Source organism: Furipterus horrens, unplaced genomic scaffold, assembly GCF_987537825.1.
Source record: "Furipterus horrens unplaced genomic scaffold, mFurHor1.1.pri manual_scaffold_3, whole genome shotgun sequence".
NCBI lineage: Eukaryota > Metazoa > Chordata > Mammalia > Chiroptera > Furipteridae > Furipterus > Furipterus horrens.
In genome coordinates, this window is record NW_028327173.1 from 48,680,107 (window position 1) to 48,824,285 (window position 144,179).

The following is a 144,179-nucleotide window of genomic DNA, read 5'->3' on the forward strand; positions in this document are numbered from 1 at the left end:
TTTAATCTACCATATGCTAAGTGTGTGACCTTGAACAATCACTGGAGTTTGCTATTCTCTTTCCTTGTCCTATGTTCTAGAACAGGGATACTAATTTTGGTGTATCTTGCTAAAGATTTCACTGAGTTGATTACTCTCTCCCTCCTGAAATACTTTTCTCACTTCACTCCAAGAACACCACGAGCCCACATCTTCTTTCTTTGACCACTTACGCTCAGCCTCCTCTTCTGGCTTCCTCTAGCCTCTGTCACATAAACATTGGAGGCCTCATGGCCCAGGCCTTAGTTTCTCCTTTGGTGATCTTGTCCATTCTTGTGGTTTTAAGCACTATCTATGTGTCATGAAACAGAGTATCCTGGCCTCTACCGTGAACTCCAGACTCATACATTCAACCCTCTATCTGGCATGTCCATTCGCACATCCTCAAGGCCTATAGACACAATATGAGATGACCTTTCAAGCCTTCTCCTCTCACAGATATCCCCATCTCAGTAAGCAGTATTGCTATTTTTCCAGTTGCTCACTAATCTAGATGTCATCCATGACCTCTTTTGCTCTCACTCCTCATGTCTACACTATTAGGATATCCAATCCAGTCTACCTTCAAACTATGTCTAGAAATTAAATTACTTCTTACCACCTCAATTTGACCACTGTAGTTCAAACCACCATCATCTCTTGCCTCGGTTATTGCAAAAGTCTCCTAAGGTCCATCTTCAATAGAGTAACTGGATGTAACTAGATGATTCTGCTAAAACAACACATCCCAAAGCTGCTAATGGCTTTCCTCACCACGAATAATAGTAGTCCAAGTCACTACCATAACCTATGAAGCCCTACCTGGTTTATCTCTCTTTATCCCACTGGCCATGTAGTAAGCATCTCAAGGATTTTTCTTGCTCTTTCCTGAGACTGCTGCAGTGCTCAAGAGCACATTACTTTTAAACCTTCCATGGTCATGTAACTAGTGTGTGTGTGGGGAGTGATCCCCAAAGTCTCCACAGCTAAGGGTTCTGGGAAGGAGATAGTATAGCTTTTAAGGTACTTTGAATATCTATGGAAGGCTGGTAGCTAGATAATAGTTGTGTTAATACCCAGGTAAAAGACTGGTAAAAGGGCTGATGATACAGATTAAGATACTCTGCATATCAATGACAAAGTGATAGCCAAGCCTCTCCTGAGAGGAAGCTGTGCAGACACCTGAGTACGAGGACAAAAAGGTGGATGATACAGCCTATGATACTTTTCATTAACAGTGAGGGATGGTTCTCCAGGTCAGCATTTAAAACTGGGGGGAGCCATGAAGAAGGAGGATTGACATTTGAAAGAATGTAGGGGCCATGCTGTTTGAAAGGATGAAGAAGCACTCCTCTGTCTGGCATGAGAAGAAGCACGATGGAAGGAGCATGTCAGAGGAACATGATGGGTCGCAGGTTGTAGCAGCTACATGACAAGTAGCTATGCAGTTTGTAGTCAGGATTTGGCTATACGGCCTGGGCTGGTAAGAAAGTAAGCATGCAGCTACTTTGATCATGCTTCCTCCTGTGGCCTCCAAAGCCACCAAGGACTCTGGCTTGCAGACCCGGACATCTGCACTCTTGAATCTGGGGACATATAGAGAGGACACTCTCTTAGGACATGCGCCTTTCCTGGATGTCACCATGATCCAGTGTAACATGGCACATGCTTTTCTTGACTATTATACGGAGGATGAAGACAATGTACCCCAAGTCCTAAAGGAGAGGGCTGACAGATAAGAAATGGGGAACTATAGGGCTTGGTTTTGGCACATAGCCTTTTGGGGAGCAAGGGAAGTGTTGGGTCTTGGGGGAAAACAGGGCTCTTAGCAGGGGTGCTCACAGCCCCACCCAGGTTGGAATATTGTAAATAAAGACGTGTTTTTCTCAACACTAGTTGTTGGGTCACACACCAAGGTGCCATATGAATGAGACCCGCTTTGCTCAGTAACAGTCACTCTATCTAAAATTGTAAACCTCACCCCCATACTTCCTATTCTCCTTCTCTGCCATGTACTTTATGCATACATCATGTTCATTGCCATCCACTATAAGATAAGATCCAGGAGGGCAGGGATTTTGTCTGGTTTTGTTCCCATAAATCTTTAATGCTGAGAATAGTGCCTGGTACATAGTAGGTGCTCAATAAATGTCTGTTTTTAAAAATGAATGAATAATAGATACTGACCCAATATACTAATTCAAGTCCGCTTCCAATGAGAAGTAAAACAATATTACATGAAGGCATCAAAGAACTTTGAGACCTCGGTGCTTTTTCTGTGATTCTTCCATAACATTCTACTATTTTATCACCATCACTATTGTTTCTCTTTAAACTGCCACTGTATAATTGATGTGAAAGCAATGATACACTGTGAAAATATGCATTTTCTTTTCGATTGTGCACTTTTATTTCCTTGGATCATTTCAACATGACAGTTATTTTTAGCTACCATTTTTCTTTTGACCAAAACCCTTACTTCAAGTAGATTCAAATGGATTGTAACTCTTCAAATAGATTCAAGAGTTAATAACACTTCAGTGGACAAACAGCATCTTTCATTTCTTCAGGAAGAAATGTTTCTAGCTACCACATTAATTGTACAGTTCTTTGGCTAATAAGAGCAAAAAATCTGTGTGGTGTATTAAAGAAAATGACCAAACAAACAAGTGTACTCACTTTATAGAACATTAGTTGAATCGTCGTCAGCAGCCGTCCGTCTCGAGAGACGATGGTGTAGCTTCTTAAGAGTCTATCTGCACCGCCGAGAATGGTTGTGCAGTCCGACTCGGGAGTGACACGGTATCTGTCTCCTCCCGTGTTGAATCGACATCTTGCTATGATGCTGGAGTGTCCTCTCCAGTGAAGCTGAAGCTACAGAGCCTGGGCAGGGTGATATGGAGGGTCTGCTGTTGCCCATGCAGCAGACCGCCCCTCTCTTCGCAGCTGAAGGGTCCAAGGGAAAGATGGAGTCAATACAGCTTGGCTTCAGGTGCGCCGCAGGAGTTGCCGGTGTTGACTACAACGTCAAACCGCCTTAGGGACTCCGGCTCCGGATTTTCTGTCGGGGTTTACTCCCTTAGCCTTTCCCCTGAAGAGGTATGCCGCAAGGCAGCGGAGGTTTTTTGGAGTCAGAGTTTTCCTTCTCTGATGTGCCCTGACTGGAAGATCGAACCAGCGACACTTAGCTCGCAGGCCGACGCTCAATCCACTGAGCCAAACCAGCCAGGGGTAATTAGTTGAATAGCTTACTAATAAAACACAGTAGCTAAATCTAAAAGACCAGGCATTCTCATAGTTGACAGAAACATTGGTATAAAGATATGTCGTTAAAATCTACCTAAAATAGTCAAATATAGATAATTCACACTATTTATTTATATATATATATATATATATATACATATATATATATATATTTATTTATTTATTACTGTTTTAAATGCTATCTACTTTTGTCCCAATCTAGCCTGTTAATTTTCTAAATGAAGCTGGGATTGGCTTGTGATATGTGCAGAGGTAGCAGAGCTGGGGCAGGTCTCAGTTGCCGGACTCCCAGTCCAGGACTCTTTCACAACCTACTGTATACCAAATTAGCTGCCTAGAAATGGACCAGTAGTTCTCACCAGCTTGAACATTAAAATCACCTTGAGAACTAAACACAACAGCAAAAGACTTCTGAAGCCCGATCACTACCTCCAGCTTACTGATATTTTTTAAAGGTTTATCAGGGGTATTTTATGTACTGCCAGGGTTGAAAACCATTAACTTAATTGTTCCTCCATGTGAAAAGAAATTTTTTGCCTTTATACATTATTATTTATACCCCTAATTCTTCTGTCACCTCTTTTTTTCAGGGACAATGGATGCCAACCCATGGAAGCCCCTTCACCTCACTGCCTCCCTATCTACAAACTTGCTTTCACCCATCTTCTGTCCTTGCCTTCATAAAACAAAAGAGGGATACCTTTCCCCTCTCAGGCTGATCTTTTCACCTGGCACTGTACTCTCCCCCTCATCTTGCACCTCTTGGGAACTGGCTGTAGTTTTCTATTTACATATCACACCCATCTTGTTCTCGTTTACCAGTGTCTTGCTCATAGTAAATGTGGTAGAGACTTCTAATTTTCTATTCAGCATCCATTCTCATATTCTTACTTACTAAAAGAGCCTCTATATTATTGAAGCATCAGTGGACCCCATGGAAGGACACATCTTCCAGGCTTCCCTGACACTAGGTGTGGCCATGTGACTGAGTTCTGTCCAATGAGGTATACTTAGAAGCTGTTAGAGGGATTTCCAGGAAGTTTTTTAAAAGAGGAGACAGGCGAATGGAGAACATTTCCCCCTCCCCCTTCCTCCTTCCTGATGACTGGAAATGAACACGATAGCTCGACCAGACAAAGGCCTTCCCCAGGACTTGACTCTGGTCGTAACAATTGGGCTAGAAGTGCACACCTGACCTAAGCTGGACCAATCAAAGATTTCCCCCAGGTACTCTGGAGAAACAGACTCTTTTTAGTGACAGAACTTAAAATACAAAGTTCAGAAGCTATTGTTAGTCATGTTTTTCTCCATGTGACCAGAATAAAAGGAGGATGTTCTGCATACAGAGCAAGAAGAACAGAGAGATGAACAGAAAGAGGCAACGAGAAGGGAAGGAATGAGAAACCTAAAGGCATCTAAGCACCTGGTTTTAATTACTAGTAAGGTTTAATCACAATCATGACTTACAGTTAATGAGAAATCTTTATAATAGTCTTCTTTTTGCTTAAGCTACTTTATGTTGTATTTCTGTTATTTGTAATTGGGAGTCCTACTTAATACAACCCCCAGACTTAAAAAGAAAAAGAAGAAAGGCTTTGTATTTTGCTCCCAGAATGTATATGATTTTCTTTGAATAATGATTAGTGGTGATGATGTCTGTTTGTTTTTATCTTGTACATTGGTTTACCTGAAATTGAAGTTACTACTATGCAAAGATATATGTGATGTTCTTTTCAGTAAATCGTTACTGGAGTTAAACTTCAAGCCATCCTGACAGCTATTCCCTACATCAACCTCTTTGTAATTACAGATAGAAGAATTGGCAATAAAGGCAATTCAGCTTTAAGAAAACATCATATATTTTAAAAAGCCGGTGAGCATTGGATTGCACTATTAACTCACTTGGCATCCTAACTGGAAGTCTAAAGTGGAAACAAAGTTTTGATACTTTTAATTTAAAAAATGTTTAATTGGAACTATCGTAACAACATAATAAAATATACAAAATAAGAAAGAAAAAATGTTTATAATTTTTAACTTTCCATCTCAATAATTATGCCTAGATAAAGATTTTGCACATTATCTGAGAAGAGGACAATCCCTTTAAGTTACGTGACTGACTTTCAAAATTGAGTAAAGTATGGCTAACCAAAATGTTCAAGCAACCAGATACAAATCCTTTTCTATGACTACGCAAACAAAAATTTTTGCACAGTACCAACTTTTATGTGGTATGGTATGTAAAAGATAAATCCCCGTATCTGTGCTTTGGCAGAAACCAGGTAACCTTGTCATGAACTGGGGAAGAAATGACTCAAGTGCCACCTCCCACATTTCCTGCTGTGAACAGACTTAAGGGCTCCTAGGTGTTATAACCATTAACACACAAACTTCACAGAAACTAAATCTCAGTGCACAAATTGAAAAAAAAGTATATTATACATGAGTTCTACAGATTTATACCTGGTTCTTTCCATACATTATTTCACTTCCCAACAACTTGTGGTATATTATTAGCACTTTAATACTGAGAAACTGAGACAGATAGATGAGGCATTTTGCCAGGGTCACCTCACTCATACCCTCTGTCTATCTCAGCACGGTGCCCTACTGTGAACTCCTCAAGGTATGGAAGCTACTGTTTGTTTATTTTAATTAACCTTTGCCATGCAAGACTAAAACCTTAGTAGTAATAATGTGTATATGCCAAGAATATAGCAGTTTACCAAGAGTATATTAAAGTCAGCAGATGTGTGTAATAGAGGAATTACTAAAGGCATACCTGTGAAATATTTTCAGATTCATCAATAATAGGTTATTTAAAATGGCTTGACCACCAAAGGCAAGACATGACCTTGGACTGAATTCTATGCCAATGGCAAGTATAAGGGGAGATTTATTGCCAAAATTATTATTGGGACAGTCAACAAAATTTTAATATGGGCTGTAGATTATTTTTAAAATGCTGTGTCACTGTTAAATCTCCTGCATTCGATACCTGTGCTGTGAACACTCAAAAACATATCTTTATTTATATGAAAACACACTGGAGTATTATAGCTAAAAGGCCACTATATATGCAAGCAACGTCTCTCAGATAACAGTTAAAAAACTGTATCGAGAGAAAGAGATAAAGAGAGAGCATGAAAGAGAAAACAGAAGTGACAAAATGTTTAAAGAAAAGTCTTATAAAAGGTATACAAAAAATTTTTGCATGTATTGTATTCACAATTTTTGTATGTTTGAAATGACTTCAAAATATAAGGTAAATAAAAAAGAGCACTAGATTTAGACCCAGGAGTCCTGGTTTTCCCATTAGCCATTTGAGTGACATTTGTCATTTCATATAACCTCTCCAGACCATGTAAAATACAGAAGTTATTTGTTTTAACTGTGGATTGGCATTCCATTAGATGAATGAACCTCAACTCATCCATTCTGTTACGTTGGGTAGTTTCAACTTTTTCTCATTATAAGCAGTGCTACATTAAGTAACTGTGCGTATCCTTCCCTGTGCTCATGTGCAAACTTATCCTAGAGTTCATCTACATGTACAAATGGGGATAAACTCAGGAATATAAGATTAAGATTTAAAAAAAAAAAACACAGTGCAAAAGGATACATTAATATAATTCCATTTATGTAAATTTTCAGACACTAAAATACATGATAAAAGTACAAAAACTTACACTGGATTCATAAACACCAACTTCACCAGAATTACCACCAGGGGGAGGGAGGAGTATGATAAGGTAGGTTTTAGTTATATCTTTGATACAATGTTTTATTTCTGAGAGAGAGAGAGAGAGAGAGAGAGAGAGAGAGAGAGAGAGACAGAAGGAGAGAATCAGAGTAATAAAAGAGCTCATTTAAAGAATCTCTCAATCCCTTATAGCCCTATTGGTTCATATTCAAGTTAGATTTGTAATCTTAAACTTTATTAACCTGTAGCTTGTTTATGAGTATGACTGTGTAGCCTTAATTTAATAGAAATTCAATAAGTATATATTAAGAAAATACAAAAGCAGAGCCCTGAGCTACCTACCAGGCAATCAGAGATAAATAAAACATGGTTTGGAATGCTTTCAAGGAAAAAGGACTCTGATGTTGTATTAAAGAAAAAGCTTGGTTAATAATTTCCTTGAGATAATGGAACTTAAGCGACAATTAAAGGAGGTAAGGAACATGGGAGTAAGGGTGGGCTTTAGTTAGAAAAATGCTTTTAGCTATTTATTCCTGATGTGAAAACAGGAGCTTTTTATTCTTGGCATTGCTGGCTCAGTGAACCGCCTAAGGAAGTTACACCCCAGAAGGAAACATGTTATTACACATTAGAATTGACTGGTTCTCCATTAATAGCTACAATGGAATTGCATGTTTTGAAACTGCAGAAAAACAGAAGCAAAGAGAAACTACTTTAGATCCAGGACCGGTATCACTTAAAGTAAAACAAAGTGGAAATTTGATCATGACCCAGTGAATTTCTGCAACTCAAAAACCAAACTGGATAGTTCAAGCAAAAAGTGCATCTACAGTTGTGAACATGCGTGACAGCAAACCAGCTCTTCACCTCAGAGGGTCCCTTCCTGTAACCATGAACAGAACAGGAGCCTATCCATCAGGTCCCTTTTGGACCAAAGAGTAGAAAACCTGACTCAAATGAACTTAAATGAAAATAGGAATTTATTGGCCCAGGTAACTAAGAAATTTAAGCATAGATTTAAGTTCAACCTTAAATGGCATCAACTCAATTCCTTCCCATCTCCTGACTTGTCCTTCTGCAATGCTGGTGTCACTCTTACTGCTAGCAGTCCCAGGGTAAAAAAAAGATGATCTCAGCTGAGTAGTTCCTACATAAACTCCAGTATTGAGAGTATTTGGCATAACCTGTGTTATCTGCTTATCTCTAAACTAATTAATCACCGTTGTCAAGTTAAATCAGAGGTTCACGAGAGAAGTCAGGGGTAGGGGTACTCTCAGCATACCTGGGGTGTTCTCAGTGAACACTTATCACACTTTAATGTGCAACAAATAAGCACAGGAACTTTTAAAATGTAGATTTTGAGTCATTGGGTCTGGAGTAAGCTCAGAGCATCTGCATTTACAAAAATCCTGGCCATTTGTAACTCCCAAGGGGCATGCCAAATTGCTCTTTAAGGATTGCAAGTGTGGTTAGCTTCAGGTTGGACCACCTACATAAATTAAACAGCCTAGTGCAAAACGAAAATGTGGAGCCCCTTGTTCAAAAAGTAAGAATTTCAAGGTGACAGCAGAGCACACAAAGCACAGGACTCTTCTAAGCTTGAGGCCTGTGCAGATTCACAAGTCACACACCCACAAAGCCAGCCCTGAGTACTGGATTCTGTTCTGATGAGTTTGTGGTCAAGGCAGAACTGCTGTGAATAGTAGGAGAGAGGCTGAGGCAAGCCCTGTGGTCCTTCTCCGCTCTTCCCCCAGACAGATTCAGCATCATTTGAACAAATGTTGAACAGTTATCTAGAAGCCATCTCCCTGAAGAAGTACCTGCTTGTGGAGCCTCTGTGTCACAAATGAGCTCTCATCAGAACAGCCTGAAATGCTTTCCTCTCTTCTTAATGGCCACTGATTTTATTCCCACATCAGGCTAGATATTCTTGCTGCATGTCTCCAAAGCATCTTATATTTTTCACAATCATAGCACATAGCGTGCATTATTTCTGCTAACAAGTTTAGTTGTATGTCCTACCTTCTGGACCATAAGTTCAAGGTGGGTAGGGACAATGCCTGTCTTGTTTATCTTTGTGGCCCCTTTTATCTAGAATGGTGCCTGGGACAATGTTTTATAAATATCTGTTCACTGAGTCAACAATTATAGTAATAATTAACACTTTTGGCATTGTCAGATATTTAAATTTTAGCCATCCTGTTGGGTGAGTGGTGGTATCCTACTTAGTTTTAATTTGCATTTCCCTGATGACTAGTGAGATAGAACATCTGTTTGTGTGTTTTTTGGCCTTCTGAATACCTTCTGTTTTAGGTCGCTATGGTTGCTGTACCAAAGCACTACAGACTGGGTGGCTGAAACAACAGAAACTTATTTCCCGCAATGTTGGAGGCTAGAAGTTCAATATCAAGGTGCCAGCAGGGTTGGTTTCCTCTGAGGCCTCTCTCTTTGACTTGCAGATGACTGTGTTCTCACATGGGCTTTCCCCTGTGGTGAGTATGTCCTAATCTCCTTTTCTTATAAGGACACCACTCACATTAGATTAGGGCCCTCCCAAGGACCTCATTTTAACTTAATTCCTTCTTTAAAGATCCCATCTCTAAACATAGTCATGTTCTGTGGTCATGGGGGATAAGCTTCTGCATGTGAATTTGGGAGTAGAGCACACAACACATATGTCATCTCAGATATTTAACTTTGTGTGTGTGGAAACATTGAAGTTCTCTCCTCTCTTAGCAAATTTTGTAATACTCAACCCATACCAGGCACTTAACAAATTATCGTTGATGGAATGGATGGCTGAATCTTTCATGGGACCTGACAAAGGGCAAATGAGTATCTTCTCAATCTGACCCATCCTGCATTTTAGCTCATTTCCTAGCACTCCATCCCCTGAATCCTTACATTTCACAAAAATTGCTCAAACCTTCCCAAGATCAACCACCCTCTAACTCCTTACTTCAAACCATACAATTCCATCTCCCGCTTTCCATACTCTTTTGGGCCTACAAATTTTCTATTAATTCTTCCAGACCCACCTCGAGTGTCACATCCTGTGTGACTCTGTGTTAATTCCTCAGAATTAGTTAGTCTTCTGATTATTCCCAGGACAGTGAGTAACTTCTAAATTTTATTCTTGCACATATGCTGGTTTTGTAAAAATATCTTTGTATCTTTTCTTCATCAAAATGCGAATAGATTGAGGACATGAAACACCTACACATCTTGGTACTGTCAGCAATTGGCACTGTAAATTGAATAAGTGGTGGAATGGCTAAACAGATGTTCAAATATGGGCTTTAGGAAGATTAAATTGGCATGAATGAATGAATAAATCAATGAATGGTTGGATGGCTAAACGTATGTTCAAATATGGGCTTTAGGAAGACTAAATTGGCAAAAGAGTAATTAGGAGTATAATACAAAGGCAATGAAGATCTGAAGTAGGACATTAGTAGTGATGATAGAAGAATATCAAGGTGGCAAAGTTAAAAACATTTGACAACCAAGCAAAAGTTAAGGGGAGAGCAAAAACAAAATTAACTCTGTCTATTTTATTCAGTTATGTACCCCTCTGAAAATCTAAAGAAAGCTAAGGACATTCATTCCTGGGGAAAAAAAGCACATATTCTCATTCACAAAACCTTTTTGCATACTGAATCAGAAGATTCCTTTTTTAAACATTCTTCACTCAAGTTCACACACTACTCTTTTAAAGTTGTAAGATTAACCAACCTATGAACAACTTTAAAAATAGCTTAGAAGACTGAAGGGAAGTTGAACTTTGAGAATACAGAAGACCTTATGGTGTGCATGGTTTTCACTACTCAAGAGACCCTCGAGGAGCATGACATGTGTAACTTCTAAAGGTGCTAAAGTATATTTGAATCCTGAGGCACTGTGATATTATTAGAGCAGGTCACTGAGTTGTTAGCTCAGCTGAGTGTGTAGCAAATGAAACCTCACTTCTTTATACAATGGCCCTAACAATGTGAAGAAAAACAGCTTGTAGAATAAGTTTATGCATATTATGAACCCAAACAAGCATTTGCTTATGTGAGAGTTAATAGATACATTCATTCATCCTGAATAGCAGATTTGCTGTGTTGAGCTTGAAATACTAATGGGCCACAGAGGCAGAGATGCTCATTAGATGGTTAAAATCGTTATTGGAAAAGAAACTGAAATTGAGATGAAGATTTGAGAGTCATTCCTACTGAAAGGTGAATGTCACGTATGTAAGTATGAGATTACCAAGTGCAATAGGCAGGATTCTAAAACAGCCCCATGATTCCTGCTCCCTTGTACTGATATCTTTGTGTAACCCTCTCCTCCTAAGTGTGGGTGGGACCTGTGACCTGTGACCTGTTTCTAACAAGCAGAATATGATAGAGGTGGTAGAATATCATTCCTACAATTATACTACTTTATATGACAAAGGTGAAGGTATTTAGCAGATGTGATCAAGGTCCCAAATCAGTTAACTCTGAGTTAATTAAAAGGAGGCATCTTGGTGGACCTAATCTAATCATATGAGCCATTTAAAAAAAGACTGAGGTTCTGCTTGAGTTCAAAGAGAGTCTCCTGCTGGTCCTGAAGGAACAAGCCACCATGAATTCTACAGCTGCATGGAAATGAATTCTCCCAACAACACTGTGAGCTTGGAAGAAGACTTTAAGCTTCAAATGAGATCACGGCCCTGATTGACAGCTTCGCTTCAGCCCTGTGAGACCCTGAGCAGAGATCAAGCTGCATTGTGCCTAGACCCCTGACCTACCAAAACTGTGAGGTAATAAATATATGTTGTCTTAAATGGCTACATATGTCAGAATTTGTGATGTAGCAGTAGAATACTAATATACTAAGGGAAAAGAATATGAAGAGAACCAAAGAGGGTCAAAAGTTCTGACATAAGTATGAAATCTGTCCAGAAAGGACCCAATCATGTCCTATGAAAAAGACATTTATTGAAGAAGATACAAGATACAAAAAAAAAAAAAAAATTATACATAGAACAATGATGCCTCAGTACCCTTCAAAGTAGGCACCTTGGGACGTCACCCAGTTGTCCCAATCATCATCAGCTGCCCCGTCATATTTTCCTGAATCTCATTGACGGTCTGAAATTTCTTCCCTTTCAAAGGTGATTTTAGTTTTGGGAAAAGCCAGAAGTCACAGGGTGCCAAATTGGGCTGTAGCAGGGATGAGTCATATGGATGAATTGTTATTTCACCATAAAATTCTGCATGAGATGTGATGCATGAGCAGGCACCTTGTCTTGATGAAGCTGCCAGTCACCAGTTGCCCATAGCTGCAGCTTTATGAATCATTTGAACAGTTTCCATGGAGGAATATTCAAGCTTAACATGAAATTTGATGCAGATTCGTTGCTCTACTCAGTCATTTTTAATGTGATGGCCACAAAATACACATGCTCACTCAATGGCATCTACCAGTACAGTGAAGTTGTCATTGTTCATGCACATGCATTCCAGTCCACTCTCCTTGGCTGCCAGGTTACCTCAATGTCACACAAACTATTCTCATTATATTAAAAATGATTAGTCTTTTCCCGGACAGACCTCATATATACCTGCATTTGAATGACTGACTGGGAAAGAACATAGAGTCAGTAATGGGTATTAAAAAAGGGTGGAGGTCAGGTGGTGTCTAGTTGGGGCTGTTGTAACAAATGTATCAGAGACTTAAACAACAAGGGTGTATAAGTTAAGGGTGACTTAAACAATATCATTTATTCTCACAGTTATGGAGACTGGAAGTGTGAGACCAGGGTGCCAATATAGTCAGGTTCTGGTGAGAGCCTCTTGGTTTCCTCACAATGAGAAGGAATGGCTTGCATCCATTCATCTCCTTTGAAGAGCACCAATCCCATAACAGGGGCTCCACCCCATGACCTCATCCAAACCTAATTACTTCCCAAAGACTCCCACTTCCAATAATATAACATATGAATTTGGGGGTGACACAAACAGACTTTCCTTAGCAGATAGAGACTTCTAGATAATAATATAGAAGCTGATACAGAAAACTGTTTTTAACACTAAGCACATAAAAATTATGAATATTAAAAAAGTTGTTTAAAATGCAAAGCCAAGAACAAACAACCCCATTTGCCAGAAATGAAGAGAAGCCCAAACTAAAAGCATGAAGTATGAGCTAAAACAGAACAGTTCACAGAGGTAAAGGAAATAATTATTGACCTTTGGCACTAGAGTTTTAGTATTGTACTTCTGAAAAGAATAGCAAACAGCTTCACGACTTGAATAATCCTGTCCTGTTCTTAAAAATGGGGAAAAATAACTCCACCAAACCAACACAATAAGACAATTAAAAAAAAAAAGAAAGAAGTATAAGAATTAGAAGTGAAGAGACAAATGCTTTCATTATTTTTAGGTGATACAATCATTTAAAAAACAAAATAAACGATGATAACCAGTAAAGGTTGTTATTATAAAAGGCTGTTATAATAATTTATCAGAACAGGATCACTATGTAAAAATTATGACTGTCTCTTGATTCCAGCAATATTTAATTAGAAAACATAGTCAAAAGATTTCATTTATAATAGCAATGAACAATAAAGTTAGAATTAACATAATAAATAATGCCAGACCTTAAACAGAAAATTTTAAGTAAAAATTATTTATAAAGTAACTATATCATACACACAATTCAAAAAATTTTAAGTACAGAAAGAAGAATATTTTATAAAATTCCCTACCACCCCTTCCTAGCTACACTATTATTCCCTTTTCTAGGGACAGCCACTCTTAGTTTCTAATGCATTCTTTCAGAGATATCCTAGGCATACACATGCAAATATGTATCGTTCTTATATTTTTAACAAAATGGTAGCATTGAAGAATATTGCTCGGCAACCCCCTTTCCTTCACATATAATATATCTTGGAAATAATTTTATATCAGTACATACAAAATTGCCTCATTCTTTAAAAGTGTACCACTGTATCATTTACATAACCAATCTCATATAAATGGAAATTGGTACATGCTACTGTGAAAATCCCTCCACATAGATCAGTTTCCACATTTCCATGTGCAGAGAATCTTGAGTTCAAATTGCTAGAAGAGGAATTGTTAAGTCAAGGAGTATGTGCATTTCAAATTTGGATAGAAAAGCCAAATAGACATTCGCAGAGATTGCACTAATTCACATTCCTACCAGCAATGTAGGCTATTGCCTATTTTCTCCCAATATACTTTCCATTTCAATGTTTTGTTTTGTTTTTATTTGATCTTCATCAACATGAAGGGCAAAAAATGGTCTCATGCAAATGAAAATCACAAAGATACCACTTCACATACACTAGGATGGTTATAATAAAAAAGATAGATAATAAGTTTTGGTGAGGAACCCTCATACATACCTATCATGCACTGCTGATAGTAGCAATTTTAAATGATGCAGCCACCTTGGAAAACAGTTAGGCAGTTTCTCAAAAACTTAAACATGGTGTTATTATTTGACCCAGCAATTTTACTTTCACTCTTAGGAATATACCCAAGAGAAATTAAAACATATGTCCTCACAAAAAAATGTATATGAATGCTCACAGCATCACTCCACCAAAATATATTATAGAAACAGTTAAAATGTCCACAAGATGATGAATGAATAAACAAACTGTAGTATCAATACAATGAAATAACATTATTTAACCATAAAAAGGAGTAAAGTACTGATGCATGCTACAACATAGATGAGTCTTGGAAGAGGCCAGTTACAAACAACTGCATATTATACTATTGCATTTATATTAAATGTCCAGAATGGGCGAATCTATAGATACAGAAAACAGATTAGTGGTTGCCTAAGGTCAGGAGTAATGAAAAGGTTAGAGCTGATATCTAAAGTTTATAATGTTTCTTTTGGGGTTGATGAACACAGTCTCAAATTGATTGGGGTGATGGTTGCACAATCCTGTGACTATACTAAAACCACTGAATTATACACTTAAAATTGGTGAATATATGGTCGGCGGCGGCGGCAGCCGTCCGTCTCGAGAGACGATGGTGTAGCTTCTTGAGAGTCTATCTGCACCACCGAGAATGGCTGTGCAGTCCGACTCGGGAGTGACACGGTATCTGTCTCCTCCCGTGTTGAATCGACATCTTGCGATGTCGCTGGAGTGTCCTCTCCAGTGAAGCTGAAGCTACAGAGCCTGGGCAGGGTGATATGGAGGGTCTGCTGTTGCCCATGCAGCAGACCCCCCCCTCTCTTCACAGCTGAAGGATCCAAGGGAAAGACGGAGTCAATACAGCTTGGCTTCAGGTGCGCCGCAGGAGTTGCCGGTGTTGACTACAACGTCAAACCGCCTTAGGGACTCCGGCTCCGGATTTTCTGTCGGGGTTTACTCCCTTAGCCTTTCCCCTGAAGAGGTTTGCCGCAAGGCAGCGGAGGTTTTTTGGAGTCAGAGTTTTCCTTCTCTGATGTGCCCTGACTGGAAGATCGAACCAGCGACACTTAGCTCGCAGGCCGACGCTCAATCCACTGAGCCAAACCAGCCAGGGTTTGAATATATGGTATATGAACTATATCTTAATATATCTCAAACTTTACAAAACCATCATATCCCAAACTGTTACAAAAAATGGTGTAGTTTGCATTGCTATTAAGAGTGAAATTGAGCATCTCATCATATACTTATTAGCCTTTCCTTCTATAAATTGTCTATTTATATCTGTTACTATTCATTTTTTCCTTTACCAACTTATAGAAGTTCTTTGTACATTTTAGTTACATTGAGATCCTTTAAAGATTGGCAAAAATTAGAAAGTTGGTGTGGTAGGTAGAAAAATGACCCCCCAAAAGTATCTACATTCTAATCCCCAGAGCCAGCGAATATGTTAGGTTACATATTCACAAAAAGAAGTTGCAGATGAAATTAAAGTTGTTAATCAGTTAACTTTGAGAGAGGAAGATTATCCAGGCAGGTATAATGTATTAATTACAAGAGTCTTTGAATGTTAGGGAGGCAGAAGAGGGAGCATCAGAGTGATATGATATGAAAACACTTGACTGGCCATTGCTAACTTTGAAGAAGGAAAGGAGCCATGAGCCAAGGAACATGAGTAGACTCTAGAAACTTGGAAAGGTAAAAAAATGGATTCTCTATTAGAATTTCAAGAAAACAATGTAGCCCTGCCAACACATTCATTTTAGCTCAGTTAGACCCATTTCAGACTTTTGACCTTCAGAACTGTAAATGTGTTGTTTTGAGCCACCAAATGTGTAGTAATTTGTTGCAAAAGCAATAGAAGACAATGTGATTGGATGATATAAAATTTTGAAACGGGTGAGGAAAAACAGATCTCTTCACGTGTCACTCATGTGAGTGCCAAATGGTGCAGCCAATTTTGGAGAGCAATTGAGTATGTGCATCACTTCTGATTCAACATTTCTATTTCTGGGTACACACCTCAGAGAAACATCCACATACATGTGGATGTGCATTCATCAAGGAATTGTTTGCAGTAGCAGCAGCTGGAGGTGAACTAGAAGCCTACCAATATAAGTATGGATGTAGAAATATGGGTTATGCTCTTGACTAATGCTTATACAGCAGGCTGAAACAATGAATGAAAGCTACTTGTACCTACATGGATCAATCATAAAAACAAGATGTTGAGAGAGCAATAAAGGTAAAAACAATATTGAATTTATAAAATATTCCCAATCTTTAAAAATTTTATAACATAATGTTAAATATTTATTACAGATTCCTATTTATGTAAATAAACACATAGAATGTGGATTGCAAAAACATATATTATGTAAATGAGAGTGTTACTGGGAAGGGAAAGAGAATAGGACTGAACATAAAGCATAAGTAATGAAAAAGGAAATATGATAAAAACAAAAAGTTTAAAGGAAGTATGAACTAGACTTACCAGAGAGAGAGAGGACTCAAATAAATAAAAATCAGAAATGAAAGAGATGTTACACCTGATAACACAGAAATACAAAGGATCATAAAAAACTACTATGAACAATTATATGGCAACATATTGGACAACCTAAAAGAAATGGAGAATTCCTAGAACTATACAACCAACCAAGACTAAATCATGATAAAGTAGAAAATATGAATGGACTGATAACTAGTAAGGAGATCTGATCAGTTAAAAAAACAAAAACAAAAAAAATCAACAAACAAAAGTCCAGGACCAGGCAACTTCACTCAGCTTCACTGGTGAATTCTATCAAACACTCAAAAAAGAAAGAATACCAATCCTCAAATTCTTCCAAAAACAGAAGGGGAGGGAACTCTTCCAAACTCATTTTATGAGGTCAGCATTACCATAATACCAAAACCAGACAAGGATGCCAGAAGAAAATTACAAGCCAATATCCCTGATGAACACAGATGCAAAAATCCCTAGCAAAAAATTAGCAAACTAAATTCAACAAACATTGAAAGCATCAAATATCATACACCATGATCAGTAGGATTTATTCTAGAGATGCAAGGATAATTTCAACATCTACAAATCAATCAATTAAATATATTACATTAACGAAACTAAGAATAAGAATCATATGATCTCACTAAATGCAGAAAAAGCATTTCACAAAAAATTCATTCATGAGAAAAATGCTCAACAAAATAAGTATAGCAGGAACATACATTGACATAATAAAGGCCATAGCTAAAATCATACTCAGTGGTAAAAAATCTAAAAGCTTTTTTTCTAAGATCAGGAACAAGATAATAATATCAACTCTCACCAGCTTATTGAACATAGTACTGGAAGTCCTAACAAGACCAGCTAAGCAAGAAAAAAATAGATGACATCTAAACTGGAAAGGAAGATATATCTACTTGCAGATGACATAATATTGTATATAGAAAACCTTAAAGACTCTACCAAAAAGTGTTAGAACTAATAAATTCAGTAAAGTTGCAGGATACAAAAAGCAATGTGCAGTAGTCTCCCCTTATTCATGGAGGATACATTCCAAGATCCACAGTAGATGCCTGAAGCCATGGATAGTACTAAACATTATATATAACATTTTTTCCTTTACATACATACATACCTATTATAAAGTTTAATTTATAAGTTAGACATAGCAAGAGATTAACAACAACAATAATAAAATAGAACAATTATAACAATATACTATAATAAAAGTTATGTGAGTGTAAAATAAAGGTTACTTGAACACAAGCACTGTGATACTGTTGCAGTCGATGTGTTAACAGAGATGGCTACTAAGTAACTAATGGGCTGGTAGCATATACACCATGGATATTCTGAACACTGGGATGATCCACATCCCAAGCAGGACAGAGCCACATGGCGTGGTATTCTATCATGCTACACAGAATGGCAAGAAATTTAGCACTTATGAATTGTTTATTTCTAAAATTTCATATTTATTATTTTATTGTTTTCAGACTGCAGTTGATACTGGGTAACTAAAAACCAAGGAAAGTGAAACCATAAATAAGGGGGCACTAGTGTACAAAAATCAGTTTGTTTCCTACACATTAATAGTTAATAATCAGGAAGGGAAAGTAAGGAAAAATAACCCCATTTACAATTTCATCAAATACAATAAAATACCTAGGAATAAATTTAACTAAGCAGGTGAAAGACCTGTACACTAAAAACTATAAGACGCTAATGAAAGAAATTGAAAAACATACAAATAAATGGAAAGATATTTTATGCTCATGGATTGGAAGAATCAATATTGTAAAAATGCCCAGAAAGTTATCTACAGATTTAATGTAATCCTTATCAAAATTCCAATGGAATTTTTTCTTAAAAACACAAAATAATCCTAACATTTCTGAGGAGCCACAAAAGACTCCAAATTGCCAAAACAACCTTGAGAAAGAACAAAGCCAGAGACATTAAGCTTCCTGATTTCAAACCACATTACAAAGCTATAGTAATCAAACAGTATAATATCAACATAAAAAAGATACACAGATCACTGGAACAAAATAGAGATCCCAGAAATAAATCCATGCATATATGTTATGTTATATAGAAACATCTTTCTGAATAACTAAAGACTAGCTGGGGAGAAGTCTTATAACCAGGACTGACATAAGAAACCACACGACTACACTGAGACAGATAGGAAGTACAGAGGTGTAAAAGGGCTTGCTGAGCTTGTATGGGCAGCAGCTGAAGTTCTGGAGGAATATCTTAGTGGCTGGGGGTTCCCCATGAGAAGTGTAAAGTCTAAACCCCAAGCTGGCCTCACCAGTCCAGAGCACAGAACTAGGAAAGGAACCTACATAACATCCAGTGGTGAAAAGCAGTGGGGTTTCTCTCTGCCAGGGAGGCATGGTTAGAGATGCAGAGAGCCTATGAAAAAGCCAACACACAAAATTCCATTTGTAGCCACTTACCCTGTGGCAGAGGGAGGGCAGAGCAGATTAGATCCATGTGAGGAGAGTCTGTGGCTGGTGGCTTTGGGGATAGAGCTGAAGGTCAGCCACCAGGATCCCTGTGCTGAGTCATTCTTATACTGCAGAAGCCATCTTTCTCAGGCAGAGCACTCCTCTCCGAATGGCATCAGCCTGAGAGGGAGCAATAGCCCCACCTGCAGGAATCCATCTGAACCCACCCTTTTGAGCTTAAGCTCTGCTGAGGAGTACAGCTGAAGGCACTTTCACTGATTAAGCCTAACAGATAGCCTGCAGGCAGAGGTGGCTCTCTGGGTGCTTTAAGACTTTTGTTGACCTTTCCCTGGGACCAGTGCTGGTAAAAGCCAGCCCTAGAGTGCAGCTTGGTTATTTTACATGCATCCAGGCCCTGCAAAGGGAGCCATAACCTTTGGTTCACTGATAGTTCCAAACAGGTTGCCCAGGGCCAGACAAATGCAGTGTCTGACATGTCAGAAATAAAGAATGTAATTTTTGAAATAAATAATACACTGGAAGGAATAAGCATTAGGTTAGGTTACAGAAGATCAAATCAGCGATTTGAAAGACAAGGCAGAAAAAGACATACAACAGAGCAAAAAAAGAAAAAAGAATTTTAAAAAATGAGGATAGCTTAAGGGACCTTTAAGAAAACATGAAGCATAACAACATCTGCATCATAGGTATAGCAGAAGGAGAAGCAAGAAAGCAAGCAATTGAGAACTTATTTGGGGAAATAATGACCAAAAATTTTCCTAACCTGTTAAAGAAAAAATACACACAAGTCTATGAAGCACAGAGAGTCCCCAACAAGATGGACCCAAAGAGGCCCACACCAAGAAACATCTTAATTAAAATGGCAAAGCTTAAAGACTAGAAGAGAATCTTGAAGGCCAAGAGAGAAAAGCAGTTAATTACCTACAAGGGAGCTCCCAAAAGGCTGTCATATGATTTTTCAACAGAAACATTTCAGGCTAGAAGGGATTGGCATGAAATATTCAAAGTGATGAAAAGCAAGGACCTACTACCAAGGCTACTTTCCCCAGCAAGGTGATCATTTAAAATTGAAGGAGAAATAAAAAGCTTCCTCAAAAAGAAAAAGGTAAAAGTGCTTGTTGCCATTAAGCCAGTATTGCAACAAATGTTAAAGGGCTTGCTTTAAGAAGAAGAAGGCAATAACACAGTTAAAGAAACAAAATGGCAATAAATAGTTATCTACCAATAATCACTTTAAATGTAAATGGCTTAAATGCTCCAGTCAAAAGACATAAGGTAGCTGGATGGATTAGAAAGCATGACCCACATATATGCTGTCTACAAGAGACCCACCTCAGTACAAAAGATCTACACAGACTGAAAGTGAAGCGATGGAAAAAAATATTTCAAGCAAATGGACCTGAAAAAAAAGCCGGGGTAGCAATACTTATATCAGACAAATCAGATTTCACAGCAAAGGCCATAAAAGAGACAAAGAAGGACATTTCATAATACTTAAGGGAAAAATCCATCAAGATGATATAACCCTTATAAACATGTGCACCCAACATAGGAGCACCCAAATATGTAAGGAAATTTTTGAAAGACTTCAGGAAGGATATAGACAGCAACACACTCATAGTAGGGTACTTTAACACCCCATTGTCAACAATGAACAGATCTTTGAAGCAAAGAAACACCAAGAATATTGAGTAATTGAACAACACTCTAGATCAAATGGACTTAATTGATATATATAAAATTTTTCACCCCAAAAAAGCAAAATATACATTCCTTTCAAGTGCACATGGAACATTCTCAAAGATAGACCACACGGTAAGGCACAAAACAAGCCTCAATAAGTTCAAGAAAATTGATATTATATCAAGCATCTTCTCAAATCACAATGGCTTGAAACTGGAAATCAACCTCAAGGAAAAAACTCAAAAAGATTCAAATTCATGGAGGATGAATAACATGCTGTTAAATAATGAACAGGTCAACTATGACATCAAAGAAGAAATCTAAAAGTTTCTGGAAACAAATGATAAGAAACAAACAACCCAAAACCTATGGGATACACCAAAAGCAGTCCTGAGAGGAAAGTTCTTAGCAATACAGGCCTACCTAAAAAGGATAGAAGAATCTCAAATAAGAAATCTAACCTTACAGCTACAAGAACTAGAGGAACAACAACAAACAAAGCCCAGAGTGAGTAGAAGGAAGGAAATTATCAAGATCGGAGCAGAATTAAATGACATAGAGACTAAACAAACAATTCAAAAGATCAATAAAACCAGGAGCTAGTTCTCTGAAAAGATAAACAAAACTGACAAACCTTTAACCAGGCTCATCAAGAAAAAAAGAGAGAGGGCCCAAATAAATAAAATCATAAATGAAAGAGGATAAATAACAACCGATACCACAGAAATACAAAGGATTGTAAGAAATTACTATGAACAACTGTATCACAAGAAATTTGACAACCTGGATAAAATGGACAAATTTCTGGAAACATATAATCTTCCAAAACTGAATCAAGAAGGAGCAGAAAGCCTGAACAGACCAATAACAACTAGTGAAATAAAAGCAATAATCAAAAAATTCCCGGCACACAAAAGCTGGATGGCTTCACAGGTGAATTTTACAAAACATTTAGGAAAGAATTAACTCCTATGCTTCTCAAACTATTCCAAAAAACCCAAGAAGAGGAAAGACTCCCAAACTCATTCTATGAAGCCAGTATTACCCTAATTCCAAAACCAGGTCAAGACACAACAAAGAAAGAAAACTACAGGCCAATATCACTGATGAACATAGTTGCTAAAATCCTCAACAAAATATTGGCAAACTGGATCCAGCAACACATTAGAAAAATCATACACCACGATCAAGTGGGATTCATCCCAGGGATGCAGGGATGGTTTAATATTCGCAAATCAGGAAATGTAATACATCACATAAACAAAATGACAGACAAAAACCACATGATCATATCAATGGATGCTGAAAAAGCATTTGATAAAGTACAACACCCAGTTATGATGAAAACACTCAGCAAAATGGAAATAGAGGGAGCATAAAAAAAATGAATGAAAGATATACACAGACTAAAAGTAAAGGGATCAAAAAACATATTTCATGCAAACGGATAGGTAAAAAAACTGTGGTAGCAATACTTATATCTAACAAAAACTAATTGGGTGCATTTAACAGCAGAGAGAGCAATAAATTTGAAGACAGCATAAGAAGCTATCCAAACTGAAGCAAAGAAAGACAAAATAGCAGAAAAACATATCAGTGACCTCAGTGACCTGTGGGACACTATAAAGAACTCTAAAATTGTGTAATTGGAATCTAGAAGTGGGAGCCGAAATAATGTCTAAATTTTTTAGACAAACAAAAGGTGAGAAAATGGTCAGTAGCATACCTGCACTGTAAGTAATGTTAAAGGAATTTCTTAAGGCAGAAGTTAAATAAGACCCAGTGGAAACTGACCTATACAAAGCATGAAGGGAAATAGCAATAATAAATACCGAAAAATGTAGATAACTTTTATTTTATATTTTTCAATTTCTTTAAAATATAAATACTTAAAAGTAGTAACAAGGCTTAAAATATGTATGAAAGTAAAATGCACAAAGGAATAGGACAAAAGATATGAAGATAGCCATATAATGTAAAGTTCTTACATTAAACACTATTTGAAGGTAGACTGAAATAAATTAATAATACATATTTGTAAAAACTATCAGACATATGAAAAGATGTTCCTGGTCAAGAATACAGTTTAAAGCAATGAGACACCATTTCTCACCTGTTAAACTGATAAAAATTACAGAATATGGATAGCATTCACTGCTGGTGATAAAGTGGTATGCTAGTAGGAATGTAAATTACTAGTTTGGATAATAATCTGGCATAATCTATTAAAGTGAAAAAGCTCATACCTTTTAATTTAGCAAGCCACATGTGAGATTCTATTATATACAAATAAAAGCACCATCTATTTATACATGAATGTTCTTATTTTGGTATGTTATATTTTTGTTTGGGAGGAAATTGGGAAAAACTTGAACTATCAGTAAGAGAATGGTCAACTAAATCTTAATACATACATAGCATTATATGGAATACTTATATCTGTTGAAAAAAATGAGTTAAATCTATTACGTATGTTATAGAATAAAGTTTATGCCATGCAGTAAAGAAAATCAAATGACAGAAAGTTAGATAGATAGTATGGCTCAATTTTTGTTTAAATGCAGAAAAAGCTCTCATGCTTTTATATATCTATAAAGGCATGAAGAAAAGTATGAAAATATTTTCATAAAACCATTACTTTTGGGAAAAATGTTGAAGGGGAGAGGACAAATGACTAAAATTTAGTATTACTCTGCATTGTTTGATTTGTAGAGAAGTATACTTATTTGAGATTCTTCCTGTCTCAGTGTTAGCACAGGTCCCATAGGCTAAAATCAAAAACTCTAATAAATCACCTATCAGACACTAGTGCCTCAGCCTGTGACTTTTGGTGTCTCACATTTTTCTCCTTTCCAAGATGGAGCATTCATTGTTCCCATTCCACTACTTCCCTTGTGGGTGAAGGAATGGAGTACAGATAATGTAGATTTGCAGATTGTAAGCAGTAGACCAGAGTAATCACAACCCACCAGTAGCTACTGCTCCCTACCGAGAGCTTGACTCTGAGCTGGATGCAGTGACAGGTTAGGATTTTGGGTTGTCTCACTCGGAAAATCAGAGTATTTCCTAGGTATATAAAGCTTGGAGCAAAGGGATATTGGAGCCTAAAATACTGAAATATAGGAAAGGATGTTCATGCTCATCAAGCATTCATGTTCCAGAGTACTCTTCACTTACACTTTCACTGAAGAGTTCTAAAACAAAATAAAAAATTCGGAACATATGTGTGGTTTTGTGTAAGAATGTTTGTGACAGGTTTGTCTTTTATGTGAATGACTGTCTTCTTCATTATAAGCTATGAAACACTTTCTCTTGGGCCACCTAATGTCCTGCCTCTGATGGCCAGGTTACAAGCCATTATATTATGGAATCTGTGAATCCTATTACTCATATATCTCTCAGATTAAGCTGTTGAAAATAACAGCCAGACTATAAATCATTTATATTGTGTGTGACTCTGGTTGCTAGCATTTTAGATTTGCTTCATGCTCTTATTTTACATTTTAACCTTTATTTTCATTCAATAAGGCCTCTGGCAACCTAAAAAACCTCTTGGGAATGCATTGCTCTTATCCAAGATGTGGCCTTTCCTGTGTGGTTTGTTCATCTATAAACAACACCCATGCTTGCTGAATGTCAGTTGTAGAAAAGTTGCAACTCTGAATTTTAAGAATCTTTGAGGGTTACTGATGATCTAAAAATCTTGTACTACACTATATCATATGAGCCTTTCAACACATAACACTACAAGTATATTTAGTCATTATATTTGTGTCCTATAAGTGTAACACTTTATCTAAAATTAATAAGTAAGTAAAAACATTTAGAAATAAAACTTTATTCAGCAAAGATGAACAATCAATCTTGGGTTCTGATCACCTTATTATAAGAAAAAGATTTAAATGTTTGTAAAACCTTCCTACCAAGCTTAACTGGGGCCAGCATTTGCCTGATGCCCCAAATCGCTATGTTGGCAACCATCACTTAATATTTATTCTGACAGATGACATTCAGTTGTTCACAGCAACCAGTGTGAGTTAAGTATTTTCAGGACTTTTGATATGAATCATGAACCAAAATAGACATTTAAAGGAATAGAAAAGTACCAGAAATGGAAACTGAACTAGTATTTCCTAGAAAAGTTTTTGTCACTGTCAGTGTGGTTTTCACTTAATTGAGTTTTTGATTTGCAAGTACATTCATCTAGCTATAGCTGTGCAGAAGGCCATCTCATACCCACAGACCTAAAAATAATCATCTCAACAATCATAGGTTGATACATTGATTGGTATGTTAGGCTCTTGCTTCATTAGGCATTCTCCCCTGTCTAGGGCTTATTCTTAGAAAACATAGAAGCAAGATTTTTTTTTCTCTTCCCTAACTAGAAGGCAACCACTGACAAAAGTCATGCACCTACTAGGAAAACTCCCAGATATTAAAAGAAGGAGGAGAAAAAAAAGAAAGGGAGAAAGAAAATAGAAAGGCCTCTACAGGTGGATAGATTCCATATGGAAAGGTAACTGACTTGCTAAGAAAAACATATAATTTCCAAACTACATTTTTAAAACGCTGTTAAGAGTTTTGAAGATTCAACACCACCTGTAACCTTGGTTGACCAAACAGTGAGACCTTTCCAGAACAAGTCACTTCAACTTAGTAAATGTTTGTTGAGCACCTGTCCTTTGCCACTTACTGTGCCAGATGCTGAAGATAAGGGAGCAAACAAGGCAGATGTGGTCCTTTCAGTCATAAAACTTATTATGCTGAGAGGAGGAGAGGGGGATGAGAGAACCGTTATTGTAACTATTAGCACCAGAATTTCCTTGATTTCAAACCTTAAATCAAATGATACACTGTCGACTTAGAAGATGATAATTTTTCTAAAAATGTTTATGTAAGATTGGTCATCTTCTGATTTATTTGCATCTAGGGAAAAGAAAAGAATAAAGAAGACTGTCACTGTTGCCTACATTTTATTGTACTCCATAATTAGTTTTGATTGCCTTACATCAGATTCAAGTCCAGTACCTCTCATCTGTTGCCCTAAAGAAAATGGCTAAGATGCATTTGGAACACCATTTGCATCTGGATTAACAATTTCGTAAGATGCTGCACTAAAAGTTAATAGACAAGTCTATAAACATTTTAGATTATGCATTCCCTCAGAAAAAGAGGATTTGAGAATACATCCTAATAGATGTTCAGTTGTGTTTTCATTTACATATGAATTTTATATATAAAAATAAATATATATTGCAATATATATATTGTAAAGTGTACACAAAACATTAAATTTTAAAATAAAGAGAAAAATACTTTTTGGAATAATTATTAACAAAATAAAAGCCTTTCTTCTCACTAAAAATTATTGAAAAATAAGGTAATCCATAAATTATACAAGCTAATTACTTGGATACTATAATTTTATTACTCCTGATATTGATCAATTGTCCTTTCAAACTAATCAGAAGTTTCTGCATTTTCATACTTGTAAACAAATGGGTTAAAAATTCACTGAACTACTCAACTGAAAAATTGAAACAGCATAGCAAATTGTTTCCAAGGTTTTTAAAGCATTTTTTGTAGATGAAAAATTTATATAATTTTTAGCAAACCACTCCCCCCCACACATACACACTAATGGCAACATTTTGAATGTTTTGAAATATTCTTTTCATTACAAGTTCTTGTTCAGTGTTAAAATGTTAACTTTACCTTGAAGGGACAAAGAAGCCTTAGTTTTGCTTTGTTTTGTTTTTTAAGAAAAACATATTAGGTAATATACTACTAAGAGACAGATATCATTACAGAAAAGAGCAGCAAATTTAGAATATGTGCTGTTTTGTAGAAGAGATTAAAAAAACTATAACTCCCTTTTGACTAAGATCACTCTTTTAATTTTGTTGAAAATAATTTTCACAATCATTTACCATCTTACTACACAGTAATGTTAAAATTCTACAATTTAAAAGATTTTTTTTATCCAATTGTCCACATAAGTTAAAATTTAACATCTTAACTTGCCTACTACCCAAATATCATGGTAACGTAGTTGGCTCTGCACATGCTCAGCAAACCTGGATTTGTTTTAATGGCCTGGAAGAATATCCCAGAGATACTAATGGGACCCTCTTTCAAGAAATGCTACCTCATTAATACTCCTATAATACTGAGGATGATATTGAATGAAACAAAAAAGTGATTGAGAGTGTTGGAATCTGAATGTAGGTAAAGGATATTTTAACCAATTTTTTTTTGAAGTTTTGTAAGTTAGCCTTTAATAAATTGTACAAAGCATTTAATAAAAAAATTGTTTTTCAAAGGCACAGGTATTTTCCTGTTACCTCTACGCACGAGACTCACATGAAAACACTTAAGATAGAAAAAGAAGAAAGAGTCAAATGAAAGGAAAAAAGAAAACTGGTTCACAGCATGCGATTTACTTCTGGACTTTCTTTCTCCCTTTTGAACGGGTCTGCATGGCCCCCGCCTGTGCATCTGAGCACGCCATGTCTTCCACGCTCACTTCTGGGCTTTGCTCAGTTTCTCTCTTCCGCTTCTTTGTTACAGGTTTTGTTTTCAGACCTCCATTCTCCGAAATGCCCAGTTCCAGTTTGCCATCGTCCTTACTTCCTATAGATTTCAGTCCTTGCAAAAGAATGTCTTGTAAATTTTGATAAAGAGGTTTCTCGGCATAGTCCAGTAATTTCACTGTTTCCATGTATTTAGCAATTTCATCTGGCTTGTTTTTCTCGGGAAAACATTTGTCCATCAAACCTGCAATATTTTCTCTGTATCTAATTTTGGAATCTCTGACATAGTTAGGATCTTTCAAATTATCCTCCCACGGGAGATGACCACTAAGCCACTGGATCATACAATAGCCAAGTATTTCCAAGTCGCCACGTCTGGATGGGGCCACGCCATTGTGCGCATCAATGCTGGTGAACTCAAGGGTGCCGTCGTGACATCGTTTAGGGTCTTCCTTGTATTCCTTATGAGCCCCCTCTGGGCAGTACCGGTAAGCAAGGCCATAATCTACCAGGTACCCCTGGTCAGGGTTCTGGCAGCTCAGGAGCAGGTTGGAGGCCTTGATGTCCCCGTGGACGTACTCGTGCTCGTGGATGTACTGCAAGGTGCCCAGAATTCTTAAGCTCAGCTCCAGGACCGTTTTCCGAGAAAACCTTTTGGCATTTGCTTCGTATATTTTCTGAAGGTCAGTCCCAAAGCGGTCCATTACCATAAACCTGTAACTTTTTCCATTTTTAGCATGTAGACCAGACCCCCAATACTTAGGAACACCCAGGTATTTCAGTTTATGGGTACGGATCCATTTCTGAATTTGCTCTGGTTTGGCAGCTCGCTGGTAGACCTTCAGTTCAGTAAAAAGAGGTCCATTGTCACTGGGTTCCACTTTTACAACATAGGATGCATCGCTGCCCACCGATTTTGAAGAATTCTTATCAGCAAGATAGATACAACCAAAGCCACCTTGGCCTATGGGTGTCCCCAGCTTCCACTCCTTCTTTGACAAGTCAGTGATCACCTCCCCAGCTGCAAAGTGCTCGGCAAGACGTCTCTTCGCAGGACCCTGCCTTCCGGCCTGAGCTGCTTTCACAGGAGGCATTTTCACCTGAGCCGCAGAACCGCCGCCTTCCTCCTAACCAATTTTTTTCTTATACATAGTTTCCTTTTTCTTTAATGAGGGCATAAGAGTGATAGGTAATAAACATACATGTCTAAATAAATCTAAAAGAAATACTTCAATAAATAAAAATTTAATTAAAATATTCTAAGTGATAAGAAAGCATTATGTTTATGTGACAGTTCTTTTCATTTATTGCTGGTAGATGGATATCTTATAGCTAGCTGATGGATTCCTGTATTCAGTGAAATATTGTCATAAAGGCTCCGCTGTCACTCCCATTTTTCATATTCTGCAGTTTTCCTTCTCCCCTCCGAAACCAACTTATAACATATAGAACATAGAGCCATTTAGGGTCGGTGTCATGCCGCCTATTAAATGTTCACGTCTGTCTTATTTTTTAGATAGCAGACACAAATGAAAGTCCTGATATTTTCTTCCCACCCCAGCCCTGCGCTCTACCCACCTTGGAGACCACAGCCCTAAGGTGTGGTAAGAGCTGTGCGCTCCAGACTGCACGGAGGAAGAACATCTCCGAAAAAGTTCTCTAATTAGTGTCAACAAAGTGCCACTTCTCTGTGGCTGTGAAAACCCAGAATATGATTTTTGTCGTACTCATCACAACTTTAGTGCACAATTCACCACGCCAACTCAGTCCTGTCTTAAGAGATAGGCTTTACTCTCCGCATTTTATATAAGGGGAAACGGAGGTGTGAAGAGAGAATTACAATTACCTTGCTCAAGGCGACCAGGCACAGCCCACAGTAGCGGAACGGGTCCCTGGCCCGCTTTGACTGCGACGTGGAAACCGCAGGCGTTGGCGGGCTCAGCGTCCGGCAGCACAAGGCTACAGCCCCTCTCCCTTCGACCGGTCTGCGCGCACTTGCGCGCGTGAGCGCCCACCCCCGGGGTCTCCCAGGCGGCGCGGCGGCCCGCGGCAGGAGGGCGCCGACACTGGGTCGCCCCCAGCGCCCTCGGGGAGCGCAACACGTGTGTCCCAGAGTACCCGGGCCACCGGGGCCGCCCTGGCCCCCGACCCGGGCCCGCGGCAGTCGAGGCGCGGTGAGTGACTAGGAGGTCGGGTAGGGTGGAGGGGAGGCAACCCCGGGATACGAGCCGAGCTGGGTGTCTAAATGCCCAGGCTTCAGTGCTTCGCTTCTCCCGGGGAACCTGAGTGGTGGCCTCTCCTCATCAAGATCCTCACTCTCTGGGCGTTGATGTTCACTTGGGGTGCTGGGTTGGTTGAGATTTGGCTACATGGAGGGGAGGGGGCGCTCAGGCTGAGCTCCAGACACAGAACCAGGGGTGCGTGAGGAAGGGAAGGCAAGGCATCTGGAAAAGGGCAGAGGACGCACCCTCAGGGTCCAGCCTTGGTCCAGGCCCATGGGCGTGACTGGGAGCTTGAAAATGAACCTTCTATGAGATTCGGAGGATCCTCTCCCTCCCCCTCCCTCCTCCCCCTCATCCCCCTCCCCTTTCCTCCATTACCTTTGTCACCTTGCAGATTTTTCCACCTGTACAGTAGAATTGCCGATAGTTCCTTTATATGGTAGAAAACCAAATATTAACAACTCAGTTATGTGCTCTGAATTGTGATAAATTGCTTAGTAAATGTTTATGAAAACTTATTAAGTTAGAATCTTAATTTGCATCTCTTTTGCAGTGATGTGCCGAGGAAAAGGGAAACATTGAGTAAAATGTCAGGCAGAGATGCTGGAACATGGAGTTGTTAGTGAAGAGGTTTTAGTTGAATTCTTAGTTTATATAAGAAAATTTGAGGAACATTGCAGGATGGTCATCACTAGTCTGAGTGCCCACCCCATCCCCATAGTGCTTCCAATGATCTGAAGATAATTGTGAAATTCCTAGAAAACTCTCAAAACAAAGTAATTGTAATATACTTTAATATCTTTAATGTCTCATAGCACTTTATGAAAACATTCTGAGGTTGATGTTACAAGGTGAAACAAAACGTGCTAGGATTGCATAATACCCAAGGTCCAAGGTTAACCCTCCTCTCCGCCAACCTCATGCCACTGTCCACAATTACTGTAGAGACTTCAAGACTGAGGATGTACTATGAGAAACCTTTCCGATAAACTAAGGAAGGCATGGTAGTGAAACAGATTTCATTTTCTCAAGTGTTGATTGCCATGTTTCAAACAAGGAAAAGAGGCTTTGAAATGTGAAGTCACGTGTGATGGTGAGATGGTGACACAGGGAGAAGTGGAGGACATAGAATGGCACCCAGGTTCTCTGACCCCAGACACCATGCTCTTTGCAGTTCATCATCCTTCCCAATAGAAGATGGCTTATTTTGTTTATAGCTCTAGAAGGATGCAGAGGGTGAAAATAGAGAAGGTTGGATTGTTAAAACTTAATTGAACAAGTGTGGTGAATATTGTAGGCTTGTGGAGCTAATCAAAGAAAGAAAAGATGAAATGTAGCAAACAATATCAGTTGTTTTGAAAATATCTTGTTTCATCAAGACTCCATGTCTTCTTTCTTTCAATTTCTATTTCATTGTTCCATTGTGGGAGGTTTGTTCAGTTTATAAGACAGTTCACAGTACAAATGACTCAGGTATTAGGGCTGGATAAGATTCCCTACTGCATTTTAAACATAACTTATTTACACACAACATTTTGGAAACCTGTTTATTTTGTCTCATTTGATATTGCTGAAATGGAAATAAAGACAAGTAGAATTGATAGAAAGAATATTTCAGGGAAAGAAGAAGGAAGACAAATATGAGATCTTTGTTAAGAAAAATGATGAAGAGGTCATAAAGAGGAAAAGGAGAAGACTTTGTGACTGAAACTTTTTTTAAAAAGTACCAAAACTTCAGAAGTCTCCTGAATTGGGCAAGAGAGGAAAATTTCTGTACATGGTAAAATTAGGACTACGTACTAATGCTTACCAGTGAGAAAATTCAAGAGGGCCTCAGCAGCTGCGTAAGAAAGGAAAACAGGTATGTATCCAATTTGGCTTGTGTAAGGGTGATGGGACTATTGGGTAGAAAGATAATAAAGCAGAGAGAATTGATGTGGTGTTACTTTTTCTTCCCCTTCAAGCCATCTAAAATGTTACAAAGGGGCTGATTTGATTGGGGACTGACAGGCCAACATTTGTCTATGTTATAGCTTGTTAAGTTTTTCACCAACTGATAGACTCAGCAGGAAAAAGGAGACATGCTTCAGTCAGGAGACTGTTCTTTTTCATGACATAGATCATGAGAAGCCATGGAGCAGAGAAAGTTGGCTCGAATAGCTAAGTTGCAAGTTAACTACTTGGTGAATTTGATTTTCCCTTTTCTGTCCTCATAATGGAATGGATCATTAGAGGTGGTTACACCTTGTATAGCACAGGATTTTGTTGTTTCATCCTCTTTTGAGTGGGGTGGATGTTAGAAATAATAATTCAAGCTTCTGAAGATTATAAGCATTAGGCTTTATAAATGCTTTATTAGATGTGTATCATAAATATTGTGTGTAATGTGTGCAGTGTCTGGAATAGCATTACTATTAAGGATAGTATTAACATTAGCATTGTTTTTAGTATTATACTGTTACTATTGCTACTGCCTAGAAACAGTTTCACATGCTAGAAGTAATGTTGGATTAGAAATCTGGAGACGTACATTCTAATCTGGATTCTGCTATTAATGCGAACTTTGTCAAGCTCCTTCTTTTCTCTAGACCTCTATTTATCTCTGTAAAATGGGGAAGGTGGCAGAATGTTGTCCAAAGTGTTGTCTTCATTCTGATCTTGTACTAGTAAGACACATCTATAAATAGCTTTCCCAGAAGGGAAGGACTTAGTACGCTGCCTCATTGAGTCAACTGAGTAACTTAACAGCTTGCATTTGTAAGACATCCAGCCTGATGCACGTTCAGAACATTCACTTGGTTGTTCTGCAGTGGCCCAGGCTCAGTTGTTAGCTGTTGGGAGGGGAAGAGGGCAGCAGGTACATGGTATTTACTAGCAAACCTTTGAGGTTCCTTCTTCCTCTGACTTATTAAATTATCTGATGGCTAGTGTTAAGAATGGAGAGTGCCTGACATATGATTTTTTACTTATTCTAACAAAACATACAATTCCAGTACATTGAAAACAATAAGTGATTTTGAAAAGAAATGTAAAAACAGGATGCAGAAGGGAAAATGGGAGCTAGCCTAAGTGTAGCACTACTCTGTGCTAGGTATTCTTACAGGGCATGACACTATCATATTACTCTTCCCAAAACTTTGTCTAGGTACTCATTGCATGAATGAGGAAATGGTACTCTCCAGTTAATAACACAAAGTGGAACTGAGATTCACTAGCCTTTTTGTTTTCTACAGTACCATGCTGCCCCTTGAACTTCATATGGTGCAACAGAAGAAAAGTAATGTGGAAGTAGAAAGTGTTTCTGCCTACATGAAATTACCACCTGTGGTAAGGGTTTTTCCTAGCCTAGTAAAACACGATTCTGAAGTAGTTGCATATTGTGTGCTTCTTTCTGGAGCAGTGGGGGAAGAGATTCACTGAGAAGTAACTGTTGCCTCTGCCCCCTGCCAGTGGCTCTATTTCTGGCTAGTCTCCACCCCCCTCACTGAGATGTTGTTTTCACTGTCTGGAAAGTGTCACAACTCAAGTGATGAGTCAGTGACATAGCACATACTTTGTTTTCTGATTCAAGATAGAGTTGTAGTTTTAGTATCACTCCTTCAAGCAGGCTGTATGAAGGATGTTTACAGTTGACAGGAGGTTTCATTTTATTGGAAGATACCTCATTTACTTGAAGGTCTTTAGGGTTTTGAGTTTCTTATAAATGGAGAAGCTATTTTACCTGGTATACAGAGAATATTAGCAAGTTTGTGTTTGGATCATGGTACTATATAAACTCAAATTTATCCTCTATTTTGCCTATTTCATATGGAGACATTTTAAAAATTCTTATACAGTTGAATATTTTATAATTTGCAAAATGTTACAGCTTCATAAATTGCAATGTACATTGAAAGATACCCTGTAGACATCCTTTGCAGTTAGGAAGCAGACCAATTTAATCCCTATGTATCTGTCCATTCAATTATCTTCTAGTTCAATTCATAATTTCCTTTATGGAGACTATTCTAAATTTTAATGAAGCAACTAAGGTAACTACAATAAGCAGACACTTATTAATGACATCAGACACAATATAGCAGAATAAAATTTAATGTAGTTTTAATCACATTAAACTAGAAGTAAATGAGATGAACACAGAAAAACCATTTAAGTTGCATTCAGTTCAGCACATGCCTACTATGTGCCACAAATTGTGGCCTCTGCCCATGAGGAGCTTTCAAGCAAATGGGAGAGACAGTTAGATACTTAAATATATTCATTTTACTTACGGCAGGTGCTAAGATAGGAGGATGCAAGTTGCTATGAAGATACTAGTACTTAGTATCTAGTATCTAGATACTAGATACTTAAGTGTGAGCTGAAGACATAAGTAAGGCTTCCTAAAAGCTGACAGTTTCTTTCTATCTCTGCCTTTGAGTTGGCCAAAAAGTTTGTTTAGCTCATTTAGTTTTTTCCATAAAATAAAAGACACATTTTTCATTTTCACCAATAACTTCATTGATTTGGATATTTTGAGTATGTTGGCTATCTCCCACGTGGTATAACATTGACTGTTCTCAGTTAAAGTCTCAAGTTGACCACTGTCAACTTCAACTGGTCCTCCCAACCATGGAGCATCATCCAGCAAGAAATCAACAGCATAAAACTTTGTAAACCACTTCTGACATGTTCAATCAGTCACAGTACCTTCTCTATACACTGCACATATCTTTTGGGGGGGTTTCAGTTGCGTTTTTACCTTTCTTGAAATAATAAAGCACAATATGCTGAAAATGTTGCATATTTTCTTCCATCTTCAGTATTAAAATGGCTACACAAAAATTCACCAATTTTAATGTTTTTTATAAATGTATGCTGATATGTAGCTGTCACAATACAATCTAACAAAATTGTTTTGAATGAAGTTAAAGACAACTAAGTGCTATTAGAGCCATCTTATGGGAAAAAAGAAAATAACAAATGAACTTTTTGGCCAACCCAGTACTATAATTTGGGTCCACATCACCATCATGTCCTACCTAGGTCTCTTATTTCCACTCCAGCCCCCATATAAGGGGCCAAAACCAGCCTTTTGTTTGTTTGCTTTTTTATTTTGTGTATGTATGTTTAATGGAATTTATATCTTATAGCACTCCCAATTAAAATCCAGTTAAATATGGATATAAAACTTCTAATTAAACACCAGTGGTTTCCCATAGTTTGGAAGGCTCCCTTCCATGGCACACAAGCCATGGTAGGTCTGGCTCCTGCCTTCTCCAATTTCATTTCATGCTAAACTCCCCATAGTCACTTTCCCAAGCCACCCTGACTTTATTTCTAGGCCTCATCCACAACAATCTTGTTCCTCTGCCTCTGGATTTGCACTTACCATTGTCTCTGTCAGGAGAATTCTTCCTGAGTCTTCACTTGACCTGCACCAATCTCAGTTCAAACTTCATTTCCTAGAAACACCTTCACTGACTACCTTCTCTCCTCCCCCGGTTTTCTCCCCCTTTCGCCTCATGTTCTTTCTTCTATAATAATCTCAACTCGTTATTTATTTCTTTGTCATCTCTGTCTCTGCTCCAGAATGTTGATCTCAAGCCCCTGGCACATAGAAACTAATATATATATAAAATAAAGCAACATGAGTACTTCAATGTTTGTGTATATATGTACACACACATGTATATATGTGTGTGTGTGTGTATATACATACACACACATACACACACACACTTCACCCAATGACATTTTTTTAAACATTCACTTTAAAGAAAAAAGAAGGGAAAGAGAGAAATATCAACATGAAATTATATGTGCCCAAGCTGAGGATTGAACAAGCAACCTTTCAGTTATGATAGGATGCTCCAACCAATTGAGCCACACCAGCCAGAACAAAACTGTTTAATACATATTTGTTGAACAAATGATTGAATAAAAGGTGTTCGAGCTGAGTTGGGATGGATGAGAAAGACTCAGCCAGTCTAAGAACAATGGAAAGGTAAGAATAGCATGAACAAAGACACAGAAGCATGAACTGGCATGAGTGTTACTACACAGTTGAATGTCAACAGAGAGGAGTGGTAGGTGTGGCTGGTGATAAAAGACGGGAATTGGCTTACAAGGCCATTGTAAGCCATGACCTTGCACTTTACGGTTTAGAGAGAGGAACACTGTCAGATTTCTATTTAGGTCAGTGTTTCTCACAAATTTTTAACAAAGACACAGAAGAAATACATTTTATATTATCTGTAAATTGAGAACCATCCTCAGGCTTTAAAAACCACCGTATTCCTTGGCTCATGACCCCATTTCAGCATCTTCAAAGCAAGCAGAGGCAGGTCCAGTCCTTCACGCATCACAGCTCTCTGCCTTCCTTATCCACTTTTACTGACTCTTGTGATTAGATTGGGCACATTTGGATAATCCAGGATAATTTCCCCATGTCAAGGACCTTAATTTTAATCACATCTCCAAAATCTCTCTGTCATGCCACATAATATATTCACGGATTCTGGAGATTAGGGCATAGACATCTTACATGGGCTATTATTCTGCCTACCACAGAGATGTTCAGGGAGTTTTCTATAGCTCATACTCCTTCTACCCTCCCTTTCTCCCTCCCTCCTTCACTCCCTCTGTCACTCCCTCACTCTCATCCTGCTTTTTCTGAATAACCATTTTTTGAGTATTCTTTCCCAATGCTAAGTGCTGGCAACAGCAGTGAGCAAGAGAGTCAATGTTTCTTCTCTCACGGGGGCTTAAGTTCTGGCCCAAAGATAGATGGCAAACAATTCACCAAGTAAATAGACAAGGTAGTTACAGATTGTACCATGAAGGCAGTAAGTAAGGCAATGAGTAGAAGGTCGTTAGCTGAGCAAGACCACTCTGGCTAGGTGGTCAGGGAGGGGCTCTCTGAGGAAGTGACACATGATATGAGATCTGAAAAATGTAAGTCAGCCAACCACTGAGAACTGGGGAAGAGAACTGTAGCAGAGGAAATGGAAAGTGCAGAACCCCCCTCCCCGCCCCACCCCAGGCAGCAAAGGGCATGCCTTGTTTAACAGTCTGAAGGCCAGTGTGAATGAAGCAGCGTAAGCAGGGCCAAAACGCAAAGCAAATGACCGTCGTAAGATGGGAGAGGTGAGGCCATATATTGGCTGAAAGATCGTATGTGGTAAGGACTTTGCATTTCATTCTAACAGCAATGCGGACCCATTTCAGGGTTTTAAATAGTGGTGATGTGAGGAGATAACATAACCTGATTTATGTTTTTAAAAGGTAGTCATCTATGTGAAAATAACTTAGAAAGCAGCAAAGATGGATTGGAGAGACACTTTAAGGGGCTACTTTAGTCGTCTACAGGGGAGATGATAGTGGTTGGGACTAGGGAAAGGATGGTAGAAAAGGAGAGAAGTGGGATGATCTGTGACATATTTTGGAGGTAAAATTGACTGGACTTAGTAATGGTTTGGTTGTAAGGGATGAGAAAGAGGGTGGAATCAAGGATGACTTCTAGGTTTTTGAGCAATTTAAGGGATAACAATGTTATTCATTGAGATAGAACAGGCTGGGGGAGGAACCATTTTGGAGAATGGAGACCTAAAATTCTAACTGGACATGTCAGTATTGAGTAGTCTGCTAGATGTCCAAGAAGCGATGCCAAGGAGACAGACATGTGAGACTGGAGGTCAAGGAGAAGTCTGAGTTGGAGATATACAACTGAGAGTCTTGAGCATACAGATGATATCTAGAACCAGGCAATCGGATGAGATCTCTTGGGAGAGAGTAGAAATAGAGAAAAATAGTGCATTGAGTGAGCTGAGATCCTCCAAGAATTAAATATTAGGAGGGGAAGGAATGGCAACCAGCAAAGACAGTTGAAAAGAGGCTAAATTATTTGAGGCTACCCTGAGCGATGACTAGGCTAGAGGTAGAGGAGTCAAAGGAGCAAGTGGGCACTTCCTTGGAAGCCCACTAGGGCAAGACTGTTGTGTCTAGTACTTAACATTGTACCTGGCACGTGAAAATAGTCATAAATAATTGAGTGAATAAGTTAATTTTTTTTTGAGGCTCTCCAATATATTTTGGCACATTTCTAGGTATGGTAATTTCTAAGAAGTGAAGATTTGGATTGGCTTGTTCCCAGTGGCCTGACATCAGAGAACTTTCCATCTTACTATATGAATTTTTGGCTTACCATCAATAGAATTTAGAGAATTTGCTAATGACTAGTAGATCCATTTCATAGATTTAAATTTGGAAACAATCAGAAATCACCAGCTTGCATTTTCCAAACTATTCAAGATGAAAATAGTTGGTAAAATAATAAATAAACAAGACAACACACAAGTAAAATTGAACTTCTATACAAAATCCAAGCAACCCTCTTTGGAACCCTTGGAATTCCTTTCCCATTGCCAAAGAGAACAATTTTTGGCTAAGTTCTGGGGAGCAGGTCATGGTGGTTATGAGCCACTCTTTAATCTCCTGTTATTTCCAGAAGCAGGTGGCTAGATAAAAAATTCTTATTAGTATTGGAATTTCACACTACTGTGCTCGACTAAAATGATGCAGCCTATTTGGAAGGAAAAACTTGTGTAGGACTGAGGCTTACAAAGTTAAATAACTTGCCAATAGTCTCACGGTATTTAAACCCAGTTCTAAAGAACTCCAAAGCCATGTCTTCTCCCATGTTTCATGGGCCACAAGAAGCTTAAATGACATAGAGGTTAGAGGAGGCTAAGATTTTCAGTTTACTAGTTTTAAAAGTACACTTCATTATTTAAAACTAACAAACAAAATATTAACAATATGAAGAAAATTAAGAGGCATTTTAAGCCCTTCTGAATGATGGTGATTCTGGTATTTTCTGAATGTGTTTAACATGATGAATCTGTCTTCTTTTACAAGGGAAAGTATAGAGGCGTATTCCGGAGGTGACAGTTCATGGCACATACAGTTAGAGCATGCTATTCGACACTTATTTTTGTCATCATGTTGCTGTTGGTTAAAGCAAAAATAGGTAAGATATTTCTGTAATCTAATCTGTGGAAGGATTTGTGGTTTAAATTCTCAGTTACACATGCAATACGCATTTGTGATAAATATTCTGGTAGTTGTTCTTTTGTAGTCAATCTGTCATTTAAGTGGATAGGTCTGGTCTATGTGTGTAACTAATATGTATTTTATTTAGTTATACTAAGGATTAAAATAAGAGTTCAATAATATCATTTTCTCTTAAGAAAATGGCTAGGTAGCCAAGCTCAGCATCATGAATGAATGTTTTATGTTATAATGTATTTTAACAGAGAGTATTAATGGGTGAATTCAGCTATTTTTTTTTTTAATGACTGGCATTTTCTTTGCTTTATTGGGAACTTATTTTTGACTTTCTGGACATCAGGATCAAAGAAGAGCAAAGAAGCAGAAAAAAATCATAAGTAAGATAAGAGAAAGAGACTTAGTTTTAGTTTTGAAAATAGAAGTGAGAACTTTTAATCTAAATGAATTTTCAGCACTTCCTTTTTTGATTTAAATGCCTTTAAAAAAAATCAATTTCTATTGATGGGAATTGACCCAGGCAATCCTACAATTACCCAAAAAAGACTTTTAGTGAAGGGTTTATATAAAATTTAAAAGTTCAGGGTGAATCTATAATTCTGAGGTTCTTTCATTGGCAGTTACTAAGTATCAGCAAAAACTGATAACTCTGAGTAGTTATCATATTTATTTATATAAAAACTTCAGTGGTAAGAGTGACCTCTCTTTTAAATAAGAGTTTAATGTGGTAACTGGCTTGTAGTAAATAATATGGAGAACTCTTTTTAAAAGAAGAATACATTCATATAATTTTATATTGAGTAATGGTTCATCCAGCTCAGGGTATTAATCTTGAAGGAATATTAAAATATGGCATGGTAATATTTAACTTTCATCCTTGTTGTCAACTAACCACACCAGAGCCCCTGAATATTTTCTGTGATAAAATAATGTCATAGATTACACCTACTTTATAACACTAATATAGCAAAACAGGGAATTATTCCCAAATCTGCCCCTAAAGTTTGTAATACCTTTTAAAATTGTCTTTTTTTTTCTTTTTGGTATAAGTATTAAAGTTAGCATTATAAATTATAAATAGGGATGGAAACACATGTGATTTATTCTGGGAAGTACTTTTCAGTAGTCTAGTGAATGATTTACATATAGAGAGACTGGCTTTTCTTGGAATGTTCTTCCAACCCTATTTTCTCACCATTTTCCTATTTATAGTTCTGGTTCCAGTATTAGTGTTTTGAGAAGAATGCATGTTTTAATTCAGTTAAACTTTAATTGTTTGCCTTCTTTCCAATGTGCATCACCAATACAGCCAGGGAAGCAGAGGTTATTTATATTGCCAGGATTTGATGGGGTTAATTTTACTCTGCTTTTGGGACTCACACAAACCCTCCATTTTGGAGTGGGTTTCTTAAATGCCAATTGAGTACTGCATTTGTGTCTTCTGCAGATGTGTGCAAGAGAGGCGATGTGACTGTGAAGCCCTCCCATGTGATTTCGCTTGGATCAGCTGTCAATATTTCATGCTCTTTGAAGCCAAGACAAGGCTGCTCTCGAAGTTCCAGTTTTAACAAGCTAATCCTCTACAAATCCAACCAAGAGATCATGTTGCAGCCTGGCCACTCCCTCATTTTTCAGGACTCTCATCTTCCTCTGGGTACAACAGTGTTCCTCTGCAAACTGGCCTGTAGCAATAGTAAGGAGCACCTAATATGTGGGGCGCAGATTTCAGTCGGAGGTGAGCATTCCAATTTGAATTCCTAAAAACTGGTGATCTTTTGGTATTTGTTGTGTGTTAAGCAGAAATCCTAATATAGGACAGTGTTCTCTCTTCTCCCACCACATGGGTATATTTTATCTTGAAAGCAACATGAGCAACTCAATGTGAGAAGTCCTGAAGGCAATGAAATTGGGATCTCATTTGGTCTCTATTCTCTCTCTCTCTCTCTCTCTCTCTCTCTCTCTCTCTCTCTCTCTCTCTCTCTCTCTCTCTCTCTCTCTCTCTCTCCCTCCCCTCCCCCAGTCCTCCTACCCATTTTTTGATCATTAACATAACTTACCTATTGTCCTTGGACTCCAGTGTCAGGAAAATGCATCTCTGCAGCTGAGTCTTCGTGCCTCTATGACTTAAGAGAATTTGTTCAAAGCTACAACCTCCTAAAAAGAAGAAAGAGATGTCTCTTTTGTCCTATGCAGCCCAGGATGACTACCCAAGGCTGAGCATTTCTCCCCTCTCTAACTTAATGCACACAAAAAAGAGTTCTTCCACCCAGTCACTCCTTACTTACCAGAGGTTAAAAGAGAACTATTGTTACACTTACTGTTTCTTCCTAGGTTTTCTAGAAAACCTCCTGGAGCAAAACTGACATGCTAATACTCCCCAGGGGGGAGAGAGTTGTGTAGTTCCAGGGAAGCAAGGGTGAGCCAAGAAAGTAGCAAAGTACAGGTGGTTAAGTTACTGAGCTGGTCACAGAGTCAACAGGAAGCACAGCCAGTTCCTTGGTCACCAGGGACATCCCCAGAAAGAATATATGGAAAGGCAATGACAGGGGAAAGAGAAGAATCTGTTTGTGACTGGTCAAAGGTCACCCGCAGGGCATGAGCTCCCCCATACTGCTGGCTTACACTGCTGGCTCCTCCAGGTTCCTGCTGGGAGTTAGCACTAAGGTGTCAGAGCCAGCATCTACAGCATGAGCCACAATGCACAGGGTGAGCTAACAGAACACCTGCCTGCGGCTGCAGCCTTTAAAGGCCCAGCTGGCAAACCAGTGAGCATGCATGGGCACTGAGAGATCCCATCTGTGCCTCTGTGCTTCCAGGGAAGCTCCGGAGTAGCAGATGAGAAGCCTGAGGACGGTAGGAGGAATTGTGACAGCAGGCTGACCAAGATGCAAGGGGAGGGTCCCTGTCATGAAGACAGTGATATAGAGCTCAATGGGGATCTTTCCAGAAAAGATGGATACCTCTTCTCTGTGACCTATAAGGATATGGTTGGTGCCAGGCAATGTTCTGGGAGGGTCAACAGAAGCATTGAGCAGAACACCAAGGAACGGCCAAGCAAGTCACTGGGGGTACAGAGTCATAAACGAGGTCCAGTACTCTTTCAGCTCAGTCTCCACTCATGGGCCACGTACTCTCAGCTCTGACAGCCTGTGGTGTTGTAAGAGGAGCACGGGCTTTGAATTCCAACCCTGACACCAGCAATGTGTCCTTAGTTTCAATTCTCGGAGCCTCAATTTCTCCATCTGCATTTTGAAGATACTAACACTTACCTCATAAGATGGTTGCAGTGATTAGATGAGACCTTGTATGCAAAGTGCTTAATCTAGTATCAGGTACATCAGAGGAACATAGGTCATGAGTACTAAGATTGCATTTCTGTCCAGTTTTACTCTTTTCTTCACATGTTCAGTGTGCTGTGTAGCTGAACATGCTTCCCTTAAGAGAAAGTATAAGCATTGGTTATAGACAAAAAACAATACAGTATTCCCTCACTTATTGTGGGTGTTACATTCTAGACCACTCCGCGAAGTAGGAACCTTACATTTATTCTACACTCTTAAACCTACGTAACTTTAACAACATACGTATGCAGTACCACAAAGTGCCGCGATACAGTGAAAAATCCATGATAAATAATTAAATATAATATTTTAAAAAATCTTGCGATACAGTAAGTCCATGATAAGTGAACTGTGATATAGAGAGGGACTACTGTATTATATTTAATTATTTATAACAGATTTTTCGCTATATCACGGGATTTTGCAGTATTGTATATGTATGTTGTTAAAGTTGCGTAGGTTTAAGAGTGTAGAATATGTTTAAGAGCATAAGTAGTGTTTATAAGTGTGGAAAAGGTTAATAAGGGACTGGGAACAGTTTATAAGTGTGTGGGAAGGGTTTATAAAGCCTTAAAATATATATAAATACTAAAATAAATGTAAGGTTCCTACTGCGTGGATTTTCACCTATCACGGGGGTGGGGTGGGATCTAGAACGTAATACCCGCAATAACTGAGGGAATACTGTGTTTAAAAAAATCCCATAATACAGTGAGGCCGCGATAAGTGAACCATGATATAGAGTGGGACTACAGTATTTTCTAAAAAACACCAGTGGCCCTCACCTCCCTTGAGCTCAGGACACGTGAATATTTTACCCAGGTAATTTACCACCTTATCAGACCAGTGTCACATATTTGTATTAAACAGTCCCATCCCTGTGATGTCAGTCCTAGGTGTCCACAGTGCTGCCGGTGTTTTGTTTTTAGTAGGCTAACAGTAGCCTTGGAAGTCAGTATCCTTGCAGATGTCTTTATCCATTCTATATCATTTCAGATAAATTATTAGAGTGCTACAACTCCTTTTCATTTTTTACTTTTCCATCCAGAGTCTGCGGATGCATTTGTGACACTTTGTAGCCTCAGAAGATCTAGGGAGGTGGTGAGGAGTATCCGTCATGGTGCAGTGCAGTTGGGTGGTGCCGTTGCCTGAACGTTGCTTGTGCAACATGCTCTAGTCGTAACCGCACCATGAAATGGCTGCTCTCTGAGCAAGTTTAGCACCTTTGAGGTGAGGTGATTTGCTGGAAGCAACACCTTTTTCTGAATATGGCTAGTCATTCCAAGAAAAGACACAACGAATGTTGGTTTCACCAGTAAGCTTAATCCTATCTAGTGAGAGAATAAGCAGCCCATTTTCCTTTCTGTGATAAGTGGCAGTTGTTAGTGCCATGAATATCTTGAGAGGACCTGTGTGTAGTGGGCTGGTTCTCTAGAATGGGGAATGGCTTAACCTCTTCTTCCCTGTCCCTTTGTGGGCTTGTGCTACTCTTCTATCCAGAGCTCATCCTGGTTGTGTAATAACTAAGCAGTCAGTGCTTTATCTTGACCTCATAGGATTGATCCATAAACTAGACATTCAAAGCAATAAATGAAAGACAATGGATTTTTTTGCTTGTTGTTTTCAATATATGTTTGTCTATTGACTATTTCTGAAAGCTAATTTTTTAAAGACTTTTCATTGCCCATGGTAAGTAGAACTTTTAAAAACAGTGACAATCATAATACTCATAACAATTTATTATGAGCTATTTTAATTTTTAAAGGCTTTGATTTTTGTCCTTTCCTTGGAATCAGCTATTATAACTTTGTATTGAGGAGAATTAGGTCTGGTTTCCTCTGGGACAGACAGTCTCTGCAAAACCAAGTCTTGGGATGAAGTAGACTCCTTGATTTCCTGGTCCAGGGAACTCACACCGAGAAAGGTGATTTCTGGGGCAAAGCTGTGGTTTTTAAAGATCAGATTCTCTGCAAACATTTAGGAGTAAAGATGAGGATGAGGACTTTTCATTATGTAAGAGTGCCAGGTATTTTATATTTCATTTGGTCATCAAAAGACCCTATGAAGGGTTAGGGTAAACATGGTGGTTTAAACACATTTATTCTCATTCTTCCTGAAATAAAGCCAAGATTCATTAAAGAAAGTTTTCTAGAGGCACAAGCCCTAAGGGACAAAAACAATGGAAGGGGAGATACATCAACCACATTTCGGAAGCTACAAAACAGGGGGACCAGTAATACTGGCTTAACCTACACCTGGCAAAGGGAAAAATTAAGATGCAACCTGATTTTATGCAGAAGCTCCTGTCTCAGGATGACACCATAGACTTCTGAAGTGAGGGTAAAAGTGAAGCCAAAACTGAGAAAGTTGATTGAAAATCGATTAAAATCTAAAACAGATTCTAGATACCCTTTCCAACTCTGTGTAGCCGGAAAGTCACTGCTGGCTTAAGACTGGAGGCTTGGTATCAGAGGATAACTGAAGAAATTTCAGCCAGTTGGGTTGAAATTGGTAGTATCACACTGAAAAACAGAGGAATTGAAGGAACATTTACATTTAGCTCCCTTCAGACCTGTATGCTCCTCCAGGCAGGTTTGAAAATTCTTTTCTGGAAAATCTGGCTAGGCCAAGAAGAAATATATAAAATTGACATGAGAGGAGCTTCAGAAAACCTAGCCAACTGATATACACATAGTGTTCCGACCTCTAATGTAATGCCCCACTCCTATATATGAGTAAGAATATAAGGATCTGAAGAAACTGTCTAACATGAAAGATAAAAACCAAAACAGACACCTGAAACAAAGCATATAAACAAAGTAAGAAATAGAGTGTATTCAAGGAGAAGAAATGTTAAAAAAAAAGATTTTCCTTGATACCCTTAGAGAATTAAGAAAAAATATTGCATACAAAACAAAAATAGGATGCTATAAAAAGGCAATATTCATTGAGCAGAAAATATTCTCCCCCCACAAAAAAATAAGCAAAAATTAAACACTCAATAGAAGGGTAGAAATATAAACTGAGGAAGTTTTTCTCTATATGAGAGCAAAAAAACCAAGAGTTTTAAAATATAGGAGATAAAATATAAAATTTGGGGACAGTTCAATCTATGAAAACTATGAACTTTTAAGAGGAGCAAACAGAAAGAAGGGAATCTCAGAGAAATAAATCAAGAATGTTTCTCAAGCTAAAGGACAAAAGTTCACAGAATGTATGAACTCTTTGAGAATCTATAAGAATAAAAGAAAATAGATCCTCATTAAACACATCTTTGTGAAAATTCAGAGTCATGGAGACAAAGAAGATTCTACAGTCTTCTGAAGAGAAAAAAAAAAAAAAGACCATAACAATGGCTCAAGAATCAGAATGGAGTTGGGCTTCTCAACAGCAATCTATAATGTAAAAGACAACAGAACATGACCTTCAGAATCCTGAATCAAAATGCTTTTCAACCTAGAGTTTTATACTCAGCCACGGTTATTAGTCAAGTATGAGGATAGAAGAAAAGACATTTTAAGCTATGCTCAAAATATATCTATACCTGCACTGCTTCCCAAGTAACTACTGGAGGATATACTCTACTAATAAATGTAATTAAATCAAGAAAGAAGAAAGCATTGAATCTAAAAAACAGGAGCTCCGACACAGGAAAAGGGAGAAAGAATTTGCAGGGCACAGAAGATAAGCAATCCCAAAATGACAGCTGTGTACCAGGCCTAGAAGCAAACCAGTCATATGTATTGGAAAGTTCAGGGTTCTCCAAGAAAGAGGTCTTCAAGTAGATGAAAATGATAGATTTCTCAATGCATCTGAATATGTTGAATAGTGATTCAGATAATTGACTTGAGGGTTTGGAACTATATTAATAATAAAATCTAAACAAATGGAAAAACAAGATAATTAACTCCGAGATGAACAAAAAGTTGTACATGAGATGAGAAGTTAACACAGAATTTAATGTTAAGTGCCTCAGTCAGAAGTAGTATGTATAGATGTATAAAGTGAATATATAAATATACATATACATGTATAATATATGTATCTATAAGAAAGAATCTATTCTAGGAAAAGTTTATTATTCCATTAAACAAAACTATATGTTTTGTATTTTATACCCATTTTATAGATAAAGAAACTGAAGCTCTGAAAAGGTAACTTGGCCAAAGTCAAACAATGGGCATATACTGTGCCTGGCCTGTGACGTGTGCTGAGGACAATGTCTAGGGCCTCAGTGGTATACTTGTTTAATTTCACCCAAAGGGTATATTTATCTACATGTGGGTCTCAGTATGAGGGTAGAATATAATAACTGTTATATCTAAGAAACGCCTAGCTTTGGGTTCTGTTTTTGACTATGAAATGTATTCATTTAAAAACAGACACTTTGCAATAGAAGGGACCATGTCTGCCTTGTATACCTTTGTATTTCCACAGCTAGCGCTGTGCCTAACCCATGGAAACTACTCAGTGTCTATGTTTATAAATAATTAATTTATAAATGTTCATAAAGTACTCCAAGTGATGCTGCACATATTAGATTTAGGTGGTATAACCCAAAAGGACATGAGTAGGGTCAAAGGATAGAAATGTCCTGGCAGAAAATTTAGGTCAATGGAGAAAAAAGAGCCCCTAATCTTATTTTATTTTCCTCACCTGGGGCCATGCTTATTGATTTTAGAGAGAGGGGAAGGCAGGGAAAGAGAGAGAAAAAGAAACATCTATGTGAGATAGAGAAAGATTGATCCGCATGTGCCCTGACTGGGAATTGAACCCACAAACTATTGGTTCACCGGACAGTGCTCCAGCCAAGTGAGCCACACCAGCCAGGAGGAGTCCCTGATTTTTAAAGGTTTCTAATATTGGAGTGGGCTTTATCCTGAAAAGGTAAATTCATCATCACCAGGGTAATGGAGCTAGCACTGGGTAATCCCCTCCCAGGGAGAAGAGTAGAATATGGTGGTGGAAGGCTTGGATGCAAGCAAGCCATACCTGGGCTTGAGCCCTGCTTCTGTCATTTTGTAGTTTTGTAATATTTGGCAAGGTACTTAACCTCTAAGTCTTAGTTTCCTCTTCAGTAAAGTGAGGGTAATAATAGTATGTACATAATGTAGGTGCTGTGATGTCTAATTGAGAAAAACCACACATAAAACATTTAGCTTAGGATTTGGAATATAGTAAGTATAATATTAGATCCATAGTCACTATTATTGCTATTTTTAGTAGAAGAAATTCATGCCTCAGAGGCAAATTTGAACTTGATGGGATCTAAAATATAAGCTTGTCTGAGGATGGGATATATAGAGAAAGTATTGTTATCTTGTTAACAAATAATAATGTGATTGAAATATCGCTTGTATGGCATGTAAAATGTGTGATTTTGCTCTTTATTTTTCAAGTTGTTCCAGAACAGCCTCAAAACTTATCTTGTACACAGAAGGGAGAAGGTGGAACCGTGGTCTGCACCTGGGACGGAGGACGAGACACCCACATATGTACTGTGTACACTTTACAGTGAGTGAGAGACTGGTTTTGTAACTGTTTTGTGGGTCTTTTGTAAGATGATTTTTAGAAATACTTAATAGTTGTAGTTTTACCAGCAGTAAAAAGCAATAGACAATTCTAGGTAATTAGATGCTTTAAAAAAAGTTCTAATATTTATCAATTAAAAATGGTTCATTCATTTGAAGCGTGAGAACTTGGGTCTGAGGTCTCACTCAGAGTTCTCTTCAGGGCATCCAAGGTCCATGTCACAGATGTTCTTCCTTGCTCTAATAGGGTTAATCTGGCTCTGTTTTATGCTTTCCCTTTTCTGCAGATGCACACTCTTGTGGTCATGATATATAAAATAGACTCTTCCTTGTGGGAACTTTCCATTAGCCTGGGAAGAGTTTCTTTTCAAACCACCTTTGCCTGACATGAGAATCTACAAAGAGAGAGAGTCTGGGAGACTGCTCCAAATTATTTCATAATCCCATCCAAAGATCCAGCTGGGTTGCACTATACCTAAGTGAGCAGCAGATAGGGGAAAGGAAATGGGGCCCAGGGTTCCAGTCTGTACTAGGAACTGGCACTTCTGTGTAGTAAATATTGTACCAAAGTAGCCATGGACCCTTTGAATCTGACCTGAGGAACCAAGATGTCAGGCAGGGTTTGAGGAATTCGGGCAGTGTAGGTATGATTATTCACCTATATGGTCATCAGAAAAGTCTCAGTCCTACCCAAAAAAGGGATGGGGGAAGTATGGTCCTATTTATGACCATAGAAATATTTCCATAGTGGACCCTCTAATAATAAGGCTGACCTTCAAAATATGTCTACACTTTTACGCATTTGAAAATTTTGTTCTTTTGTACTAAAATGAGAAAGTGCATAAGGGATCTCGTTAAACACAATTGCCTTTTATTTACAGGTTAAATGGACCAAAAAATTTAACTTGGCAGAAGCGCTGTAGTGGTTGTTATTGTGACCATTTGGACCTTGAAATCAACCTAACCCCTAACTCATCTGAATTCAGTTACACAGCCAACGTTATTGCTCGCAATAGTCTTGGAAGTGCTTCTTCGTTTCCATCCACATTCACAGTCTGGGACATAGGTACATTTTATTTCACTTTTTGTAGGTGTCATATATTAGCACATGAACATTATTTTTTAAATCACTCAAATGTTCTATATGTGATTGTTTCAAAAGAGGCAGCAGTTGATGGAAAGTGACCAACAGGCACTGGCAGAGGATAAACATTACTTTGATTAAAGTAAAAAGGTGCATGATCCTAGAGCTACATAGAGATGGTTGTATAAAATGGGATATTCAACCTTATTTTCTGTATTGGACAAATATGAGCCCCCAGCTTCAAATCCCATGAAAGCACTAGCTGCCAGTAATACCATCTGACTGAGAGAGGGTCCTGTGAGGTTCTTCAAGAAGCTCAGTGTAGGACCTTCATGGCAGAGGTGTCTTTTTACCCCCACAGCTACTCACAATTCTGAGTTAGGCTACATGAAGGCCTGCTGGGCTAGAGCAGCTGGTGCAAACTATAAATAAAACGTATCAAAGCTTATCTGCACCTTGCTCTGAGAATACTTACCTCCCTCCTCTCAGTTTGGTTGCCAGAATGAGCTAGTCCCACTACATTTCTGAACAAATTAATTGGCCCAGTTGAGTCAAAGACCAATCTCAGGCCTTCCCAAGTTCTGCCCATCCCAGATAGGACTGGGTTTCTGCCCTGCCTGAAGTTCCAGCCTCACACTATATGTTTCTCTTCTCTCTTTTCAAAGCACCTCTTTGCATGCCGTAAGTCTGAACATAGGCATTTACTATGCATTTTCCTATCACACTTCTTCCCATCCTACCTTCCATGTCTTTACATAGACATCTCTAAGCCAATGTCTTCCCTCTCATTATTTTCTTCTGTTCTCAGAGAAACCCTGGTTCTTCTCACTGATGCAGTAAAGAATTACAGAGTGGCGAGCTTATTAGGATGCAAACAAGTTTATTAGTGAATGGGAGAGCAAAAGCAAGGGTGACCAAAGGCCAGGGTGTCAAACTCGCCCTAGGGTGGCCAGAGGCCCTGCGGCCAGAAGGCCAAGAGCACCAAGAGCGCCATGAGGAGCGAGTCCTTTGTTCTGAGGACTTACATAGTTGGCAGGATGGGGCGGGGGGGGGGGAGTTACATATTGATTAATGGATAAAGGTGGAGCCAGCTTTCTCAGGAGGATGTGACTACCCAGATCTAGGTATGTGTGGGGGTCTGTTAGCCCGAATCCTTATCTTGCTCCAGACTCCATTTGTTCATCTTAAAAACTTATAAGTGAAGGGAGGCAGTAAATTAAAGTTGGAACAGTTACCCAAAGTTATTCATGGGCTCTTTCTGTAAGCATTAAGGACTCTCTGTAAAACAGAAAGTGACCAGAGGTAGGAAATTAACCAAAGTTGTTTTATGGGCTTTTTCTTTGGGTACCATGGACCATCTCCCGCCTTTCTGGCATTGGGATGAAAGCACAGTTTCAAAGGCTTTCCTTCCCAGATAATGGAAAGGATACGTAGCATTTCAAGGACTTTCCTCCCCTGTGCTAACATAGTGTTTCTTGTGATGCTGGAGCACCTGGCAATATAATCAGGCCAAGCCCAGGACTGCTGAGTTAGCAGGTGAGACATATCTCTCTCTGCTTCTAGCCTCCTCTATTAAGTTCTTTTTAGATTGCTGTGGTGAGGGTCCTGCCTTTATTTCCCTTTTGCTACTCATTCAACTGTTCCCCTATCCGTATGTCTCCTTCCTGTGACTTTTCTATCAACATTTCTGCTCCTTCTGAGGTGATCACCACTACCTACCTTTGCCTTCTCAGCCATTGGAACTCCCAGGTTTGGCACGTTGTTTTTTTTTGTTTGTTTTTTTTTGTTTTGTTTTAATCATTGGATTAAATGGAATCAACACTATTACTAAGGTTGGTGGTGGTTTCTTTGATAAAAATAAGGGTAGATTAAGAGGAATTATTTTATTAATTTAGAAGCAAACCAAACTTTTCTTTTTTTCTAAAAGCCAGGGTCTTCTCTTTGTTTATTTCACCAAATTTGGGTGTCATGATCTTAGAGATGAATTTTGTTCAACTTTTTATAGATCATGTCAATGCATAAGGCAATTTCTGATTGTGGAGCCTGAATTACACTTTTTTTGTTTGTCCTGGTTACCAGTGAAGCCTCTTCCTCCGAGGAACATCACAATCAAATTTGCAAATGCTTCTGTGAGCAGATGCACTCTTCAGTGGATAGATGAGGGGATGGTGCTGCTTAATCAACTCAGATATCGGCCCAGTAACAGCAGGTTCTGGAATATGGTAATTAATGGGCTTTGGACTGAAGGGAACCATTAAACAGAGAGGGTTTCTTAGAATTGCTGCACAGATCTGTCTTTTCATACCAGCAAAATATGTAATTTAAAATATTTGTCCACAAGTATATACTTGAGATACACCAGAAAGTCAGACGCACCTCTATTTATGAAATATCTTGAATTCTGATCACTGATTTTGAAATTTTTTAAGTTGCAAGCTTGTGTAAACCAGTATTAATTTTCTATATTTTATTTCTAGTAAAGGGCTTATTTCCCCTTGTTTTTCTAGTTACAATTTTTAACATATTAGAAAAAGAAATATTAGGGAATATCCATATAAGCTTATATGGAATTTAATATTCCAAAGATAAAGCCCCAGACTTTATTAGGCATTATTTTTTTTACAATAAAAAGTATAAGATTATATTTTTTATAATGCAAAGGACTAGATTCACATATAGCTGATACTCAAAAGAGGTATAATAATTAAATTTTTCTTATGTAATTAGTTTTATATAATTAAAGTTTTCTGTTTGAACCCAGTTCTATGTCTATATAAGTGTTGACATATGCATCACATTCTAATTGTAACCAAATAAAAAATAATCTCTACTGTAGAAACTTCTCCAAGGTCTTTTTCAAAATTGGTAGCTTTCAATCTTTATTCCTTTTTCAACTAGTTTTAGGATTCCCCTTGGAACCCATATAGATAGGTTTTTAATCTCAGGAGAGTTTTGTTTTTGTTTTTTAAGACACTATTATTTCAGATTAACATTATGTGTATGCAATAACCCAGCCATTGATATTTCCTCTCATTGAATGACAGATCTGAAAAAAATAAAAAGGGTTATCTGGTTTAGTGTTTTTACCTTTATGTTAAAATTCTTTAAATTAATATAGTATTAGTATTCATCTTTAAAAATCCTGTCTGATTGAAGGTTAATACTACAAATGCCAAAGGAAGACATGATTTGTTGGATCTGGAACCATTTACAGAATACGAATTTCAGGTTTCCTCTAAGCTACATCTTTATAAAGGTAGTTGGAGTGACTGGAGTGAATCATTGAGAGCGCAAACGCCAGAAGAAGGTATGTGTCAAAGAGAAAAAAACGCAGGATTGGTGGGGAGGGGGAAGAAAGGAGAGAAAGAAGAAGATGCAGTGATTTTATGATTCTCCTAGAATGGAATCTCTAAAGTACTGATATTGAATCAAAAAGTATGATTGCATTAATTAACAAGTTAATTTTCACATTAACTTAAGTTCTGAAACTGTCCAGAGAGATATGTCTATATTACTAGGAAATACTTAACTTTAGATAAATCCTACTCCTGTTTGCCACATGTTTTTCATGTTGGTTACAAACTCATGCCTCAGTAATGTTTGGTTGTAACTCTTATTCTCTTGCACTTACTATCTCAGTAACTTTCTCATGCCACAAAGCTAAAGCAGTAATTAATTTCATTCTTTCATAGTTAAACCTTGATACATTTTACCTTTTGTATTCTATGAAAATTAGTTTGGCTTTATAAGCCACTAAAAGCTTGAAAGAAGGAAGACTGTGGAGACATAACATTTTAAAGGAAAATTTAGCATCCAGTAATCTTTCTCCTCCAAATATTGCAGCATTGCATTTCTTCAAGGCTTTAACTCACTGCTCAGATGAGTGCCAATGGACTGCTCATAGCTATGGAAAGGATATCACATATATTTTTCAGTCTGTGGACTTTTCTTTTTAATAGTTATGGGAAGATAATTTTATTGAAATACAGTAGTCCTTCTCTATATCGCCGTTCACTTATCGCAGCCTCACTGTATCGCGGGATTTTAAAAAATATTATATTTATTTATCGCGGATTTTTCACTGTATTGCGAGATTTTGTGGTACTGTATACATATGTTAAAGTTACATAAGTTTAAAGGTGTAGAATATGTTTAAGAACTTAAGTAGTGTTTATAAAAGTGTGGAAAAGGTTAATAAGGGAATGAGAAAGGTTAATAAGGGACTGGGAACAGTTTATAAGTGTGTGGGAAGGGTTTATAAAGCCTTAAAATATATATAAATACTAAAATAAATGCAAGGTTCCTACTTTGTGGATTTTCACCTATCACGGGGTGGGGGTCTAGAATGTAATACCCGCGATAAGTGAGGAAATATTGTATAACCAAATATTTTATTAAAGCAAAAATGCTTATTGGAACATTATTATACCAGTATTAAAAAATCCTTGGAGACACAAGAAATAACCACCTGAATATTAGTTTTCAAAAGCTCTCAATTAGTGATATAGTATGGAACTTTTCATAATTTGTATAAATTTGGCTCAGAGGAAAAATTATTAGCATATAATCCATTGCTTTATTATCTGGAGATTTTATAATATTAATGCTTATTTGTGAAACTCATGGATGTGTGTACATATGAACCAGCCTTGTGATTAAGTTACATTTATTTTCTGTGAGCTAACAATGACTTTTGGTAATTGATGACACTTATCAATAGTGCTTCAATTATATTCAAGTACCTAAAGGACCTGTTAACAAATATAATTTCTGATACATAAATTGTAGGATAATTATATAGCTTTCCTTTCTCCTTGTATGCATTGCATTTCTCTGTTTTTTAAAAAAAGTTTAAAAACGAATTCATTAAACAAATTAGAATATTTTTTCTCTCATTTTATGATAAAAAAATCTCTCTGCTTGAATGCTTGCTATTTTATAATCCAGAGCTTACTCTTATTATCCTTTTATTACACATAGTCAAAGCAATGTGCTTTTATAAAAGTACTTCATGGATTAGATTTTATTTATACATAATGCAGATAAAATTCTTGAAAATGGCCATATTTTATGTTTTAGTTCAAGGTAGTAAATAAGCCGAGAAATATTTGTTATATCACATTAGGCTAAACTGTAAACAAGGAAAACTCAAGGCTTGTGAATTCTTGACAATGATCTGTTTAGAGATGTATGAAAAAGTTTTTATTTTCTAAGTGTTTATCCATTGAATTAAAAACCTTTCAAGGTAGGACAGTAACTTTCTCATATTCTATAACATAAAACACCATTATAACAATGAATGCAGCAACTTGTTATGGTTAAGAACTTGTAGATGGTTGTGAATTGAACCAAGGAAGCTGGTTTATTCAGAGTAATTGCAGGCATTCATAAAGAGAGAAACCCATACTCTGAGTATACACCATGGTTACCAATCTGTTGGCTTCCTTTCAATGTTTGAATCTCCCTTTGGGGGTTTGATCTTTCTGTGGGTTTCTGTAAGATCTCTTTTCTCTTGCCTAAGCTGCTGCATGGTTTTTGTCTCTTACCACTACTTCTGTCATCAGTTTCTTTATGAAACGCCAACTGATGTAAACCTAAAAGGTGTGAAATTTTTTTAACACGTCTTCCTTTAAGCTCTTTAAATATGTACTCATATGTAACTTGGCATTTAAAAAAATTACTAGTAAGCTTCTTTTTTTTTTTTTAAGTTACTCTTAAACTGAATGATCCTTTGCTACCAAAACTGAGAGCAATGTGTTTTCTCCTGGTGAATTGGGCATAGTTATTTATATCATGTCAGCGAAAACAAGGCCGTTATTTACTCCATATGGCCTTTCATTAAATTTAACTCCAGTAACAGTCCTCCATGAAAAACACTTTTTTAAATGACCACTAAGTATGGGGTAGGACAAAGTGAAACCTTTCTGTGTTTAGGACAGTGCTACAATCAGTTTCCATCGAAGGCAGGCTTCATACTGGGAATTGAGCACCCATATTTTGCTTCTAGGGGAAATCACTCTTGAGTTTGGGTTAACTGGTGTTCAGACAAGCCTGAGAATGTTCTTGGGAGTTGGGAGAAGGTGATCCCTCACCACTTAGAACGCCCAGGTGGAGATTCCAAAATGAAGATGAATGAGCCATTCTTCAGAACTGTGTTATCAATTTGGTGTTTCTGTTTGTTCATTCACCATTTTTAAAAGTCTTACTTTCAAGTTTTGGTCTTGCTAAACTCTACTGTGGACACTTACTAAAGGAAGCCTTCTGTGCTCCCACATGTGCCAGGGTGGTAAAGGAGGAGACTTTCCTTATCATGGGGATGACATGGTGTAGTGAGAGATCCACCAAGAGGGAGCAAACGCAGGGTTACCAGCTACAGCCACCCCTCCTCACATTGAGAAGCTAGGTAATTCCTTCTTCATTTGTAATTTTAAAATTTTGCTAAAATTAGTTAGGTAAGAAGGATTAAATACTAGAGGTTATTTTACCATCTTGGTTAGCAGGCATTTCATACAACCTAGCTTAGATGTCAGCAGACATTTTCTGTAAAAGTTCAGGTAGTAAATATTTTTGGCTTTGTGGACCAAAAATCTGTCTGAACTACTAAAATTTGCTTTTGTAGTATACAAGCAGCCATTGACAATATATAAATACTTAGACAAAGCTGCATTTCAATAAAACTTTATTTATGGACACTAAAATTTGAATTTTATATAATTTTCACATGCCACTGATTCTTCTTTTGATTTTTTTTACAATTAAAAAATGTAGAAATCATTATTATTAGTTTGTAGTCTGTATAAAAACAGAAAATGTGCCAGATTTGATCCATAGGCCATAGTTTTCTGACTTCTAAATTAGCTAAACTTGAAACTATCATATTTATGCCTTTTTGCATGAGGCTTGAGGAAATGAGAATGAATGGCTCTTTACCCTTGTAAAGGGATTACATGCAAACAGTTTCATTAGAAAGAAAATGTTATGTTTCCGATCCAATGTCAGGCCCTATCCTCTTTTCTTCTTTTGAGTCTCCTTTAAACCCAACATGTACCCCGAAAGAAGTAAGTGCCTAAGTTCAATTATTTGATGAGATGGTGATCACCCCAATAGGAAGACATGTTTTTCCATGAAGCCCCCTCTGAACACAAACCAATGGGAAAAAATATGCTTCTCTGGATAGTCTGTGGGAAATGTGTATGTATCAGGAACTATGCCAGGTGCTGAGACACAGTGATAACTAGCCAGATCCTCAGACTCAAGGGTGTATCTTGGCACATCAGGAAAAGATTCGTGGAGGAGGGGAACCAAGAAGACATGTGATGTCCAAAGGGGATCTTATGGCTTTCCTCCATCTGGAACATATGGCCTCCAATATCATTGTAGTAGGAGAAAAGAGCTTTTTCCTCCTTGAAGTACTTGATTCTCTTGCATTCTTTGAAATCTCACATTCCTGAGGGTTAATTTTTTCTTTTATTTATTCCACTATTACCCTCCTCTACCTCCTCTCACCCACCTTTTCCTCTTATAATCACCATACTGTTGTCTGTGTCTATGAGCTTTTCTTCTTCTTTTTTCCCTCTCAATCCCTTCACCTATTTTTCCCAGTCCCATAACCCTCCTCCCATCTAACAGCTTTCAGTCTGTTCTCTGTGTCTATGAGTCTGTTTCCATTTGGTGTATTTATTTATTGTGTTCATTAGATTCCACATATAAGTGAAATCTTATGGTACTTCTCTTTCTATGACTGGCTTATTTCACTTAATATAATTCTTACCAGGTCCATTCATGCTGTTGCAAAAGGTAAGATTTCCTTATATTTTTTATAGTCAAGTAGTATTTCATTGTGTAAATGTACCAAAGCTTTTTTATCCACTCATCTGTTAATGGGCACTTGGGCTGCTTCCAAGTCTGGGTTATTGTAAATAATGCTGCAGGGAACATAGGGATGCATATATTCTTTTAAATCATTGTTTCAGGTTTCTTTGGATATATTCCCAGAAGTGGAATCGCTGGGTCATCAGGCAGTTCCATTTTTTATTTTTTGAGGTAACTCCATACTGCTTCCACAGTGGCTGCACCAGTCTGCATTCCCACCAACAGTGCAAAAGGGTTCCCTTTCCTCCACATCCTCACCAGCTCTGGTTGTTTGTTGATTTATTGATGATGGTCATTCTGACCGGTTTGAAGTGGTATCTCATTGTGGTTTTAGTTTGCATTTCTCTCATGATTAGTGATGCTGAGCATTTTCTTCTATGTCTTTTGGCCATCTGTATGTCCTTTTTGGAGAAGTGTTTATTCAGGTCTTTTGTTCATTTTTAAATTGTGTTGTTTAGGGTTTTTTTTTGTTGTTGTTGTTGTTGTTGTTGTTGTTTTGGGGGGGGTTGTTGAGTTCGGATATTAACCCCTTATCAGATGTATTATTGGAAAATTTCTTCTCCCATGCAGTAGATTATCTTGTCATTTTGTTGATGGTTTCCTTTGCTGTGAAAATACCTTTTAGTCTGATGTAGTCCCATTTGTTTATTTTTTTCTTTTGTTTCCCTTGCCCAAGAAGACATAATAAAAAAAAAAAATACTGCTATGAGAAGTAGCTGAGATCTTACTGCTGATGTTCTCCCCTAGGATTTTTATGGTTTCAAGTCTTACATTTAGTCTTTAATCCATTTTGAGTTTATTCTTGGGTATGACTTAAGAAGGTGGTCTGATTACATTTTTCCACATATCTGTCCAATTTTCCCAACACCATTTATTTAATAGACTATCTTTACCCCATTGTATGCTTTTGCCTCCTTTGTCAAATATTAATTGACCATAAAAGAGGAGGTTTATTTCTGGGCTCTCTATTCTGTCCCACTGATCACATTCTGGTTTTTATTCCACCTTATTAGCCAAGCTCTGGACCCTGTGAGAACTTCAGGTTTATGTTTCCATCACCTATTTCATATCTTCACTTAGATGTCAACAGACATCCTAAACCTCACATAGCCTAAACAAAAACTTTTCGTTTTTCTCCAAAGCAAAATACTTCCAAAATACTTTTGTTTCACTCTTTCCTGTCTCAGTAAATGACACCACCATCTTCCTAGATACTCAAGTCAAAAATTGAGAAATTATTCTTAAATTTTCTCCCCCCCTCCCCATTTCCTGATATCACCAATCAACTCGGTCTCCTGAACATATTCAAAATCTGTTCATTACTTCCATGGCCATTATGATTGTCCTAGTTTAAGCTACTTTCTTATTAAAAAGCATAGCAACAAAATGAACACTATGAACACTTCTGAACCCACCATTCAACATAAATACTACAAAATTACCAATATGTTCTTACCCCTGTTATGTCTCCCTAGAAGTAATCACTAACCTGGATTGTATGTTTATCATCCTCATACTTTTCTCATAGCTTTCTGAAATGTACATATCTCTAAACATTTATTAGTTTTGCTCATTTTTATCATAATCAGTTATATTTTATATGCAACCTTTTGCAACTTACTTTTTTTCTACCAGCACCCTATAGCTTCTAACACAACACCTCCATTGATTTTAGTATGGGTGAAACATCCCTATTTCTATGAAGAAAGAAGCTTGCTCTTCACTTGTGACCTGGATGTTGAGAGGTTATGTTTCTTAAAAAAAAAGAGAGAGAGAGAGAGTACTCAAATATTTGAAATGTTTCTGAGAAGTCCAATGAGATAAGAACAGAGAAATGACCATTAGATTTGGCAACACAGAGTTTATTGCCAACCTGTAGTGATGGGCACAGAGCCTCGGCTGGGATGGGTTGAGAGTGTGTGTGAGGTAAGGAAATAAAGACAGTGACAGTTCACAACTACTCATGAAGTTCTGTGAAGGGGAGCAGAGATGTGGGGCAGTAGCTGGAATGGGATGTGGTATTAGGGAATTCTTTGTCTCTTTGTTTCTGTTTTTAGGATCAGAAATCATATAGTATATTTATAAGGCCAGCAGAGAGAGGGAAGTTAATGATACAGGAACCTCTTCAGAGGCTTTTGAAAAAGCAAGAGAGGATGGGATTCAGAACTCAGGTTAAAGGATTGAACTTTGATGGAAGTAGAGATGATTCATCCATAGTAAAATTAGTGACAGTACTGTGCTCAGGAATAGATGGTGAAGTTTGAACGTCTTCATGGTGGTAAAATGTGGGAATTCCTGCATGATTGCTTCCTTTTGCTCAGTGAAGTGTGAGGCAAAGGCATCAGTTGAGAGAAACATATCATTGAATGTGTGTAGGTGGAGAGGCTAAGAAGACAGCCTTTGAGAAGGAATACCTATGTGAATAATAGGCCATCAAGAATAGTGACAGAAAGAAATGAAAAGAGAGCCAAAACCAACTGTTAAAAGTCATGAATCAAAGAGGAGGGATGGTGGAGTCTATTTAGGTCTTCCCAAGGAGGCAGAGCAGATGATAATATCTGAAGGCAAGAACCTACCACCAAAAACTTGTTTAATTAAACAAGCAGGTATTTCTAAGATCTATTTGAATTGAATTGTTTGAAGCTAGATTTAATTTTTTAATTATATTTTATTGATTATGCTATTATAATTTTCCCAACTTTCCTTCTTTGCACCTCTCTACACAGCACCTCCAACTCCCTCAAGCAATACTCACACCATTGTTCATGTCCATGGTTCATGCACAAAAGTTCTCTGGCTACTCCATTTTCTATACTGTATTCTACACCCTCATGGCTATTCTATAACTACCAATTTGTACTTCCTAATCCCCTTACCTTTTCACTCATTCCCCCAAACCCCCTTCTGTCGGGCAACCATCAAAATGATCTCCATATCCATGATTCTGTCTCTGTTCTGGTTGTTTGCTCAGTTTGTTTTTATTTTTGTTTTTAGATTCAGTTGATAGTTATGAATTTGTTGCAATTTTAATGTTCATGGTTTTGATCTTCTTTTTCTTAAATAAGTCCCTTTAACATTTCTTATAACAATGGTTTCGTGGTGATGTACTCCTTTAGCTTTTCCTTGTCTGGGAAGCTCTTTATCTGCCCTTTGATTCTAAATGATATCTTTGCTAGGTAGAGCAATCTTGGCTATAGGTCCCTGCTCTTCATCACTTTGAATACTTCTTGCCAGTCCCATCTAGCCTGCAAAGTTTCTTTTGAGAAATCAGCTGACAGTCTTATGAGAAATCAGCTGACAGTCTTATAGGAACTCTCCTGTAGGTAACTAACCACTTTTTTCTTCCTGCTTTTACGATTCTCTTTTTATCTTTAAGCTTTGGCATTCTAATTATGATGTGGGTCTCTTTGCATCCATCTTGTTTAGGACTCTTTATGCTTCCTGGACTTTCATGTCTATTTCCTTCATAAATTAGGGAAGTTTTATTTCACTGTTTTTTCAAATAGATTTTCAATTTCTTGCTCTTTCTCTTCTCCTTCTGGTACCCCTATAATGTGAATGTTGGACCTCTTAAAGTTATCCAAGAGGCTGCTTAGCCTATTCTTGTTTTTTTTGTTTTTTGTTTTTTTGATTCTTTTTCTTCTTACTGTTCTGAATGGTTATTTATTTATTTATTTATTTATTTATTTATTTATTTATTGCTTCTTTTTATTCCAAATCATTGATTTGATTCTCCGCTTCATCCACTCTACTATTAATTCCCTGTAAATTGTTCTTCATTTCTATTAGTGTATCCTTCATTTCTGCCTGGGTCTTTTTTATGCTGCTGAAGTCCTCACTAAGTTCCTTGAGCATCCTTATAACCAGTGGTTTGAACTCTGCATCTGATAGATTGCTTATCTCCATTTTGTTTAGCTCTTTTTCTGGAGTTTTGTTCTGTTCTCTCCTTTGGGCCTTGTTTCTCTGTCACCTTGTTTTGGCGGCCTCCCTGTGTTTTTTTCTATGTCTTAGGTAGAGCTGCTATGGCTCTGTGTCTTGGTAGCGTGGCCTAATGTTGTAGGGTGGCGCAGCCTCCCTATCACCCAAGCCAAGTTATTGAGGTGCACCCTCTGTGTGGATTGAGTACACCCTCCTCTTGTAGTTGATCTTGATTGCTGGGAGGGATTTAGCCAGGCCAGGAAGCTGCAATGACTGGCTGTGACCACTGACCACCAACCTCCACCCTCCATGGAGGATCTGCTGTGCAGGTGCCCATTCCACAGAGTAGGACTTACATCAGCGGGCTCTGGAGCCTACTGAGTCCACCCCTTGAGCGTGTTGCTTCTGGAGGTGGTTGGGTGGTGGTACAAGCTCTTGGGTTTCCCAGGTAGTGCAGGCCAAGGTCATCCACTGCCTGTGTTCTGTCTGGGGCCACTTGACATAAGTTATAAAGTGATCTGTACATGGCTGCTATTTGTACTGGGCTTGGAGGTACCCAAGTGAGGCCAGGCTGTGAACTGAGGTGAGCCAGTGCCAGGCCTGGGCATTTAGGAAGAGGTATGGGGGTTGGGGATCACTGAGACCTGCTGTTGCTTTTTTGAGAGGATTTAGGAAGACCTGAAGCATGAGCCAAGAGCAGCTGTTCATATGGAAGAACCACTGTTAACAGCTTGTGTGGGCCCATAAATTGAGTTGGGTGAGGCCTCAGGGAATAACCAGGGTGGGGCAAATGGTATAAGCCAGTTTGATGGAGTCTCAGATGTGGCACCTGTCTGCTGGCTCTGTGGCTCTGTAGGGGAAGAAATCAGAAAAGGAACAATTGCCTCTGTCCGCAGTTCTATCTGAAAGAAAACTGTCCCCCAGTTCTCACCCTGATGCCAAACACTTCAGTTCCTCTCTGTATGCCACTGGTGCCTTTCAAGCTGCTACTCCAGTGCTGGAGCTCAGAGAGAGTGAGTTTGAGTAAGTCCGTGTGCAGGCCCTTTCAGAGGAACTGCCTGGGAATCAAGCAGTTTCTTCCACTGAATCAATCCCTGCTGGTATTTACAGCTAGAAGTCATGAGGACTTATCTTCCTGGTACAGGAACTCTGGGCTTGGGGCCTGGATTGTGGCTGAAACCCTTCACTCTCAATATATTGCTCCTGATTTTTATCTAGCACACATGAGTGTGGGACTAGCCCATTCCACATCTCCTTGTCTCTGCCCCTCCTACCAGTCTGGATGGATGTGGTTTTTTAATTCTGTAGTTGTCAGACTTCCATTCAATTCAATTTCTGACAGTTCTGAGTGATGGTTGTTCTATAGTTTAGTTGTAATTTTGATGTGGTTGTGGGAGGATTCAAGCCGTGTTTACCTATGCCTCTATCTTGACCAGAAGTCCTGAAACTAGATTTTAAATAAATATATTGCAGCCTAAAGAGAAGACATCAAGGAACCAAGGCAGTGAATGACCTCTCTCTCCTGGCCTACTTAGAGCATAACTTGGACCAAAAATAAAAAATAAAAATGTGCATTTCACTTAGTCCTCTACCTGAAACCTCTCAAGATATGCCTTTTCCACACTTACTTTTTGTTAAATTCTCCAATTTCATTGTTCTTGGAGATCTTTATTTTTCTCTTCACTGCTTGCTAAAACCTCTGTGGAGGGATGAATTTATACCCCAATTCAGTTGATCTTCTCCACAGCACTGTGCTATCTGGGCTTCAGAAGGGAATGCTAATCTCAGGATCAACACATTTCTTGGCTCTCATTTGTTTTCCACACGTATAATTTCATGGAATCCTGGAATCTTGGAATTTTAGAGTTGAAAAAACCCTTGAGGTCATTTAAGTCATTTAGGCCAATATCTTGCTTAATTTAGTATCTTTTCTTTTTTATCCATATTGGTGACTCTGGTTAACCCTATTATTTTTCCCTTTTCATAGGAGCTAGTTTCATCTCAGGAGAGCCAACTTCCATTTCTCAGTGTTTACATATTTAATCATTTGTACCCATTTGTTTTGTAATCACTTTGACATATGGGCATTTGACTTTCCTTTTCCCACCTGCCTATAATAGTTTTAACCTGCCTTTTGCTACATAACACTGTGGTTAGAACTTTAAGTGGTTTTATGACAGCTGAATGCCAAAGATTCTCTTTAATAGTAGCCCTTACATTGCGTTAAGCAGCAGTGGTTTGACACCCCTGGTCATGAAATTCTACACTTTGAAACTCACATAGATTCAACTAATGATTTCTCTCCCATAGTGGCTTACACTGCAGGTGGCCACCATTAAAATTTCAGTTTTACTTGCAGTTTCTCTTTTGAAGAGACTATGATTCTAGAATTTGATTTTTAGCTCTGTAATACTATGGTAGGTTATAGATCTGTAATGAGGCAATACATGTTCTCTTTAAATTTCTTAACAATATCTAATTAACTGAAAACATTTAGCACTGTGGAACAAGTCAACTGGCTTTGACAGTGAGTGTACCCAAGTTTCCATATCCTGATTATATGTCTACGTTTGGATTATCTAGTTTGTGAAGTGTTCAGATCTTTTTTTAGCATAATGAACTGTAATGGAAGAGCAGGGTCTTTGGAGACCTAGGCTCAGCTCTCAGTTTTGCCATTTACCAGCTATATGTCTTTTGTAAACAGTTAACCTTTGTCAGCTGTAAAACAGGTGTAATCATATGCACACCCTGCAGTGTATGAGGATTAAGTGAGATAGTGTAGGTAAAGTGTCCAAATATTACTTGGTACATAGTAAGTGGTTAATACATGTCAGGCTCCCTTTCCTTCTGTTGCTTGTGTGTTTTCCTTTTTTACATTTGGGCTAGCAGGAAAAAAGCCCTGGCTTAACTCCTGGGTTGCTCTTCATAATCCCAAAGGATTGAGATTTTCAGGATGTCTTTTGTATACATTTCTTACTGCTAAATCCTCACTGCAAGGGTAAATACTACACTGGTAGACAGAGAGGGAAAAGAAAAGAAGTGAATGTTTAGAAAAAACAAAAAGGGCAAGAGAGACGGGAAGAGGAAGTAACAGAGGAAGAAATTGAACACAAAAGAGGCGCACCTATGGGGGGATGAAAGTATTATAGAGAAATCATAAGCCACCTCAGAACCAAGCAAGTTCATGGTGCAGAGTACAGATCATGAAATTAAACAAACCTGTGTTCAAAGCCTGGCTTCTCTGAGTATTAGTTCTGGGACCTTGACTAATTCCTTTATCTCCCAGCACTTCAGTTTTCAAATGAAGAAAACAATAGCTAAATGTACTGAGTGTTTAGCATGCATCAGCCTTCTTCTATTCATTTAAATTCTCACAACAGCCTCATGTGTTGTACAGAATTATGATCCTCACTTTACAGACAAGGAAACTGGTTTAGGGATGTGGTTACCATTTGTTCAAAATTACGAAGCTGCGTTTTGCCCATGGATGGTCTGGCTCTGGAGCTCACACTTAAACCACGACACTAAAGCTGTGGACATCACGGTGGTGAGAAGGACATGAGCTGTAACTGTGAATGGGCCCACATGGAACCTGCCCATAGTATGTGCTGGTGCATGTGCTCCCTTCCTTTTTCCCTTTCTCTTCTCCTCTCCCTGGCTGCTTGTCTTCTGTTATCCAGGTGAGACTTAATTTTCTGGAAATCTCCATCTGGTTAAATGGAACTTGCTATTCCAGAATGAACCCAATTATAGCCTCACCTCAAATACACTCTGTCACTGTTAAACAAGTTAGGTTGGTGCAACTGAAGCCTGTCTTCAAGGGTTGCTTATATTGATTCCCCCCTTGCTATAAACCAAAACAAATCTGATAGTGGAAGAAATAAAACTACTTCACCACCACCACCACCCCCACACACACACATGCACACACAGCAGTTGATTAGTTTCTTTTCAAGCATGTTTGATTGACTTTCTCATGTTAAATTACCGGCAGGTCCTATTGAACCATTGTCGTATAAACTGGTGATTATTTCTTCTATCAGTTCAGCCTGTGTTTTAGCATCAAATAGATAATGTTGTCTGATTTGTTCATCCATCATTTAACAAAGAGTTATTGAGAGCCTATTATATCCTAAGCATGATGCTAGGTAGGAGAAATATTAAGATGCATGAGATAGGCCTTCCTTTCAAGTAGATCATTGTCTAATGATGATAAAACCAAATAATTGTACTACAACATTAGGTCAGGAATGGAGAGGAACACAAAGTTTATTTGTATTTTGCACTTTTACAGGATCAAAAAATGTTTTCCTTATGATTTATGTCTTTATTTTTGACTGAGAATTCTTTATGCATGCCAATAAAAAAGAAAGGACCACGCTTTAAGTTATTTTATTAATATGTTTTAAGAGTAAGTTAGGAATCTAATTTCTTCATCATCATTTTAAAAAATTTGTTTTTAAGATAACTGTGAGCTTTCTATGGCCAAAGATATACGTATTCAGTTTAACAAAAGAAAAAGAAAAAATACTGGGTTACAAAGAAAATTGGAAGTATCTTATAATCCTACTCTCCCATAACTATTTATTAAGTAACCCATTGACTTTTAAAGATTTTATATTTGAGTGTGTGTATATATACATGAAAATATGTTCTTTTCTCTTCAAATCAGAACCTACTGGGACATTAGATATCTGGTACAAGAAACAGAACATTGACTACAGTAAACAACAGATTTCTCTTTTCTGGAAGGTAAGTTTTCAGTGTAAACTTAAAATTCAGGAGAATTATATATTTGTGTTTTTGTTTTTATTGAAATATAATTGACATATAAAGAGAATTATGTATTTGAACAATACATTTCAAGGATAGAAAAAGACCTTTTATTTTCATAGTGGCCTTCAGAGACTTTGTTGGAGCTTGTTTCTTAGCCATATCTTCACGATACTTGACTCAATGTCATTTATTTTTGCCAGATAAGGGTGAGAGCTCTGACTGATCTCCTTCCTCCACACAATCACATCTTTCCTTCATCCACTTCTTCCTCTTTCCTCATTGAGGTCCCTTTCTATCCCCAAGCATGCCCACCCTCTGACTGCACTGCATCATCTCTTCTGACTCCAGTCCCCTCTCTGCCCGCTCCTCTATCTTCTACGTACAATATGCCCGGCAGTGACCATGCATTTTTTTGGAAATTAAAAATGGGAAATCTGTGGATGTGGATATTTAGAAATATATTGTCTGTGGTTACTGAAAAGGGAGAGGGAAAGCTGCCCTTCCTCAGAGACACAAATAATAGCAAGAAATAATGTGAATAAAAAGAGAAAGCAGCTCTTCCTCAGAAATAGTAGTAAAACAGTAATAAATCGAACGACCTTCCAGGAAACAATGCCACCTAATGTAATTACAGGATGTGGAAGTTTCACAAAGTTCTGCGCGCTGGCACTGTTATTTCATTCAGTCCTTACCAAAACCCTCTGAGCTAGGTGCTAGGCAACCCCACTTAACAAATACAAAAACTGAGGGTCAGAGAGAGGTAGTTCTTCCTAAAGTTGCCCAGCTACTGAGTGCAGAGCTAGGACTAAAACCGGATCCAGAAAACTCTCTGCTACATCATGACTCATCTTTGTTGAAAGAAAATGCTGTTTGAATTGAGCTGCTGATTTGCATGCTCATAATAAAAGGTTTTCAGGTGAGCCGTGCTCCTCCTTGTTTCCCAAAACCTCTTACTACACCTCTTCCGGGTAAGGGAAAGTAAACAGTTTTGGAATTATGAAGCTGGTGAGCATGAAACAAGAAGGGTCAGAGTGATGAGTATATAGTCCTCTGATGGGGTGAGTGTGATAGATTTTGATAGTTGCAGTCTTCTTCAGATTTAAGAAATGAGCCAGGCAACAAATGAACTCTTTCTCCCTTTTGTTCCTTTCGCTCTCACACACAAAATGTCTCGTAGAAGTGAAGACTATAAATAGCTTGGTGAGTCATAATCAAGCTCTTGACTTTGAAACGAACACAGAAGCTTAAACTTTATTTTCAAATAAAGCCATTTATACTAGCAAGACAATTCTCAGAGCAAGACATTTAGAGCAGCCATACTTGTGAATATTATAGAAGAACTCAGCTCAATTCCTGGCTCTTGGTTTTCATTTTTACAAGAAGTGGCTGATTAAAGCCAAAATTCCTCCTCCCATAAAGATTCTCTTCCCAAAATGTCCTCAGTAGTGATCTGAAAAGATAGGCTGTTTTTTAGTCCCATTTCACTCCCCTCCACCCCATGGTTTCTCTCTGTAAAATGAGGGTCATGATACCGGCATCTGTAGGGATTTATAAGTGAGAGGACACGAATGTAGAAGAATTAAATGGTACTACACTATGAATTTTTATCCTAGAGGTGAAAGCAACACATACCCAGTGCCATGCCTGTGTGCTTCTTGCTGGAACAGAGTTTAGCACGGGCATGATCATGGTACTCTGAAGCAAGTGTCAGAGCTAAATCAGAATAAACAGTTGCTAGCCACCACTGGTAATACTTAGAACACATGCATATGCAACTTGTACTCTGCTTCTCATTTTGATCTTGCCCTTAATCTTCACAAAGCTTAGATTATAAAATGAGGTTTTGGCATTCAAAGGGACTTTGATCCTCTTCCTCTTCCAATCCACCGTTCCTCTCATAAACATTGCTTCCGTGTTAGCCAGGACAGACGGATGTCTCTGCTGGGAGCTTCTGAGACAGGGAGAGCTCCACTTTGCAGGCAGTCCATGCCATGATGGGCAGTTCTTCTTGTTAGAATTCTTCCCTTATGTGGAGCCAGAATTGTAGATGCTTGAACTGGAACTGGCTTGACTAAGAAATCAAACATGCTAATATTAGAATCTTCTATAACTTGATAGTGGTAATGACAGTGACTCTCCAGCCTGAGAGAGTCCCTAAGAAAAGTTTGGGTCTGGTCTTTAAGTCCTTTTCTGTCAAATTCTGGGCTTTGTCAGTGGCCCCAAATAGGCCACTCACCTGGGAGTGGGAAAAAAAACACTGACCAGAGTTACTGAGGTGAGCAGGCTTGCTCTGGACCCCCGAACCGCAGACTTCTAGAGCCAAAGTGAATCGAACCATCATGCAGTCCCGCCACCCATTTCACAAATGCGGAAACAAGTCGAGGAGGGTGACGTGATTTCCAATGAGAGGTAACATGGTGCTTGATCCTGGGAGCCTTTCCCAGGCAGAAATCACTGCCCCTTCTGTTGGGAACCACACACTCCTGCCCGCTTCTCCAACCTGGAGCTCCTCACGCTGCTCTCAGGCAGCTTTGGGAATTTGACTGGGCGGTGCCATGACAAAAGTCACTCATCTAAATGCCAGATGGGAAAGAAATGCTGCAGTCACATCAGGGGCTTTGTGGTGGGGCCCCAATTAGGCTTCATTGGGGAAAGGAAGCAAAGACATGTATGTGGTGGGTTTTTTTTAAGCTGTGGTTAATACTGGGAAACCCAGTGAGGGTACTCCCCACCCTGCCGAGAGGGGAATTTCAGGTGTTGGCACCAAAGGAAGCCCCAAGTAAAACCCCATTAGCCTGCGAATAAAGTGAGAGCATGTTTCTCTTGCAGGTGGAGAAATGCAAGATGACCTTTAATTTTTGCAGGATGTTTACATTAGAGGAGAACAACCAGGTGCTGAATGGGCACAGCCCCTGTGAGTGTGGGTGTGAGTGTATGCAAGTGTGCATGTGAGTGATGTGTGTGCATGTTCATGTGTGTTGTGTGTGTGAGTACAGAGGGTATGTGTGTGTAAGTATGTGAATGTGTGTGAGTTTCATGTGTGAGGGATATGAGTGAGTGGGGATATAGGTATGGATGTCGTCGTCGGCAGCCGTCCGTCTCGAGAGACGATGGTGTAGCTTCTTAAGAGTCTATCTGCACCGCCGAGAATGGCTGTGCAGTCCGACTCGGGAGTGACACGGTATCTGTCTCCTCCCATGTTGAATCGACATCTTGCGATGACGCTGGAGTGTCCTCTCCAGTGAAGCTGAAGCTACAGAGCCTGGGCAGGGTGATATGGAGGGTCTGCTGTTGCCCATGCAGCAGACCCCCCCTCTCTTCGCAGCTGAAGGGTCCAAGGGAAAGACGGAGTCAATACAGCTTGGTTTCAGGTGCGCCGCAGGAGTTGCCGGTGTTGATGTGCCCTGACTGGAAGATCGAACCAGCGACACTTAGCTCGCAGGCCGACGCTCAATCCACTGAGCCAAACCAGCCAGGGAGGTATGGATGTGTATATATGAATATGTGTGTGAGTGCAAGTGCATGTATGTGAATGTCTTAGTCCATGTGGGCTGCTATAACAAAATATCATAGACTGAGTGGCTAATGAACAACAGAAATCTATTTCTCAAAGTTCTGGAGTCTGGAAGTCCAAGATCAAGGTGCTAGCATGGTCAGATGATGGGCATATTCTGGGTTGCAGACTGTGTCATATCCTCATGTGGTACATCTCTTCTATAAGATTGTTAATCCCATTCATGAGGGCTCTATCCTCATGATTCAGTCACCTCCCAGAAGCCCCACATCCTGGCACCATCACATTGGGTGTTAGGATTTCAATAAGTGAATCTTGGGGACACACAAACATTCAAGCTGTGGCAGTGAATAAGTGTGTGTGGAAGGCGTGCATGTGGATATGAGTATGGGTGTGAATGTGTGTGTATATCGGTGTGTACATGAATGTGAATGTGCAAGTGTGTGAGAGTGAAGGAGACTTTGCTTTGTTGCTCTGGTACTCACATAGTTGCTCATTTTCCCACCCCTTGGTTTCTCCTGAAAGCTGTATTTCCTCAAAAATATCCTGTACTATTTTTGGCCATAGTTATTGTTAAGAGAAAAAGTATTTTCTTTGTTGAAGCCAAAAAAGTACAACCTAATCCATGAAATACAATAGAAATACCAGGTATTGTTAAAACAAATGCAATAACATTTAGACACTGTTTCTCTGTCACAAACAACCCACTTTGTGTTAGGGGGCTTGTAGCAATTCTTTCCCTCAGAGTATATCATCTTCTGTGCCAAGTTTCATATTGTTCTCTTTGCTTAGATTAAGCATTTCAGTCTGTGAGTCCTTCTAGTTAATCCAACATATACACGTATCCTTTAAGAAGAAAATCACCTTGTATATATATCAATATAGATATAGATATATAATGTATGAAAAGATATGATGATAGATAAAAACACATTAACCTTTCCAGTTTATTCTGTTAGTTTCTTTAGAGTCCTCTCACTATCTTGATCATAGCAAATCAATAACTCTCTGAAATTATAGTTGAGGCCATGGGTCTGGAAGAGAAATATCTGTGTATAAATGAAGCTGAATTCCCTCCATTCATTCATTCATTCAAACAAATATATGAAAGCCAGTCTTTCATACTGGACACTGTGTGCGCTTCATGCCAGGGATATAGAAGTGAATGAGACAAACCCAGTCCTCCTGTCCTTGAATGCACAGCCCAGCAGGAGGACAGGAGTGGGGTGGGGGTGATGAGGGCACTCAGGCATTCAGGAGGAGTTCAAGATTCAGCGGTGGGGACAATGGCTTGGCTCACCCAGTAGAGCAGTGGAATGGATAAGAAGTCAGAGAGGACCTCTCTGAAGGTAATAGTGGAGCTGACGCCAGAACAGCAGGTGAGCCAGGACAGGGGAAGACGCACATTTGTGGGGACTACAGATTCAGTATATAAAGGAAGGATCGCTTCAGTGAGTGCCATCTCGTAGAAATGCAAAGTAGGCCACAAATGGGAGCCAATCATGGGTCATTTAAATTTTTCTCGTCACATTTTAAAAAAATAAAAGAAACAGGTGGAATTAATTTTTAAAAGGTACTTAACCCAAATATATCTGAAATAGTTTCATTTCAACATGTAACCAATATTTTAAAATTATTAATGAGATATTTTACACTTCTTTTCCTTCTTTGAAAACTGGTGTGTCTACTGTGCATCCGTCCAGTGCAGTGGCTCAGGGGAGCCGGCACATCTCAGTTCAGACTGGCCACGCTGCCGGGCTTCACGGCTTCTTCCTGCCTCTCGGGCATCCTTCCGCAGTGGACAGTGCAGCTCTGGGCCTCGGACAAATGACACAGAAGAGAGTTAGGGAAGCTCTGGGTTACAACAGTGGAGAAAAAAATCGCAGTGGTGATTTTTCTGTTCATCTGTTAAATGAAGTAGTTCATTTCAATGAACAGCTACCCTCAAACTACATAAGGCAAGAATAAGGAGCCCAGCCTGAGAAAGACTATTGGGACCTGAGGCAACTTATTCAATACCTTCGCTTTGTCTCTTTCCCCCTGTATTTCTCTATGTTGTATGAAGAATATTCCAGCCTCTATCACATTGCACTGAAGGGATGAATTTTTTGGCTTCTATGTGTGAAAGAGATTCAATAAAATCAGGCAATATTATTTGTAACCCTGATTTATAGTGATGTAGGACAAAGGCCTATTGTAAGTTGCCAGGGAATACTGGCTGCCAGGAGCCTGAGGGCCTTATGTAATTATAGGATGTATCCAATCTCAGAATCAATATTTAAATACAAAAGCAGCAGATGGGAAGATTTCAATAGTGTGTCAAAATATTCAAGTCTTATCTTCTTCCTTTCCCCGAACCTTGTCTCATCACAGGGTGGCAAAGCATTTCAGAAGATAGTTTCAGACAGAATAGGTTGCTTTCCCTTGCTCACTCACACATACTACACCAGCTGCACTGTAGTGATTTTCAGTTGCGTAGCAGAATGGGGTCAATGACAACAGTTAAGAGAGTAGATAGCAGAGAATTAACAGAAGATAGAAAACAGAGGTGGAAGTTTTGCTCTTATACAAGCTTCCATTATTTCACTTTTTTCTAGTGGCAAAACAGGAGAGAAATGATGTGGGTGACTACCAGGAGGTATGATTAGAAATGAAATCAGTTCAGTGTAGCACAACACCTGGGGGATGTCTACTAAGTGCTGGATCACAGCGGCTAAGAGCTCATCCTCTGGCTAGAACTATGCGGCCTGAGCTCAAGTGCCAACTTTACCACTTAATGGCTATGTGTTCTTGAGCAAGGTGCTTACCCTCTCTGTGCCTTATTTTCCTCACAAGTAAAGTAGATAATAGTACATACCACATGAGGTTGTTGCGAAGATTTATGAGAATTGTGAGAAGTGTTTTCTAAGGCATGGTTAGGAAGCAAATATTATGCCTGACACAGGAGGCAAAGATGAGCTAACAGGCTAGTGAGAAGACAGATGCATAGATAAATCATTTCAACACAGTGATTTTAAAAACTTACAGATGAGGGATGTTGTTTGAGGCACTCCTTCACTTGGATTAGGGTTGCTGAAGGTAGTCATGAGTTCTGAACTCCAGGTACTCAGACTTAAAGTCACAGATTAGGTGTTCTTTGTAGTCAACTGCATGGCCTTGATGAGACTTCCTTATAGAGCTGTGGTATAAGCCAACTCGAGATGGCTTGGCTCTCCAGAGAGTGACAGAAGAGTCATATGACTATGATGTGAAAAGTGCCAATTTTGATTTTTATATTAGAGTAAGTGAGACAAGGGAACTCACCCAGAGTCTTACACCTGCCATGTTCCAAGCACTCATTGAAACCGTTTCTTTTCCTTAGCCCACTGAATCTTCTAAGAAACCTATACTGTGCATAGAATTGTCCTCATTTTACAGAACAGAAAACTGAGCCTCAGAGAAGTAAAATAACTTGTCCAAGGTCACTCAGCTGCTATGTGGCAGAGCAAGAAAGCAAAGGATCTGCCCAAAACAACAACAAAAAAGTCTTCATAGAAGTTTTTTAAGTTTTAAGAAGAAATAATGTATCAATTCGCAGAAATACCCTTCCTCTAATGTATTTTAAAACAAAACAAAGCAAATAACAGGAGCCCTGAATTCTAACATGTTAGATTTTGTCCTATCATGGATTACATTCATTGAGTTATTGTTAATGCTGAAAGCCTTTTCAACCAGTAGAACTCTTATAACAGGTTTATGAGAGCGGTTCACTCTTTGCTTCCCACACAAACCTAAGTCAGAAAGGCAGAGTTTACTACCTTAAGTCACTTCCCACTTGACAGAGCAGAAAGCAAACCGAAGGAGAGGGCAATAGAACAGCTTTCCCCTTTTTAGCTTTCTCTTACCATTAGGAGAGAGTGACAATGACAATAGGAACACTGGCTTGAGATCAGCTTCAGCATTGCCCAAGAAGGTACAAGAAGCACTGGCCAGTGTGGCTTGGTTGGAGCATCAGCCCATAACCAAAGGGTTGTGTGTTCAATTCCTGGTCGAAGAATATATATACCTAGGTTGCCGGTTCAATCCCTGGTCTGGATGTGTATAATGCCTGGCTCCGGGCGCGTATGGGAAGCAACGAATTGATGCTTCTCTCTCACATCAATGTTTTTTTCTCTCTTCCTTCCTTTCACTCTAAAAAGCAATGAAAACACGTCCTCAGGTTAGGATAAACAAAAAAAAAAAAAAGAAGAAGAAGAAGAAGAAGAGGAAGGTATAGAAAGTACCAGACACTCCCTGAGATGCCAGAAATGGTCCATGCATTGATTCCTCTCACATATCCACCAGGGGGCGCACTAAAATCCCACATTGCTTTTCCGTGCTGACTACTTGAGTCTGTTTCTTAATTACTCCAAACTTCAGCACCCTCGTCAGAGTGGGGAGTTATAAGGACTAGATGCAGCCATAGATGTAAAGCTCCTGACTCATGGTATGGCCCAATAGGTGATAGTTTCTCTCTTATCACTCACCCAGGTAAATACTGAAACAAAAAGTTCATCTGGAAAGACCCACCTGGCTCCACAGGTCACAGTTCTTTTGAGTTTACAGCTTGTCTCCTTGTGACTCAGGGCCGTTATCTCTGGAAAAAAAGAATTCTGGATCTCCACCTTCCCAAAATTGCTGACCTCATGCCCACTGTTGATGGTCCACGTCAGAATATACCACAACCTTACAATTAGAGAAGCTGCTTTGCAACTTTGGGACAGATGGGTGACTAGGGATTTGAGCTATGAAACCTGGTGGCCCATACTTACCAGTTGATCATTTCAGGCTCTCCAATGTACAGAGCAGATGTCAGAGTAGAGGGGTCACTAGTCTAGAAGTCAGGAGCCCTGGATTCCACTCTATCCCTTGAGTGGCCTTAAGCAAGAAACTTCATCTCCTTGGGGCTTAGTTACCCCCTTGATAAAAGAAAATGTTGAAATAATTGTTAATCTGTAGAATCCCCTCCTGTTCTGTTGTTCTGTGGTGATATTCCATTTGGTCAGGGCCAGGTATAATCCAGGGGTAATGGATGATATACATTTTTTGCAAACTTTATGTTGCTGTTTTTTAAAAAAATCAAACTATTATACTATTTTCAATTGCTTCAGCTGCTACCAGCCCAGCTGGATAAGTACTTGTTTTCCCATTGGGTCATTGAATTTTTTGTCCCAAGGACCCTGTTGGACAAGATAGACCAGTTTTTGAATTTGGTTAAGGAGACCAATTGTCTGAGAAGTTAACATTTATCCCAAAACTTGAGCTTGACACTTTATACAAGCATAACTTACAGGATACCATATTTACTTGTCTCACTACCTCAGCCTCCCCCTTACCTTCTCACTGATATTTTCACTCATCTTTCAGATCCACACCTCTGTTTACTGGGTCACTGTGATCAGCTAGATTTTTCACAGCAGTCACTGGGCAAGTTGCCCTTGGACTCAACATGACTTGACATTTCCCCCTTCTTTCAGCGCTCTCACATAGGATTGACTAAGGCTGCTGAGTATATCTGAAGGACGACGAGAGAGAGAGATATAATGAAGGCTGATTTGCAAGGTGTTTTTTCCAATTGGGGCTCTGTTTGCTTATTTGTCAGAGTGGGACTCTCTTGTGTTCATGGCAAGAACGGAGAGCTTGGTGGATTTGGTTAATTATGAGGGTTGCCTTAGTGTGGGGGTGCACAGGTTAGGGATAAGATGATGGTCCTACCTCTAGACTTTCAGAAGAAACAGGGAAGGACAGAGAGAGAGAGAGAGCTGAGGGAATAATCTTCCCTAGTCAGTTTTTGCTTTAATTTATCCTGGTGTTGTTGTTGTTTTTTTCCTCTTATGACAAAGGGCATTTTTTTTTTTAAATAAGTTTAGAACCTGACAATTTCAAAGGCACTCACTTATTTTAATTCACACAGTAGGCCTATGAGAACAGCTGTGATGGACATTTGGAATAATGGTCATTTTCTTGGTTCTTGCCAGTACACAAAGGTGTCTTCTAGGGAAAGGCTGAATGTGCACCCAAAAACTCTCAGGAATATGGTATTTACCTGGCACATTGACCGTGACTTAAGATCCAGTCTTGGGCCTTGCGCATCCAGAGATGTACCTAGGACAGGACCTGCTTAATCAAGCTCTCAGAAGCTAAAATATAATAAAAAGCTGGACGCTTGTGATTAATTTATTCTGAAAAATACAGCTGTTGGGCAAACCAGAAGACTTGAGTCAGCAGAAAGGAATATTCTTTCTCAGTATGCTAATTATTTCAGAATCCAAATTAAAATCTGAAGGACAATTTATTCACTTAAAGTGAAAAACATAAATTTTAAGTGAACCCGATGTGCTGGTCAGCTCAGCCTCTCCTACGGGATAAAGTACATAGGAAACCAAATTATTAGGTGATTGAATCTGAGAAAGGTATATATGACAATTTTAAGGCGTGTCTCTCATGAGCTTGAGGCAATCCCACACCCCATGGAAGGATGAGCCTCGCCAAGAAAACTGTAATGCTTAAATCTGGTGAGCTAAGCCTTTCTCTTTTCGCAGTAGGCATGGACGGGCACTGCTAATGTTGACCTTGGCAGCTGTCCATTCTCATTGCTTCTGATTCCCATGGTCCTCATCCAGACAGGGTTACAATGCAAATAATTAGTTTTCTGCTTACTTTCTGGGATTGCTCCCAAATGATCTCAACTGGAATTTTTGTAGTTCCAAAAACTGGTTAGGCACACATATATAAACAGTGCCTTAATTTCTTAGCACAGACAGCTAATCCAATTCGCCAAGTATGGATTTTACTAGTTTAGCTCTTGAAAGTTTTGTTTTTGACTTCATGAGCAGCACTGCATTTTCTGTTTAAAAAGTTATACAGTGGCGGGGCGGGGAGCTATCTCAAAAATTTAGAAATGAGGATTCAGAGGAGCTGAGTACCTTCCCCTGGGTCACATAGCTAGTGATTGGTAGAACTAGAACTCAAACCCAGGTCTTCTGAGTTCAGATCCTATTTCTGTCCCATTGGATGTAATTGAGTTTTCTACTATTAGGAGGTTTCACTTTGAAGCAAGAAAGGAAAATCAATGTGTTTCTAAGAATTAGTTTTAAAAAATATAAAGTGCCATTTTTCTCTAAATCGTGGGGTAGGCAGAAGCATAAAGCATACAATAGAGAAAATGAGAAGGTGTAAATAGAGAAGCCACTCAGATGTAGCCGCCTGCTATAGGGGGCCATGAGTCCAAGCACAGAGCATCCAGCGACCTTGTCTGAGCAGATATACTAAGTGGATGTGATTTTTTGCAGAATCTGAGTGTATCAGAGGCAAGAGGAAAAATCCTCCACTATCAGGTGACTTTGCTGGAGGTGGCAGGAGAGAAAGTCACACTACAGAACATCACAGAACATACCTCCTGGACCTGGGTCATTCCCAGAACTAAGAACTGGGCTGTGGCCGTCTCTGCAGCTAACTCAAAAGGCAGTTCCCTGCCTACTCGTGTTAACATAACAGACCTGTGTGGGGCAGGTAAGTACCAACTTATCTTTAATAGTGCCCATGGAAACTGTCTTATCTCTTGTCTTCCACAGGCTCAGCTCAGGGCCTGGCATAAATAGCACTTGAATTTAGATCTTAGAGTCAACAGCATTTAGAGGCTATCTTTTCACTCAGACTATGAGTGGCCTTGGACAAAGGAATTAACACCTTTAAGCTTCACCTTCCCCCTCCTTAAAGCAGAGATTACATTATCTACTTTGCAGGTCACTGTAAGATTAAATATAGAAACTAATACATAGCAGGTGCTTAATAAATGTTAGTTAAGGAAGTATTAGTTACATTAAATTGAACACTAATATCTGGCTAATTATTCCAGTAGCAAGAATAATATGTGCTGTGAAATTCTAGAAGAAAACATTTTACACCTATAGTCAAAACATTTTAAAACCAATAGTATTAAAATGATATTCTGGCTGTAATGAAACCACAGTATATTTTTTTCTATACGATAGCTCTTTATTCCACAAATTTAAATATGTATCCAATTACCTAAATTGAAAACCTCTCAACTAGCTACAAAGATTTTATGTTTGCTTTCTCTGAAAACTAACTTCTTTGGAGAAAAGCCTATAATAAGTAAAAAAAAAAAAAAAAAAAAAAAAAGGATACTAATGCTATTTTTCAAGATTTATGCTATAAAAAGACATAACTTTTTATTCGACGACTTCCGGCCAAGATGGAGGCTTAGACGGACACGCTAGGTCTCCCTCAACAACTATAGAGGAATACAACTACTTCAAAACAAAGGATAACTAGAAATTCCAGAAAATAAAACTACACGGAAGCCCAACATATGAAGTTATAAACCAGCGGTGCCATTTGGGCAGGTAAGAGTTAAAGAAGGCAAAGCTGTTTGCGGAGCGGCGGGCAGGACGGCGAAAAATCCAGGAGGCAATCAAGCCCCTGGCGTGCGCGACTCCAATCAAGCCCCTGGCCTGCGCGATTCCGGGCGCTGGGGAGAGCAGCCGCAGCATCGCCTTGAACAGTGAGGCCCAGGGGGGCGGGAGGACGGATCCCGGTCTCCTAGCTGAATAACTGTGTGAATCCATCTTGGACCCCCGCCCCCAAAGAAAGCACCACAGGGCTGCGAAATAGGTCGCGGACAGGCAGGCGCCGGCCAGTCGCTGATTTGTGACGCCAAACGGCGCCCGCTGGTCGCTGGGTCATTACGAGTAAACAGGCACCGCCCCCGACAGCCAGCCCAGGAAAACAAAACGCATCTGTCAAAATGTGGCAGACAAATATAGAGATCCCGGTGGTGCAGCTCACCAGGCAACAGATAGAGAACCTGACAGATGAACGGATAAGAAACCTGTCAGAGGCTCAGTTCTGGGCCATTGTTATCAGGGGGCTTACAGAATTCACAAAAGAGCAGGAAAAAGATATGAAAGAAGCGAAAAACTTTCATAACGAAAGGAACAAAACCACATACGAGACAGATGGTGAGGAATCCAGAGTTCATTTCAACAAACTGGAATATGGAGAAGGAACAAGCAGTCAACCAATGCAGCGAGAGGAAATAGGAAGCAACAAAGAGAGGATCAGAAACCTCTGGGACAGCTATAAAAGGCCCAACATAAGAATCATTGGTTTGCCAGAGAATGAGGAAGATGAACTAGAACTTGAAAAATTGAGTGAAAATATAATAAAGGAGAACTTCCCAGACCTGGGGAAGGGAATAGACATGCAGGTCCAGGAAGCAAGGAGAGTTCCCAAGAGACTGGACCCAGGGAGAACCACTCCAAGACACATTATAATCAAAATGTCAAAAATTAAGGATAAAGAGAGAATCTTAAAAGCAGCAAGAGAGAAGAAAAGAATTATGTACAAAGGGGTCCCAATTAGACTATCAGCTGATTTCTCAAGGGAAACACTACAGGCAAGAAGGGACGGGCAAGAAATATTCAAAGTAATGAAAATCCAAAACCTACAACCACGAATACTCTATCCAGCGAAATTGTCATTCAGAATAGAAGGACAGAGAAAGTGTTTCCAGGACAAAATAAAACTGAAAGAGTTCATTAGATCCAAACCACTGTTATATGAGATGTTAAAGGGACTGGTTTAAAAAACAGAAGCTAGGGAGATGAAACAAAGGCAAACTAAACAGGCAACGAGAGTGGAAGAGGAACTGTGGGTACGGGAAGCATAGTGGGGGGAGGTCAACAGGGAGGGGGAGTGGGGAGAGGGAGGGAGATGATATAGGAATTGGGGATCATGGTAGGAGGGAATGGAATAGACGGAGAGAGATTGGGAGGAACTGTATGCACAACTAATGGACATAATCTAAAAGGGGGGGACAACTGGAGGGAGGGGGGCCACCGGGTGGAGGGGAGCAGAGGGAAGGGAAATTGGCACAAATGTAATATTTTAATCAATAAAACACATTAAATCTGAAAAAAAAGACATAACTTTTCCCAAAAATGCCTAATAGAATAAAACTCTAATTAGATCCTTCCTTAAAATTCAATGTAACAATTTTACCTATGTGTGAGTCTAGCAATCATCATTTTGAAAAAGCTTCTACTAGACATGATTATTTTATATACACTGTTAAATCTTGGTTATATATCATTTCAATTGCATATCTATAAACATGGAGATAATAGAGTAATAAAAATAACTAGAAGAAAATACAAGTAAATACTGATATAACCTTGGGTTGGTATATGATTTCGGAATTGCTCTCAGGAATGAGGGTTGCTCTTACCAGAGGCTTGACTATGGTGATTTATTTATTCTCATAAATTAAAGAAGTCAGAGGTAGACTGCCTAGGGCTGGCGTAACAGCTTTGTGACATCATCAGGGCTCCAGGCTCCTTCCTTCTGTTCCTTCTGCCAAGCTGGCTTTTATCCTCAAGATGGAAATGGTTCAGGATGGCTGCCAGAACTCTAGCTATTTTCATCTAGGCAGCAGAACAGAAGGGAGAGAGAAAGGCCTACCCCCTCACCCTTGAGGAGCTTCACCCCAGGTCACACAACACACTTTGCCGTCATTGACTCTAATTGATCACACCCAGCTGCAAAGAAGGCTCTTTAGCAAGGCAGCAGTGTTGCCTCCCTAAAGAAGATGAAGAGATGGTATCTGGTAGGCAACTGGTAATCTCTGCTCCTGTGGTATAGCTACCTAAGACAGAAACCTGAAGGAAAAATTGGTTCACTATGAAGGCGAAAGCTTAAACTTACTGCATAGTAAAATAAACAACTTTTAAAAACACCAAAATAAAACTTTAAAAATATAAGTAGCAATATTTTTTCAGAGAGTAACATAACAAAACCATGTTCCCACTTTCAGATCTAACAAATGTTAATGCTATGACAGATTTTTTTCATTATTTTTTAAAATTAAAAAATTTATATTTTTGAATTATAGTTTACATTCAGTATTATTTTGTATTAGTTTCAGGTGTATAAGTAGAAATTTAAGAAAAGTATATATTTTTCGGCAAAAAAAGGATTATCTTTTTTAAATAAATAAGAAATCAGGGTGTATAAACAGGTAACTCAAATAATAGATATAAAAAGAACAATAAGATTTGAAAATATGTTCAGCCTAATTAGCAATTAATGAGATGAAAATTTTGAAAAAGCATGAGAAGCAAAATCAGCCTGAGAAAGAGTAAGCAGAATCAGTATAATCCACACTGGTGAAAGTATGGGGAAAAGTGTTCTTTCCCTGCTAGTGGGTGTGTAAACTGGTCCAATTTTCTAAAGAATAATTTGGCCATATGTAACAAGTTTTAAATATAAACATATCTTTTGATATGTTTATCAAAAGAAATTTTACCATTAGGACTATATCCTCAGCAAATAATAAGTGCAAATAAAAAGGTGTTTTTTGAAAAATATATAGTAAAACAATACAGACAGCCTAAATGTGAAATAATAGAAGATGAACTGGTTTAATATATCCTGACTCTCACCAGCATTAATTCCACATTGGCACTAAGGTGATATTAGCTATGTTTGTATTGCCATGGAAAGATGCACATAATGAGTAAAAATGCAGGCTTTCAACAGTGTATATGGGATGGTGCCATTTAAAATATCTATTTACATGGTATACATTTTTTGTGTATTAAAAACAATTTAGTGGAATATATATGGAAATGTTAATAGAGGTCATCATTGTGTCATAGGATTACAGGTAATTTTCCTTCCCTTTTGCTTTTCATATTTTTAAAATTCTTCTTCAGTGGGTAAGTGCTACATATGTAAGTTTTAAGGTGAGTTCTGTGGGGAAAATTGAACTCATATCGCTGTTTAGTATCCTGCTGTTGTTAAAATGCAACATGTCAAAACACCTTACTTCTTCAAACCTCACTGCAGGTGAGTCTTGGAGATATAAGCCTCATGAATTTTCTGGACCCATTCCAGACTTTTTATTTAGATTTGATAACAACTTCTTGAAATGACACATTCATTATTTTAGACTTGGCCTCTACTTTATTCATTCAGTAGTCCTTTACCGAGCATATACTATTTAAGTCAACTGGAATCCAGCAATAGATTAAAAAATACTGTTGAAGTCCTTCAGTTATATTTAGTCAGGTGGAATGGCAGGCATATAAATAAGTATATCATAGTACAGTATAATAAGTGTAAGGTTAGAGGTATGCACAGGTAGCTCTAGGAACAGAGAAAAGCCAAAGTATGGGCTTGGAGAGGAGGCAACATGTGAACAGGGTGTGGAAAGACAGTTGGTAATTAACCAGGTGAGGGAGAACAGATGTGCAGGCATGAGGGTTGGTTTGTTTTTAAGTGGGATCTGAGTGAGGAGGAGTTGAAGATAAAGGGGAGAGAGGGGATAAATGATGGAAGAAAGTCCCCAGGAGAGCTGAAAGATGATGAATCCAGTGACAAAAAGAGTTAAAGGAACACCTCTTTCTCTAAGAATGGACAGGTGTTAGGTAAGGACGAGGCTCATTAAGGAGGAGCATGTAGAGGAGGGAAGGTAGGACACTGAAACAGTTCTGTACAACCGAGCTGTCACTAAGAGGGTCCTGGTCCTGGAAACCTTGGATTCTCAAGAACCTTTTGCATCTCCTAAGATCACACATGACCCATCCAATACAAGCCGTTGTGCATCTCTGGGTTACCTATGGAGGATGAATTGGCAAATCACATAATCCCATCCTTGGTGGCTCTTGTCTCACACATATTCTGAATGATCTGTAGAAATATTGTGCCATAACTTTGTGTCTCCCTCTTTTTCAGTATATGTTCACACTACTCACATAGATAGCTTTCCTTTTAGGGAGAGAAAAATAATGCCGCAACAGGCAGAATTATGTTCATTTTGAGAAACGTAAGGACTACTTTATTGTAAAAGGCAACTGACACAGCATTGCATATCAAAAAGCACAAGAATGATTTTGTTCACTTGATGAAAATTGAATGTGTGCCAAACTCACAGCCAACAAGTAAAACATATTTTACATTTCTGACCAGTCTCTCAGCTCAAGAATTCTTGAAACTAGGAGAAGAATCAGAAGCCAGGAGAGTCATAACCAGGCCTACACAGGTGTCAGACACTCAGGCCCCGGGAGATGAAGTATCTTAGATCATACACTCAATTAGTCGCAGAGCTGGACAGACAAACCAGGCCACCTGTCTCTAAGGTAGGCACTTTTCAGGATATCTTATGAACTTCATACCTTTATTCAGAAGCTCTCAGTGAAAATGGAGATGGGAAGTTGAATGATTGAGGCAAAAGGGACAGTTTTGAAATGTCACATAGAGAAGGTGAGTAGTGATCAGAGATCTGAGGGAGAGAACAAGCTCTGACAGACATCATGGGGGAGGAAATCCAGGCTGGTTCCTGGCAAGGTGGAAAGTCCAATTGGTGAAATAAAGAACTCAGCTGATGAGTTAGGAGAAAGGACGTATCAGAAGATTAAATGAGTGAGTAGAAGATTGAATAAGAAACTCTTCCAAAAGGCATCAAAAACGGCAAAGAGGTTGAAAAAAGAAAGAAAACTTTGAACACTGAAAGAATTGAAAGAAAAATAATAATGACCACCTCAAAGGAGTCACAATGAGAGAGAAAAAAGTAAATGAAAAGGATGAAATGCTTGAAAATATTTATCAGAATCTTACAGAATGTCAGTAGTAGTGTGTGTGTGAGGGGCAGGGGATATATAGAAACTGTGAACCTTCTGCTCATTTTGCTATAAACTTAAAACTTCTCTAAATAATAATCTATACTTTTAAAGGTCTCGGCAAAATGTAGTGCAAAATGATCTACGAATATAAAGATGGAGCAATATCAGAAAAATATAACAATGTAATTCATCACAATACTGAGGGAGAACAAAAGGGTTATGGTCTTAACAGGTGTATAAAAATAATTAGAAATAGTTTTTAGTAAGTGATATATTATTTTTAAAACCTATATAGAAACTATGAATGGAAGAAAACTTTTTAGTTTTTAAGACTTTCTACCAGCAACATGCAACAAATATCATTTTATTGTAATAAAGATATATGGGTACATTCTCTTTAAAATTAGCAACAAGATTTTAAAAAAGGAAATAATTTAAAGAGTGGAAGAAAGATTTTTAAGTATTTATATGGAAAATTCAACAAAGGTAAAAGACAAATTACTAGATCTAATTAAAGAATTTAGCAGGTTTGCCAGACATAAGAATAACACACAAATTAATAATAGAAAGAGCAGAAAATAAGCCCTGACCAGCATGGCTCCATGGTTGAGTGTCATCCCACAAAGCAAAAGGTCGCTGATTCAATTCCTGGTCAGGACGCATGCCTGGATTGCCCCGTCTGGAGCGTGAGAGAGGCAACCAATTGATGTATCTCTCTCACATCAATATTTCTCTCCCTCTCTATCTCCCTTTCTTCCTCTCTCTCTAAAAAATAAGTAAATAAATAAAAATTTTAAAGTAGAAAATAAGATGCCATTTATATAACAAACTAAAAGTCTAAAGTGTCTAGGAATTAATCTAACAAAAATGCATGAAAACTTTAAGGAGGAATTTTAAAACTGCATTAAAAGATATGAAAGAAGAGCTGAATAATTTCAATGAAACAGTATATTTATGAATGGAACAATTTAACATTGTAACAACATCAATTTCCCCTGAATTAAACTATATATTTAACTAAAATCCAGTTTTAAAAAACAGCTAGAATTTTAGGGAACTCTGATAAACTGATTCTAAAAGCTGCATGGAAGAATCAAGTTAAACGAAGAACCAAGATCATTTTGAAAATAGAAGAGCAAAATGAGAAGAGGGTTTACCAACCAAATAGGCATTACAAAGCCTAGTAATATAAACCATGTGTTCTGCTGAAGAAGCTGACCAGATGCAGACTCAATAATATATAGAACTTGGTGTATGTTAGGAATGGAATCCCATCTAAAAAAATTGACTCACTGTATGGAAAAAAAAATAATAAAATTTATTCCCTTAAAAAAAACCTTTCAGTTAGCTATGGATAAAAAAACTTGAATGTGAAAGGTAAAACCAAAAGTCAATAGAAGAAAATGTGGCTGAGTATCTTTGTGACCCGAGGATGGAAAGATTTCATAAACAAGAGTCAAAATGCTCAAACCGTAAGTATATCTACCTATGCCAAGTAAGTATTTATGTGCGACAAACACACCGTAAAGTTATCAGAGAGTTGAAAGACTGGAGCAAGGCGTTTTTAGCATTGAAAACTGATGTGTGATTAAGATCTAGAATATAAAAGCTATTTCTGCAAATCATAGAGAAGACAGGAAACTCAGAAAAAAATGAGCAAAGTGCATGAGCAGGCAGGCTGTTCTTATAAGGGGGAAAAGTCAGGTGTTAAGTAATACATGAAGAGAAGATCAGTCTCATAAGAAATCAGAAAATGGAAACAAAACCACAATTAAATACCATTTCACATGTATCAGATCAACAAAAATTAGAAAGTCAGAAAACACCAAGTGTTGGGGGGAAATGAGATCTCTCAAAGCTTTTCCTATTGGAGTGCAACTGGTCCTCTATTTAGACATCAGCCTGGCCATGTTCAGTGAGACGTGTGAATTTCCGCTGTCATTGCGCAACTCTGTGCATGTACACCCAGAGACACTCTTACACGGGTACACACAAGGACACGTTTGTCTCTATGTCGATGTAAGAAGATCCAAGCCTGTAGAAAATTTTTATAAGAGTTTGAGTGAAAATGATGACATATGCTGGCCATGAAGATCTCAGATGCTCTGGAGGAGAACAGTTTTGCAGGTTCTTTTATGCATTTGGAATTAAAAATGGGACATAAGGAAGATTACATGAAAGTGGGAGAAAACAAAGTAGGGGTTGGACTAGAAGATTATGTGCTTTCTTAAGGGTGGTTATGCCTGCAAAGGGTATTACTTCTGGCATCTCAAAGGTGTGTTAACCTAGATGCACAAGAACAATGGACAGGGTTGGCTTAAAACTTTTCCCTAAGAAGTGAGAGGCCTGGGGGGTGACTACCCTCCATGACCTTCCCAGTTAGGAACTTATGATATATTACAGCACCCTCTTTGTCTACATTAGTAAAGATTTGGAGGGAAACTCCTACTTGTCACTTGGAGACTGGACAAAGAAGGCGTTGAGGCAGCAGTCTAAAGGAAGGAGCAGGATGGATATATCCCAGAAACATAAAGTTGAGTGAAAAAAAAAGTCAGAAAAAGCATTAGATCTACTCTCAATACAGTTTGTGAAATAACTCACAAGCACAAAACAACACTAATTTTCAAGGATACATATATGTCTAAATAAACAGATAAGGTGGATTAGAAGGATGCATGTTACATTCACTAGAGCCAGTACCATTGGAAATGGAAAGTGAAATGGAAGATGAAGGGAAAGAAATTCTACAAATAACACTACAGAGGATCCTTGTCTAAGTTGATGATGCCAGTTTTCCAAGAACTGAAAAGTAGGATGAACTTAAACCTGTCAAACTTGAATACCTTAAAAAGAAATTGGTTCTTCCTAAAGCGTTGCTAAGATTTACTGTGTTTTATATCTTCATCTACAGTGATTTTTGTTTTAACCCCTCCTTGTTTTTCCCCATAAAGAGTTGTTGGCTCCTGGCCAGGTCTCTGCAAACTCAGAGGGTGAGAGCATTATGGTGACGTGGGAGCCTCCCAGGAACGCTGCCTGTACTGTCCGAGAGTACGTGATGGAATGGAGGGAGCAGCTTCTGGGGGGAGACATGATGACCCCTCTAAACTGGCTACGGACTCCCCAATACAACATGTCTGCTTTGATTTCAGGTACTTAATTGTTCACCTTCCTTTGGGAGGTTACTAAACTAATATTGTTTGAGAAAATTGCAGGTAGGAACCTAAAACCCTGCCTTCAATTACAAGTGACTACATGAGAAAGAGGGACAGTGATGACCTAAGGTCAGGACAGCACCTCAGCATGTGCCACTGCAGCCTTAGAAGACCAACTGGTTGGCTAAAAGCTCTAGTATTTATGGAAAACTCACAACTCTGACACAGTGCCACTACATGATAACTGAACACTTAAACCAGATGAGCATGGCTGAGAGCTAAGTAGCAACCAGTCAGTGGGATGGACGCCTTACTTTTGGGAGTTTATTTAAGTCTCAGAAAAATCATGTGCAGCAAGAGTTATCATTCCCATTATATAGGTAAGGATACTAGAAAGTCTTTCATTTCCAATCAAGTGACTGGAAGTATATTAAAATTATTGGACAGAACTTAGGCAGTGTAATTTTTAAGTGTTAAGTTCACAAAGGTGCTGGTTCTGCAGCCAGACTATCTAAACTTGAGTCCTGGCTCTGTCACTTACTAGTTGGCATAATCTAGGGCAAATTAGTTAACTTCTCTGTGCCTCAGTTTCCTTATCTGTAAAATGGGTTTTTTGTATTATTGTGAGGACTAATTGGATTAATATAGAGAAAATGTTTTGAACAGTGCCTAACACATTTTAAGTGCTTAATGATTTAGCTATCATCATCATTATTGTTATATGTAATAGAGCTAAAATTGTAATAGGTGTTCAAGCTCTAAATCATAATACTTTCATTACATATGACAATCATTGCACTTGTCCAGAAGGATACACACACCCTGCTTAAGGAAGCAAGATTTACACAGGTGGAATAAACAGAGCACACCAGATGATAATACACGAGATGGTCCTTCTTTAACTGTGTGACTCCTTCAGAGTCTCACTGCTCAGATTTGTAGTGGATTGTGTTCAATTTTGATCACTACACTTAAAGAGAGTGCTGCCGGAACATGAGCAAGTCACTGGGAAACTTTTAATGTGAAAACCGAGACTTGTAGCTGGGGGTTGAGTGGTCTGATGGCTGTTGCTGGCTTTGACGTGTACATGAAAGAGAATAAGTGTCCCTCATTGTTTTGGAGGGTAAAACGGAGGCCTCTGTGTGGAAATTATAAGGCAGATGCCAGCTCTATGTTGAGAAAGAACTCTCCTTACCTGTCATGGTCTCTGATAGGAGGACAATTGCTAGTCCCTGGAGTTGTTGCAGTGGAACCGTTTTTCCTTTAGGGCTGTTGGGCCCATCAAATCAGATGAAATGGTGCGTAGTAAAGGCATTTAGTGAACTCGAAACTGCTACAAAATTGTGAATGCTTACTGTAAACTGTATTAGGATTTACCCCTGTGAGATAGTTTGAATCATATAGTCACTATAGTTCCCTCCTTTTATAAATATATACAAATACCATAAAATAGATGAAGAAAGAGAATGTTTTTCATTTTCAGGAAACTAAAATGTTATTAAGCATTTTAGAAATATTTATTTGAATAAGATCAATATAACAGTTGGAGAAATAAGGTAATTAAAGGTGTTCTCCTACTTGAAAACACTTGGTTAGCTATTAGTTTATGTTGCCGTTACATTATGGAAATAAACTCCTAAAAAATTAAGTAATTCACACTTATCATGAATTCAAGACGGCCCTCTCCAGTCAGTAATGGTTCATCACCATCGCAACCTCAGCTGCTGAGTGGAGCAGAGTGGATTGTTTGGAGAGGACCAGAATGCAGTCCAGCTCCACAGTTGTAGGTTGAGGAGACCTAGGCTGGAGGTCATCAGTCCTGTTCTGTCTGGATAAAAATGGTTCAGGCCATACAGAGCCACTCTTTTGACAAGTATGTAGACAATGCCATGTCTAGAAAACCTCCCCTCATACCTAGGCTATTTGGGTCCCCCTTCTGCACACTCCCTTGTACTTCCTCTAGGATTACAGTACTCTGCATTACTGGTCATTTAGTGTTTGCCTTCTCTTATACGTAATAGGTGAAATTAGCTATCTGCAGAAAATCCACCTATTAGCTGTAAACATGAAGACAGAGCCTTTGTCCGAGGTTGCCAGGTATATATGTATGCATGATGGTATGAGAAAATGAGCCTGTCATTCAGGCCAGAATGAAGAAAGAAATGAAAAATTTTACAGTGTGGGCTGCAGCCTCTGGGCAGCAGGGCTAAGGCACATTTGAAGTGGGGAGCAGAGATGATTAAGGGTGTTTATATAAGAATTAGCCAGTAAAACAGGAGTCCTCAAGGTCAGAACCAGGGAACAAGCTTGCTAGGGCTCTATGCTTTATGGAAAGGGAAATGTCACCTGAGTTGCTGTGCCACATTTTATCCCGTCCTCCGCTATGGTAGGCTATTCACAAGAAGAAGCCCATAGCTGCTGATGCAGCCATTCCAAAGGCTTCTACCCTGAGCTCACATTTTGCATAGCAAAGTGCAACAGAAGCATTTGCCTAATGAGCTCACCTGGAACTTCCAAGCCTCTGCAGGGCACAGTGGTTGATTGGCACCTTCCACCACTAGTAGCAGAACAGCCAGGCACTCACCCCTTGCAAATGAAGTGTGAGTCCTATTCCATGTTGCCCTTGGGGCTTCAGGTCTGGATGCCACCCATGAAGATCCTTGGATTACTGGACTAAGCTGACTACCATTTTTTTTCTCCATTTCACTTAGTTCATGAATACAAATGGGAACTCACCTGTGGAGTTAGGTTTTTCTCTTCATGGCCACTCTGACAGAGCTCGCTGTGTGTGAGCTTTCTATCCTGATTATTTGCTGGAATATTTAAGGGACAATAGGTTTTTATATAAAACACACTTTTTAGTAAATTATTCTGTGATGTAAAATTCTTCTCCCCCCAAAAGGAAATATTAACTCCTAATTAATTGTGAATGGTAGGGAACCATATCTGCCTACAGCAGGACATTAAACAAGGGGAGTCCTTGTTTTGACCACATGATATTGCAGTTACCTGCTAGGGATTCACCTCTTTTTCCTTTAAATTTTCATGGAGAATTTAAAGATGTGTCATGGGCAGTATCTCTGAAAAGGGCTTTTCTTTATAGCAAGTAGAAATTATGGAAATAAGGAGTTTGGGCAGAAAAGAACAACTTGACAATAAACTTAATGGCTGATAGGACATTGGCACTTTAAAAACTAGGAAGGTACATTGGCTGGGTGGTTCAGCTGGTTGGGGCATTGTCCCATGCATCAAAAAGGGGCAAGTTCTTTTTTTTTTTTTGTGCATTTAAAATATATATATTATTGTTTATATTATTACAGTTGTCCCAATTTTCTCCCCTTTACCCATCTCAGCTCAGCCTGCCCCCGACTTCCATAGTCAATCCCCATACCACTATCCATGTCCATGGGTCATTCATATATGTTCTTTCACTAGCCCCTTCACCTTTCTGCAAATAGACTCCCTCTTCCCCTCTGAAAGCTGTCAGTCTATTCCATGATTCTATGCCTCTGGTTCTATTTTGCTCCTTAGGTTATTTTGTTCATTACATTCCCCTTATAAGTGAGATCATATGGTATTTGTCTTTCACCGACTAGCTTATTGCACTTAGCATGATAGTCTCTAGTTCCATCCATGCTGTTGCAAAAGGTAGGAATTCCTTCTTTTTTTCTCCTGAGTAATATTCCATTGTGTAAATGTAACAGTTTTTAATTCACTCATCTACTGATGGGAATTTAAGCTGTTTCCAAGCCTCGGCTGTTGTAAATAGTGCTGCTGCAAACATAGGGGTGCATACATTCTTTTGTATTGGTGTTTTTGGATAATTAGGGTATATTCCCAGCAGTGGAATTGCTGAGTCAAAAGGTAGTTCCATTTTTAATTCTTGAGGAAATTCTATAGTGTTTTCCATAGTGGCTGCACCAGTCTTCATTTCCACTAACAGTGCACTAAGGTTCCCTTTTCTCCACATCCTCCCCAGCACCTGTTGTTTGTTGATTTATTAATGGTGGCCATTCTGACCAGTGTGAGGTGGTATCTCATTGTGGTTTAAATTTACATCTCTCTGATGGCTAACGTTGTTGCGTATATGTCTAACTGTATGTCCTTCTTGGAGAAGTATCTATTCAGATCCTTTGCCCATTTTTTAATTGGATTGCTTGTCTTCCTGGTATTGAATCATATGAGTTCTTTAAATATTTTGGAGATTAAACCCTCGTCTGATATATCATTGGCAAATACATTCTCCCATTAGTTGGTTCCCTTTTCATTTTGATGTTGGTTTCTTTAGCCATGCAGAATCTTTTTAATTTGATGTAGTCTCATTTGTTTATCTTTTCCTTTATTTCCCTTGCCCTAGAGGATATATCAGCAAAAATATTGCTATGTGAGATATCTGAAATTTTATCACTTGTTTTCCACTAGGATTTTTATGGTATCATAACTTATATTTAAGTCTTTTATCCATTATGAGTTTATTCTGGCATATGGAATAAATTGATAGTCTAGTTTTATTTTATTTTATTTTATGTACTAGTCCAGTTCTCCTACACCATTTATTGAAGAGACTATCTTTACTCCATTGTATGCTTGAGTCCTCTTTGTGAAATATTAATTGACCACAGAGACATGGGTGTATTTCTGGACTCTACTCTGTTCCATTGATCTATGTGTCCATTCTTGTGCCAGTACCAGACTGTTTGATTACAGTGACCTTGTAGTATAATTTGATATCTGGTATTGTGGTCTCTCCAACCTTGTTCTTCTTTCTCAAGATTACTGAGGTTATTTGGGGTCTTTTTTGGGTCCATATAAATTTTTAGAATATTTGTTCTAGATCTTTGAAATATGCCATTGATATTTTAAAAGGTATTGCATTGAATCTATAGATTGCTTCGGGTAGTATGGACATTTGAATGGTGTTAATTCTTCCAATCCATGAACATGGTATAAGCTTCCATTTATTTGTATATTCCTCCATTTCTTTCTTCAGTGTTCTAGAGTTTTCTGAGTATGGGTCTTTTACCTCCTTGGTTAAATTTATTTTTAGGTACTTTATTTTTTTGTTGTGCTATAGTAAATGGGATTTTTTTCTTAGTTTATCTTCCTGATAGTTCATTGTTGGTGTACAAAAATGCCATCAATTTATGAATATTGACTCTGTATCCTGCTACTTTGCCAAATTCACTTATTAGGTTGAGTACTTTTTTCATGAAGCCTGTAGGGTTTTCTGTGTACACTGTCATGTCATCTGCAAATAATGACCATTTTACTTCCTCTTTTCCAATTTGGATGCCTTTTATTTCTTCTTCTTGTCTGATCATCATGGCTAGTTCTGCCCTGGTTGGGATGCATTTAGGAGGCAACCAATTGATGTTTCTCTCTCACATTGATGTCTCTGTCTCTGTCTCTCTTTCTCTGTCTCTCTTTCTTCCTCCCCTTTCCCCTCTCTCTAAAATTAATTTCTTTTTAATTCTTTAAAAATATAATAAAAAAGCTAGGAAGGAGCATTAACATTCCGAGATATCTTCCAAATATTCCAGGCTGTGAAGCAACTGACATCTAACTGGAACATGCTGGGGAGAGGTAGAGGCAAAGGAACAATGGGTTGGATTGCACTGAATGTGTCCTGGTTAGTCACAACCAAATGTGTCATCCAGTGCTGCCCTGTCAGATCCTGATAAGCACCTGTGGAATTAGAAGAGCCTTCCAGGTCCAATGCCTAAAAAATCCCAGCCTCACTTTTTGGTAAACAGCAAATCATTTATCTGTAGAAATCAAAGCTTTTTTCTTGAAGAAAAGTTTTGTTTCATAAGTTGTCTGTTGGTTATATTTAAAGCCTTATTGGCCCTGGACTAGCTTTTGTCCCCTTAATCACAATAATCCTGGAAAGAAACTCAGGTTTGCTCATTTATTCACTACGAGGTGAACTTAGGACATGAGAGCTGTGGCTTCCAGCACATGGTGCCATGGAAAATAGGATGCTGAGAATTTGTAACTTAGGTAATTCCTTTACCCTCAGTTCAAATTACATTTGAACCATCGTCAAATTAAAAAGAGGCAAGAAATGCCTTCAAAGTGTCTGTATCCGATATTAAAGCAGCTCCTTTAGTGATTCACATGTTATGACAACTCCCTTTTCTTCGCAGAGAACATAAAACCCTACATCTGTTATGAAATCCATGTGCATGCACTCTCAGGGGACCAAGGAGGATGCAGCTCCATCCGGGCTGACTCTAAGCATAAAGGTGAGTCTTGGGACCTTTTGCCAAATTTTGCTTTAGTTCAACAATTTAGATTTGGAGAGTGACAAAAGCCTCCTGTATTCTACTTTACAGAACCCCTGAGTGGCCCTGACATTAATGCCATCACAGAGGAAATGGGGAGCATTTTAATTTCATGGGACCAAATTCCAACCCAGAAACAGATGGGCTGCATCCTTCATTACAGGATATATTGGAAAGAACGGGACTCCAATTCCCAATCTCAATTTTGTGGTATGTGTGAGAAACAAATGGGGTCTTTCTTGTTCAGATGCCAGGAGAACACAAGTGTACCCATGTACATACATACACAAAGTGCTAGAACCATGCCTGGCACTTAGTAGGCGCTCAATAAATAATGTGACATTAACTGAATAAAGGAAAATAAAAGACATCTAAACACATACATACAGTTACTGAATATATGTGCCAAGCAAATTAAAGATATTAGTATAATGGACTAGGCTCTCAAGGAGCTTACTTAAATGGAGAGACAGAATTTCAAAAAGCAATAAAGGCACTTTGGTAGTATTATATAGACCCTTGAGGTTTTCAAGAAATGCATTTGGAGAACTTTTGGATCCCCACGTTTGTAAGTATCATCATAGCATATTATTTTCTTCTCAAAATGGATAAAATCCAATACATTTTAAGCAATTCCTTATGACCTATAGTTATTCTATAATGATAAGACTAAAGCAATTAAAATAAATTCTGGCTGGAGCATTATCTCAAATGACTGCATGGATCACTCATTCATAGTAGCTCCAAGGCACTTGGCAGATTTGATGTTCTAACTTTGATTTATTCAGAGTTTTCTTTTTTCTTCTTCTTCTTTTTTTTAACCTGGCTTGCCCTTCTTTTTATTTCATAGGCATCTTGCTTTCTTTCAGGAGAAGTTATCATAAAGAAGTAACATGTTTGTTCCTTTATGAGAGCTATGGTCCGAGGAGAATGTAACAAAGCCCCCCGAGATGTGGGTGCTCGAGTACTGCCTGCCAGGCTGATCGGAAACTTTAGGAGTTGGTCCTGTCTCTTGACCTTAGAAGGCCTACAGTGTTGCTTTTCTAAGTTATAACTTTTGAAGCTAGTTAATTTTTTACTATAGTGTGTGATAAAAAGATTCAAATATTTTCATAAGACATAAAATTGAAATTATCCTTTCCTTTATATTGAGGCTGTTAGCAGTTCTTTGTGTGTTCCTCCAGAAAAAAATGTAATTCATAAACAAGCATATATTTGGAGTAATCATTGTACTCTGATATTCACCTTGCTTTTATTTCTCAATAATATATACTGGAGATCTTTCCACATCATTCCATAGGGATTTGCCTCATTCTCTTTAACAGCTCTCTAGTATTCTAAGACTTTACAATCATTCACTTAACATTCACCATTGATAAGAAGAATGTATTTTTGAAAAACACCCCAAAAGGTGATGAACCAATTGACCTCTTCTTGAGCCATTTTAAATTCTTCATGTGGAATTTGCTCCCCTCCACCTCTCAATATTCATTTTGGCAGAGGTGAAACCAGGATGCCTATTTACAACCAGACAGATAAACATGGTCATTTGGTTCTTAAAGCTGCTCTTGTAGATGTAGAAGGAAATACCTACTTTAGTTTGCCACAGATTTGATGACTCTAATGTCTATATAAGGGTATTTTAAAATATATCAAAAGGAGAGGAAGTCCAGTCAAAGTCCTATTTTATACTGGTTTAGATTAAAATTTTCTGTTATTCATTAAGCACATAAGACCCATTCCCTGCCTTCACAGAGTTCACAGTCTATTGAAGGAGATGGAAAAGTACATAAAACTGATGTAACTGCTATAATCAAGGACTGACAACTAGCTATGGCATGTGACAATCAGAAATCGCAGATGAATTCACAGGTGCAGCTTCTAGAAGCAATAGAGGGCAGTAGGCTGAAGGAGAAAGACACCAGGAGAGAGAGGCACCTCACACAAATGCAGGATGGAGTTCCAGGGAGGGAGGGGGCCTGTCTTCGTGTCTTTTAGCGCTGCCTGCCAGGCCCCAGACTGACAGCACACGCAGAGTGCAGTAGGAGTGCTTAACTCTGCCTGGGCAGGAGAAGAGGGGTGTAGAACTGGGATGGTGCTCGGGCATCTGCCTATCAGTACATTCCACAGGTGATTCTTGTGCCCAGCCACTCCTCTGCAAGTTTGCTGATACTGCCGTGTGCACCAAGGCCAGTCTCTACTGGTGCACACATTATATGTTGTTACCACTTGGTTGTTTTTGCCTGCAGGCTCTAAACATCACGAGGACAAGACACCATGACAGTTTGTTCATCATTGTCCCAGGGTACTTACAATACAGCCAGGCACACAGTAGGTTCTTAATAAACACAGTATTTGTTGAACAACAAATGGGTGATGACCACCCTGCACTTTGTTAAACCAGTGTAGATTATTAGGGAAAAATTCATGTTCAGTATCAATGTAGCTGTTTTGCCTGATACCACTTGACCTTCTTATCTACTCCCTGTCAGAATATTGGCAACTATCACATCTTCCTAAACGAGTGCCTTTGTCCTTGAACTACCTTGAGCCTAAAGTTTCAGAGGGCCAAGAATTTAATGGCCCCTTTATCTGTGCCTGAGATCACAGCCCAGACCCAGGCAGCAGAACCAGTATTTCCTGTACGATTTCTTTCTCCCATTATTCAATGCAACCTATTTTGCCAAGCAAACTGCTGACACCATCCTCCTCCTTACCACTCCCCCCATAAAGTTTCTATTTTTATTCTTCAGATACACATACGTGCATGTGTGTCTGTGTATAAATTTTTTGGCCCAGCACACCATTCAAATTTCTTCTCTTCTGTTCCAGCGTCTGTCTCATTTCCCTCCCAGAACTAAGGATGCCCTCACACAGTCCAACAGTTGGCTCCCTGATGCTCTCTGATGCTTTGCTGCAGCAAGATGAGCAGAAGGTTGCTCCAAAATTAATTTTTTAATCCCCTGACGTAGGAATAAGAAAAGAGATTTTTTTTTTTTTTTTAGTTGAATCATATAGCTTTAGTCTGTGCAAGAAATTTCATCAGGTTAGAGTAGGCTTGAGAATATTCCACATGGCACTTTTTCTCAGCAAGATGTAAAATACAGAAGTTGCTCTAATAGTCACAGCTCCTACATAACCCACTCCAACCTCGGCCTCTTTGGGGGGAGTGGATGTAAGATTACAGGGCTCCATCTTTCTGGTCACCCATAGTAAGCAGGGATGGGGAGTGTAAGGGGTCTGTTTCCCCAACTAGATGCTGAACACTTTGAGGCAGATACTGTGCTTTTGTATACTTGATGCCTCGTCCAGAGCAGACACTCAGTATTTATGACTGTTGAACTATCAATAATTCCAGCAAATAGGGGCATCATCTGACTTGCCCTGGGGTTTGTGAGCCAGTAAGTGATGTTGAGGCACAAGGTGCTGGGTTCTAGTTTCCACTTTGATCACCAGCACAGGCTGGGCTGCTCCTGCTGAAGTTCTGGCCTTAATTTCACAGTACCCCACCCTGATCCCAGTGTTTGAGAGGTTACTCCAAACTCACACCCTGAAGATCACTGAGGGAGAAGATTGACTATTTACGGAAGGCTACCAGCACTCATGTTTCTTGGAGAAAAACAGCATCGGTGCATTGTGCTCAAAAAACATCTTCTGTGCTGAGAATCTGCAGGGGCGTTGAGAGCATAAGGAACTGATGGTTTAGGCTTAAACTGCCAAAATAAATCTAATCTTAAGTAGCATTGCTTTAGGTTTTAGATTTTATGTGAAATTGTAGCAGATCGTCATATTAAGCCCACTAAGCCTAGTATTCAGAGCCTACAAAAACAAGTGGAAAATCAAAATTAATAAATGTTGCTTAAATATCCATTTTATTAATTGCTAAACGTAGCTTTCTTAAAAGTTCCATTGAAAACAATTTGGACATTTAATTTCCTCCCCAAGAGTTCTCAAATATACCTGGTAAATGCCAGAAACATTATAGGAAATAAAAATGAATTACCTACAGCTAAATACTTTCAAAAGGAAAATGATAAAAAATTTCTCAAAAGTTTTTGCCGCAGGAAAAAATATTTAATTCTTCTGATACACTGTGAAGTGAGGCCTCCATGGATGACAGGGTCTAGAGCCTACTAAAGTATTAAGTATTAATTAAGACTCTTAAAATACAAACATGCTTTTCTTTTCTGAGTTAAATGAAAGATTACCAAATAAAAATGAGTAAAAACCCATATTCAAATGTTTCCTTTAATACGTAGCTTTCTACCTTTATCTTCCTTTCAGAAATTCCCTATAGGGTCTCCCCAAATTCACATTCAATAAACAGCCTGCAGCCCAGAGTGCCTTACCTCCTGTGGATGACAGCTCTGACAGCAGCTGGCGAAAGCCCCAAGGGAAACGAGAGGGAGTTTCGGCTGCAAGGTAAGAAACAACTGTAGAGAGGAAGAGTCCACCCTGGATTCCCACACAGGTGTATAGTTCCACTGCCTTTGACACGGAGATGATCAGATTTTCTTTTATTTGCTCATAACTCTCTTTTTTAAATATGCTTTATTGATTATGCTGTTACAATTGTCCTAATTTCTTTTCCCTTTGTTCCCCTCCACCCAGTGACCCCCACCTCCCTCCAGTTGTCCTCCCCCTCTTAGTCCATGCCCATTGGTTGTGCATATAGGTCTTCTCAACATCTTCCTGTCTACTCCACTCCCTCCTACTATGCTTCTTAATTCTTGCACTATCTCCCTCCCTTTCCCCCTTCCCTCTCCCCATTGACCTCCCCCCAAAATGTTCCCCATACCTATAATTCTTTTCCCACTCTCGTTGCCTACTTAGTTTGCCTCTATTTTGATTCCCTAGCTTCTGTTGTTGGTTGTTGTGATACAGTTTTCATTTTAATGTTCATAGCTTTGGTCCTCTTTCTCCTAAACAAGTCCCTTTAACATTTCATATAACAGTGGTTTGGATCTGATGAACTCCTTCAGTTTTACTTTGTCCTGGAAGCACTTTCTCTGCCCTTCTACTCTGAATGACAGCTTCGCTGGATAGAGTAATTGTGGTTGTAGGTTTTTGCTTTTCATTACTTTGAATATTTCTTGCCCGTCCCTTCTTGCCTGCAGAGTTTCTTTTGGAGAACTCAGCTGATAGTCTTATTGGAACCCCTTTGTATGTAATTCTCTTCTTCTCTCTTGCTGCTTTTAAGATTCTCTCTTTATCCTTAATTTTTGACATTTTGATTCTAATGTGTCTTGGTGTGGTTCTCCCTGGGTCCAGTTTTTTGGAACTCTCTGTGCTTCCTGGACCTGTAAATCTATTTCCTTCTCCAAGTTAGGGAAGTTCTGCTTCATTATTTTTTCACATAATTTTTCAATTTCTAGTTCTTCTTCTTCACCTTCTGGCAACCCTATGATCTGCTTATAGCTGTCCCATAGGTTTCTGAGCCTCTCCTCCTTTTCCTCACTTTTCATTTCCTCTTTCTGCACTGGTTGACTATTTGTTCCTTCCCTATGTTCTGATTTGTTGATTTGAGCCCTGGTTTTCTTTCCCTCACCACTAGTTTAATATGTGTTTTCATTCATTTCAGCAGGACTAGCCTTCATTCCTTCCCCGTCTTGTTTAAGATCTGCTATTAGGTCTGTAAGCTTGCTTATAACCAAAGCTCTGAACTGTGCCTCAGAAAGATTTCCTGTCTGCTGCTTCATGCTTTGTGTGGGGGCAGGTGTTCAAGATGGATTCCTGCCATTCACTCTCTGCTGAGAGACTGGGAGCCTTCTCCTCCGTCCCCACACCCTCCAGCCCTCACAGTCCAAGGCAATGGGGGCCTGCCTTCGCTGGCATAGGAATCGCAAGCTGATGAGTTTGGTCTGCAGCCAGGGGTGCTCCCCAGGCACTTCTTGCCTCCCCTTAAATATGGGTGTCTGTTCTTACTGCCATCCCGCTGCCATCACCGCAGCTGCCGCTGACAACACAGCTTAACCTCTCCACCCTGGCTTCGCCCTTCCTACTCATCCAGACAAGCACCACTTGTTTATAACTTCATACGTTAGACTTCCATGTAGCTTTGTTTTCTGGAACTTCTGGTAATTTCTGGCTTTGTGGTAGTTGTATTTCTTCTTAGTTGTGGAGGGAAACGGAGCGTGTCAGTCTAGGCCTCCATTTTGGCTGGAAGTCTCTCATAACTCTTTTACTGCTACACTTTACACTTGCTGTTTCCTCTAACTGGATGGCCCTACCATGTCATTGTCTACTTGGAGACAGTGTTTACTCATTTTTCAAAACTCAGTGGAAATGTTTCCTCCAGGAAACATTCCCAAATGCACCTCCACATTTCCTTCATAATGTACTACATTTGACCCATATTCAAAACTCTAAATCCAATAGGCAGGGACTGGTATCTGTTTATCTCTATCTTCAAGGTCTAAAATGGTGCCCAACACATAGTACTTGTTCTGAATATCTCTTTAATGAATGATGAGTATAATCTCAACAATAACAATAGCAGCTATTACAATCAGATAGTTATGTACCTACCAGTCATTGTGTCATGTGCTTTTGTAACATACGAGGGGGGACCCCCCAAAATACAAGAATTATATTCTGGAGGACAGGCCCCTTGTAGTACAGGCTTCCCCCCCACTAGGTGAGTGTTCTAGGAACCTATCTGTATCAGTGTATGAGTGGGTATTGTTGTGAGAGGCTACCTTCAGCTTCGGTGATTTTTTTTTTTTTTTTTTGAAGACTCTTCCAACACATTTGCCCATTTCACAATGGGTGATCTACAAGTGCACCTGCCGACGCTGCACTGAGTATTCAGTTTTTGACCAAAAACAACATGACCCCAGTGCCCCACCCTCCCTATGCACCCAACCTTACCCCAAGCAACTTTGTTTCCCTGATGAAAAATGTCCTCAAAGAGACTAATTTTGCCCATGTGGAAGAGGTGAAACAAAAACAGCAGAAGCACTAAAAGACATCACAATCGATGAATTCAAAAACTGTTTTGAGCAGTGGAAAAAAGTCTCAATAGGTATATTGCATGAAATGGAGAGTACTTTGAAGGTGACTGAAGTTTAAACATATAAGGATAAATATACAATTTTTTATCAATAAACTTCAGAGTTTTTTTTTGGTTCCCCCCTCGTATTAGTTTGCTGGGGCTCCTGTAACCAAGTACCACAAACTGGGTGGCTTAAACAACAGTAATTTATTTTCTCACAGTTTTGGAGGCCAGAAGTCCAAGGTCCAGGTGTCAGCAGAGTTAGTTTCTTCTGAGAGCTATGAAAGAACCTATTTTATGCCTCTCACCTTGAGTCTGGTGGCAGTCTTTGTCATTCCTACGCTTGTGAATCTCTTCCTTCATCTCCACATTGAGCTGTTCTTGTGCATGTGTCTGTGTTCAGGTTTCCCCTTTTTATAAGAACACCAGTCATATTCGAGGAGAGGCCACCCTACTGTAGTCTAACCTCATCTTAACTAATTACATCTGCAATGACCCTATTTCCAAATGAGGTCACTTTTTGAGGTATTGGAAGTTAGGACTTCAACATATGAATTTTGGGGGTGAGAGGACACAATTCAACCTACGTAACACATACTTTTACTCTTTTAATCTTGCCCACAGCCATGTAAAGTGCCTGCTTTACATGATTATACCTGGTCACACTACCAGGTGCTCAATACGGAATAAAGGTATGAGGAATTAGGATGCTTTTTTACAAGTGCAAGGCACAGAAAAATTACCCAAGGTCATTGAGGTGGTAAATAGAACTACAAATCAAACTCAGATTTGAGTTACTTAAGTTACGCTGTTCTCTCTGGCAGCAATAGTTTGCATTTGCTCCAAGAGTAGAACGAGCTGTTCTTGCTTTGTGACATGGAGTATCAAGTTGATCGTTCAGTGCTTTGTTGTTCTACGCTAGGCAATTCTCCACTGAGGAAAATGAAGTCCTCTTTTCATCTCCCAGCTACTCCCATAAAAGTTAACTTGTACGAAGAAATTAATTAAGAACTCAGCATCTTTGAACTCATGGTACTCCAGACTGTCCCAACTACCCAGGAAGGAAGGCAGATGCTGAAGAAATGTCCAGCTGTACTGATTGTATGGACTGGTAATGAGGCTGCCTGCTTTAACTCCCCCATTGAGCCTTGATAACACAGCTCTCACTGAGCCTAACAGGTCTCTGGCCCCTAGCTTCCCCTGTGCCCCCTCCCACTCAGCCTGTCCTTCATTCTATCAGAAGAATCTTTCTGCAAGATCCCCAGTGCTGACATTCCACCTGTTGTTACAACCCATCAGTGTTTTCCCAAGGGCTTCGAGCTCGAATTCAAACTGGTTTGTTACCAGGCCTTCCATGATCTGGTCCAGTTCATCGATCCTGCTTCATCCTTTGTCTCACGCTCATCACTGATACTCAAAAGCAAGACCAGACTACCTGTAATCACCTGAAGTGCTGTGCCATTTCTTCCTCCCATTCCTTTGCATAGTTCTCTGTCTAGTCTGTGCTTCCCTAATTTGTCTGCTTAGCCAACTCCTATCCATCCAACTCTAAACCTTTGATATCATGCCTTTTGAGAAACCTTCCTGAGCTGTAAATGAGGCCAATGAACCATGCTGTTCTCTGCTACATGACCTTGTACAGACTTGTCTTTACCATTGTTTACATGGGTCACATTCATAACTTCTGAAGACAGCAGAGTGTGTGTTCTATTCATCTCTGTATCTCCGCACCTACTAGGGCCTGGTACATGGTCAATAATGAATAATGGATTAATTAATAATTCTGACAACGTGGCAAAATACACATTCATAGGAAGAAACCAAAACAATTTCAAAGACCTTAGTTAGGTAAAGGGTTTATCCAACGATTTGGTAAAATTACTAGCTACTGTTGATTGAGGGCCTGCTATGTTCAGATAGATGAATTGCCTTGTGCTTTTAAATACTTCTAATGTTCACAGCAACCTGCAGATAGTCACTATCATTCACCTTTTATAGATCAAGAATAGGTCCACAGATCCCATATCAGTCAGTGGAAGATTCAATACCAGAATTCAGGGCACCCAGTTTTCAACCAGGGCTTTGTATATCTCAATTCTTTTCCTTCCACCCATTAGAGAAAGGAGCTCTTGTAGGGCTGGAGCCCATCTCAGACCCATAGGATTGGCTTCCTGAGGTCCCCTTCTCCTAAATGAATGGATAAAAATGAGTTGGTCTTTTCCCAGGCCCAGCTACCTGGGGGCTGTGGGTAGGGCCCAGAGGGCTCACACAATAGTATTTTGAAATGTTCATTGATGATAACTCAGTCACAGGGTTTGTTATCTTTTCAGATAAAGCTAATTGGAGCAGATTTGTGGTACCAAGTATTTGCACTGCTATCATCGCGGTAGGCATTTTCTCAAAGTGTTACTTCCGGCAAAAGTGAGTTGGTTACACCTGCCCATTTTGGTAAATGTGTTTTTTTTAAATAGTAATTGTTGTTGCTATGAGTCCAAGAAATGGATGCTCTCATACATTGCTGGTGGCAAACTAAATTTACTCAACATTTTGGAGTGAAAATGTTAAATTAAAAAATATATGCTACCAAAGCAATTCTTACTTCGAAATTTATTCTAAGTATATCATAGAGATATGCAGCTATTCGGTGGCAAAAATGCTCACTAAAGTATTGTTCATAAAAGGAAAATAATTTGAAACAATATAAATGCCCAATGACAAGGAATTAACTAAATCATGATATATCTTATACTATATAGCAGTATTATGCATCCATTAAAAATGTAGAAGAGCCCTGGCTGGTGTGACTCAGTGGATTGAGTGCCAGCCTGTGAACCAAAGGTCGCCAGTTCGATTCCCAGTCAGGGCACATGCCTGGGTTGTGGGCGAGGTCCCCAGTTAGGGGTGCATGAGAGGCAACCACACATTGATGTTTCTCTCCATCTCTCTCTCCCCATCTTCCACGCTTCCTAAAACTAAATAAAATCTTTTAAAAACTGTAGAAGAAAATTTAATCATGGATTTTGCTAATTACATTTTAAAGAGCAGCTTGCAAAACTATGTACTTCCACTAAAAACAATAGTACATACACACATGCACAAAAACATAATTATCCATTACCACTAAATTTGGTTTTATTTAAGTTTTATGGCCAAAATTACATGACTTAAACTAGCTAACGGTTTCTCACCCAAGTAAGGGAAGTAAACTAAGTAATGGCTGGTGTTAGCTCCATAGTCATTGAGGACTTTGGTTCCTTGCATCTTCCTGCTCTGTTATCGTGACACTGGCTTCCATCAGTTTCCCCTCGTGGTCCAGCGGCTGCAGGAATTATAGCAATCGTGCCTGCCTTTTACAACCACAGGTCGTGAAATCACACAAAATACTGTTGGTTAGGTCTCATTGGCCAGAACTTGGTGAGGTGGGGAAGTTTAAAATCATGACCTTATACCTAGGTGCATGATTGTCCCTATGAATTACAGTGCTCTTCCTAAGGAGGAGAAGAGAACAGGTATTGGGTGGCAATTAACACTTTCTACCCCAAGGATATACGCCAAAAGATTAATGGTGGTTATATTAGAGAATAAAATCATAGGTGATTTTATTTCTATTTAATTGTATTATCTAAAAATTTTAAAATGTGCATTATTTAATGAGGGAATTTCAAAAATGTAGTATTTCAATAGTTTTCTTCAGATGTTGTGTAAATTAAGAGGTGAAAATAAAACTAGCTCATTCTACTAGCCATTGAAGTTGTCCAAAAGGCTTTACATTTATTGAAGCTCCCATGTGTGATAGATACTTCAAAGCAGAGCTCTCTTTAGGTAGATTTTGAAGTTAAACTGAAAAAGTTAATTAGGCTCACATACATCCTCTTCACGGAAATAGTACCAGTTACGGTCAAGACTTCTGCTGTTAGAAGAAAAAGAAAAAAGAAGATCCAAAAGCAGTGGCTTTAATAAAAGTTTCTTTCTTTCCCATGTAAGAGGTTAAGTCATCCAGGTTGGTTGGCAGCTCTGCTCCACAGTCATTTAGGGACCCAGTTTTATTCCATTTTATTGGCCTACCATCCTTTGGGCACTGTCCTCATCTGCATGATCTATACTAGTCACAGGTACCTCTGCTCACAATTCTTTAGAGAAAAACAAGTCACGTGGCCGCCTCTCTTGTTTTAAAAGGCTAAACACATCCCAGAAGCTTATCATTCTTATTAATCACCAAACTTATTAAAGCCAAGGTTTTAAAGATGTTTCATATTGGTCTTGAGTTTTTTAAATTGTGATATTGAAAGAAACATTTTTTAGGATTTTTTTCCCTTCCACATCATAAAAGTAATATAAACTCACTTAAAAATATTCTTGAAAACAAAAATGTAGGAAAAAAGACCCATATTTCCTCTGATCACCAAACACAAGTACTGTTAACAGTTTTAATATTTCTCTATGGTATTTTCTCTTGGCATTTTTTTTTTTTTTTTTTGGCATGGTTTATTTTCAAGCTATTTATATCATTTGTATCCTTTTTACTTTTAGCACAAAAATTTCCTTGTCATTACAAACTCTTTATAAGCATTGTTATTAAGTAACTAGTAAGCTCCCAAGGATAGGAACCATTTCTTGTTTGCTGTTCTATCGCCACACTGTGCTGGTCACACATTAGGGAATGTTTGCTGAACCGTTGCATGGCTGGATGGTGACAGCTAAACATTACATTGATCAAAAAGTTCCAGTTTATTTAGCAAACCCCAAGTGATTGCATCACAGCTTTTTAACATCTATCTAAACTTCACAGAAAACTAGCCACCTTTCTCCTTCAGCGTTTACATTTTACTCATTTGCAAAGCCCTACACTGACTTCACTGCACTAGGTACCTGTGCTTCCACGCCACCGTGTACACACTTAACCAGATGTCATTGTTTTCTTTATCTATAGGGTACGTGTCCTTCTTTCACGCCTCAGACCTCAATGGTGTAGCAGACAAATTCCAGACCCAGCGAATAGCACATTGGCCAAGAAATACCCCACTGTGGAGGTAAGGTGTGAAGCTTTAGTGGTCAGCTGATGAGGTTCTAGACATCGGCACACTAAGTTTCCCCTTGTGGTTAGGAGGAAACCTGGGTACTTAGAGCCTATGAAAAAAAGTGGTCATTCACACTAAGTTACCATCTAAGTTGTTACTCCCACATATAGAAACTTTCTGAAGCTTATGTGACCCAGAGACTAAGACTCTTAGCTTCCCATTCCTCACTATGCCTTATGTTCTCCTCCTCACCTCAACTTAAATTTAAAAGTACTTTTGCGCTTTGCTGAGTCCTAGCCTAAGCACTGACTCATTTGAATTTAAGAGAATTGAAAATTTACCATGATGTTCCCAGCTGTCTGAGCATAGAACAGATAAATAGAATCCGGACTATTTTGGTTTTGCCAGGAAGCCAGTAAGCCACCCCATTGTGTATGGAAAAGGTTCTAAAGGAGAGGTTGCTCAGCTGGCAGATGAATGTGCAAGAGTAAAGGAAGCAAAGAGAGCTGCCGCTGTGCAGTCTACGGAGTTGAGAACAGCTCACAAAAGGCATCTGATTATGGAGCAAGACTATACATTTATGGAAAGCAAAGGGGAGGAAAGAGGTATGCCAAGATTCTTCCCAGGCCCAGGTTGTTGGCAGCCCCATGTTCCCTTACCACACTTGTAGCCCTTCTCCGCCAAGATTCTTCTTTTCAGTTGCCCAGTGCATTCTATTATGCACACCCTGCCTCAGGCCAGAAGCCAGTGGTACCAGTCACTGCTCAGGTAAAGAGCTGGTCTCAGCCACGTCTGCCTCAGCAGGAATTTGTGTCCCTGCAGTTCAGTGCCTTTGAAACAAGCCTTGGGCGCAAACCCCACCTCTGCCCCTTACTATGTGGATGTCCCTTGGGCAACTTGCCTGAGACCTGCACCTAGTTTCGCTCTCTGTAAAATAGGAATTGACATCTCCCATGTATACTGTTGTGAGGATTAAGGAAGATGCCTCATACGAGACAATCATTCAATTTCTTCCCAGGAAGACTTGTACTTGATGTCTCCTTCTGTCTATTGAGGGGTTTTGTTACTGTTCAGTTATAATAGCAAGAACAGTAATAATAGCAGTAGCTATTATATTTAATTATATACTTATATTTTGCATATATTGTATATCTGCATGGCATATATTACACCATATTATACATGGTATATAATTTTTATTATACATCTGTGTTTATATATACATATATAAAATTTTGTATATGCCAGGCACTTTCAAACATTTTTATGGGGAAAAAAACAAAAACGTTTTTATGCATTAACATCTAATCCATACAATTTTATGAAGTTGTACTATTATCCTGATTTTTCAGATGAGGAAACTGAGGCACAGAGGACTATAACTCACCAATGTTAGTCAGTAAATGGTGGATCCTGAATTCACAGAGAAGCAGGATGTGCCATTCAACATACTATATATGCTAAAAGATCTTTAAGCACAGGGTATTAGGGAAGTCTTTCTTGAAATCAATGCCTCTGAGCTGAACAGATTAACTAAAGAGGGCCCTCACTTAATGGCAATATTGTAATGACCTACGGGAATGCACTCTGTAAGGACACCACTGCCAGTGTTAGAGGGGATTCAAGTACCAGGAATTGAACCAGCTGAGCTTCACGATCTCTTTCTTCCAGTGCTGAGATTCCTCAGTCCCATGTCCTAAAACAGTGATTTCAGCCTTTTTCATCTCATGGCACACATAAATTAATTACTAAAATGTTGTGGCACAGGCCCTGGCTGGGTAGCTTAGTTGGTTAGAGCATCATCCCCATATGCCAAGGTTGTGGGTTCAATCTCCAGTCAGGGCACATACAAGAGTCAGCTAATGAATGTATAAATGAGAACAACAAATTCATGTGTCTTTCCCTCTCCCCTTTCCTTCTCTCTCTAAAAATTAGGGTTATCAAGTTCTGTGGCACACCAAAAAAAATTTTTTTTGCCAATCTGACAATAAAATAGGTATAATTTTAATTCATTCACACAAGACGGCTGTTGTTGTGTTGGCTGTTGTCATTTTTTATTAGACAGTCTAAGGGAAGAAAGGTCAGTGCCCCTCACTACACAGTCAGGTATGGCATGCTTTAAAATTTCTGTGGCACACCACTTGAAAAACCACTGTCCTAAAAACCTGAAATAGCACGGTGGGAAGCAGCTCTGGGTCAGTCACGGACACCTGGGTTCCACGCTGGTAGCTTTGACATCATGGGCTCCATCTGCCTCTGCCTGGGCATGACAAGGGACCATAAAAAGCCTAGAAGAAATGCTAAGACACACAAAGAGTTATAGAAAGTAACACAGGGAAAAGGTAACAGAAATAGCCACACACATGCCCAAAGTTATACAGTATAAATATGTTAATTAGAGCATTATACATAGGAGCCAAAAATTGGGCATAATGTAACCTGCTATCAGGTTAGGATGAACATTTCGAAGTATATCCATACAACAGGATATTATACAATGATTTGTTTAAAAACCTATGTCTAAAAACCTCTAAGGCATTTAAAAGTGAAAAAAGGAAAGTTTGTAAGTTTCTAAAGTGGGTTCTTATTTGTATAAAAAGGAGGGATATTTTAGACTCACCCGCCCCCCCCCCCCCCCCACTTTGTGCACAGGATATTTCTAGAAGCCTACATATGAAACTACTGATCATCGGGGTTGCTTTTGGAGAAGGGGTTGGAGATATGAGAGTCTTTTAGTTTCCATTAAAAATTTCCTTTAAACTTTTAAATTTCCTTATGAAACTATGTTGTTTTCAAAAAAAAAAGAAACTGACAAATTAGACATTTTAAAACGTTTACCTTCAACACGGCATCTGCAATGCAGGCCTCGAGGCAGCTTCAGAACCCCATGTCACTTGACCCTTTAAGTGAGTAAACTAGTTTTAAAGACCCAAACGGCTCTCCTGGTGATAGGCTTGGGCAGACATCAGAACTATAATAGTCTTTCAACTCCAACAAAATGTTTTCCGTTCTCAGACCTTATATGCCCCTCCCATTTAAGATGTGGCTAAAATATCCTATGTCTTTAAGCTCTGGAGGAAAAAGCCAAATTTTGAAGGGGATCACCAGAATGTTGTAAAGGCTTAAAATAGTGTCCACGAGGTACCTAACAGTGATCCAAGAGGCCTTGTCCCAGGACTTGTCTGCCAGACTGCCTACTTTATAAAAGCTCTGAGGAACAGCCTCTATCGAATTCTCCCAAAGCTTTCAAGAAGGCAGTGAACACCTCACCTGTGGTAACGAGCCATTTCCACACCCTGTGTAATCTCACATCTGTGATAGCAGAACTGACAGCTCTACTTCCCAGAGCTGCCAGCTATGTTCCAAGCCACACTCACAGGCTAGGGGCAGCGCAGGCAGTGATCGGGTAGTAGGCACCCAGGAGACAAACACATACTCTCTAGTGTGTGGGCCCTTTGCACAAGGCTGTCCTGAGACACTACCATCATTCAGTTTCTGGAAACTTCTTATGCCTGAGGAAAGGCAAGGGCCATCAGAGCCAATCCAGACCAAATCACTCTTGTACTTTACATTTGACAGATAAGGGAATCAAAGGCCAGAGAGGTTGTTTTCCCAAGCTGTAAGGTGTCAGAGTTGGAACTAGTCCAGAAGGTTTGCCCTGTCCCAAGGCTATTTTTTGTCATCCTACGCTTCCCTGAAGACATGGTCCCTGCTCGCAGATGACTGATGGACATGTTTAAAAAGAATGACATTATAAAGCACCTTTTGACAAGAATCCAATGGCGGTTGCTAGAAAAGAAGATGGTGGTGGGCAGGGGATGGAGCAGCAAACAGAAGCAGATGGAGGCCGGCAGTGAAGGCAAAAGTGAGATGGTGGCAGAGAGAAACAAAGTCTTAGTAAGACCAGGATGGTGTGCCTGAAATAACTTCTGACAGAAACATGGGAGAGTGGAGGAAGGTGCAGAACCTGATTGCTGAAGGGCTGAAAACTTGACTGCCTATGTAAGCCTCGGGCTTTAAAGGCGCTGGAGCTTTGCCTTAGAGAGATCAGTCATTGTGAAAGATGGTTTCCAGGATGTGAGGAGAGCCCAAGAAAGCAATGTTACTCAAATGCTTGGATTTGGGCTCAGGAATCACCATAGTTTGGAAAAGAGAGAGATGACATTGAAGAGTTGGTAACCAATGTGCTGTTGAGAAAGTAAGAGGAGTAACAGACAAAATTAGATACAGGGAAAAAAGGACAAGTTTTTCTTAAGAACAGAACTGATGAAGATATTACCCTAAACATTTTCAGTAGTTGTATGAAAACCCAAATGATTAGCGTCTCTTAGAAGTCCCTTCATGTGACGTCTGATTTCTGAAGTCTCAGTTTGCCTAAGAACTGAGGTTCCAGAACAGACCAGTCCTCCTTATCTGAAAATACTATACTTCTCAGGATTCAGCTCTAGTGTGACCCCTTTAGTCCTCCCTGCTACTTTCCCCAGAGGCAAGCTCAGCCCTTCCTTTGCTCCCAGTGTGACCTCTATCCTAGAGGAAAAGTAGCTAGCACAGCTTGAGTCACCGGAAAGTCTGGTTGAAGGTTGAGCAGGGTAGTGAATCACCACTCACTGGCTGGGGGTTGAGAGGACTCCATGGCTTGTCTGCCTCCCAATGGTAACTGCTTCTCTTACCTCGCAAAGTCAAGGGCCCACAGTCCACCTCAAATTAAGTGCAGGCTATGAGGCCTTTTGGAACCCTGGAGAAGTCAGTCATTGAGGCTTCTCACTTCACATAACCACAAGCTGCTTCTTCCCTTTCTCAGGAGAAGATGCAGCTGCCCTGGCTCCTAACAAACTGGCCCACTCCAGAAGAACCTGAGCCCCTGGTCATCAGCGAAGTCCTTCATCGAGTGACCCCAGCCTTCAGACATCTCTTTCACCCGAACTGGCCAGAAAAGGAAAAAGAAATCCAAGGTCACCATGTCTCTGAGGAAGACACAGGGTATGGAGCCTCAGGCTCGCCACCTCCAAGAGCCCCCACAGCAGAGACAGGACAGCTAGTGGACCTGTACAAAGTGCTGGGGAGCAGGGGCCCTGACTCGAAGCCAGGAAACCCAGCAAGCCCCTTGCCAGTCCTCCCAGTGGACTACCTTCCCACCCATGAGGACTACTTGCCCTCCAACATAGATTACCTCCCTTCACAGGAGGTTCCTGCAACTGAGCCTCTGGAAGAACTGGAGCCTCAGCACCTCCCTCTTTCTGTTTTTCCCTCAAGTTCCCTTCACCCGCTCACCTTCTCCTGTGGTGAGAAGCTGACTTTGGATCAGTTAAAGATGGGGTGTGGCTCCCTCATGCTTTGAGTGAAGGTTGAAACACAGCAAGTCAAAGTACTCCCAACCAGCAGAGCATACCCACTACCCAGCGCTGTACTCCAGCTGTCAGCTCCAGTGGCTGCTACCACATGGTCTGGTTGTAGGTAGTCAGGCCAGCTCACTGTGCATCTCAGGAACTGAGTTGGCTGTAGCCGATACCTCATCTTGCCTTCTCCAGAGGCTTCAGATTATCCTTCACTGTGCAGACCTAGAGACTCCAGTCTAAGTTCCTGCAACTTTTCTTGGCTATGATGGCTGGAAAGGGGAGAGTGGAAACCAACTCTTACTAACTAGTGATGAGGACCATTCCCACAACAATTGTTTATAAAGCAGCTACTACATACCAGGAGGTCTTATGTTGAGATCTGTTCAGTACGGTACACTAACAAGTAGCTGCTGACACTTTGAAATGTGTCCAGTATGACTGAACTGGATATTGAAAGTTACATGTGGCTAGCAGCTACTGTATTAAACACAGCTACAATGGATACATTAGTGAGAATTACTGGAGACCTTCAAAACCCATCATCCTAGTTTTACAATTGACAAAGACCCTGGTGGACACCAAAAGGACTTTCCAGATGGTCATGAATGTTACTTGTGGAGGCCTAAGAATGTACCTTTCCCCTCGTTTTTGCTAGTTTGTTTTATTCTGCCTTCACCTTTCAGTGAATCAAAAGCAGCTCGACTATGGAAAGCTACCCGTAAGCCCACCTTAGGATCCTGCGCAACCGGCCACCCCTCTGAAATCAGATGTCTGGGAAAGGAGTGGGCCAAAGGCTCTGCCCCCTTGTGTTTTCTTTCTGATGCAGCAAGTGCTGCCCTCAGGACCAGAGCTGTCAGGGCCTAGGACCCAACCTGCCACTCTTAACTGTCATCCTCCGCATTTCTTCCTGGAGAAAACTCTGAGCTGGTCCTCAGACACCTCAAGTTGAGCCTGGAAGCACAAACCTGGGACATCATACGTTTACTCCTTTGGAGCTGTGGCCCGTCACCCTCCCCATGCCCAGCACTGCCTCTGTCCTTCCCCGTTTAGGCACTTCTGCTAAGCTGCTTTAACTGCTAATAGTACCCTTCCGAGAAACAGGATAAAAGGTCCAAGAGCTTTTTTTCTTAAATCCCTGCCAAGCATGGGGCCTGCCTCCTTCCCCGTCCCACCCAAACTGGAACTGAGGCAGGTGCCCCTCAGAGCTCTAGAAATTGAAGTAACAAACATTGCTCTGCTTGCTCATGTTTTAACCTTTCATTCATGCCTCTTGCCATTCTAGGTTTAACACATTGCATATGGGTGGCAAGAATTCTCGTCGTTTCTAAAAGGCATTTAAATTCCCCAGTACGCAATGTGTTGACATATTTAGTTCTCCCAGGGTTTCTTTTTCTTCCTTACATAATCTCTCTTCTACTCTAGCTGCCATGCGTCAACCCCACCACCACCAGTCTCTTTCATTTCATAGCTTCAATGCTGGCTTGTCTGCATTCAGGATGTGGTACATGTGTTAAGAAATGGACCAGGGTCACCTTAGAAGCTGACCAACTTACAAGCTGACCAACCTATCACCTCAACAATGAAAGTCAACTTTTCTAAGTTTCTGCTATCCTTGGTTTTCTTTGGATCACCTATCTTAGTCACTGGTCCCTTCCCACTTGGCCCCAAAGACCAGCTCCCAATCTTTTTACCCCTACCCCCACATCCTTTCCCTTAAAACCCCAGGGTACTGCAGTCTTTCCCCATCCCCACCCTCGAGTTTTAAAGAGATTTCATTTTAAAAAGGGAGACTGCCCTGACTCCTAAAGGCTCGTTCTAAGGATGGAGAGGTTTCCTCTGTGCTCCACTAGCATCATACCTATATACCACCTATGATACTTTCTCTACTGGACTGTAAATACCTTGAAGGTGGGAACCATGCAATCTGTTTCTCCAGCACCATACCTGATATATAGATGATAGCAGCCAATGCCTTCGTCTTGTTTCTTCTGTTCCAGAAGCCAGGCCAGCTGCATGCTTCCTCTTTACTGGGACAACTGAGTCTGCATTTGTTCTTCATTTTCAGCCCCTCTAGCCCACTCTTCCCTGCCAGCACTGCTATAACACAAGTAGCAGTGTTTAAAACGTATTTGAACAAGACTTTTGCTGCTCATCCTGCCAGATAAAACGTCCCCTTTCCATGAGTGAGAATGGGTAGATAACCTTGCTGTGTTGTTGCCCCAAGTAGTTTTCATACACACCCTCACTGCCACACAAAACTTCAAATCAGGTTGCTTATTTTATCAGGACTAAGTGGAGCTCACCAATATTCATACAGCCTGACTTTCATCCCTCAAGAAAATTAGCAGTGATTTAAATCCTCACCCCTGATATATATCCAAAGCTAACCCAGAAACCTCCGCTCTATTCACACATTCAACTCCTTAATTCTCTGGGACCTAAAGTTCCAGTTCACAGTTACTGGATATATAGGAATTGTCATCATAAATTTTTCTGTAGAAATCCTTACTTAGAATTGTTCCTTGAAGGGCCCTCTTTCCCAGAGGCCAGAGATCCTATTTCCTGGGCTTGTCTTCCTTACAGACAACAGGAGAGTCGAACTAGTGTTACCTAGTTCTTTTCTTTTATTGCCTTTTCCCTTCCACCCTGTCCCAATTCGTCAGCTTCCATTAATATCGTACAGCTGCAACTCACCAGCGACCTGAAGCCAGTGAAAGAGATGCCAAGCTAGGTATTCTATTCTAGTCAATCTCCCATTTTTTGATTCTTTGTTTTCTTGAAGCTCTGCCTTTTTCTTTCATGTGTCACAGTTGTCATGTGTCCCAATATTACTGCTCAGGGCCTCCAAAGGAGCCCTGCTTTTCTCTTCCTAATCTGCAGGACTCATGGATGTTCACATTATCCTATCTTATAAAAGGTTGATTGATAGGTGAATCCTCAAGTAAACTACTCTCTAGAATAAGAGATCAGAAAGGTCTCTTCTTCCTCCTAAAAAAGATAGATAAGTCAATCAATTGACTAATTGACAACTAAAAGAAACAAGTCAGCTCTTTACACATCAGCCTATACTGAAATAAATTTTCAATTAAAATTTTGCAAAACTCACATCAAGATAAAAATTTTTGCAATGTATGCCCAAAATAAGGCATTTTTACAGATCAATATGAAAAAAGCCAACATTTCAAATGGACTGAGAAACACAAAACATTAAGTGTTCAGTAAGTATCACCTCAATAAACTCAATAAAAAGGAAATAAAATTTAAATGCTCAAGCATGAAGAAAACAATCACCTGTAATCAAAGGAATAAAATTTAACACCACTTTTCATTTACCAAATTAGGAAAATTACCCAGTATTAATCAGAGAAACCGGTGTTCGCAACCAGGTATGGTAGATGGCTCCTTTCTGGAGGCAGTTGGGCAGTATATTTTTAAAATTTCAGTAAAGAACTCCACTCCTAGCAATGTAGACTAAAGAACAGCATTGATTAGAACAGGGAGAGGGGCCTAAATGCCCTTAAGTAGGAACCTGTCTAATCGCTACAATAGAACAATGAATATTATTATGCAAGCTAAGACAACAAATTTCAGAACACCCCCATTACATTATGTTTTGAATTGGAAAAAAAAAAAAAAAAGGCTGCTAAAACTGTAATATGCCATCGATTTCTATGGTGCAACCCCCCTGTCCCCTAAAAAACACCTGAAACTGGGACGGATCTTAGAATTGATGAAAAGCACACTATGCAGTCTTTCAAAAGGCGTAACAATATTTGATATGGAAATGGTTAATTACAAAAGAATGAACAGAATCACATCACCATCATAAATCAATGCAAACAGGTTTTCGAAATATACACAAAAATGCTAACAGTGGTTTCCTCTAGCCATGTTTTAAAATTCTATTTCTACATCCTTTTCATTATACTCATTATAATTGAATAAAATATAACCATATTTTTCCCCAAAGGCCTGACACAATAGGTCTGAGACAGACACTACCAACCACTTACGTTATGGCCCATGTCTCTGTCATTCTCCACGCATCTGACACTGTCATTGACCCTTATTAGTCCTGTCAGTTGGTAGAAAAGGCCAAGTAAGATGACACACTAAGTGAGCGTGGGGTTAGGGATGTTTTAGGGTAATAACTGAAGCAACGGATCTTTGAAATACAAAGTTGATACAACAAGCCAAATTTTGCCAAATTCCCATTCAACATACAACACAATGCATTCGTCCCTTGGTATCCTCCATGGATTGGTTCCAGGACCACCACCCGCCTCACACAACAAAATTATCAGATGCTCAGTCCCTTATATAAAATGACGTATTTGCATGTAACATACGCACATCCTCTCATATACTTAAAATCTCTATTACTTATACCCAGTACAACGTTAAATAGTTGTAATGTTTTAAGGAATAATGACAAGAAACGTCTGTACATGTTCACAGTAGGCCTAACTACACAGTACATGTCACCAACAATGTAAAATTTTTTGGAATATTTTCATCCTTGGTTGAATCAGTGGATTTAGACCTGCAGATAGAGGGCAATATACTTTGTATGTGCTGATATTAAGAAATATAATTCAGTTATCACCATGAGTAGTTTAAGGTAGGTGTTATCTTCACTATAAAGAAAAGGAAATTGAAATACAATTAACCAAAGTCACACTACTAGTATCTAATATAATACAGTCCGGTTTCAGAGCATAACTTTCAACTATATAAATTCCTTCCTATGCAAATGACTGTTGTATAAACTTACATCAATTGGGTTCTAACTGCAGTTGACTAAAACTGATGCCACAAAGGTCTTTGGAGCTGTTTTTACTAAATAAACAAAACCTAGCATTTCCATACTTCTGAAGTCCTAAATCATTCTCAATTCCTAAGAAATCTACCTTAAAAAAAACAACAGGTTAATTTTAAAACAACAAATCTGGTACTCCTGGATTTGCTTATTTATCTATCCAGTTAATCTAAATCCTACAAGGCACAGGTAGGCAACAGAAAGGCAAGAACACTCCCCGAAAAGTTCATGATTTTAAGAAAATTGATAAATGGAGTATTTAAAGCTGTAAAAAAAACTAGGCCTTTTAAATAGAAAAGTAAGCGCAACTTACTATGACCCCACCTGATCTACCTACTGAATCTTTTCCAACGCGAAGGCTATTATTTCCTAAGCAAAAAGGAATTTTAGGGGCTGCATGACTCAATTTGTTGCTTGTATTAACTACTGAAACATAAATGTCTTTCTTTTACTCTATGGTAAGGCTGCACATTTTGCTAGTAGCCCTTTATTTACAAGTAGTTAAGTTGGTTCTGCTTTCAATCGCAACTCTAAGAAACATACAAACCTATTATCACTTCTCCATTTCCACAACTTTAAGAAATTATACCTTAAGAGCCTGGCCTTGCCTAGACAAGAGAATGCAGGTGAGGCTCAAAATACTTTCTCCTTTGCCAATTGCAGACATTTTACTACCTATATGTAATAGAAGCCAAGGAAATGCTATAAAAGCTATTATGAGATTCTCAGAGAACACTGTTCTGAAAGGCCCTATATTTTCACTGGAAAAGCAAGCCCATCTACAAGCAGGAAATTTTCACTGCATTTAAAAATCTATGAAAACATTTTCAAAATACAATGAAAATTAGTAACAAAGAACACTTGCTACTTTAAAAAAGAAAACCCCAATTCACTTGCCAAAATGGTTTATATGTTACCCTGCATATTAGCTAAGAATGTGGCCTGTGTTAACCTGAGGAATTTTTGTTGTGCTGTCTAAACCAACCAGCCCAAAGACCAGTACCCCCATCCCTAACAAACCAAAAAAACCTCTCAAGGTGAAAATGGGACACGGCAATATTTACAAACAGAGATCTTACTTCATTCCATCACAAAGGGAGTAAAAGACTATTTGCCTTCTTTTCACAACACTGGAGAAATACTTTCCTAAGTTTTTTTCTCCTCTCATCTGCGTATAACTTTGCATTCCTAACACTCCCTTTTAGTTTGCCTCCTCTGGCCTATGGCAGGGTAGCTTTCATTGCAGCTGAGCAGTTTAAAAAACAAAACTTTAAAGTTTAATAAATAACAAAAGTGATGATCCTGAAAGAAGAAAAAAAAGAGGAGAGGGTCATTACTCTTCTCCTTTAACTGGGAGGTGCTAATTATAGTCCATAAACTTGATCCATTTTTTCCTGAAGCGAATTTCTTTCTCAGATGATCTAAGTATTTTCAGAGAATTACACAGCGCCAAAGTGTTTCTCTACTTCAGTAAACATTATTTTCAATTCCACCTTTTGACTCAAGCAGGAAGGTCAGTCCAATTGTTAAAAACACTTTAAGCTACTTGATTTTGTTAATATAGTGACAAAGTGCCACTTATCTTCAAGGGATACTGTTAAGAACAAACTGCAGTGGACTATACCTGCTCAGTATGTGACTTCTTCCCTATGACTAAATATCAGTGAACATGTCTTAAAAATAGCTTATCCAAATCCAGTCTTCCCATGCATTTCTCAGAAACTCTTTGAGTTCGTGAAGCCTTGTACATTTTTATAGGTGCACACGTACACAAAATCAAGTTGAAACCAAATTGTCTGTCCTGTCTCTGAAAAGGCATGTGTTTAATTTACCAATTATTAAGTCCTAAACATTTTCAGCCATAAAATTGGAAGGAAGGGGGAATGTACCAACTTCTTTGATGTGTCTGTCGTAAGTTTCCACAACAGCCCAGCAGGCTGAGCACAATGTTTAAATGTGTTCATCTATTACTGGCAGACAAAGGAGCATTTCACTACGGATTATGTCACCCAAGGTGTGAAACAAGGAATTCTAACATGCAAAGTTCCCCAAATTTGACATTCAGCTAATAAAAAAAATTAGTCCAATCTGACAAAATTCTAGTAAGTGAAATGTCAAGAACCAAGTTCAGCTGGACCACTTCATATGGAATCTTCATTGTAGGAAGATGAAAACCAATGCCATTTCTTCAAATTATAGGTCTAAGTTCCTGAAATCTGTTAAATAAATCAGCTACAACTGCAATTAAGGTGATATAAAATAAACTACTTCCAATTTTCCCTACTCAGTTCACCAAATATCAAAATACTGAATATTAGCCCTTCACTTTTCACATTTCCATACCAGTAATGCAGCTATTTAAGGAAGCAAAGCCACAATATGATCAGTTCAGAGCAAATCTCATTACCTGATAGGAATCAATTATCTAAATAGGTTTTAAAAATACCATAATCAGAATTGTCTCATATTATCACCAGGTAGCTTTTGTCTCTCATACACAAGGCTTAGAACACCAGTCCCAAGTGAGTAGCTTAAAAGGGACAAACTTTACTGACTTAAAACACTAAGTTCCTACATAATTAACATCTCAAAAACAATTTAGTAAATTACTTTCTAACTTGTGGAGGCCTTCTCCCATCTTTTCTTTCCTTCATTTACAAGTGAACAATTGATTTCCAGTTACTCAATACAGCAGTCATCATTGGCACAAAAGCTAAAGAAATGTAGTCCTCAAAAGCATTCATTCCTGTCCCAGCTTAACCTATGGAATTAATCAAGACATGTTTTCTTACCAATACAAAGTGTTCAGATTCTCATCTCATGGATAAATTAATCACCACAAGAGATTTTAGCACTGACGATAAGTGACACTAACCATAAATTATTAAACTATAATTATAGCATTAAGCTTACCTTTATTGCAAATTTATACTCTCCTTAAGAGCTTTCGTATCATATTTAAGTTACAAGCTACAAAATCTTTTCTTAAAATAACAAGACCATCTTTATCTTTACTAAGTGGCTACCAGATATTTTGGCCCTTATTCTGAGTATGAGGTAAAACATTTGCTTTAAAATACTTCCGATTTCACACCTTCCCATGGGGTAGGATGATTTAATTTGTACGTAAAATAAAACTTTTATTTTAAGAGAACTCGTGTTGACCTAAGAGTGATAGCTTAGATCAGGATTCAGCAAACATTCTGTTAAGGACCAGATGTTTTAAACGTGGTGGGATACATACATCTTTGTAGTTTTGTTTTTAACCCCTTAAAAATGTAGAAGCCATTCTTAGCTCAGGGTCTCTACAAAAACAAGCCACAAGCTAAAAATTTGCGGACCCCTGGCTTAGATATAGCACTTACATAAATGACACTCATTTCTATTCTACTACTTTCCTCTGAGGCCACAATCTTGATGATTTTAACAATGTATCTTTATATCCTAATTACTTTTTGAAATTAAGCTTCTAATCCTTTACATTACAGAATTTCACTGTTCTTTGATTTAGTGAATCCCTTATCCCTTCTCAGCCTGAAACAATTATGCCAATTACTTCTCATATAAACTTCCTATTTTTCTACCTTGAAAATCAAGTAAAGATTCTCAAATTGAAAGAACATATCCAAGGTTAAACCCAGGCTGAGCAAAAATTGAACCCACACCTCTGAAAGCTGTCTATACCTCAATAAAACCTGACAATTTCGCAAAAGATGTTGTGAAATTACTTTACTAACTACTAGGTCTGAAATTTGATTAGAGATCATTTTACAGCCTTATCACTAGATATACTCTGAATAGCATAATGGAAATAAAGTTTTGGGCTTTCTAAGGAAACTTGAAGATCTGGCTTATAAGGTTCAAACTCCATAAACACTAACTTACATGTTAATTTCAGCAGAATTACAAATGTTTGGGTTAGAATCTATCTCCCAAGCACCTATTTGCTTTCTTTAAAAAGTAAAATTACATGCACCTATGAGCCTGAGAATTTGTTATACCAGTTGCTTAAACACTGGGACAAATGTCCAGGTTCTAGCTGTTTCACATTTCCCCTTAATTTATTTTTAACCTTTAATAATGCTAGTGCTCTTAAAGATTTTAAGTCCAATATATAATATTTAGACTTTGTATGCAACTCCCTAATAATGTATTTTTCTATTTCAGTGCAACCTTCTCTAGCAATTAAGAAAATAACACAGAGTACTTAACATACTCCCTTCAAACCCATGCCAAAAATTAAGCCCCAAATATGTCTACAACCCTGGAGATGTGTCCTACTTGCACTTTTAAAATAAAAGTGAGTAATGTAACTATATGCACAGTATCTAGTGACTCATTTTTAAATCTTTCACCGCTCCACAAAGGCCTCAAAATAGTACTTAACTAAAAAGAAACCTTATATCCCAATCATTTCAATGCAAGCTGAAAATAATCTTAAGAAACAGATTCTGGCATTATTCCCATTTAAAATCAGCAAAATAAAAGTTCACTAAAACATTCAGCCAGCCATCATCATTATTTATAGATCTGTATCCATTAAGAAATTTTCTTTAAGAGTATTATTCTGTTTAGTGCCCCCCACCCTGAAAACAGTGGTGTTAGTGTGATTAACCTCTGCACTCAAAATGTGATCTCCTCAGAGAATTGCCAATTTTAAGGTCAGTTCTTGAAATTCATTTTATGAGAATTCAACTTTCTAACTCTTAATACTCAAAAACAAGCATCCCTCCCAAGTGAGATTAGACAGACTGGTTTAACAGAAACCCACATACCCATACAAACAAAATCTAAGCATTAAGAAAAATGATATATGAGCATTATCTTCAGGGTGCACACACAGGCCAGAAAACACATGACGATAAAGGGGCTCCTATTGGATTGTTTTTATGACTTGTAAGAAGTGAGCATGAAAATAAAATCTTTATTTTCAGTCATTACCCACCAATAAAAGAAAGGTTCACAGTTTTAGCTTTTGACACACAAAGTGAACTAGGAGGCAAATTTACATCCACCAGATACAACTAATGGACCACCTTTTTAAAGTTCAGGCTATCTTGAAAGCTTGCAACATATCAGATATTGCTGTGTATTCTTTAGTGACAGAATGCCAGCAATGGCTGACAGTGAGTGGAACTTGTGAAGTGTGTTTAATAGCAGGTGTTTTCTATATGTTACTAGAGATCAAGAGGTTTATAAACATATTACAAATCCAGAAATGAGTTAAGATACTCAGAAGTCCAAACATAACCTATTAGGAGGGGTCAAAAGTCCATAAGGACTAAATTAATACTTGCCTCTGGGTAGCAGGTATGTTTGTAAATATAAAATCATATTAGACATTAGCACCAGTACAGAACATGCTCGGCATCATAAGATCCAAAACACCAGCACAAGCTATTCATCATTTAAAACCAATTACCTCCTTCCTAAGATGTCAAACTAGTAGATAACTAGATTAATAAATCTAATTCAAATAATTAACTCTTGTACTGTACAATTTCTCTTTTAGAAGTATATTGAGAGAACTAATCAGCAAACAGCAGACATTTTATGATTTAAGATTTTCAGTATTTTAAAAATTGGACATTACCATACATAGGTAGAAAATTACTGAAAATTAATGAGTGACAAATCTTTTAAAACTCTAAGTAAAATTCCTTTTTTTGTTTATCAATAAATATGGCAGACTAAAATAAAATCCTAGAAAACCTGTTTATTGATCATTCTCTCCACGTAGGTCTTGCTAATAAGTGCACCGCTGCTCCCATTCAGGAATCCATCATTAACCTAATTTTCTAATAGAGGAAAAGGTAAGAGATACTTATCACCTTCTGTGGAACAGTCATGTATCAAGACCAAAATTAATAGCAATATAGGAAACTCAGAAACATAAGATTTTTGGTTTATATTTCACGGATGGTGCTGCTGTTCCAACCTGATAAAGTAAAGCTGTCTGCTTCCCAAATTCCAAAAATTAACACACTCCCACATCTTACCACACTAACCAGTGCCCTTTGGTTTCTTTAGAACAGGAAGGGTAAAAGGGTCATTGATTATGGGTGCACAATTTTGATTTGGGACCTTTCACATACACAAATCATACCGAGTGGCCAGACGCAGTTTAAATATTACGCATTAGCAAATCAACTTTGTAACACCCACTCTGTTGGAGAGGGCAAAGCCCAACACTCATAAAACTACTTCACCTGACAGGATGTGTTTGTTCATCAATAAGTAGCTTAAATATCTTACTACTTGAGTGTAAGGAGTCTAGTTTGGTTTTTAAAATGGGAAATTCACACATTTTAAAATATAGTTCAAACTGTCAATCAATTGTAATTTGATCCTAATGAACCATGCAGGAGCAAGGATTAATAAACCAATGTGCTTTGAATTTGTTCAAGTCACATTTCTGTATATAAAGATTTAGCATGTAACAGCTATCATGATAAGTGAAAAAATGATTTTCCCCAGAAATGAAAATATTAAAACTAAGTTAAAATACATAAAGTCATTAGTATTCCACACAGCATAAATTTTGACATTCAGAGCTTACATGTCCCAGTTGACCATGTGTGTAAATGCAAAGCAGGTACTAAAACTGTTATGTCCAATATTTAAAACCAGCTTGTAACTGAGGGAACTTCTAAATTCTTAATTAAAAAACACAAATGAAGTGAAAGCTTTAAACTGGTACACATGTTCACACCTATATTTCAAGTTTGGAAATGCATATTTGCAAGCAGCAATACAAAATATTCATGAAGAATGCATAATCTCTGAAAATTATGAAAACATCCCTGCTACCAATACATTTCTAAATACAAAACTGACTACCATATTGTTACTTCTGTGTAGCGAGAGAAGTTCATTTTCAAAACAGATAAAATTCAGTCTGTAGGTGTGAATGGTATGAATGACAGTCTTTTTTTTTTTTTTTTTTTTTTAATTTCTTAGTCGGTTGGGATCCTTAAGCATGCAAAACCTCAGAGAAGTAGGGTCCACAAAGGAACCAGGGTTGTCTTATGGCATCCAGTTAAGCCAGAGCTGGGAATGCCTCTGGGTCATCTACATCAGGAGCAGAAGCACTTGACTGAAAAAGAAACAAACCAAAATTAGTAATTCTCAAATCTTCCCAGTGTCTACATTTACACACACAACTCTAGAAAATCTTGAACTTAAAATACCAAGTAAAATATGTCAAACCTTTTACTTAAAGGCAAAATTTTGGATCAGAATAGGACTACAAATACTTGCAGTAAGTCTTGTCCTGAATTTCTATCAAGACCTAGGAAAATTCTCTAGTAACATCATGCGTTATTTTTCTAATAAATCACAAGTAGTTTCTCTCTTTGTCATTAAGTATTTCGATATTTTTTCCACTTGCTATATAAGAATGACATCAATTTGAAAGCAGGCTAAGAAACTAATTACAATTATTTAAGCAGTACAGTCATCAATGTTAGAATGGGACCCAACTGCCAACTGTTATTTACAATGTACAAATTATGGGGAGAGAAAAAAAGGTATTGAAAAGGTCCATATACACACATTTGTTGTTAAAAACACCTGATCAGAGTAAGAAACAGAAAACAGGTTACCAATGCACTGATCCTATTGACCATAAAATCTGTAATATTTAAGTTACCACTATTATCAAACACTGGCAGAACCAATCAAGCAGGTGGGTCCCCCCAATTTGTGTATCAGATGTTGAGAATTCAGGACATTATGGTCATATCCTAGACAGACCATAAAAGACAGTGAACTAACCAGAAGATTTTCTCTTAATAATTTAGTTTAATAATAAATACATATTAAAAGCACTAACTTTGGCATCAGACAGATCAGAGCTCAAATCTATCAATTACTAGGGCTTGTATCAAAATGTTTCCTAAGAACTTGTTTTGTGTTACAGACTGCAAGACATCGAAGATTACAAAAATTAGGCCAAGAATGAACTCCAGCTCTTACATGACAATCAAGTTAAAAAAAAAAAAAAAAAACTAAAAAGGTGTTCTCTAGACCATCATCTAGTGAGCTTCACAGAATTACTTCAATGGACACAAAGGTTATGTTAATATGAGACCTAAAAAGCAGTAAAAAGTCAAGGCAAAGGATATAGTGAGCATTTCAGGAAGACCCTGTCACAGGTAGATCCAGCTACAGGTTTTCTGTGGCTGAATTCCTCTTCTTTAAAATGGGGTTGTCAACACAGCAACAAGAATTAAATGACTTAGCACATAAGATGTCTGGCAGAGCACCATGACAGCACCTAATAAGTATTCAATAAAGGGTGGTAAATTCAATTCTTCTGGCAGCACTACACAAACAGTTGTTTAAGTGCTTTAAACTAAAATATAACCTCAAAAGTATTTTATTTTTTTCTAATTCATTTTAGAGAGAGAGAAGTAGGAGGGGGAGAGAAACATCGGCTTATGGTTCCATTTATTTAATCATTCATTGGTTGATACTTGTATGTGCCCTGACAGGGGATCAAACCTGCAACCTTGGCGTATCAGATGACACCCTGGTCTACCCAACTGAGCTACCCAGCCAGGGCCTAAAAATATAGTTTCTTAAAGATACGTCGCTCTGGCTGGCGTGGCTCAGTGAATTGTTTGCCAGCCTGCGAACCAAAGGGTCGCTGATTGGATTCCCAGTCAGGGCACATGCCTGGGCTGTGGGCCAGGTCCCCTGTTCAGGGTGTGTGAGAGGCAGCCACAGAGTGATGTTTCTCTCCTCTTCTCTCACCATCCTCCCCTAAAAATAAATAAGTAAAAATTAAAATATATATATATATTTTATAAAATATATATATATTTTATATATATATATAAAGATATCTACCCTTTTTTTCTTCTGCTTATGTCCCCAAAAGGACATTGAACAGTGAATTTACCAAGAGGTCATTCAATTACTTAAAACCAAAATGAGTCTTTAAAAATTACCTTATCAGTCCTGCTGCCACGGTTTGGACGTCCACCACGCCCACGGCCACCTCGTCCTCCCCTGCCACCACGTCCTGGGCGGCCAAGGTCTCCAAAATTGATCTCCAACTGAGATGTTATATCATTTGCTGGCTTCCGGAAATGATGGTCCATAACTGAATCTTCAGCATGAGCCTAAAAATTTAAGTAAAGGCCACTGGGTGATTACTAGGAAAATAATAACACAAATTTCTAAATGAAGTTTTTTCTTAAAAGACTAAAAATCCAACCTGTTACTTTATGTGAACAAATATATCAACACCACTACAGGTAATAAAAAAGCTTTGGGATCAGCCATAGTGATCTTAAGGAAGAATTCCTTTCACTTTTCTCTTTCATGTTCCCCTAACTTGAAATGACAGGTGATAGTGGCAAGTCTCAATCAGAGGTACATATAATCAAACAACTCAAGTGGCTGGGGCCCATCTCAAACCTAATGAATCGTATAATCTTTAGCAGTACATTTAAAATAAGCCCTTCAGATCAGGATTCCCCATAAAGGAACCTGATAGGGGATTAGGATACTCTTCATTTGGACCCCCTAATAAAGATATGGACAGATAGCATAATCCTGAATTTTTTTATAAATTACAGAAAATTTTTGTTCTATATTCTTCCAACCATGAGTTAAGATATTGTGTACAAAATTCTCAGAATGCTATTCTGTTCATATACCACTTTTATATATTCTTTGATATAAACTGGAGAGCTAGATTCAAGTGACTCACAACTTTACATAAGGGAACCCTGAAAAGCTGTGCCCAGGTAAACCACGCCTTAAACATATCAAAGAAAGGAACCATCCTGAAAACAAAGTTGTCATGGTTGTGAAATCAAGATCCTACTTTGTATTTATGTAATCAACTCCATGACCCAATCTGCAAAAAAAGCCAGAGAATTTTATAATACTTAACACCAGATTTCTTCTTATATGTCTGGGATGAATGAGTTTTAATCTTCAAATTGGAAACTCTTCTTATACTAATTAGAATGTTTTAATATTTTTACTGTTTATATCATTTTAATTTTTCTATATTTCTGGAGGAATACGAATATTTTGTTCTTTCTAAATATCTTAACACTACAATCATTAAAAACTACCCTTAAAGTACAAATAAATGTTGTATTTATACCCATGTTTTCACCCTTTTAATCATCGAATACTCCAAATTAAATGTCATCCCTTAGTGTTAGGCCAAAGTAATTTAAAGGTAACAGAAGTTTAAAGAATAAATATAAATCCACAAAAACCACTAGCAAATTAATTATATATACTAATTGTCTAATTTTTAAATGTTTGCTATTGCATAACAATAGTAATTTATTAATCAAAGGCTTTTACAAATTTCTAGGGCAAAGAAGCAAAAAAAAAGCCTAAGTTGATACACTACTGAAATGACCTAAAAGGTTTTACTATAACATAAAGGAAGTCCAGATATTCAGGAGACATCCCTATTAGCTAGCAGGATAAACTGGCAAAGCTCACAAATGTAGCTTGACAATAAATATGTTCTGGTTTCAAAGTTATTCATAACCAATTCCACATTTTATAATTTTCAAACATTTCTAATCATATACATTACCTTACTTAAAACTGGGATACCTAACCTGATGTCTATAAGATGCGTTAAGAGGCTTCAGGGTATTAATAAATCACCTAAACTTCTATCAGAAATTTTTGTGTGTTAGGACCCCAAGAAGTTATGAATAACTGTCTCAAAGGTGTCCAATAAATCTTTTTCATATTAACATAAACAGTTTAATCATTAGTTCAAATGAACAATCTCCCCAAGGTGAATTTTCAAGGTTCTTTAATCAGGAATCCTGTTTGTTTTACCCAGATACACAAAACAACTGCATCTTGAAGAACTATACAAAATAACCCAAAGTTTTTCTAATAAACCGAAATGTTTTTTTCTTCTTCAGGACTTGACACTTAGAAGACAATGTGCTCATCTATACTATTTTTATAGACTCAATGTTTTTAAAAATCACCTCTAAACCTAGAGAAATATTTAAGTCTCTTCAATTTGTCTTATTTTAAAATGTTTCCAGGTTTGCTTCACAGCTATTTTTTTAGAGAACTAAAATATAGTAAGATCCTGTTCAATCTTTTTTTTTAAAGATTTTATTTATTTTTAGAGTGAGGGAAAGAAACATTGATGTGTGAGAGATACATCAATTGGTTGCCTCTTGCTCCCCCCAACTGGGGACCCGGCCCACAACCCAGGCATGTGCCCTGACAGTGAATTGAACCAGCAACCTTTTGGTTCACAGGCCAGCACTCAATTCACTGAGCCACACCAGCCAGGGCTCATTCCTTTTATTACAAGTTGCCTTTATATCATTTTCATTTGACTTTACGACTAAAATCTCATACTTATTTACACAAGCCGTAAAAGGATGCAGTACGGGGACATTCGTCTAAGAATGTCCCCCAAGTCCTAAAGAGAAGCTGCCAAATCAAAAGCCACCAACATGTCTTTCTCATTAGTTTCCATGTTTTGTAGCAAAGGAAACCTATAATTATATATGGTCTTTACATCATTCCTCAATAAAGAAGGGTACTATCATCTATTAAGGAGTCCTAATTATTATATATGGCATAGGCAGACAGTTTCAAAAACTGTATACTAAATAAAGCCATTCGTTTTATTTTAGGTTAAACCACATGAAAATGCCAAACTTTCAATCTAATACAAGCCCTTGAATGACTACCAGTTAGGCAAGATTTTAAAGAGGATCACAACTTTGAGAAGACACACTGTATTTCTAAAATATAGTAATTGTATGATAAACAATTAACAGCTTTTTCTTGGGGATTGGGAGAATTACCACACTGAATATAATTATGGACTGACAGACTATAAATTTCTTGGAATATATGGTAAGGCAGTTTATTTTACTTTTTGAGCAACTGATCTGTCCCAAACGATCCTATGTAAAACTTTTCTTTTTTTATAAACAGGTTATCCATGTAAAATTTTAAACCAAAAAAGGTAAATACAATTCAAGACACCTCTAAAAATTTTCAAACACCACAAAACTTAATTTTACCTCTTCACTCTTTGACTTATGAAGAACAAATCCCTTCTTCCATTGCCCATCAGCACCTTCATTTGGTTTTCTGATATTAAATTCTACTTTTGCCCGGTCCTTATTTTGAATAGCCTTCCACTCATCCAAAGTCATTTCTTTTGGACCCTCTTCCTTTACTTCTTCAACTTCGTTTTCTCTGTGAAAAGATGCTTAAATTTTACATCTAGTAGGGGGCTGTCAAAAGCCTGTATTACTTATACAGAAGATCATCATTTTTGTAACCCAATGGCTAACATGTAATTTGCTAAACACCAAGAATTCAATGCTTGTTGAATTAGTGAAAAGTATAGATAACTGAGAAAAATACAATTCATAGTCACACACTTTTAAATGATCATCAGTAATACAATCTGAAACTGGCTTCCCCGAACCCAAAACACACATTTCTTAAAACTACAATACAGTACTTTGTTTTAAAACCGTATCCATATGTAATTAAAACCTTTGGTCTAGCTCCTCTTAAAACACATTTCTAATTTCCATAATTTCCCACAATACATAACTCATAACATATATGAAGGTAATCATCTAGGATGCCTATGAAACCAAACTTCATATTCTTAAATATACAAGAACAGTTCCTCTATCCTTTATTTTAGCAACACTTAAGGCAAAACAAAAACTTCAAAAGCCAAATTTATGCAAACCTTAGATTCTACATAATTCAAGTTTCAAACCACCTGTTGTGGAAAGGAGACTGAGATTTCACTAACAATGAAACTCTCCACAAAACACACTGGTTTCAATACTTAATACTAAATTAGTTATTTCCAAATACAATTCTCAAGTAATAACTATCATTTTCCTTTTTTGCAGAAAGAAAGCATGGGCGTAGAAATCCATCATTTTAGTCTAATCTCAATTTCCAATAGTCACCAAACAAGTAATGCTATTTTGGGAGCTCTGCTTCTTTCCAAAGATAGCAGGTGATTCAATTAGCCTTAGAGCTCAAATATCTCCCCGTTCCATGTTACAATGTACTGTTGACAAATCCTACCTTAAAACTTCAAGTTTACATAGAATTGATGAGATCTGGCTATCAGAACCAGCTGTCATTTTACAAATGAGAAAACTAAGACAATTACTCTCTTAAGTTGTGACACAGACAAGAATGTAACTCAGCACACTTTATTATATGGAACCATGACATCTACCTTCAAGGGTTTTTGTAAGGATCAAGCTCTGGACACTATATCTAAGGGAGTCGAAGCCAGCCAAGCTGTATCTTAAATTTATATTTCCGTATACAAGATATAATACTATTTTCAGATTCTCCCCTACTCAGACTGCTCTAATGTCATCATCATCATCATCATTAGACCAAATACCCTCAATTTCCTTCCTGGGTCCTGAGTTAAGGATTTGCTTCCAATACTCTAACAATAATATGTGATTTCCTTCTGGTAGACACCTATAATCTTTGCAGGTAACACTTAGGTGATTTAAACATGGGCTCTTTATTAAAGGAACAGCAGCTGTGTTGAGCATTGTGAGGTACTTAATATTACATAAGGCTTATTTAACTCATCCATCGTAATTTCACTGTTTACCAAACAATATTATGATTCCAGTTTCATATAAATGAATCACATTACCCTAAGTTCAGCACATCATTTAATATCATGTATTTTTTCCTATTCTAATAGCAAATCAATTATTCCTTATTCCAACGAACCCATGGAATATGATACTGCAATCATTAACAGTGGTTCACTGTTAAAGCAATTCTTCCTGAAGAAAAAGTCAAATTTAGAAAAGCATCTCCTTCCTGAATCTGAATATGCCCTGAATAAAAATTACTGACCTAAATAATCTGTAATACAAGATTTTAAATCACAATACTATAAGAAATAACTGGCCCATAATTTCTGATTCAACTGATGGAAACTAAAGGCAGGCATTAAATTATTTCTGCCAGTGTAACTTGAATCTTTTACAACTCTCCCACCCTTGAATAAACAAAAACTTCAAAACCAAGTCTTCCACCTAAAAACTCAGAAAATAAAAGATTAAGAAAACTAGTGAATAACATTTGGCCTTTACTCTCCTCATACATTTTAATACAAGCCATTAATGCTATGTTCCATATTCAATGTTGATGGGAAAAAATTTTCAAAGAGATGGAGGAATTTTAAAGTGGTCACGTTTTCTAGTTTTAAATTATCACGAAATAAAATTTGTATAGTTACAGAATCCAAAGTACTTTAAACTATGAGTTCACAAATACAACATCTTATTTCAATAATCTGGTCTAATTTTAAAAAACCCCAATTTCAGATTCCAGTTTTCACCTATTCGATATCTCTGGACAACTATTACTTGAACTATCCATTACTTATGTATCTACTATCATTATCTCTTATCAAGTAAGGTTAGTGAGGTAAAATGCATGGCACCTAATTCCTTTTCCCTATTTTGAGGTTAAAATAGTTAATTTTTGTGCATACAGCTAACAGGTTTTACTGAAATGTGTATCTTCCTTATCTTAAGACAATACTGGTTAATGGTAATTCCAAACAGAAACGATCATTTCTATTTTTTAAACCATTAGAGCCCATTTTATACATGTGTAAAACACTCCTCTACATGGATACCACTTCAGGGGTTAGGGTATAATAAAAGTCTCTCCTGTTAAAAAGCCATCAAATATCAGCATTAAACCTATAGGTTTTCTTGGTAGAAAACCCAAACAGTTTTCAGTGACAAAGCATTACCACTACACATAAAACCACTCACTTATTTTCAGTGTCCGCAACTGGATGTTCTTCACCTTCAGGTGTTTCCTCAGTCACATTTGATTGTTCCAAGTCACTGCAATTATAAGATATTTGTTTCTGAATGTATTTGGGGGATTCTCTAAGGAAAGAAAAAAAAGAAAGGCATCTAGGTCCATTTACATGTAAGTGAAGAATTCTTTATATAAAAATATTTTAAAACCCACACATTCCTTAAGTCTTTTTCTACTAAATTTACACTTCAGTAGATCTTTAAGAGAAAATAATTTTAAAATGTATACTGATCAGTTATAGTACTTTACTCATAAAGTAGTAAGACAGAATACATGGGATCACATATATTGAAATATTGAAAATATTGATCACTTGATACATTGTAATCTAAATATATCCAACAAGACATTATCTTGTAAGGAAATAACTCTGAGAGCTTTTCCATTCTTGTCCCAGGGACAAATAAAAATTACAGGTGAACCTCTAATAAGTACAGGATCAATTTTATTAAAATTATTTTTAAATATAAGAATACCAACGTTAATTCATCTTTGACAGTTCCCCAGTTGTGAGATCCGCTACCTCCACGTTTGTCCTCGTGCTTCAGGCCACTATAATGCGAAAAAGAACTAACAAAACTGAGTTAACATAATACTCTTTAATTCTAGAAATTCAAATTTTGTTTTATTAAAAAAGTAGGCTCAAATCTAAAAATATAATAACCAATATAAGACTTACGATCTATCACTTCCACTATGCCTATCAAACTCTCGTTTGCCACGAGAATCAAATCCATCTCCTCGGCCCATTCCACGTCCACGTCCACCTCGGCCTCTTCCAAGACCACCACGGCCTCGGATAGGCCGGTCGATAATCGGTCTACAACAAATAAAGAACGTTATATATGTCCCAGGTTTCCAGAAATAATAGGAAAATCCAAAGGCTCAAAAAATACAGGAATACATTTATTGGCTCATAAGCCAACAGTTAAACACATTTCAGAAAATTCAAAGTAGTCTATTTCTAAACACATGAAGGAAATCAAAACAACTAAGAAACTACCCCCAAAACAACAAAATTATTTTTACATTGTCTAAAATTAACTGCTAGAGCATATACCTTTTTATTAGTTTCACATTATAACTGAGTAAAACTGCTAATCAATACACTTAACAATTAAACAAATCTAACCTGTATGAGTAATCTATTTTGCTGTACACAACCCAACAGAACTTTCCTGTGAATATGTGAGAACAGCAAGGAAAAGAAATTATCTATCACTTCAATTGACGTGTTTCACTACAAGAAATATAAGGTTGAACACTAAAAACTATTACCGAAATGTATGAAGTATAACAATGCACTTGTTCAGATATCCCTTTGAAAAACTAAAACACATAGCTGTTCCCTGACAACCAATTTATATCTTTGTGCTAAGATGTGACTCTACAAACTGACAAAACATGAGATTTAAAAAAAAATCTTGCCTATCAACTGAAAATTCTCCTCCTTCACCCTTTTCTTCCAGTGGCTTTTCAAATCGTCGTTCACGAGGTGGTCGCCTTTCTGGTCTCCTATCAATTATTTTCCCTTCACCCTGAAGTTGTTGATCAGGCCTTCTTCCAACACGTCTTATTCCTAAAATGATAACCAGCATAAGCAAATTATTTTTGCAACACAAAAAAATTTAGGTCTGTACATCAAAGAAAAAGAAATGTTGGTAATTTTGGGGTCCACTAACTAGAACTTACTGTTGAAAAAGGCAAACACTGGGCATCTCTAAAATGGAACAAAGTACTTTATAGAAATTCCTACATAAAGACAACAACCTTGTTTCAAACTTCTACCTAGTTTGCCAAGTCATTTTCGCCCCTAAAGCATTCTCTGCAACATACTTGGAAGTCATCTGGGGAGGATGCCAGTCTCTTCATTTAAAATTCTAAATTTAAAGAAATTTTAGGCAAATGATTGTTTGGCTTTAAAGACACCAAAGATAACACCAGTAGCCATTCATAATTAATAACCAAGCAAATCCACACACATTCACCAGATGAGGATGCTGGGGGAGTGGGGGGGGGGGAGTGAAGACTACTCTTTTATTTTACATAATTTGGAGGGGAAAAAATATCAACAAAGAAGACTGATAATTCCATGAAATTACAAATTTAAAGGAAAACAAATGGCATTTAGAATTATTATACATCTCCATAGTTTAAAATGAAGTATCCTCTCCTATTAGTGTATATAAATATACATACACATCACACCTAACAAAACAACTGTTATGCAATGACTAGGAAATACTCTTTATTTTTCTATTAAGGATGGACAGCCTTTCTTTAGGTTTGCTCATACCAGTGTATTTACTGATTTCCTCCTTTATTACTTCTTTCCTGTTAGTGTCTAATGCTCTCAAAGGCAACCAATATGCATTACTGGTGACCTTAAGAATAAGTAGACTGATGGTTAAATTTATGACTATAAAATTTCAGATATGCTATAATTCCCAAACCACAATTCTGACAAAGCCAAAAAGCAGTTGAGGAATTGTTTTAACAAGACTTAAGTTGATTTACTCTGGTTCTTTCTAAGAACAATTCACCCGATTGTTCAGGCGCTTGTAAATAAAGAGTAAATCAGTAAATATCAAACTCTTCAGTGAAATTTTAAACTCCATTCAATACAAACCCTCAGTATATGCCACATTGTTAGATCTTACACCAAAGCATTTTAAATAAATTTCAACAGAGTTATAGTGTTCCAGGGTGGAGCTATGAAATTAGTCTTTATAATGATATCCAAGCCAAACACACCCAATAAACAATGGCTTGCTTCCCCACCCAATATTCAATATTAGGCTTACAGAATCTAAAAAACTTACCAAATTTATTCACCCAATAATTGACATTTAAAAATGCATGCTTCTACTGGTGTATTTATCTGCACTTGTAAGCTCACCTGATTTTCACTAGATTCCAGGCTTTTAATATTAGAAGAAAAAAAAATCCACCTTGGTCTACACTCAAGTGATATTCTGCAGTGTCACTTCTCAAGTTCTTTAAATGGAAAAAAGATGAGCTACAAGGCTAATTCTTATAAACATTAAATATACATCTAGGGCATGTCTAGCACTGGGCCAGGAACTATCTTCAAAGGCACAGAACGCAGGATCAGGGTAACAATCCTTCCTACAAGAGGCAGACTCTGTAAATCTATATCCTCCTCCAATGCCCAGAACATCAAATGGCAGACAGCAAGACCTCAAAACAAGTGTATTTGCTTTATTTGTAGATTTGTGTTTTATGCAATTTGAAGTTATGAGTGCTCTGAAGCAATGACTGAAGGAAAACGGTGACAGCCAATACGGGAGATTTCCCAAGGAAAGAGTACAGAATGACAAACTCAGTCCTAGTTATAAATTTATGAATTCCCTGTTTTTCTAACTTAAAAAACTAGTTTCCAGGTAAGAGCTTATTTCAAAAATGGGCTTTGTGATCAAAACAACGGAGGCGTTTCAGATACGCTTCATCCTTTGAACATTTAAAATGGGTGAACACACCTTGTACATTTTAGACTTACACTTCAGACTCAATTTTTTCATGTGCTTTCTTGGAATTAGTCCGATCAAAGACGTAAAGTTGAGCAGTCAGTGTTCCTTAACACAGAAATTAGATGATTTATTCAGTTGTGCTACAGGTTGCTATAACGCTTAGTTGACAAAATAGATATTTGGCTTAAACAATGTATACATGCTTTCTAATTCTCCAACTTGTGCTTCTCCCAACCTGTAATTTTAATACAGGAGTTCTTTTGTTTTATTCACCACCTCAGTTCTTCATCCAAGCCTCTGAGTTCTATTTAAAAACAAATAAACAAAAAACCCTAAATAACACAATTGTTTGATTTTTTTTTTCAATTAGTTGAATGCTTAACGAATTCGACCACAGCTAAAGAGAAAACAACTCATTTCCGGAGCACGTGGCAGTAGAGCGAAATTTCAACTTTAAACATGTACCACCACCCAAGATTCGGAGCTTTGGTCCCACACCTATTTGTTCCTGATCATGTATGCTTTTACTTGTCCCCAACTGTTTTGCTTTTTCATTCATCACAAAAGACAAACTTGTAATGAGAACGCAAAATTCAAGCTTAAGACACTCCCGGTGAGTTTACAGTGTGACCTGGAAGCAACTATTACCCGCCAATGAAATCCTGACCATGCTTCCTGCACATGCGGAGAAACAGCTCTCGACTCTAAAGGGCTCTCTGCAGCGGCGAACGTGACAGGCTCTGCACTCACTCCGCCACGAGGTCCCGGCCACGCTACTCCACGCCACGAGAAACACGGAGTGCGGGAGGTCGGAGAAAGGGTCGTGGATTTCCTGAAATAGCCCATCTTCATTCAGAATTCCCGCTTCTGCTTAACTGAATGTACATAGATAGCCCAATTTCTCTCCTTCCCAACAGTTTAACTCAGTTTAGCAACTACCTTATTAAAATAGTTTGGGGTGGCGGATAATAAAACGCACGGGGCACCTAAAACAGCAGTTATACTTCCACATTATCGAGAAACCTCAGAGACGGGGCTTGGGGTAACGTCCGACCTCCCGCTTTTTCACTGAGGTTCTTCCGCGCCATCGTGGGACAAGATGGCAGGACAGAAGCTCCAGACAGACAACAGCACCTCAAACAACACTCTGAGTGAGGGACAGCTGAGCAGGAAGAAGCTTGAGGACCCCATGCTTCCCCGTAACTTCAGTCCATACATTCGCCCGAAGGATCCGGCGGGAAGGCAACAACCTCCCAGGATCCCGAGCACGCTGAGGAGCAGCTTATCTACGGACCACGCTCCTCCGCTTAGAACCTGAGGCGGGAAGAGGGTGGCTCCACGAACCTTGCAGGAGAGTGTTTGAACTTGGGGCTACCACGCTCGCAAGACCTGGCTTTTGTCATGTGGAGGGAACGTGAGGAAACCGGAGGCAAAACCTCCAGCGGACGCTGGCAACTCGAGAAGCAAGTAGTAGCCTCAAGTCCACCCTGCTCCCTTCCTCGTCCCTAGTCTCCCCGACCTTCTGCCAGACTTACCTTCTTTCTTAAGCGCCACCGGCGGCTGCGTCTCTTCTTTCTTGTCAGCCACGCCAACGCTGGATGGCAGCGGGTTTTTGCGATCTTTCTGGGACTCTTTACGCAGCTGTTTGCCTGCCGCATTGGAGTTGGTCTGGGCTGCGGCCTGAGCTGCGCTCTTGGCCCCAGGGCCCCCAACACCGCCCCCGCCGGCTTCTTTTTTCTTGTTTTCTGCTGCCTTCAACACCTCGAAGGGGTCCGATTCGTCGTCAAATAATTGGTCGAATCGGTTGGTGACCACGCAGCCGAAGCCTTCCTGTAAATGCCCAGGCATGATGGTGGCTCGGCGGCGCGTTCCTCCACGGATTGCAGCGGGCCGCGCCGAGCCAAAAGCGCCTGCTTCAGCTCTTCCCACAAGATGGCCGGGCCGCGAGAGGGGGGCCGTCTTCTCTTCCGGCGGCAGGCACACATCCGGGAGAGGCCGGAGCCGCAGGGCACCATGGGGTAGGTAGGCTAGAGTCGTTCCTACCGAAGCGGCTCCCGAAGTCAGGACTACAACTCCCAGAATGCACAGCGCGACAACTCTTCGCGCGCACCTGAGAGGCGGGACTTCTCAGAGGGCGTGGAGCGTGCGACCTGAGGGAGGGGAAGCGCGACAGTGGGCGGAGTACTGCCACCTGCTCTAGCCACCCTTGAGTCTCGAGCTGTGCTGAAAACGGAGAAACGTGAGGGCGTATTTTGCTCTCGAAAGTACTGTCTTTGGTTTTACTGTCCCAGTCTCCAGCCCAGGGCTAACTTTCCCACCTCTCCGGGATGGTCATGGTGACTCCCACATCTTAGAACTGGAGACTCACAAACTTCCGCGGCTTGGGGGGTTGCCAAGGTGCCGTTGAGTCCAACGTAGGCAGGACGTGACCTGTTTCAATTCAAGTCCCCTCGCTGCTCAGTTTCTGGAGTCGCCCTTCTGTACCCCCAATAATGAACCGACACTTTAACGTAAGGCAGAATATGCTTTCTCTCGCGGGGACGTGAACTTGGATATCAGAATTAATTAAAAGGACAAATTGAACTATCACATGGGAGTTTTGCGCGCCTTTCCTGGGTGAGAAATAAGGTTTTGCGAAGAATGCTTTAATTACTGTTAACTCCTGAGAGCGCAAAATTAGCTAGACACTGGGCAAGCTTTGAAAAGGCAGGATTTGTAGAAACATTCTTCTAGACTTAATCCACTTGTCCATTAATGTCAGGCAAGCCAAGGATTAGGTGTTGGTGAAATGTGCTCAAGAAATAACATTTTAGAGTATCTGAGTGTATGGTGTGCTGAAAGGTGCAATGAGTGGAGGGAAATGTCAGCGAACTGTCATTTACTACTAGTATAGATATTAATTGAGAATATTAATGTCTGTTAAGGTAATTGAGTGTGAATACATATTCAAACATATTTAGTAACACCGTGTTTAAATATTATAATTTTAAAACACAAAATGTAATAGAAAATGCATCTCTGTGTTCCAGGAGCTATCAATACCTTAATCTGAACAACTTTTAGGTAGGTACTTTCTCCTTTTCACTGATGATGAAACCATTTCAGAAGTGAAATGACTTACCAACCTCACACCTGTGTCTGAAGTGCTAGTGCCTGGAGTTAACTCCACTGTGAGTGTGTTGGCATGAACTCTTTCATCCAAACTCTTTCCAATATTTAATAAGATTTAAATATTGTTGTATTTCAGGTAGACTATGTAACATGACTGAATGTGATCTTATTAATTTCTGAGCAGATTTTAAATCAATTCTTCAACAGAAAAGAAAAGAGAGTCACATTGCAGGCATGTGGCACCAAGCCTGGTGGTGTTCTCCTTTCTAAATCCAGCCCCCAATCCTCAAAGTCACCTATTTCTCTGTTGCCCCAGCCCCTGCCATATACACTCTCATCTCACACACACACACCCCCCACCCCTTCCACAAGCTCTGGCTCTTGTGGTTTCTACCCAAAAGACAAGGAGTATTTGATCATATTCTCCATGCCCCTTTGAAAGTAACTTAAGTGCAATTTGGAAGGTCTCCATGCTTTAAAAACCTTTTCTCTTTACCAAGGGCTGTTAATACCTGCATCTTTGAGACATATACTACAAGTTGCCTCTTTCTGGCCACTGCCACAACAATAATATTAAGACCTAAAACTTGCTATTTTACTGTGTGCTGGTGCACTTCATGTGTGTGATCTCATTTATCATCACATCAGCTCTATGAAAAAGGTATTATTTCATTTCTAAGGTGAGGAAAATGAAGCACAAAGAGACCAAGTAACTTACCTACTCCTGCCATAGCCAGAGGAGTAGGGATGACATATCCTTAGTCATTTTTATCCTATGTACAGATCCCTGGTTTCTTCAACCAGATTTTAATGATCACCAAGCGTTATTACAATAAGAATATTTAAAGATAAACTACACATAGGGGAATTGTACATAAGTTCACTTAATGCTCTTTGGAGAATTCACCTATTAATATAGCATAAAATATGAGTAAACATTTGGGGGAAAGGGAAAAACTTGTAAGCACTTTCAACTTCCTTCTCTCCCGGAATTTTTATTAATCCAGGAAAGTTTTAAAGGCCCTTTTAAAAGTATACAAATAAAGCTCAAAATGGTAATTCTTTTACATCTGAAATCAATTATTTTCTTTTAAGTAATGAATTTCACTAAAGTTTCCTTTCTCCTAAGAAGTGAAAATAGTTTTGTTTTTTTTTTTAAGATTTTATTTATTTTTAGTGGGGAAGGGAGGGAGAAAGAGGGAAAGAAATATCAATCTGTGGTTTCCTCCTGTGCACTCCCAACTGGGGACCTGGCCCACAACCCAGGTATGTGCCCTTACCAGGAATTCAGCCACTGACCCTTTGATTCGGAGGCCGGTGCTCAGTCCACTGAGCCACACCAGCCAGGGCTAAAATAGTTTTTAAAAATATTTAAATGTCCCTGCTGCTCTCAATAGAAAAGATATTGCTGCTCAGCTGGTTGAGGATATTCCCACAAAATTAAAGGTTACTGATTCGATTCCTGGTCAGGACACCTTCCTGGGTTGTAGGTTCAGTCCCTGGCCAGGCTTGTAGAAAAGGGAACCTATGGATGTTGCTCACATCAATGTTTCTGTCCTTGTCTTTCTCCCTCCCTTTCCTTCTCTCTAAAAAGAAATAAAATCTAAAAAAAAATACCTCAGGAGGAAGAAAAAACAGTAATTGGCAGACTGTTATTCAAATTAAAGGTATGAGTTATAAAGTGACAAGTTATAGGATACCACTGATTAGAAATGTAGCCTAAAATATCAGCTTTCTGTAGCAAGCTTGAATCACATAATGTCCTCTGAAAAATATGCAACTTCACAGCCTTATCTATAGCAAGCTCTCTAAACAGTAAGTGCTGAGACCTATCCACATATCTTGATTAAATGCCTGATATGGTTGCCTAATAATATACCTCCTTACAGCCCTCACTTGCTTTTAGGATGCTAATACTCAGTTCCCAACCACATTACAAACTTGTTTTCACCCTTTATAATCTTAATGCCCTATTACTAACTGTTGCTATATCATGATCATGATCACTAACAACTATAATTTCAACCTTTACTAAACACTTGACACTGTGCTAAGTACCTCACATGCATTATTTTCTTTAATTTTCAGAACAACATGCAATAAGTAGTATCGCTGTCTTTACTCTCCTTTTACAGATAGAGAAACTAAGGTTAAAAACCTCTCCTAAATTTGCATTACCTGAAAGAGTCCAGACAGTCTGATCTCACAGTCTGGACACCCAACTATTATACTTTAGTCACTTGTGGCAGCAGAAAACTATTAATTTGTTAAAACATTTTGGGGACACTAGATATAAGCACTGCATAAAATGTAAATAAGAGACTAATTTTTAATGTACTCTAAATACATTATGCATTTTTAAAACAAAAGCAATAAAGGTGGTTCTTGTTGAAGAAAGGGCAAATCCTCTGTGTCTGAGGATGGAATGCTAAGTATAATCTTGCAAGTCTAGGCTCTTGCTAAAGGTAGAATGTCAAAGCTAAATATAGAAATATTACACTCTATTTTGCCACCTCAAATTTACTTTGAAGATTGATCCTCTTGATTTTAAACCTCCCTTCCTTTTTTCCTCTATGTTGTATTCTTAAAAATACAAACAGCTTTATTGAGATACAATTCACATGCCATATAATTTACCCATCTAAATGGTACTATTTAAAGGTTTTTAGCATATTCACAGAGTCGTACAATTATCACCACCATCTAATTTTAGAACATTTTTATCACTACCACCACCACTCATGCCCCCTCAGCCAAGGAAACCCGTACCCATTAAGAGTCACTCCTCATTCTCTCCCACTCCAGTCCTAGACATCCAATAATCTGCTTTCCATCTCATAGATTTGCCTATTTGGACATATAATATAAATGGAATCTTAAAATATGTGGTCTTTTGTTACTGATTTCTTTTATTTAGGATGTTTCCTAGGTTCATCCATGTTGTAGCATGTATTGGTATTTCATTTCTTTTTATAATGGCATAATTTTCCATTATATGATAGACCTCATTTTATTTATTCATTCACCAGTTAGTAGATATTTGGGTTACTTTGGGTATTTTTTTTACTGTTATGAATATTTGTTTGCAGGGATTGTGTGGACATATGTTTTAATTTCTCTTGTATGTATATCTAGGAAGAGAATTGCTGGTTCAAATGGTAACTTTAGGTTTAACATTTTGAGGATCCAAACTGTTTTCCAAAGTAGCTGCATCATTTTACAATACCACCAAAAATTATAAGGGTTCCAATTTCTCTACATTCTCACTAATGCTTGTTATTATCTGTTTGTTGGTTTTTTTAGCATACTCATTCTAGTGGGTGAGAAGTGGTACCGCATTTGATTTGTACTTCCCTAACAGTTAAGGGTGTTGAGTATCTTTTCATGTGCTATTGGCCATTTTTATATCTTCTTTGGAGAATATCTGTTTAGATCCTTTGCCATTCTCTAACTGGTATATTTATCTTTTTGTTGAGTTGTAAGAATTCTTTATATATTCTAGATTCAACTGCCTTATCAGTTATATGATTTGCAAATATTTTACCCCATTCTGTGAGCTGACTTCTCACTTTCTTAGTGATATCCTTTGCAGCATAAAAACTTTAAATGTGATGTAGTCTTTTGTGATGAAGTCCAGTTTGTCTATTTTTCTTGTCACTTGTGCTTTTGTTGTCATATCTAACAAGGCTTTACCTAACCCAAGTTCACAAAGATTTACTTCTATGTTTTCCTCAAAAAGCTTTATAGATTTTTTAAATAGCTTCAACTCTTACATTAGGCCTATAATCCATTTAAAATTAATTTTGTGTTCAATGTATTTCCCTTCCTTTTAACTTAATTTTGAATATGTTAAACCAAAAAGAAAAACTTTAGAAGAAAAAAAGATACTGTTATTATTCAACTTATTCCTGTATTAAAAATATTTTTTAATTTTTAAAAAATATTTATTTTTATTTTTAGGTATATTTTATTAATTATGCTCTTACAGTTATCCCAATTTTTCCCCTTTTGTCCCCCTCCACCTGGTACCCCTTTCCCTCTAGCAATCCCCTCCCCTTAGTTCATCTCCATGGGTCATGTGTGTAAGTTCTTTGGCTTCACCCTTTCCTATACTATTCTTAACATCCGCCTGTCTATTTTGTACCTACCAATTATGCTTCTTAATCCTTGCACCATTTATTCCTTTCCCCCTTACCATTTTCCCCATCCCAGCTGATAACCCTCCAAATGATCCCCATATCTATGATTCTGTTCCTGTTCTGGGTGTTTGCTTAGTTTGTTTTTGTCTGTGTTTTTATTTTTTTTATTTCATTATCGTTAGTTGTGAGTTTGATGTTGTTTTAATGTTCAGTTTTGATCTTCGTCTTTTTCTTAAATAAGTCCCTTTAACATTTTGTATAATAATGGCTTGATGATGATGAACTCCTTTAGCTTTACCTTGTCTGGGAAGCACTTTATCTGCCCTTCCATGCTAAATGATAGCTTTGCTGGATAAAGCGATCTTTTTTGTAGGTCCTTACTTTTCATCACTTCAAATACTTCTTGCTAGTCCATTATTGCCTGCACAGTTTCTCTTGAGAAATTAGCTGATAGCCTTATGGGAACTCCATTGTAGGTAACTCTACTTTTCTCTTGCTGCTTTTTAAGATTCTCTCTTTGTTTTTAACCGTTGGCATTTTAATTATGATGTGTCTTTGTGTGGTCCTCTTTGGGTCCAACTTGTGTGGGACTCTCTGTGCTTCCTGGACTTATATGTCTATTTCCTTTGCCAAATTAGGGAAGTTTTCTTTCATTATTTTTACAAACAAGTTTTCATTTCTTGCTCTTCCTTTTCTCCTTCTGATACCCCTATGATCCAGGTGTTGTCACTTTTGGAGATGTCCCAGAATGTTCTTAAACTCTCCTCATTTTTTTTTAATTATTGTTTTTTCACTTTGTTCTGGTTGAATGTATATTTCTTCTTTATGTTCCAAATCATTGATTTGAATCCCAGCTTCCTTTCCATCACTGTTGGTTCCCTGTATATTTTTCTTTATTTCACTTTGTATAATCTTCACTTCTTCCTTTATTTTGTGTTCATACTCAATCATTTCTCTGAGCATCCTTATTACCAGTGTTTTGAACTCTGCATCTGACAGGTTGGCTATCTCCTTTTCACTTATTTTTTTTTTTTTCCTGGAGTTTTGATATGTTCTTTCATTATGGCCATACTTCCCTGTCTCAACTTGACAGCCTCCTGTGTTTGCCTCTGTGTCTTAGGTAGAGCTGCTGCACCTGTTATGTTGAAAGGGGCGGAACCTTAGGTATTCGCCAGTGCTGGGCCACCTGGTTCACCACTTTGTGGGGCTGAATGTGGGGGAGGGGGTCAGAGGGGGAACAGTGCCACTTGCTCAGCACTTGCCCCATTTCCACTTCAGCCGCTTCCCGTATATGACTGGTGCTCCTCTAGCTGTTGCCCTGGTGATAGTTCCCAGAGTGGGTGGGTTTGCTTATGTTCTAGGACTGTGGGGCCCTCTAAATGAACTCTTCTGAGAGACAGGTGGTGTCTTTGGCCCCCCAAACCCCCTCTGGTTTTCACAGCCAGAAGTAATGAGGCTTTATTTTCCCCAGCACTGGAACCATGAGCTGTGCAGTCTATCCTGGAGCTGGAATCACTCCCCAGGTGCCCCTCCCAGCTCTTATAACATGGAACTGCTCTTTTGGCCTGCCGCAGCCTCTGCCTTGCCACCGCTGCCCACCACCCACCACTGCTGCCACACATGTGCTCTGTGCCCTGGCTCAAAGGCTCTACCCCTCCTACCTGTCTGGATGAACACTTCCCCTTTAAATCTTTGGCTGTTGGCCTTCCATGCATTTGATTTTCTGACAGTTACGGTTGTTGTTGTTTTGTTTTGTTTTGTTTTGAGGTCGTCGTTATCCTAAATGGTCGTAGGAGGAAGTGAAGTGTGTCTACCTACACTTCCATCTTGGCCAGAAGCTCTAAAAATATTTTATCTTGGGCATTACCATATGAGGGGACCCCCCTCAGGAAAACTGAATTATCTTCTGGAGGGCAGGCCTCTTATAGTACAGGTTTCCATCACTAGGAACCCATCTATATCAGTGTACTAGCTAGTGTTGTTGTGAGAGGTTGCGTTCGACATTAGTGAATTTTTTTGTGTGTGAAGACTCTTTCAATGTGTTTGCCCATTTCATGATGGGTGATTTACAAGCACACCTACCCACACTGCACTGAGTGTTCAACAGTTTTTGACCCAAGATGGCATGATCCCCATGCCCTACGTTCCCTATTCACCTGATCTCACCCCCGCGACTTTTTTCTTTTTTTCCCAGATGAAGAAAGTCCTCAAAGGGAAACATTTTGCCAATGTGGAAGAGCTGAAACAAAAAACAACAGAAGCACTAAAAGGCATCAAAATTGATGAGTTAATAAACTGTTCTGAGCAGTGAAAAAAGTCTTGATAGGTGTATAGTATCAAATGGAGAGTACTTTGAAGGTGATTGAAGTTTAAACATGTAAGAATAAATACACAATTTTTATAAATAAATTTCGGGTTTTCTAGGTCCCCCCCCCTCAAAAATAGCAGTTTAAATACATCCAGTGAAATTCCAAATGCATATATATAAACACCTCTAAAAATAGAAAATATATTTTATTCTTAATACTATTTATTTATTTTGATAATATCACTGAATTCAACAACTATCCACTGAAAATCCACCTGTGTGTCAGGCACTGTTCTGAGCCCTGAGGATTCTGTGGTGAAAAAAGCACACTGGTGGAAAGAAGGAAAGAGTAAACAAGTAAATAAATACATCACCAAGATCATTTTCAGTACTATGGTGAATACTATGACAGTGTAATGTGAGGGAGGGATAACTTTTTTTTGGATTGTTTGGTCAGAAAGCTTTCTGAGCTGAAGTCTGAATGATGAGAAGGAACAAGCCTTGTAAAGATTTGAAGAAAAAGCAGAAGAAACAGCAAGCAAGAAACCATGAAGTGGGAAGGAGCTTGTAGATTCCAAGACAATAAAAGCAAAACCAAAAACCTCTGAGTGTCTTTAGCCAAATGAGCATGAGGTTATGGTGGCAAATTGGAAGACAAATCCTATAGTGAATACAAGGTAATTAAATCTGTGTGTGTTTTCAAGTTGCTTCCAGTTTCCTTTTTCAGAAAGAATTCCTCAACTAACATGGTAATAAGGTTTAAAATTTAAACCAGGAAAATACTCTAATCAAAACTCTCATTTGTTATTCTAAAAGAGACCAGCTCAACACATTCTTGAAGTTCTAAAGTGATAGTTTCAGCATTAAGAGGGCAAAAACATTCCTTCCTGATCCAATTGCTTTTTTTACTATCTAAGAGAAAAGTTCCCTCTCTATACTGCAACTGTTCTTGGCTTCTGTGAAGTGGATTCGAGGCAACAATATGCACCAAAGATTGTGGACAGAACTTTCTTCATGGTGATACCGTATTATTTACCAGACTACAGGGGAGCTGAGACAGAACATGTCCAGGTGGTATTCCTAAAATTGAAAAATTAGAAGAGACAGTTAAAAGCACAATGCTCAGACATAATAGCATGTATGAATGGTAACCATTACCTCAATAGCTTGAACCAATCTTCAGAGATACTGCTTTTGATTGCTGGCTGGAATCTCTTAGGTTTCTGCTGCTCCCAGAGGAAACAAATGGGAAAGATGAAGGTAATGGAGCCTCCATGGTGGGAGATAAGTGTAGAAACTGTAGCACTGTGTGTGTGTGCTTTCATGCAGAGATCTCAGGTCAGGGAGAGGGATACAGGAGTGAGGGCTACAAGGGCTGGATGCCAACTTGGGAGTTTCTTCCTCTAGTGCTAACTGTGTAGAGATTGGATGTTCCTTTTAAATTTTAACCTGGGGTCTGATTTCCTTGGCATTGCACACAAAATTTTGCCTATTACCAGCGTAGAAGCTACTTTTACCAGATCTTCTGAAATACTTAAGAGCAAATCTAAAAAAAACCCAGAAGGTAGATTACTGGCTGCTTAGGGCTCTGGAGAGGGGTTGGGAAAGAATGGGCGGTGACTTCTACAGTTATGGAGTTTCTTTCTTTTTTAAACATGATTTATTGATTATGCTGTTACAGTTGTCCCAATTTCTTTTCCCTTTGTTCCCCTCCACCCAGTGACCCACCTCCCTCCAGTTGTCCCTTCTCTCAGTCCATGCCCATTGGTTGTGCATATAGTTCTTCTCAACATCTTCCTGTCTCATCCACTCCCTCCTACTATGCCTCTTAATTCCTGTACCATCTCCCTCCCTCTCCCCCTTCCCCCTCCCTCCTTACCTCCCCCTAAAATGTCCCCCATACCTAAAATTCTTTCCCACTCTTGTTGCCTACTTAGTCTGCCTCTGTTTTGATTTCCTGGCTTCTGTTGTTGGTTGTTGTGATACAGATTTCATTTAAATGTTCATAGCTTTGATCCTCTTTCTCCTAAACAAGTCCCTTTAATATTT

At 38.6% G+C, this 144,179-nt stretch overlaps 2 protein-coding genes and 1 pseudogene across 5 annotated transcripts; 1 reads left to right on the forward strand and 2 right to left on the reverse strand.

Moving 5' to 3' along the window:
- Nucleotides 1-27,452: 27,452 nt before the first annotated feature.
- Nucleotides 27,453-28,722, reverse strand: LOC150015060 (serine/threonine-protein kinase VRK1 pseudogene; annotated as a pseudogene).
- A 10,042-nt stretch (nucleotides 28,723-38,764) lies between these two features.
- IL12RB2 (interleukin 12 receptor subunit beta 2) lies at nucleotides 38,765-110,380 on the forward strand. Its single transcript, XM_090269587.1, has 15 exons — nucleotides 38,765-38,860; nucleotides 40,346-40,633; nucleotides 47,639-47,753; nucleotides 48,652-48,836; nucleotides 50,934-51,076; nucleotides 52,011-52,161; nucleotides 65,317-65,396; nucleotides 76,245-76,464; nucleotides 85,550-85,747; nucleotides 91,897-91,995; nucleotides 92,086-92,244; nucleotides 96,319-96,456; nucleotides 101,359-101,449; nucleotides 103,959-104,058; nucleotides 108,848-110,380. The coding sequence occupies exons 1-15, from the start codon at nucleotides 38,785-38,787 to the stop codon at nucleotides 109,382-109,384; spliced, it is 2,580 nt and encodes an 859-aa protein (XP_090125713.1). The 5' UTR covers nucleotides 38,765-38,784; the 3' UTR covers nucleotides 109,385-110,380.
- A 10,749-nt stretch (nucleotides 110,381-121,129) lies between these two features.
- Nucleotides 121,130-134,531, reverse strand: SERBP1 (SERPINE1 mRNA binding protein 1). 4 transcript variants are annotated; one of them, XM_090269591.1, is made up of 8 exons: nucleotides 134,108-134,531; nucleotides 130,510-130,660; nucleotides 129,761-129,901; nucleotides 129,562-129,633; nucleotides 129,030-129,104; nucleotides 126,252-126,429; nucleotides 123,156-123,329; nucleotides 121,130-121,297 (listed from the first exon to the last, which is right to left on the reverse strand). In XM_090269591.1, exons 1-8 carry the CDS (start codon nucleotides 134,418-134,420, stop codon nucleotides 121,241-121,243), a joined length of 1,161 nt encoding a protein of 386 aa, XP_090125717.1. In that variant the 5' UTR covers nucleotides 134,421-134,531; the 3' UTR covers nucleotides 121,130-121,240. The 4 variants fall into 4 exon arrangements, with proteins under 4 accessions (XP_090125717.1, XP_090125715.1, XP_090125716.1 ...); XM_090269589.1 differs by having other exon boundaries at nucleotides 129,030-129,149; XM_090269590.1 differs by having other exon boundaries at nucleotides 129,562-129,651.
- Nucleotides 134,532-144,179: the final 9,648 nt, after the last annotated feature.

What these genes read in the sequence shown, in the direction of transcription:
- IL12RB2 (XM_090269587.1), top strand. Translation starts at nt 38,785, where the DNA reads ATGGCACATACAGTTAGAGCATGCTATTCGACACTTATTTTTGTCATC. An exon ending in TGTACTGTGTACACTTTACA is followed by an intron (nt 47,754 to 48,651) that starts GTGAGTGAGAGA and finishes TTTTATTTACAG; the next exon opens with GTTAAATGGACCAAAAAATT. An exon ending in AGAAATACCCCACTGTGGAG is followed by an intron (nt 104,059 to 108,847) that starts GTAAGGTGTGAA and finishes TCCCTTTCTCAG; the next exon opens with GAGAAGATGCAGCTGCCCTG.
- SERBP1 (XM_090269588.1), bottom strand. Translation starts at nt 134,420, where the DNA reads ATGCCTGGGCATTTACAGGAAGGCTTCGGCTGCGTGGTCACCAACCGA. An exon ending in GGAGAATTTTCAGTTGATAG is followed by an intron (nt 129,902 to 130,509) that starts GCAAGATTTTTT and finishes TATTTGTTGTAG; the next exon opens with ACCGATTATCGACCGGCCTA. An exon ending in CATAGTGGAAGTGATAGATC is followed by an intron (nt 129,652 to 129,760) that starts GTAAGTCTTATA and finishes CAGTTTTGTTAG; the next exon opens with TTCTTTTTCGCATTATAGTG.